The 120012-nt window shown below is 34.2% G+C and overlaps 15 protein-coding genes across 29 annotated transcripts; 10 read left to right on the forward strand and 5 right to left on the reverse strand.

Annotated features, from left to right (window-relative positions):
- Positions 1-6887: 6887 nt before the first annotated feature.
- Positions 6888-14906, reverse strand: LOC108217484 (AAA-ATPase ASD, mitochondrial). The gene is made up of 2 exons (XM_064092714.1): positions 13732-14906; positions 6888-7342 (listed from the first exon to the last, which is right to left on the reverse strand). Exons 1-2 carry the CDS (start codon positions 14826-14828, stop codon positions 7108-7110), a joined length of 1332 nt encoding a protein of 443 aa, XP_063948784.1. The 5' UTR covers positions 14829-14906; the 3' UTR covers positions 6888-7107.
- A 20857-nt stretch (positions 14907-35763) lies between these two features.
- Positions 35764-40914, forward strand: LOC108217640 (uncharacterized). The gene is made up of 8 exons (XM_017390490.2): positions 35764-36251; positions 37176-37310; positions 38094-38285; positions 38648-38709; positions 38845-39002; positions 39565-39713; positions 39791-39934; positions 40529-40914. The coding sequence occupies exons 1-8, from the start codon at positions 35910-35912 to the stop codon at positions 40712-40714; spliced, it is 1368 nt and encodes a 455-aa protein (XP_017245979.1). The 5' UTR covers positions 35764-35909; the 3' UTR covers positions 40715-40914.
- A 3875-nt stretch (positions 40915-44789) lies between these two features.
- LOC108217636 (peptide-N4-(N-acetyl-beta-glucosaminyl)asparagine amidase A) lies at positions 44790-46956 on the forward strand. 2 transcript variants are annotated; one of them, XM_017390486.2, is made up of 2 exons: positions 44790-46461; positions 46549-46956. In XM_017390486.2, exons 1-2 carry the CDS (start codon positions 44989-44991, stop codon positions 46825-46827), a joined length of 1752 nt encoding a protein of 583 aa, XP_017245975.1. In that variant the 5' UTR covers positions 44790-44988; the 3' UTR covers positions 46828-46956. The 2 variants fall into 2 exon arrangements, with proteins under 2 accessions (XP_017245975.1, XP_017245974.1); XM_017390485.2 differs by having other exon boundaries at positions 44791-46956.
- A 1779-nt stretch (positions 46957-48735) lies between these two features.
- On the forward strand, positions 48736-62816 carry LOC108217635 (phosphoenolpyruvate carboxylase 2). 4 transcript variants are annotated; one of them, XM_017390483.2, is made up of 12 exons: positions 48736-48875; positions 54671-54864; positions 57728-57934; positions 58625-59013; positions 59160-59244; positions 59509-59731; positions 59805-59908; positions 60007-60097; positions 60275-60429; positions 60724-61722; positions 61803-62189; positions 62263-62816. In XM_017390483.2, the coding sequence occupies exons 3-12, from the start codon at positions 57767-57769 to the stop codon at positions 62539-62541; spliced, it is 2880 nt and encodes a 959-aa protein (XP_017245972.1). In that variant the 5' UTR covers positions 48736-48875; positions 54671-54864; positions 57728-57766; the 3' UTR covers positions 62542-62816. The 4 variants fall into 4 exon arrangements, with proteins under 4 accessions (XP_017245972.1, XP_063947625.1, XP_063947624.1 ...); XM_064091555.1 differs by lacking the exon at positions 48736-48875 and adding an exon at positions 49134-49236; XM_064091554.1 differs by lacking the exon at positions 48736-48875 and adding an exon at positions 51201-51339.
- LOC108217637 (peptide-N4-(N-acetyl-beta-glucosaminyl)asparagine amidase A-like) lies at positions 51339-54609 on the forward strand. Its single transcript, XM_017390487.2, has one exon. It carries the CDS (start codon positions 52582-52584, stop codon positions 54322-54324), a length of 1743 nt encoding a protein of 580 aa, XP_017245976.1. The 5' UTR covers positions 51339-52581; the 3' UTR covers positions 54325-54609.
- LOC108217485 (riboflavin synthase-like) lies at positions 54903-57111 on the reverse strand. The gene is made up of 2 exons (XM_064092219.1): positions 57066-57111; positions 54903-56182 (listed from the first exon to the last, which is right to left on the reverse strand). The coding sequence occupies exons 1-2, from the start codon at positions 57109-57111 to the stop codon at positions 55086-55088; spliced, it is 1143 nt and encodes a 380-aa protein (XP_063948289.1). The 3' UTR covers positions 54903-55085.
- Positions 62817-63121: 305 nt separating the features above from the next.
- Positions 63122-63565, reverse strand: LOC108217486 (protein AGENET DOMAIN (AGD)-CONTAINING P1-like). Its single transcript, XM_017390315.1, has one exon. The coding sequence runs from the start codon at positions 63563-63565 to the stop codon at positions 63122-63124; it is 444 nt and encodes a 147-aa protein (XP_017245804.1).
- Positions 63566-65070: 1505 nt separating this feature from the next.
- LOC108217638 (dol-P-Man:Man(6)GlcNAc(2)-PP-Dol alpha-1,2-mannosyltransferase) lies at positions 65071-71738 on the forward strand. Its single transcript, XM_017390488.2, has 10 exons — positions 65071-65611; positions 68196-68292; positions 68375-68534; positions 68650-68867; positions 68997-69292; positions 69906-70020; positions 70098-70236; positions 70762-70958; positions 71098-71187; positions 71270-71738. The coding sequence occupies exons 1-10, from the start codon at positions 65337-65339 to the stop codon at positions 71402-71404; spliced, it is 1722 nt and encodes a 573-aa protein (XP_017245977.1). The 5' UTR covers positions 65071-65336; the 3' UTR covers positions 71405-71738.
- A 601-nt stretch (positions 71739-72339) lies between these two features.
- On the forward strand, positions 72340-75391 carry LOC108217639 (AAA-ATPase At3g50940-like). The gene is made up of 3 exons (XM_017390489.2): positions 72340-72591; positions 73285-74275; positions 74793-75391. Coding segments are annotated over exons 1-3 (1395 nt in total). The 5' UTR covers positions 72340-72589; the 3' UTR covers positions 75195-75391.
- A 1673-nt stretch (positions 75392-77064) lies between these two features.
- On the forward strand, positions 77065-78301 carry LOC108218141 (olee1-like protein). Its single transcript, XM_017391062.2, has 2 exons — positions 77065-77607; positions 77893-78301. The coding sequence occupies exons 1-2, from the start codon at positions 77448-77450 to the stop codon at positions 78219-78221; spliced, it is 489 nt and encodes a 162-aa protein (XP_017246551.1). The 5' UTR covers positions 77065-77447; the 3' UTR covers positions 78222-78301.
- A 561-nt stretch (positions 78302-78862) lies between these two features.
- LOC108218755 (uncharacterized) lies at positions 78863-84689 on the forward strand. Of its 2 annotated transcripts, none has more exons than XM_017391847.2 (10): positions 78863-79020; positions 79135-79162; positions 80591-80660; positions 80791-80822; positions 81360-81407; positions 82242-82286; positions 83178-83258; positions 83323-83411; positions 83540-83590; positions 84459-84689. In XM_017391847.2, the coding sequence occupies exons 1-10, from the start codon at positions 78982-78984 to the stop codon at positions 84480-84482; spliced, it is 507 nt and encodes a 168-aa protein (XP_017247336.1). In that variant the 5' UTR covers positions 78863-78981; the 3' UTR covers positions 84483-84689. The 2 variants fall into 2 exon arrangements, with proteins under 2 accessions (XP_017247336.1, XP_017247337.2); XM_017391848.2 differs by having other exon boundaries at positions 78911-79020; positions 79880-80660.
- A 1778-nt stretch (positions 84690-86467) lies between these two features.
- Positions 86468-90911, forward strand: LOC108218756 (ubiquitin-conjugating enzyme E2 36). Its single transcript, XM_017391850.2, has 8 exons — positions 86468-86619; positions 86734-86761; positions 88405-88491; positions 88986-89044; positions 89673-89714; positions 89799-89872; positions 90381-90478; positions 90643-90911. The coding sequence occupies exons 1-8, from the start codon at positions 86581-86583 to the stop codon at positions 90678-90680; spliced, it is 465 nt and encodes a 154-aa protein (XP_017247339.1). The 5' UTR covers positions 86468-86580; the 3' UTR covers positions 90681-90911.
- A 2439-nt stretch (positions 90912-93350) lies between these two features.
- Positions 93351-100125, reverse strand: LOC108215936 (uncharacterized). Of its 6 annotated transcripts, none has more exons than XM_017388572.2 (7): positions 99947-100125; positions 98859-99068; positions 98660-98762; positions 95957-96012; positions 94265-94435; positions 93700-93831; positions 93351-93622 (listed from the first exon to the last, which is right to left on the reverse strand). In XM_017388572.2, exons 1-7 carry the CDS (start codon positions 100088-100090, stop codon positions 93488-93490), a joined length of 951 nt encoding a protein of 316 aa, XP_017244061.1. In that variant the 5' UTR covers positions 100091-100125; the 3' UTR covers positions 93351-93487. The 6 variants fall into 6 exon arrangements, 5 of the variants coding, with proteins under 5 accessions (XP_017244061.1, XP_017244063.1, XP_017244060.1 ...); XM_017388574.2 differs by having other exon boundaries at positions 98859-99060; positions 99947-100087; XM_017388571.2 differs by having other exon boundaries at positions 98859-99408; positions 99947-100082.
- A 537-nt stretch (positions 100126-100662) lies between these two features.
- On the forward strand, positions 100663-103740 carry LOC108216146 (putative OVARIAN TUMOR DOMAIN-containing deubiquitinating enzyme 8). Of its 5 annotated transcripts, none has more exons than XR_010291250.1 (3): positions 100663-100829; positions 100985-102801; positions 102975-103740. XR_010291250.1 is itself a non-coding variant. In XM_064091728.1 (3 exons), the coding sequence occupies exons 2-3, from the start codon at positions 101254-101256 to the stop codon at positions 103545-103547; spliced, it is 591 nt and encodes a 196-aa protein (XP_063947798.1). In that variant the 5' UTR covers positions 100663-100829; positions 100985-101253; the 3' UTR covers positions 103548-103740. The 5 variants fall into 5 exon arrangements, 3 of the variants coding, with proteins under 3 accessions (XP_063947798.1, XP_017244318.1, XP_017244316.1); XR_001806046.2 differs by having other exon boundaries at positions 100985-101960; XM_064091728.1 differs by having other exon boundaries at positions 100985-101271.
- Positions 103741-108262: 4522 nt separating this feature from the next.
- On the reverse strand, positions 108263-112328 carry LOC108219148 (TPR repeat-containing thioredoxin TTL1). The gene is made up of 7 exons (XM_017392440.2): positions 111112-112328; positions 110454-110649; positions 110177-110361; positions 109759-110092; positions 109442-109646; positions 109246-109352; positions 108263-108993 (listed from the first exon to the last, which is right to left on the reverse strand). Exons 1-7 carry the CDS (start codon positions 112026-112028, stop codon positions 108841-108843), a joined length of 2097 nt encoding a protein of 698 aa, XP_017247929.1. The 5' UTR covers positions 112029-112328; the 3' UTR covers positions 108263-108840.
- Between the last annotated feature and the right edge of the window lie 7684 nt (positions 112329-120012).

The raw sequence follows: 120012 nt of genomic DNA on the forward strand, positions 1-120012 counted from the left end.
CTTGAGATTTGCCATTAATGTGATATTTTCGAGATTTTTAGTTGATGAATATTATATTCGATTTAGATTATATGTATAATCTCAGAGATATTACTCTCTCCGTCCCTTTTTATCTGTCTTATTTTGAAGAAAAAAAAACATACCAAGAAATAATTGATTGTATAAACTTTTTCATTAAATATCTCTAATTAATATCTTGAAAATGGTGGAATACTCCTACTTTATGTCTTGAAAACATGAATTTAACCAAATTTTAAATAAGTCAAGCCTTGAAAATTGAAATTATGAAGATATATTTGAAAAACTATCATTAAATTAGTTTTGAAAGTATAAATGGACAGATAAATAGGGACAAATTTTTACTTCCAAAAATAGGGACGGAGGGAGTAGATCACATGGTCAAAATATGTAATTCACAAATTTATTTTTGTAATTAATTTAGAAAATATAAATATAATAAAGTTAAAGTTTTGATGTACGACATCAAAATTTTAGGAAATATACCATTGAAATTCTAAATTTATATTATTTATAAAATTATTGACATTTGGAGAGCATTTAGAATTTTAGAAATATATAAAAAAGTTACATAGCCATTTAGTATTTAAACTATTATTAATGATATTATAATATATAGTTAAGATGTTATATTATCCATCTCCTAAACAAATGATATCATATTTTCATTGAAAATATTCTATGAATTTAGGATGTATATATTCTTAGATTCTTAAAAAAAATATAATTTTTACATATTCAGTTAATATCATAAATTACTTTTTTTTAAAGAGAATGAGATAATTTCATAAATAATAGTTATAGGGCATTATAAGAACCATCGAGTCAAACAAACATAAAATATTACCATACCAGTCTTCATACTCAAGATGAGACAAATAAGACTTTTAAAAATAATTTTATGATATTAATCGAATAGATATTCAGTTAATATCATAGATTACTTTTAAAAATCTTTTTTTTTGCCAACATAAACTTTTAAAAGTCTTTTAGTGCTGTCATGATTTTGAATTATTATTAACAATCCGATGTGGAGTTAAAGAAAAAAAAACACAAACGTACATGTATATTTTCATTTCTATACTAGATGTATATTGAGAATTTGTAATAATATTAATTCAAAATTTAAATTTATTATAAATAAGTTAATATCTACAATTATAAATCATAATCTTGTGTTTTGTAATTGTAATTGTTCAAATTTAGCCTACGTTAAGTCACTAAATTTTGAAACGTCTTTTTCGTATTTCATAATATAATGAACAAATTTAAAAATATTTATTTATGTATATTATATTTTCAGAATTCTTTTCAAATCAAAAGAGATAATTTAACGTTTTGTACTCTTTTGTCTAGTGAACATGATGTGTGACTGTATGACGTGTTACATGGACCGCACAATTGTTTTAATTGGGCCTCCTCTAAATTGAAACGACTAAATCTATGGGTCCAAGATAAGGCCCTATCATCTTCGGTTGTTAAACTAAAAGGAAACTCGGTCCACTTGGACCAATTTAAACCAGGATGGACTGGGCTATAGTTTAAATTGTTTTTTCAATTTTCAAGTGAAATATAAAATTAATAAAATTATTTATGAAAATAAAAGTTTAAAAATAATGATTATAATGATACAGTTAAAATGTTTAAAATTTTGTATCAAAACATCAAACAACTTGTATTTCAAAATAACAGAGAGAGTATTTTACTAAATTTATCAATTTGATAGATAAAAGATTAAAATATATCATATGTCACAATTTGCATGAAAAGAGAATAAATTATTTAAATGAAACTCATCAAAATACTAAATTAAATAAATAAATTTATATGTCATACATTATTAGATTAAAACTTATATATCTATAACTTTTTATTTCAAAAAGAATGATATATGAAATTATTTTAAAATTTATATTAACCTAATGTAAAATATACTCACTCACTCACTCCTCACTTGTTTATTATATTGGGGTTCATAAAATATAGTTTAATTAATTATTTTAACTTATTTTTTTTGTTCTGTATAAAAATTTAATGTTTAAATTTTTATTAAATAACAAGGCGAAAGCATACAACTATACAAATGGCTTTCATTTTGCATGCAAGCAAATTAGTTCCCAAATCATAAGTGACAAGTCTCTACAGAGAACTTCAAGATCGGACAGTTCTTGTACAAGTAGAAATCAGGAACACCTGGGAGAATTATATGTTTGCTGAATGCCGAAATTCGAATGGAACTGCAGCTCCCAGATCTGAAGAATTAAAATTTATTGTTAAAGTATAAGATCCATAAAGGGCCTCCTCTAACAAATGGTTCTCTACATGGTATGAGAGCTCTGGTTTGGTAGGAGGTCTCGGGTTCGAGCCCCTGCCACCCCTAATATTCTCACAATTTAAGATGGACACGAATGAGGGAGGGAATGGTTCTCAATAGGGCTGCACATGGGCTGGGTTGGGTCGGTTTCGGCCATTCAAGCGACCCAACCCATTTAGTGCGGGTTAGAAAAATTTAACCCATTAATCATAAAAAGAATTAGAAACCCAACCCTACTAATTGTATGACGGGTTGGGTTGGTTAGGGTAGGGTTGATCGGGTTGAAAAATTTGCAAGATAAGCATAATCCAAAATATGTTTTGCACCATTTTGTTGTATACAATTAGCAATAACATAAGACACTGCACCAATACAAAATATCAGGTGCTTTTAGAGTGCAGATATTCTCTTCCTACTAAGATGGACAGCTGAATCTTAATACACTGATAACTATTAAAAATCATGTTTCCGCCATGATATATAATCATAAGAACTAGCGATGTGAGTCGTTTGATTTGAACTATAAAGCTTTATTTCTAATTGTTTCTGCACACTGCACTACACTCACCGCACATTCTATCATCAAATAAGTAAATATAATTCCGTAAGCAACCAAAAATATTCTACTTCCTCCGTCTCTTATTACTTTTCCTGTCTCTCTCTAGCACGTTTGTCAATACACACTTTTGATCCTTAATATCATTAATTTTGTATTAGTATTAAATATAAAAACTTCATTGTATTAAAGTACTCGTGAATACGAATCCAACAAGATCACTCACGACTATATTTAGTCTTATAGATTAGACGTAAATTAGTAATTAGTCTCATGTTATGAACAGTCCCGACATATCAAACGAGAAAAGAATAAAGAAACGGAGGGAGTATCAGAGTGTTAAAGATATATTTTGATCGGGTTGGGTTGGTTTAGGGTTTTTAAAAGTCATATTTCGACCCAACCCATTATAAACGGCTCAACCAAAAATCAATCCAATTAACCCACGGTTTGGAATGGGTCGGGTTAGTCGGCCTAGTTCAAGGTTGGGTTGGGTTGGTTTGAACGGGTTGGACAACCCATGAGCAGCCCTAGTTCTCAACATGCCCCATTATGATCTTATACTTTAACATTTATCAACAAAATTGTCAGAATCTGCTGTTTTTGGACATCGTTTTTGCTGAATTTAGTGGGTTAATTGCATGTGAGCGATATTGCAACTTATGTTGCATCGGTGGATAACTTTCACTCTTTCAGCCAGTTACAACATCAGACTGAAGCCAGCGAGGAGGGCAAGGCCAAGATGAACCCGTTCTCCCTGCTATTTAGAATAGTATAAGGGGATGATACTATAAAGATGTATTTCAGGTAACAGGGCCGTCTGTGAGAATTTTGGGGCCCTGTGCTAAAATATTAATTATGCCCCAAATAATAAAAAAAATATGTATATTATAAAAGTAAATAAATAATCAAAATATTATTTTTTTATAAAATTAAAACAAGTCACTTAAAATAAGATAAATAATGTTATTAAATAATCAGTAATTCTAAGTATTTTAAACAAAATTTATATATGAATTTATTTGAGATATATCTATATTTCATTGATTTATAGTACATATGAAAAAATATCATATGTAAAAAATATTATGAAAACATTTAATAAAAGAGTAATTATTATAAAAAAAGTAAAGATACAACACAAAAGAATTTAAAATGCAAATAGACATAATAAACTAATCTATCAGATTATGTAATTATTTATCTATAAATAAATAGAATGAAAATAAATATAGAATTTTTAATTTTCAATTTCATTCTCTAAATTTTTTTATTAAATAAAACATTAATTTCTAAATTTTGAGGCCCCTATAGCTTTGGGGCCCTGTGCCGTCGCCCACCTTGCACGTCTCAAAAACCGGCACTGTCAGGTAACCATTGTCGCTGTTTCATGCATTTGCTATTTGCCTAACCAATTTCCTTGTAACTGTTGATTGCTAATACAAACTTGTGTGGTCACAGCTTAGTTTTATCCTTCAGAGGAACTCAACACTTTTTTGCTTGTCTTCTTTTGCTCTAATGTATACATTATATTGTGACAACTGCTTTGTGTGAATGCAGATTGTGACATGAGTACGAAATTAGTGCCTGCTGATCTTAAATAAATTTCTGCCTAGTTTTTGCTTAGAATGGAAACGTCGGCTATGACAAACAACGTATGAAATTAAAATGGGATATCGGGACTCTTTTGAACTTTTAAACTGTACTGGATTACTAGAAAAGCTCCATCAGGCGAACACAGAAATTCTGCAGAAAACTACCACTCCAGTAAGACTGGTACCAGAGCCTTTCTCTTGTAAAGCTGATCCAAACATAAAGGTTTGAGACTCGGGCTGAAAATTCATTTAGACTTGCAAATTTCAGAGAGGAGCTCAAATTCTTCATTCAAGATGATCCATTTTACCAACCTAACCGCCAATTTAAATCACCCTTATTTTCCTTTTCTAGCCTTGTCATTTTTATTTAAAATTAGAAGGGAAATTTTTTATTTATTAAATATGTTCTATCCAATACACACCTTATTCTTCTAGCTTTGATATGATGATATCGCATTTAAAGAATAAAAATTACTGCATATAACAGGTGCAACATAGTATCAAAGTGACTTTTGCACAAACCAGACCACAAATTAACTGTCCAGGTTATAGGCAAATAAGCGTTCAGCCGTGGTTGCAAGTTACACTGAGCATCTTCGAGCAGATATCAAGCTTCGTGATTTGATATTCTAGTGCACATCAAAGCTTTGTCTAGCATCTTCATTACCAAATCTCTTCATTCTTTCTATCTGTAAGATTCCTACACCAGCCATAATCCAAAATTTAATACTAAGATATCATACTTATTGTAATTAAAAGATCTACTCCCTCCGTCCCGGCCAATTCTTTACGTTTGGTTTGGGCACGGAGGTTAAGAAATATGTATAAAGTAGTAGGAAAGAGAAAGAAAAGTGGGTGAAGTGGCGGGACCCATTAATTTTTAATGTATAAAAGAGAGTTAGTGGAATAAAAGTAGTGTGAAAAGGAAGTAAAAGTAGTGTGAAAAGGGAGGAAAAGTTGGGAAGTGGTAGGACCCATTTACTATTTTTGGTAAGTTTTGAAATGTAAAGAATTGGATGGGACATCCCAAAGAGGAAACTGTAAAGAATCTGCTGGGACGGAGGGAGTACTACCTATGTAATTAAAATGGGAAAAAACAACATTAGAAGTCCCCATATGTTACAAGCAAAAGGTCAAAAGCTCCTGGCAGTGACAAACAAATATAAAGAACAAAATACATACGTGTGCATCATCAAGATTCTATGTGTTCTCAATGTAATGCATCTACAGATTAGTGTACATAATTAAATCCTTAAAACACAAGCCACGGGGAACTGAATGGAGAGAAACATGTTCTTACTTTAAGGAATCAAAGGTGATAAATTACCAGTCCCGCATTTGACATTCTTGAATTACAAAAACTGCATATAAATTACCTCAACAAACCATTGATTCAGGACCAACATTATTTGTAAAGCTCACAGCAGTCGCAGCTAAAACTTCACTAGCACTGTCGGTCGCAATTTGGGCCATCAACCTGCATGCCTGTTTGTTTCATAGAAGCAGAATCTGCTTCCGGCTTCTGCTTCTTTTGACCCGTTTGTGTAAATAAGCGGAAGCACTTTTAAGAAGCTGAGAATGCTAGCTTCTCTCTCACAGCTTCTACTTCTTTTCCAAACACTTTATTAACTTATTTACTTCTCACTTCTACTTCACTTCTTTAGTTTAAGCAAGAAATCATTTCTTTTAAGCTAACCTAAACGGGTGCGCATTACCAATCATATATCAAACAATTTCTTAATTACCTTTATATTACAGATTTACGGCAGGTTAATAATAGATGACAGCTTTTGAATATCCCAACCAAGCACCTTGCAAATGACTTCTCTCACTGCTTTGTGAGCCTGCCTCTTCTTTGTCTTGGCTATGATGGTCGCATGCTGTACAAGAGCCACACAATCCTTGTACTTCTTCCCCGCCTTCTGCCCGAGCCCAGCACACACAAAACAACTAATCACACCGCTCTCACAATTCTTCTTGTAATAAGACCTCAGTTCACTATCTTCCGCAAAAACTTTCGAGGAGAACTTGTACGAGTTATTGAGTTTCTGCGAGTAAACTCAAGCTTAATTATTTTTGTTATGCTATTTTCACAAATTTTTTTTGTATTATATTCGAGTTTAAATTTGAAGACATGTCTTAATATTTTAAAATCATCGATCTACATATTAATCCATTTAAATCCCCGCAGTTTACTATATTTCTCCTTTTTATTTTTTTGTCAATTTTATTTTAAGACTTTGTTAGTAGGACTTAAATAATAACTCTTTTGTACAACTAATAGTAAATTTATTAAATTTTAAATATAATCATAACATTACAAAACCAAGCTGAACGGAAATGACTAAATCCTGAACATATCTAAGTACAAAACCAAGCTTATGTTTCCATGTTCAGTTGTGATTGCATGTTACAACTTGTGTTTTTGACAAATCAGTAAACTGTACCTAAACTATTATACATGATCAGCTATTCTAGGGCGTATCAAGCTTCGTATAGCATCTTGGTTTCTTCCTCTTCCACAACTTCCGCATCACGTGGGCCTTTAACCTGCTTCTAATGATTAAAATTTTATTCAAATGTTCATAACTCAGAATCTGAAAACATTCTATCCAAATCTCAACTCAAACAGGACCCAAGCAAAAATTCAATCCTCCCCCATGCTCTTGCGGAGCTTCCTGAGCAGCTAAATGTTCTCTTAAAGCTACTTTCGCATTCTCAAGAGCACAAACCAAACCATATAAGCAACGCTCACCATCATCTTCGGGAGATTTGGGGATCAAATACTCCACAACTTGAGCAGGGGTCACGGCAACTTCTCCCAGCAGCTGTTCGATCCTCACAAACAGTTCATTAAATCTGATATTCAGATACTTATTAGCGAGCACCTTGAATACCTCGAACGAACAATACGACATCAGGATGTGCTTGTCCATTCGCCCTGTTCGAATCAACGCCCGATCAAGCATCTTCCCCACCTTCTGCCCGAGCCCAGCACACACCAAACAACTGAATTCACCGCTCTCACAATTCTTCTCATAATAATTTGTAATCTTTACACTATCCTCAGCAAAAACTTTCGAGAAGAATTTGTACTCTCTGCACTCATTCTTATAATTAGGGTTTAAAACATGATGAACTTGGTAAATTGAACGGGGATTAGGATTGAAAATTGGGCGATGGGGGATGAAACTAGGGTTTATAATTGGGGGATTCGGGTTTTGAATAGGGTTCGGAAGAGGAGGGCCTTTTAAACGAGGCATCAAAAATTGAGAAGATAGAAGATAATTTTTTTCTTAGGTAAGCTCAAGCTTTTGTGTTTGATGTTTTCTCAAACTATGCATGCTTGTTTATATAGATAGCGAGAGAGATGAACCTGGACAGTTTTTAAAAATTTACAATTAATATGATATCTTCAGATATTATCAGATTTTATTCGATTTAGATTATATGTAATATCTTCCAGATATTGTAGATCATAATTTATTATCGAAGATATCATCAGATCATATTCCAGATATTATCAGATTATATGATCAAAATATGTAATTCATAAATTTATTTTTAATTTAGAAAATATAAATAAAATAAGTTAAAATTTTTGAAGTACGACGTCAAAATTTATAAAATTATTGACATTTAGAGAGAGAGCATTTAAAATTTTAAGAAATATAAAAAGATGACATATCCATTTAGTATTTTAAATTAATTTCGATAAGATTTTGATATTTAGCTAAAATATCGAATTATCTTTAAAAAATATGATATAAATACTTTTTTTGAAAATATTGTACAGATTTTGGAATATATATATTTAATTTAAATTCTTAAAAATATGTGATTTTGAGATCTCAAAAATTATTTTTAAAAGTCTATTATCACTCACCATCATTTTAAATTTTTATTAAAAATCCGATATCGAGTTAAAGAAACACACATTATATATATATATATATATATATATATATATATATATATATATATATATATATATATATATATATATATATATATATATTCATCTTCTTAAATTAGAAATATATTTTAGAATTTATTATAAATCATCTTTAAAAATTTTGTGGTATGTAATTGTAATTATTTAAATTTGACTCGTGTTAAATCACTTAATTTTGAACAGTCTTTTTTTTGTATTTCTAAACAAATTTAAAAATATTTATTTATGTATATTATATTTTCAGAATTCTCTTCAAATCAAAAGAGATAATATAAATTTTGTACCTTTGTCTACCGAACATGATGTGACGATGTGTGACCTATTAGATGTGTATGGCGTGTTACATGGACCGCACAAATTTTAATTTGGGCCTGCTCTAAAATTGAAAAGGACTACTTTTTTCCTGAAAAATACGTGATCATAATTGTGCACAAAATTTTGTACGTATATAATGACACATATGGTGAGTTTTAATTGGAATGATTGTCATGTCCAAATTTTCTGTACAAGCACCTAAACTTAACTAGTTTTGATGATTAGGAGATTCATTAAAAACCATAGATATTCCAATACAAGCAACGGCACCTATCCACCTAGTACCCTGCATAACCTAAACTTAACTAGCTGGAATAAAACTGATACTAAGAAAGAAGATAGTTGTTATGGAACCATGCAGTCAGCGAGCATGCTAGCAGCTTCAAACTTTTCCCACTCTGCTTGAACGTCAGCCACGTCCATCAAATCCTCTTCAAACTCTAGAGGCTCATCTTTAGAGCCTTAGCGAGACCCAGCGGACTCCGAATTCTTCTCGTGATTTGACCTGATCACAATAAGCGCCTCTAGGTTATCAGTTTCAAAATGAATCTTCTTGCGGTACTCCCCTCTTGGAGCACTCTACTGTTGCCATTTGAATGCCCCATAATACAGCCTGGGTATGAGTCATTCCATGAAACGGACTAAATCTTCAATTGTTAAACTACAAAGAAACTCGGTCCACTTGGACAACTTCAAATCAGGATGGGACTGGATTATGGTTAAAATTATTATTTTTAATTTGTTAACAAAAATATAAATTAAAATTATTAACAATCTGATATGGAGTTAGAGAAAAAAAAACCACAAACGTAGTACATGTATATTTTTATTTCGAAACTAGATATATATTGAGAATTTGTAATAAATAAGTAAATATCTACAATTATAAATCATAATCTTGTGTTTTGTGATTGAAATTATTCAAATTTAGCCTACGTTAAAGTCCCTAAATTTTGAAACGTCTTTTTCATATTTCATAATATAATGAACAATTTAAAAATATTTGTTTATGTATAATATATTTTCAGAATTCTCTTCAATCAGAAAAGATAATTTAACTTTTTGTACTCTTTTGTCTGGTGAACATGATGTGTGACCCTATGACGTGTTACACCACAATTGTTTCAATCTGGGCCTCCTCTAATCTATCGGTCCAAGATAAGGTCCTATCAAACAAATCTATGCCTTCTTCGTTTGTTAAACTAAAAGGAAACTCGGTCCACTAGAACCAGGATGGACTGGGCTATAGTTTGTTTTTTTTGAAAGAGACCGGGCTATAGTTAAAATTATTATTTTTAAGTAAAATATAAAATTAATAAAATTATTTATGAAAATAAAATTTATAAAAATAATAATTATAATGATATAGTCAAAATGTTTAAAATTATGTATCAAAACGTCGAATAACTTATATTTCAAATTAACGGAGAGAGTATTTTACTACTTAATTTACCAATTTGATAGATAAAAGATTAAAATATATCATGTCACAATTTGCATGAAAAGTGAATAAATTATTTAAATGAAACTCATCAAAACACTAGATTAAATAAATAAATTTATATGTCATACATTATTAGATTAAAACTTATATATCTATAACTTTTTATTTCAGAAAGAATGATATATAAAATTATTTTAAAATTTATATTAACCTAATGTAAAATATACTCACTCACTCCTCCTCAATTGTTTATACTGGGGGTCATAAAATATAATTTAATTAATTGTTTTAAATTTTTTTTTATGTATAAAAATTTAATTTTTAAATTTGTTATATATAACAAGCCTCATCTGCGAAAGCGTACAACTATACAAGTGGCTTTCATTATGCATGCAAGCAAATAAGTTCCCAAATCATAAGACAAGTCTCTACAGAGAACTTCAAGATCGGACAGTTCTTGTACAAGTAGAAATCAGGAACACCTGGGAGAATTATATGTTTGCTGAATGCCGAAATTCGAATGGAACTGCAGCTCCCAGACCTGAAGAATTAAAATTTATTAACAAAAATGTCAGAATATGCTGTTTTTGGACATTGTTTTTGCTGAATTTAGTGGGTTAATTGCATGTGAGCGATATTGCAGCTTATGTTGCATAGGTGGATAAGTTTCAGCTAGTTACAACATCAGATTGAAGCCATCCAGGAGGGCAAGGCCAAGAGGAACTATTGTAGGTGTTTCAAGCATTTGTTATTTGTCTAACCAATTTCCTTGCAACTGTTGATTGCTAATACAAATTTGTGTGGACACAGGTTAGTTTTATCCTTCAGAAGAACTCAACTCTTTTACCTGTCTTCTTTTGCTCTAATGTATACATTATATTGTGACAACTGTTTTGTGTGAATGCAGATTGTGACATGAGTACGAAACTAGTGCCTGCTGATCTTAAATGGATTTCTGCCTAGTTTTTTCTTAGAATGGAAACTTCGGCTATGTCAAACAACGTATAAAATTAAAATGGGATATCTGGACTCTTTTGAACTTTTAAACTGTACTGGATTACTAGAGAAAAGCTCCATCAGGTGAACACAGAAATTCTGCAGAAAACTACCACTCCAGTAGGACTAGTACCAGAGCCTTTTTCTTGTAAAGCTGATCCAAACAACATAAAGGTTTGAGACTCGGGCTGAAAATTCATTTAGACTTGCAAATTTCAGGGAGCTCAAATTCTTCATTCAAGATGATCCATTTTACCAACCTAGCTAACCGCCAATTTAAATCACCCTTATATTCCTTTTCTAGCTTTGTCATTTTTATTTAAAATTTGGAAGGAAAAAATGATTCAATATTAAATATGTTCTATCCAATACACACCTTATTCTGCTAGCTTTGATATCGCATTTAAAGAATAAAAATTACTGCATATAACAGGTGCAACATAGTACTAAACTGACTTGTGGACAAACCAAACCACAAATTAACTGTCCTGCAGGTTATAGGCAAATAACCGTTCAGCCGTGGTTGTAAGTTACGACTTGCGTTTCAGATAGATCAGTACACTGAACATCTTCCAGCGGATATCAAGCTTCGTGATTTGATATTCTGGTGCACATCAAAGCTTTATCTAGCATCTTCATTACCAAATCTCTTCATTCTTTCTATCTGCAGCCATAACCCAAAACTTAATACTAAGATATCATACTTATTGTAATCAAAATATCTACTACCTATGTAATTTAAATGGGAAAAAACAACATTAGAAGTCCCCATATGTTACAAGCAAAAGGTCAAAAGCTCCTGGCAATGACAAACAAATATAAAGAACAATATACATACGTGTGGATCATCAAGATTCTATGTGTTCTCAATGTAATGCATCTACAGATTAGTGTACATAATTAAAATCTTAAAACACAAGCCACAGGGGACTGAATGGGAGAGAAACAAGTTCTTACTTTATAAGGAATCAAAGGTGATAAATTACCAGTCCCGCATTTGACATTCTTGATGAATTACAAAAACTGCATATAATTACCATTTGTAAAGCTCACAGCAGTCGCAGCTGAAACTTCACTAGCACTGTCGGTCGCAATTTGGGCCATCAACCTGCATTTCCAATCCTATATCAAACAATTTTTTAATTACCTTTATATCACAGGTTTACGGCAGGTTAATAGATGGCAACTTTTGAATATCCCAACTTTCTTAGTTACCTTGCAAATGACTTCTCCCACTGCTTTACGAGCATGCCTCTTCTTTGTCTTGGTTATGGTGGTCGCATGCTGTACAAGAGCCACACAATCCTTGTACTTCTTCCCCGCCTTCTGCCCCAGCCCAGCACACACGCAAAACAACTGAATTCACCGCTCTCACAATTCTTCTCGTATTAAGACCTCAGCTCACTATCCTCCGCAAAAACTTTCTAGGAGAACTTGTACGAGTTATTGAGTTTGTGTAGAGTGATTTGGACTAAAAAAATCATAGAAAACTGATCCGATTTGATCATTAGGTCGGATGTCGTCAGTCTATGGACTCCCCAGATCATGTTCTTTGTTTTCCCATCGGGTTAACAAAATGTTAAATATAACAAAATGAGGTACAATTCAATACAAATTAGATAATGTTGGTGACTAAAAAAATAACGGTTAAATTTAGTGGTAATTTTGAAAACAAAATAGTGGAGTGATGAAAAATTGATTTTCCCTAAAAATATATAAACTTTTTTTTAAAAATTAAGCCTTGATTTATGGACTTTTTGGGCCCAGTTGTTTCTGCGAGTAAACTCAAGCTTATTCTTGTTCTGTCGTGAAACTATTAACTATGCATGCTTGTTTGTGTAGGCAGTCGCTGGATGAATCACAACACTTTTGTGGAAAATTTACTAACATATCCGATATTTTCACAGAATTTTTTTTGTATTATATTCGAGTTTAGATTTGTAGACTATGTCTTAATATTTTAAAATCATCAATCTACATATTAATCCATTAAATCCCCGCAGTTTACACTATATTTCTCCCTTTTATTTTTTTGTCAATTTTATTTTAAAACTTTGTTAATAGAACTTAAATAATATCTCCTTTGTACAACTAATAGTAAATTCGTTAAATTTTAAATATAATTATAACATTACAAAACCAAGCTGAACCAAAATGACTAATTCCCTGAACATATCTAACTACAAAACCAAGCTTATGTTTCCATATTCAGCTGTGATTGCATGTTACAACTTGTGTTTTTGACAAATCAGTAAACTGTAGTAACTAAACTATTATACATGATCAGCTATTCTAGGGCGTATCAAGCTTCGTCTAGCATCTTGGTTTCTTCCTCTTCCACAACTTCCGCATCACGTGGGCCTTTAACCTGCTTCTAATCTTATGCAAAATGATTAAAATTTTATTCAAACTCCAACAACTCCAGAATCATATAAGCAATGCTCACCATCATCCTCCGCAGATTTGGGGATCAAATACTCCACAACTTGAGCAGGCGTCACGGCAACTTCTCCCAGCAGCTGTTCGATCCTCACAAACAGTTCATGAAATCTGATATTCAGATACTTATTAGCAAGCACCTTGAATACCTCGAACGAACAATACGACATCAAGATGTGCTTGTCCATTCGCCTTGTTCGGATCAACGCGGGATCCACCTTCTCAATGTAATTAGTAGTGAAAACAAAGATCCTTTCACTTCCACAGGCTGACCAAAGGCCATCAATGAAATTTAAGAGCCCGGATAAAGTGACTTTGCTCGTCTTTTTATCCTTTCCTTCATTCGTCACGGCCTTCTTGAACCTGTCCCTCGCATTGCTGCTCTCGGCCTCTTTCTTCTCCTCGTTCCTCTGCCCTGTGAGATCGAGAGAACAGTCAATGTCCTCGATCACAATTATCGATTTGCCGGTTGTATTTATTAGTAACTTTCTCAATTCCGTGTTGTTCTCGACTGATGTCAGCTCGAGATCATACACATCATACTCCAACAAATTAGCCATTGCGGCAACCATTGTAGATTTTCCAGTTCCAGGAGGCCTGTGGAGAAGGTATCCCCGCTTCCAGGCCCGGCCTACATTTCCGTAAAAATCCTTGGCCTTGCTGAATGTGAGCAGATCATTGACGATCTCCTCCTTCAATCCCGGCTCCAATGCAAGCGTCTCGAATGTAGCTGGATGCACAAACGCGACATGAGTCCACACAGATCCCGCATACCCCTCCTCCTTGTTGTTCGTGAACAGCTTTCGAGTCCGGTTCCCCACCTCGAACGAACAATATGACATCAGGATGTGCTTGTCCATTCGCCCTGTTCGAATCAACGCCCGATCAAGCATCTTCCCCACCTTCTGCCCGAGCCCAGCACACACCAAACAACTGAATTCACTGCTCTCACAATTCTTCTCATAATAATTTGTAATCTTTACACTATCCTCCGCAAAAACTTTGCACTCATTCTTATAATTAGGGTTTAAAACATGATGAACTGGGTAAATTGAATGAGGATTAGAATTGAAAATTGGGCGATGGGGGATGAAACTAGGGTTTATAATTGGGGGATTTGAGTTTTGAATAGGATTCGGAAGAGGAGGGCTTTGATGATGGAGAGAATGCAGGTGCCTCACTGTTAAACGAGGCATCACAAATTGAGAAGATGAAATATTTTTCTACGGTAAGCTTGAGCTTTTCTGTTTGATGTTTTCTCCGACTATGCATGCTTGTTTATATAGATAGGGAGGGAGATGAACCTGGACAATTTTTAAAAATTACAATTAATATGATATCTTCAGATATTATCAGATTTTATTCAATGTAGATTATATATAGTATCTTCCAGATATTATCTGATCATAATATCTTCTAGATATTATCCGATCATATGATCAAAATATATAATTCATAAATTTATTTTTAATTTAGAAAATATAAATAAAATCAAGCTAAAGTTTTTTAGGTACGGCGTCAAAATTGTAAAATTTTAAAAAGCGTTATCAAAATATTAAATTTATATTATTTATAAATTATTGACATTTAGAGAGCATTTAAAATTTTAAGAAATATAAAAAGGGTGACATAGTCATTTAGTATTTTAAATCAGTTTCGATAATTTTTATGATATTTAATTAAGATATCAAATTATTTTCTAAAAAAATGATATCATATTTTTTTGAAAATATTGTACGGATTTGGGAGTATATGTATTCAATTTGAATTCTTAAAAATATATAATTTTTAGATCTCAAAAATTATTTTAAGAGTCTATCACCCCACCATCATTTTAAATTATTATTAAAAATCCGATATCAAGTTAGAGAAACACACATAATATATATATATATATATATATATATAGGGTCTTGCTCAAATGAGAACCACTCTTATGGTGAGATATGAGATCTAATCTCAGCCACTCATTTAAATACATTATATTCATCTCCCACTATTCATTTAATATTTTATTATTTCATCATTTTTTAATTCAACTACCCAATCACTTTCAACCACTGCTGACCACCACCACCATCTCCGGCAACCACCACCACCTCCGGCGACCACCATAAAATCACCACCAGAAAATATAAAAATCACCATCGGAAAACTAAAAATCACCGCCAGAAAATCAAAAATCAACAACAGAAAATTAAAATCACCACACCACCACCATCTACAAACAACCACCACCACCCCCTAAATCCGAAAACCCACCAACTACAAAATAAAATCACTGCTGGAAAAATAAAATCACCACCAAAATTAGAATCACTAAAATACAAATTACCATCACCAAAATTACCACCAGATCATAAAAAAACAAAAGTGAAATCACTAAAACTTAAACCACCATCGTTTACAAATCCTGTTATACACCAATGGAGTTTTTCAGATCTGATTTTCAATCGAGGAGATAAAAAGAAAATAAAACGAAGGAAAGTATGTATGTGTATACGTGTGTGAGTTCGCCGGAAAAGATGGAGGAGGGAGGCGGAAGAAAAGACGCAACGGCGCGAGAGAGATGAGGAGGTGGTGATCCACCGCCGCGGTGCTGGAAGTCGCGGGTGGGACGGAGTCGCGACGTACAGCGGAGAGAGAGAGAGAGAGAGAGAGAGAGAGAGAGAGAGAGAGAGAGAGAGAGAGAGAGAGGATCCGGTTTTGGGGGGGGGGGGGGGGGGCTGTGCCTGATGGCAATGTTAGGTGGTGTTGGGAGTTGAATGAAGGAAATGAATTGTAAAATAAAGGTTTAAACGTGTGGTTGTGATTTAATTAGGGAATAAATAAGTGTGGCTGAGATTAGATCTCATATCTCACATTAATTGGGGTTCTCATTTGAGCAAGACCCTATATATATATATATATATATATCTCTTAACTAGAAATATATATATAAAGAATTTTATATAAATCATCTTTAAAAATTTTGTGGTATGTAATTGTAATTATTTAAATTTGACCCGTGTTAAATCACTAAATTTTGAACGGTCTTTTTTGTATTACTAGACAAATTTAAAAAAATTTATTTTTGTATATTATATTTTCAGGAATTCTCTTCAAATAAAAAGAGATAATATAAATTTTGTACTTTTGTCTACCGAACATGATGTGACTATGTGTGACATATTTGATGCGTACGTCAGACTGCACAAATTTTAATTTGGGCCTCTTCTAAATTAAACGGACTAATTTTAATTTGGGCCTCCTCTGAAACGGACTACTTTCTTTTTTTTTGAAAAATACCTGATGTATACAAAATTTTGTAAATATATAATGACACATGTGGTGAGTTTTAATTGAAATGAGACCTCTGTATTTACATAAAAAACCCAATTAAACTTACGACATCAATTGCCATGTCATTATATGTACAAATTTTTTTTGATAATTAGAAGATTCATTAAAAACCATAGATATTCCCTTACAAGCAAGACACCATATCCACCTAGTACCCTGCATAACCTAAACTTAACTAGCTAGAATAGAACTGATACTAAGAAAGAAGATATAGTTGTTATGGAACCATGCAGTCAGCGAGCATGCTAGCAGCTTCAAACTTTTCCCACTCTGCAAGAACGTCAGCCACGTCCAGCGAACTAGGAATTCTTCTTGTGATTTGACCTGATCACAATAAACGCCTCCTGGTAATCGGTTTCAAAGTGAATCTTCTTGCAGTACTCCCTCTTGGAGCACTCTACTGTTGCCATTTGAATGCCCCATAATACAGCTAACAGCCTGGGTATGAGTCATTCTATGAAACGAACTAATTCTATGTGTCCAAGATAAGGCCCTGTCAGATAAATCCAGGCCAGGCCGCCTTAAATTGTTAAACTACAAAGAAACTCGGTCCACTTGGACATTTTCAAATCAGGATGGGATCATGGGACTGATTATGGTTCAAATTATTATTTTTAATTTGTTAACAAAAATAAAAATTATAATTATAATTTATGAAAATAAAATTAAAAAAATAATGATTATAATGATACAATGAAAGTGTTTAAAATTATTTACCAATAATCGAATGATTTATATTTCAAAATAGGGAGAGTATTTCAACAATTTGCATGAAAAGAAACCAAATTATTTAGATAACAATTATCAAAAAAATAAATTATATAAATAAATTTACATGTCACATATTAATTAGATTGAAACTTGTATTTATAACTTTTTGTTTAAAAAAGAATGATATGTATAATTATTTTAAAATTTATATCAATCCAATTTAAAATATATATTTAACATCAAATAATATATACTTCATAAAATTTACATAGAGGAGCTATGATCCAATAAATATGTATGTTGAGTTTACTTTTTGCGAGCAAGCTTTTAACTTTTCAGTTAAAAATTCATAACAATATTGGGTATGTTCGTGGGAAGTCAAGTTTAATCTCTGAATAAGTATGCGGCCAGTACTGGCTTGCCGTTTGTCGTTCACAAATAAGAAGGCGAACATATTTACTTATAAGTTCTTCATTTTACCTCTGCTAGGTGAGCATATGCAATAGTATATTTTGGGAAGTGGAATTATATACGGTAATATTAAATTTGTAAATTAACGTCTTTGATGCAGTTGAATTTCTTTAGACCCGACTTTACCATCTATGGTAACAAGCCTCCTCTGCTCTAAAGCCATCAAGCGGAAGAGGGAGTCTACCAGTACAGGTGCTTTCATTTTGCATGCAAGCAAATTCAGTTCCCAAGTCCCTGCAGAGAACTTCAATGTCGGACAGATCTCGTACAAGTAGAAATCAGGAGCTCCTAGGAGGATTATATGTTCGATGAATGCCCCATATTCAGATGGGACGATTTATTAACAAAAACATCATAATCTGCTGTTTATGGACATATATATTTTTTATAAAAAAACAAACAAACCTCCATGTGAGCGATACTGCAGCTTATGTTCCTATGGTCGGGTAACAGTTGCATCGGTGAATAGCTTTCAACTAGTTGGAACATCAGATTCAAGCCAGCCAGGAGAGGAAGGCGAAGAGGAACCTTTTCTCCCTGCTATTTGATTTTAAGCATTTGCTAATTGTCAAACCAATTTACTCTGTAACTGTTGATTGCTCATACACACTTGTCGTGACACAGGTTAGTTTTATCCTTCAGAGAGAAACTCAACACTTTCTGCTCGTCTCTTTTGCTCAAATGTATACATTACATTGTGATAACTGCTTTGTGTGAATGCAGATTGTGACATGAGTACGAAATTAGTGCCCGCTGATCTTAAATGAATTTCTGCACTGTACCCTAGTTTTTCTTAGAATGGAAATTTCGGCAATGTCAAGAGGAAGAGCTGTGATGGTTATCAGCAAGAGAGGTTGCAATAAACTACTCAGAGGAAATGGTGAATAATTCTTGTCTATAAAATTGTATATACAAAAAGTACTGAGGTTTTACATCAAAAAACTTAAAAAATTAAAAACGGGATATCAGGACTCTTGGAACTTTCAAACTATACTGGATTACTAGAAAAGCCCCATCAGGGGAACACAGCAATTCTGCAGATAACTACCACTCCAGTAGGACGAGTACCAGAGCCTCTCATGTAAAGCTGACCCAAACATAAAGGTTCGAGACTCGGGCTGAAAATTCATTTAGACTTGCAAACTTCAGAGACGAACTCAAATTCCTCATTATATAAAGATGTTTATTAATCCATTTTACTAACCTAACCGCCAATTTAAATCACCCTTATATCCTTTTTTAACTTTGTCAGTTTTATTCAAAATTAGAAGAAAATAAATAGATGATTCGTTAAATATGTTTTATCCAATACACATCTTGTTCTGCTAGCTTAGAGATCGCATTTAAACAATAAAAATTACTGCATATGACTCGTGCAACAGATTATCAAACTGACTTAAGCACAAATCAGACAACATATTAACTGGCCAGGTTATACGCAAATAACCTTTCAGCCTTGGTTGCAAGTTACGACTTGTGTTTCAGACAGATCAATAAACTGAGCATCTTCTGGCGGATATCAAGCTTCGTGATTTGATATTCTAGTGCACATCAACTCATCAAGCTTTGTCTAGCATCTCCATTAGCAAATCTCTTAATTCTTCTTATCTGCAAGATTCCTCCACCAGCCATAACCCGAAATTTAATATTAAGATATCATACTTATTGTAATCAAAATATCTACTGCCTATGTAATTAAAATAGGAAAAAAAACTACGATAAAAGTTACAAGCAAAAGGTCAAAAGCTTATGGCACTGGCAAACAAATATAAAGAACAAAATTCAGACGGGTGCATCATCAAGATTCTGTATGTTCTCAACGTAATGCATCTACAAATTAGTGTATGTACAAGGTATAACATACTTAAATCCACACAACACAAGCCACGGGGAGCTGAATGGGAGAGAAACAAGTTCTTACTTTAAAAGGAATCAAAGTGATAAATTACTTGTCCCGCATTTAACATTCTTGAATCACAAAACCTACATATAAATTGCCCCATATCTTAGAAACATGACTAACCTCAACAAACCATTGATTCAGGACTCACAGCATTCATTCGCAGCTAAAACTTCACTAGCAGTCAACCTGCATTTCCAATCCTATATCAAACAAAGATTTAGCAGAGATACATTTGTATCCTGACAACACAATTTCTTAATTACTTTTATATCACAGATTTACGGCATAGGTTAATAGATGGCAGCTTTTGAATATCCCAACCAAGCACCTTGCAAATGACTACCCAGCAGCATGTTTTTTTGTTTTCCAGTTGTGTTAACCGTAAAATGTTAAATTTAACAGAATGAGGTACTATTCAATACAAAGATAATGTTAGTGACTAAAAAAGGGCACGCTTAAGTTTACCACCGGTAAGCTTGGAAACAAGTATAATAGTTGAGTGATAAAAAATTGATTTTCCTTACAAATATAAACTATTTTTTAGAAATTAAGCCTTGATTTATAGACTTTCTGGGTCTCTCAACAAGCCATTGTTTCTGCGAGTAAACTCAAACATATTTTTGTTGTGTCCTGAACCTGAAACTATGCATGCTTGTTTGTATAGGCGGTCTCTGGATGAATGAGGACACTTTTGTGGAAAATTTACCAACGTATCCGCTATTTTCACAGATTTTTTTTCCTGTCTCTGTTTTTAAATACTTCACATTCTAAGAGTTTTGACCGCATACTTAAAATTTTTTATTTTAATTTTTTTAAATAAAAATTTATACTTTAATACCAAAAAAAATAAAAATATTAACTCTGGTTATGTATTCAATGCACTTAAAAATACTATGTGCCCAAAGTCAAAGGTCAAGTATTTAAAAACATAGTGAGTATATTAGAGTTGAGATTTGAAGACATGTCTTAATATTAATTTTAAAATCATCGATCTACATATTAATCCAGTTAAATCCCCACAGTTTACTATATTTCTACTTTTTTATATTTTTTTGTCAATTTTATTTTAAAACTTTGTTAGTAAGACTTAAATAATATATCTCCTTTGTACGGTTAATAGTAAATTCATTAAACTTTAAAAATTATAACTGCACTCATTATAAAACCAAGTTGAACAGAACTTACATGAATATTGACTAGATCTTCAAGCTTATGTTTCCATGTTACAACTTGTGTTTTTGACAAATCACTAAAATGTAACTAAACTACAAACTATTACACATGATCAGCTATTCTAAGACATATCAAGCTTCGTCTAGCATCTTCGTTTCCTCTGCAGTGCCATCAATCTCTTCCTCTTCCACATCTTCCGCATCATTTGGCCTTATGTTCATATTTGCAATGATCAACCGACATTTCTCGGCCAATCTTCTCGGCTATTTTTTTGTAGTTTTTCCATATATCAGATACTCTAAAATATTTTTATTCTTATTTAATTTGGTCGGTTACTTTTCTGTAACTCTCCTGCCCATTGTTATATATAGCTTATAGCCAGAATTACTTTACATCCAACACAACTCAGGATTTCAGCCATTTCAGTTTTCAAAACCACAATCCAGAGATTTTTCGGTGAGAAATTCAGAGAAGAAACCAAGATGACTACGGAAATGTGGACGAGTTTTGGGTCTCTGCTCGCCAGCCTCATGTTCATATTTGCCATGATCAACCAACACTTCTCGGGCAATCTTCTCGGCTATTTTCTGTAGCCGCTCATCCAGAAATCTTTGTCGTATTTCAACCCGTACATCGAGATCACGTTCCATGAGTATTCCCGGGACAGCTTCGATCGAAGCTTGGCTTACGTCTCGATTGAGCGTTATCTGGCTGTCAAGTCTTCGGCGACAGCCACGAGACTCAAGGCCAACTCGGTCCGAGACAGCGAACGCCTGGTGCTCAGTATGGACGACTACGAAGAGATCGTGGACGAATATCAAGGGATCAACTTCCTCATAGCCGCCGCCACCACCGCCCTTCTTCCCCTTCTTTTTCATATTTTTCGGTTTCGTCCCCTGAACACCAAGTGAGAGCCTAATCAGCTTACTATTCAAATTACCATGTCTCGCACTCTCCGCGTTACTTTGTAAATATGGTGGCACATTCGACACACGACCCGAATAACCAGAACCATTTGAATCACAATCCTCGATGGAACCATGAGACCTATGATCATGGTTCAAGATAGGAATTGATGGGTCATTGTTCGGGTAAAGTGAACCGGGTCTGGGGTTGAAACCGGGTCTATTGTTGAAACTATTAGGGTTTGCAATTGAACAAATTGGGTGAACTGAAGGGGAGTTTGAATTGAAAATGGGGGGCTGGGGGAGACAATTAGTGTTTAAAACATGATGAACTAGGTAAATTGAATGGGGATTAGGATTGAAAATTGGGCGATTGGGGATGAAACTAGGGTTTATAATTTGGGGATTTGGGTTTTGAGTAGGGTGTTGAAGAGGAGGGTCTTGACGAGGGAGAGAATGGAGGTGCCTCATGTCATGATTTAGAAGATGAAGATTAGTTGTTTTCTTCGATAAGCTTAAGTTTTTTGATTGATTTTTTCTGAAACTGTGCATGCTTGTTTATATAGGTGGCGAGGGAGATGAACCTGGACAGTTTTAGAAATTACATTTAATATGATATGATATCTTCGAGATTTTTGGCTCAAGATATTATATTCGATTCAGATTTTATATAAAATCTTGGAGATATTAGTAGTCTCTTTGTTTAAATTTATGGGGGTGTATTCGATTGGGATTTTAATGGATTGTTTTTAGTCTATGGATTTTAATGGATTGTATGGGATTTTCATTTTGTGTGTATTTTTGATAAAATGTCGCAGAGTTGATAGGATTTAGGTACAATGCTTCAAAATCCCATTGATTTTGGTGGGATTTCAAAAAACTTAAAATACACTGAAGAATGCTACAAAATCCATCATTTTATGAAATGATAAAAAATCCATCAGCATTTGAATACCATCAGATTTTAATGGATTTTAAACAATCCCAATTGAATACCATCGGATTTTAAAGCATAATTTAAAATCCAATTGAATACCACCAGATTTTGTAGCATAATTCAAAATCCCAATTGAATACCTCAAAATTTTAATGCATTTCAAACAATTCTAATCGAATACTCTCGGATTTCATGAATGCAAAAAAATGCTTTAAAATCTCAATCCAATACATCCCTCCTAAAGCTGGGTTTAAAGATGAAAAATATATGTTTGTAAAAGCAAAAATAAGTTAGAAACGGTTATTTAAATTTGACTTTGTTAAATCACTAAATTTTGAAAAGTCTTTTTTTGTATTTCTGAACAAATTTAAAAATATTTATTTTAATATATTATATTTCATAATTCTCTTCAAATTAAAAGGGATAATATAAATTTTGTATATTTGTTTACGGAACATGATGCGACATGTGTGACATACTTGATGTATGACGTGTTACATGGGCGATGGGCTGCATAAATTTTTGTTTGGGCCTCGTCTAAATCAAAACGGACTAAATCTTCGTTTTTCTATAATTCGGAAATTCATTAAGAGCCATAGTTCAATACAAAGCAACGACACCATATCCACCTAGTAGTCTAGTACCAGTGCGGAAGGCCACTTACAAAAGACCCCTGCCTAAATACAAAAGACTGGACAATTTCCATTGGCTAGAAACAAAATGCAGTGAGAAAAGAGAACTGCATAACCTGAACTTAACTAGCTAGAATTGAACTGATACTAAGAACTAGGATTTGTTGCCCATGCTAGAATTGAACTGATACTAAGAACTAGGATTTGTTGCCCGCTTCGCATGGTTGCCTCTGATAATTTTATTTTCTTATATTAATTACATGAAAAAGAGATGTATATTACAACAAAGGGTCTTTTTTATGGTAAGCAATGGCGATGCAGTTTTGACTTTAATGTTTGTCGTAACAAATGTATTCACTCTCATATTTAATCTATTGTGTAGTTCGATACTATTTGTTATCATAATGATCCGAATATAATGTTAAATTAAATTTGAATAAAATATGATCGGCTATACTTATATACTCGTTGAATATGATCAATGGTACAAAATACTTGATTATATATATCGAATTATTATTATTATTTATATAAATTTGTACAATAATATTTTATGAAAATATTATCTTACAATTATGAATATGATATAATTTCCAAAATTAAAAATTCAATATAAATATCTTCGTGTAACGTAATACATTTCGTGTAACATAATACAGTATTCATAATATACATAATTTGACATGTACTAAACTTATATAAAATATAATAGTGAATTATTTGTAAAATATATTACAATGATATTTGTAAAATAAGAATTTATTCAGCTGTTAAATATAATTTTTATTTAATAATATTATTCTATTATAATTTTATTTTCAAAATAAAATTAGTTGAATTTAAAATACATACAGTAAAATAAGAAATATTATAACCGGCCACGGGTAATAAGCTAGTATTAATAATACTGATAAAAATAAATTTTACTTATAAATAACTTTTACGGATAATAGTAAATATTTTTTAAATTAAATCATTTTACAAACCTAAATCATTTGCAAATCATTTTACAGTTCACGTGCAGTGTAAACATGGCTGTGTCTCACTTTTTCAACAAACCTGTAAGAAAGAAAGGAATGAACGGAGGAGCTGACACGTGCAGTATACGGTATTCATTAGTACAGCAGTGGCAAGCTTTGTAAATACGGCCCCATTCAGGAGGACCTATTAGTAATTAACCTGTTAAAAAGCCTTCAGGCTTTATATACTACGGTGATACATTATTAATTGAATTTATGCACTGTACCCTAGTTTTTTCTTAGAATGGAAACTTCGGCAATGTCAAGAGGAAGAGCTGTGATGGTTATCAGCAAGAGAGGTTGCAGTAAACCACTCAGGGGAAATAGTGAATAATTCTTGTCTATAAAATTGTATATACAAAAAGTACTAAGGTTTACATTAAACAACTTATAAAATTAAAAATGGGATATCAGGACACTCTTCGAACTTTTAAACTATACTGGATTACTAGAAAAAATCCCATCAGGTGAACACAACAATTCTGCAGATAACTACCACTCCAGTAGGACGAGTACCAGAGCCTCTCATGCAAAGCTGACCCAAACAAAAAGGTTCGAGACTCGGGCTGAAAATTCATTTAGACTTGCAAACTTCAGAGACGAGCTCAAATTCTTCATTAAAGATGTTTATGAATCCATTTTACTAACCTAACCGTCAATTTAAATCACCCTTATATTCCTTTTTTAACTTTGTCAGTTTTATTCAAAATTAGAAGAAAATAAATAAATGATTCGTTAAATATGTTTTATCCAATACACCTTTTTAACTTTGTTAGTTATATTCAAAATTAGAAGAAAATAAATAAATGATTCGTTAAATATGTTTTATCCAATACACATCTTGTTCTGCTAGCTTAGCGATCACATTTAAAGAATAAAAATTACTGCATATGACTCGTGCAACAGATTATCAAACTGACTTGTGCACAAAATCAGAGCACATATTAACTGTTCCAGGTTATAGGCAAATAACCTTTGAGCCTTGGTTGCAAGGTACGACTTGTGTTTCGGACAGAATGAGCATCTTCTGGCAGATATATATCAAGCTTCGTGATTTGATCTTCTAGTGCACATCAAGCTTTGTCTAGCATCTTCATTAGCAAATCTCTTCATTCTTCCTATCTGTAAGATTCCTCCACCAGCCATAACCCAAAATTTAATATTAAGATATCATACTTATTGTAATCAAAATATCTTCTGCCTATGTAATTAAAATAGGAAAAATATCAACGATAGAAGTTACAAGCAAAAGGTCAAAAGCTTCCGGCAATGGCAAACAGAAATATAAAGAACAAAATTCAGACATGCGTGCATCATCAAGATTCTGTATGTTCTCAACATAATGCATCTACAAATTAGTCCGTCCCTATTTACTTGTCACTTTGACTTTTTCACGTAACTTAAGGTGATTAAAAAACATAATTCCGCTCATTATTTTTAAAATTTTCCTTTTGTGAATGAAAATATAAACTATAAACTTTAATTCAGAAAAAGAAAATTTTAAAAATAATAAGTAGAAGTATGTTTTTTAATCAACTTAAATTACGTGCAAAAAGTCAGAGTGACAAGTAAAAAGGGACGGAGGACGGAGGTAGTACTTAAATCCACACAACACAAGCCACAGGGAGCTGAATGGGAGAGAAACAAGTTCTTACTTTATAAGGAATCTGAGGGATAAATTACTTGTCCCGCATTTAACGTTCTTGAATTATAAAACCTATATATAAATTGCCCCATATCTTAGAAACGTGACTAACCTCAACAAACCATTGATTCTCACAGCAGTCGCAACTAAAACTTCACTGGCAGTGTTGGTCTTATTTTGGGCCATCAACCTGCATTTCCAATCCTATATCAAACAAAGATACAGCAGAATTACATTTGTATCCCGACAACACAATTTCTTAATTACCTTTATATCACAGATTTACGGCAGGTTAATAGATGGCAGCTTTTGAATATCCCAACCAACCACCTTGCAAATGATCGACTTCTCTCACTGCTTTATGAGCATGCCTCTTCTTTGTCTTGGCTATGGTGATCGCATGTGTACAAGAGCCACACAGTCCTTGTACTTCTTCCCCGCCTTCTGCCCGAGCCCAGCACACACAAAACAACTAATCTCACCGCTCTCACAATTCTTCTCGTAATAAGACCTTAGTTCACTATCCTCCGCAAAAACTTTCTAGGAGAACTTGTACGAGTTATTGAGTTTGTGTAGAGTTCACTATGGTGGTTGCATGCTGTACAAGAGCCACAGAATCCTTGTACTTCTTCCCCGCCTTCTGCCCCAGCCCAGCACACACGCAAAACAACTGAATTCACCGCTCTCACAATTCTTCTCGTATTAAGACCTCAGCTCACTATCCTCCGCAAAAACTGAGCCGATTTGATCATTAGGTGGGATGTCGTTGGTCCATGGACTCCCCAGATTCGGGCAGCATGTTTTCGAGTTGTTAACCGTAAAATGTTAGATTTAACAGAATGAGGTGCCATTCAATACAAAGATAATGTTAGTGACTGAGAAAAGGCCCGCTTAAGTTTACCACCGGTAAGTTTGGAAACAAGTATAATAGTTGAGTGATAAAAAATTGATTTTCCTTACATATATAAACTATTTTTTAGAAATTAAGCCTTGATTAATGGACTTTTTGGGTCTCCTAACAACCCAGTTACGTTGTTTCTGCGAGTAAACTCAAGCTTACCGGCGTATCCGCTATTTTTGCAGAATATTTTTCCTGCCAGGATATTACTTCCTCTGTTTTCAAATACTTGACGCTTTGATTTTTTGGCACACATTTTCAAGAGTTTTGTCTGCATACTTAAAATTATGATTTTTAATTTTCTTTTGAATAAAAATATTAAATTTATACTTTAATTCACAAAAAAATTAAAAATATTAACTCTAATTATGCGGTCAATGCACTTAAAAATACTATGTGCCTGGAGTCAAACGTCAAGTATTTGAAAACAGGGGTATATTTGAGTTGAGATTTGAAGACATATTTTTATATTATTTTAAAATAATCGATCTACATATTAGTCCAGTTAAATACCCTCTCTTTACTATATTTCTCCTTCTTATTTTTTTGTCAATTTTATTTTAAAACTTTGTTCATAGGACTTAAATAATATCTCCTTTGTACAATTAATAGTAAATTCATTAAACTTTAAAAATAATTATAATTGCACTCATTACAAAACCAAGTTGAAAAGAACTTACATGAATATTGACTAGATCTCCAAGCTTATGTTTCCATGTTACAACTTGTGTTTTTGACGAATCAGTAAACTAAACTACTATACATGATCAGCTATTCTAGGACATATCAAGCTTCGTCTAGTATCTTCGTTTCCTCTGCAGTGCCATCATGAATCTCTTCCTCTTCCACATCTTCCGCATCTATCATTTAGCCTTATGTTCATATGTGCAATGATCAACCAACATTTCCCAGCCAATCTTCTCGGCTATTTTTTTTTGTAGATTTTCCATATATCAGATACTCTAAAATATTTTTATTCTTATTTAATTTGGTCGGTTACTTTTCTGCAACTCTCCTGCCCATTGTTACATATACCCTATAACCTGAATTACTTTACATCCAACTCAGGATTTCAGCAATTTCAGTTTTCAAAACCATAATCCAGAGATTTACCAGCAAGAGATTCAGAGAAGCAATCAACATGACGACTGAAATGTGGACGAGTTTTGGGTCTCTGCTTGCTAGCTTGATGTTTATATTTGCAATGATCAACCAACACTTCTCGGGCAATCTTCTCGGCTATTTTCTGCAGCAGCTCATCCAGAAATCTTTGTCGTATTTCAACCCGTACATCGAGATCACGTTCCATGAGTATTCCCGGGACAGCTTACGTCTCGATTGAGCGTTATCTGGCTGTCAAATCTTCGGCCACGGCCACGAGACTCAAGGCCAACTCGGTCCGAGACAGCGAACGCCTGGTGCTCAGCATGGACGACTACGAAGAGATCGTGGACGAATATCAAGGGATCAACTTCCTCATAGCCGCCACCACCACCGCCCTTGTTCCCCTTCTTTTTCATATTTTTCGGTTTCGTCCCCTGAACACCAAGTGAGAGCCTAATCAGCTTACTATTCAAATTACCATGTCTCACACTCTCCGCGTTACTTTGTAAATATGGTTGCACATTCGACACACGACCCGAATAACCAGAACCATTTGAATCATAACCCTCGATGGAACCATGAGGCCTATGATCATGGTTCAAAATAGGAATTGATCGGTCATACTTCGGGTAAAACAAACCGGATCTGGGGTTGAAAGCGGGTCTATTGTTTAAAGCATTAGGGTTTGCAATTGAACAAATTAGGTGAACTGAACGGGGGTTTGAATTGAAAATGGGGGGCTGGGGGAGACAATTAGGGTTTAAAACATGATGAACTGGGTAAATTGAATGGGGATTAGGATTGAAAATTGGGCGATTGGGGATGAAATTAGGGTTTATAATTTGGGGATTTGGGTTTTGAGTAGGGTGTTGAAGAGGAGGGCCTTGACGATGGAGAGAATGGAGGTGCCTCATGGCATGATTAAGAAGATGAAGATAAGCTTTTTGGTTGGTGTTTTGTGAAAGTGTGCATGCTTGTTTATATAGGTGGCGAGGAAGATGAACCTGGACAGTTTTTAGGAATTACATTTAATAGGATATGATATCTTCGAGATTTTTGGCTCGAGATATTATATTCGATTCAGATTTTATATATAATCTTGGAGATATTAGTAGCCTCTTTATTTAAATTTAAAGCTGGGTTTAAAAAAGAAAAATGCCCGTTTGTAAAAGCAGAAATAAGTTAGAAACGGTCATTTGTTTCGTTACGGGGTGTATTCGATTGAGATTTTAATGAATTGTTTTTAGTCTATGAATTTTAATGATTGTGTGTGATTTTGATTTTATGCGGATTCTTGATAAAATGTCGCAGAGTTTATAAGATTTAAGCACAATACCTCATTTATTTTATGAAATACAAAAGAATACCACCAGATTTTGTAGCATAATTTAAAATTCCAATTGAATACCTCATGATTTTAATGGATTTCAAACAATCCCAATTTAATACCCTCGAATTTCATGAATGCAAAAAAATACTTTAAAATCCCAATCCAATACACTCCGCTTAGTAATCAGATATGAGATTTGTCAATTTCAAACCCATGATTTGGTTAGAAAAAATAAAATCTGAAACTTATACCTTAAACCTTTTTATACAAGCGAGGAGGTGGGTATAAGATGTATGTATGAGATGCATTCATTTTTTATTTTATTTTTTGTCTCTATTTAAGCAACGAAAAATTAATATATGATACAAAATTAAATCAATGACGCAAAAATATATAACTATAATAATTTTATTAATATTTCTAATTAATATAAATTAATAACTTATTTTTTACAAAAATTGTATATATATATTGATTTCAGCACTTGACCAAACACATGATATCATATATGATACCTCACACCCATACCGGTTTAACCCACCACTACTCGAACCAAACAACCGCTAAGTTAGTTTGAGATACTTTTTTAATGACTTATTATTTTAATTATTTTATAAACATTAGCCATAAGTCAAAATTACCTAAATACACATTCTACTTATCAAATAAGTTACGTTAAGTCATAATTTGAGTCAAGAGGCTCGAGATCACATACTCAAAATATGTATTCTAATTTTTTTCAAAAATATGTAATGCATTTTAAAAATATAAATATAAATAGCTTAAAATTTTAAAGACATTTTCAAATTTTAAAAATATTTCATCAAAAATTATCTTTAATTTAAATTACTTATAAAAATATATTTGCGATTGGAAAACATTTACAATTTTAAGAAATACGAAAAACATTGCATATGTATTTAATATTTTAAATTATCTTTAACAATATGTGGATTTAGAAAATATGTACTTATTGAATTTATTTATATAAAAAAATTTGTAGATATTCAATCAAGATCTGAATTATTTTTTAATATCTATTGATATGTTTTTAATTTTTTCTTAAAAATTCGATACGAAACTAGAGAGATACATGTATCATGTATATATATATACTACTTTGGAATTTGGAAAATATACTAGTATTTTGTACTAATATCAAATCAAAATTTTAAACTATTCTTAAAATTATTAATATTTAATTACAATTGGTAACCATTCTTTTTTTTTTCTGAAGGAAAATTGGTAACCATTCTTAAAAGTCTTGTGATTGAAATTATTCAATTTTAGCGTTATCTCTAAATTTGAGAAGTTTTTTTTGTATTTTATAAGATGATGAATTTATAAATTTGTTTTAATATATTATAATTTCATAATTCTATTCAAATCAAAAGAGATTATAAAAAATTTTGTACCCATCTCTGTTGAACTCTCTCGATGATGTATGACCTACATGATGTGTGATGTGGTATATGGACCGAACGATTGGTTTAACGTGGACCTACAAAGCGAAACGGACTATACCTATTTCTCCATAACAAGGCCCATCGGATAAATCCGGCCATCTCTGGTTGTCCAACTACAGTCTACAGCAAACTTGGTCCATTTCAAACTTGGTGGGGCTGTACTCTATATTTATAGGTATAATTTATATTATTGTACTACTTTTTTTTTTGAAACCAAATGAGAATTTCATTCAAGAAGCATCAAACTTACAAGTCTCGACCAAATGGGTAGGAGGAGACGTGAAAATAACAAAGCAATTAATTGAACAAGGCATTTTAGCTAGACCATGAGCTACCTCATTAGCTTGCTTTCTAATATACTTGACACTAACATTTGGCAACGACTGGAGCATGAGTCTGCAATGATCAATGATGTGGCCAACTTCTAAAAGAAACTTGTTCTGACCATTGATTGCATTGACTGCTACTAGTGAGTCCGACTCCACCGTTACTTTCCGTGCTTCCATGTTTTTCACCCACGAGAGAGCTTCTCTTATACCTAAAGCTTCAGCTTCTAACACATCCATAGCTTGAGGAAGAGCAACTGTTCGACCCTCAACAAAACACCCACTATGATTCCGCAGAACAATGCCTATAGAGAAAGAATCTGCTCCCTGGAACCATGAAGCGTCAACATTAACTTTATATTCCCCATGCTCTGGAGCCTTCCATTTCCGTAAATTGCATGTTGTGTGAGGGTTGTGACTTACCTCCACTGTCGCACCTCTGGCTTTGGCTTTCTTCCAGTCGTGCAACATCTTTATACTACAATCCATGGCTACTCTTCCCGGAACCACTTTGTCTTCCCAAACTTTTTTATTGCGCCAATACCAGATTCCGTATAATTTATATTTATAGGTATAATTTATATTATTGTACTACTTAATTAATCAAATTGATAGATAAAAAATTGAAATACATTTCATCAATTTACATTTAAATAAAGTAAATTATTTAAATAACATGGATCAAAATAACAAATTAAATAAATAATTTATATGTCTATATCAATAGATTGAAACTTATATCCTTTTTATTTCAAAAGGAATAATATATATTTAATGTGCAAATAATACTTTATAAAATTTATATAGTGGAGCTATGACTCTGGAATCCAATAAATATGTATATTGAGTTTACTTTTCAATATAACATTCAAAAGTTATATATATAGCCGCTATTTTTATTTTTTTTTCATTTCACTTCCCTTTTAACAGCGTAGGGTTAATGCTAGCAAACTTTTAATTTTTCATTTAAAAATTCACAACAATATTTTCCCTGGAGATGGTATTATAATGGGATGTCACATTCGATATCTGAATAAGTATGTGGCCTGCCGTTTCTAGGCTTCAAGTTCACAAATAACAATAACAAGAGCATATTGAACCGTAAGTTCTTCATTTTATTACCTTTACTATGTGAGCATATGCACTAGTACATTTTGGAGAGGGGAATTATATAAGGTAATACTAAATTTCGAAATTAACATCTTTAGTGCAGTTAAATTTATTTTGAGTCGACTTTACTATCTATGATCACAAGCCTCCTCACGCTGGTGCAAAGCCATCAAGCAGCAGAGGTGGCTTTCAATTTGCAAGCAAGCAAATCAGTTCCAAGTTCGTTCCTGCAGGGAACTTCAAGGTCGGACAGATCTCGTTAAAGCTGAAATCAGGAACTCCTAGTAGGATGATGTTTTCGTTGAATGCCCGTATCAGATGGAACTGCAGCTCCCAGACATGACGACGACTTATTAACAAAAACATCAGAATCTGCTGTTTTTGGTAATAAACAAATGCAAACACTCGGCTTATGACAAGCTTTCAACTAGTTACGACGTTAGATGGAAGCTAGCCAGGAGGGGAAGGCGAAGAGGAACCCGTTGTCTAGCCAGTTTCCTCTGTAACTGTTGGTTACAGATTCTGACAAGCTTGTGTCGACCCGGCTTACTTTTATGTTGCTGAGGAACTTGGGACTTTTTTGCCTGTCCTTTTATTCTCAGATATATACATTACACCGTAACATATGCTTTGTGCAAATGTAGATTACGCAAATTTGGCTCCTGCTGATCTTAAACGCAATTCTACAATGCACCCTGGGTTTTTCTTAAGAAGAATTGGAACTTCAGTGATGTGAAAAGGAAGAGCTTTCAAGGTCAAGAGAGGTTGCGGTAAACAACTCTGGGGATATGGTGAACAATTCTTGTCTATAAAAATGTATACCCAAAAAGTACTGGGTTTAGAATCAAACAATGTACTCTTTTTTTAAATTAAAAGTGGGATATTTGGACTCTTTGAACTCTCAAACTGTACTGGATTAATAGAAAAGCCCCATGAGATGAATACATCAATTCTGCTGAAAACTACCACTGGAGTACCAGAGCCTTTCTCATGCAAGCAAACTTCATAGGAGCTCAAATTTAACTCAACCCGCGATTTATTATATACCTTTTTTAGCTTTGTCAATTTTATTAGAATTAGAAGAATATAAAAATGATTCGTTAAATATGTTCTATCCAATACACAACTTCTTCTGCTAGCTTTGAGATTGCAGTTGAAGAATAAAAATTACTGCATATAACACATGTAACATATTATCAAACTGACTTCTGCACAAACAGACCACATATTGACTAGCCAGGTTTTAGGCACACAACCGTTCAACTGCGCTTGCAAGTTACAACTTGTGTTCCGGACAAATCAGAAAACTGAGCATCTTCTAGCGGATATCTTCGTGACTTGCTATTCTAGTGCATATCAAGCTTTGTCTAGCATCTTCATTCTTCCTCTCTGCGAGAATCTGCAGACCTGCACTATCCATAACACCAAATTTAGTACTAAGATATCATAGTTATTGTAACAAAAATAACCTGCTACCATGTAGTTAATATGGGAAAAGACAACAGAAGAAGTTTCCATATGTTACAAAAACTGCATATATTTATGCCATATCTAAGAAAATGACTAAATTCAGCAAACCATTAATTCAACTAACATCATTTTTGAAGCTCACATCAGTCTCACCTAAAACTTCACTAGTAGGTCCTATTTTGGACCATCAACCTGCATTTCCAAACTTATATATTTCTTAATTACCTTTATATCACAGGTTTACAGAAGGTAAACAGATGGCAGCTTTTGAATATCCCAACCAAGCATCTTGCAAATGACTTCTCCCAGTGCTCTATGAGTCTGCCTCTTCTTTGTTTTGGCTATGGTGGTTGAATGCTGTACAAGAGCCACGCAATCCTTGTACTTCTTCTCCACCTTCCGCTGCACACCAAATTTTTTGTTTCAGTTTTAAACTTATCATTATTTCCATATTTTTATTTGATTTTAAATTATGATTTGGTTTGTATAAGAAATGTGTTTCAAGATTTCTAGAACTAGTATCGTTAACTTCATTTTTATAAGAAATTTATGTTGTCTTATTAGAATTAAAAATTTTCAGAAAGATGAGCACGGTTGGATAGCTCAGTGGTTAAGAGCTTATTCTCTGTCGTCTCAGGTCGACCCTGGCTCACCCCGAGAGTTTCGTAGAACAGATACTCATTGTCCCAGGTCCTGGGTTCGACCCTGGCTCACCCCGAGAGTTTCGTAGAACAACCCAGGCTCACCCCGAGAGTTTCGTAGAACAGATACTCATTGTCCCAGGTCCTGGGTTCGACCCTGGCTCACCCCGAGAGTTTCGTAGAACAGATACTCATTGTAAGGCTATAAGCCATATTTGTCAAAAAAAAAAAAAAATCACAAAAGATCAGCTGTTATATTGGGAGATCGATTTTTTGTCGATTTATGAATTTCAATTTAAAATTCACGTATTTTATCAAAATATTTTAAATATTATAGTCCCGGCACATATATATAATATTTACTTATTTATTTTAAAATAATTTTTGACGAGCTTTTAATTAAAAAAATATCATATTAACAAGCACGATAACAAAATATTACTCCCTCTGTCCCATTTTAACTGCCTTTTTAGAGAGATGCACACAAACCAATTTTTACATTTATGGAGGTGTTTATTTGAATACTTTTACCTAGCTACCCCTAGTAAAGTCAAACTAAACCACTATTTGTATTGCATAGAAAATATAAGGTGCATTAATGAGGGGTAGAATTGAAATTCACCTACCAAATAGTTCACGAAAACAAGAAAAAATCACTTATTTTGGGACAACAACCAAATTCTAAAAAGGCTGTTAAAATGGGACGGAGGGAGTAATCTTGAGTATGTAAATGTTTTTAAATTTAACACATACAATTCTAGGATAAATATATTTCAAAATAAAATTAAATAAAAAAATAATTTTTGAAATAAAATTTATTATTTAATATAAATATTAAGAAAATAAAAGTTTATAGAAAGTTCTATAATAATAATCATGTAAATCACCAAATTGATATTCAAATATATTTAAAAATAAATAATAAATCCAATATAAATATAAATGTTAAAAGAAAAATATTGAAATTAACAAATTATTATGCATAAGCTAATAATCATATAAATCACAAAATTGATATTCAACCTTTTAAAGAAGAAAAAAACATTGTTGTAAATTGTAACTAAACACTTTGTGTCCTAGTCCTATGTTTGTGAGTTTGGACATACTCTGCATCTAAAACTCTCTAGATCGACTGTAATGATCTAATCTAATCTCCGATCCAAACAAATGCATCTACACAAACCCTAATTAAACATGTCTAGACGAATACACACAACCGACGTGGGGTCCATCGCCTGCGACGAGCTCGACGAATTGGGCGCCGGAAAAGAAGGCTGGCTCGTTGAAAACCCTAATTTACTCGCTGCTCTCGATACCCATTCAATTGCGTTGGCTAATCGTACAATTGTGCTTATTCTTCAGTTTAACGGGTCCGGGTCTCGGGTCAAGATCCGACCCGATCTGTCCCCAATTGAGGCCGAGTACATATCTGCTATTGAGTGGTTGGTGTTTGATGAAATTAGGGTTCTTGCTCTGGGGACTTCTTGTGGGTATTTGTTGATTTACTCTCTCAATGCTCAGCTTCTTCATAGACAGGTCAATTCTGTACTAGTTTTTATATAATGTGTGTGGAATGAATAATTGAATATATTGTGTTTGAAACAGCTGTGTTTTTGTTGTTGTTTATGGTTGTAGAAAACCCGAAAAGAATGTCGCAATGTGTAATAGTTTTCGTGTGACAGGGAGCTACAAACTGTTTGCCTATGATGCAAAAGTTGAATTTATGTGGTTTCTATATGTATTGGAAAGTAGTCTTTGAAATTGATCAATGTCGAAAGTTTTTTTACTAGCGTTATGAGTTCATGTTTTTCATTTTTAGGAATTGAAGCCTAATCACATTGTAGATCATCATTGCTTTATTGATGAGATCAATGTATTTTTTGGCTCTACTATAAAATAGAATTTTAAATTTAAAATTCCGTGTCACTTTGTTACACGTGTGTGTGTGTGTATTTCTCTTATGATTTGATGGTACAACTTAAGTGATACTTATATGAATTGTTTACAGGGGTTTATATCAAAGTGGCCACTCATTGCGCTCAAATGTCTCACTTGACTCACCGTTTTGAACGGGAACTCGTTTAAACCACTTAAATCACCATATATCTCACTTCATTCAATTACTCAAAAATAATTATGGAAAAAGTGACAAAATTAATACACTGGGCTTTGAACTATTCGTTGTTTTCATATTTTATATTTTATTGATCAAATAGGTATCCTACAAGTGCTACATTAGCAGCTGACCTTCATTTTATAATATTTATAGTAATTTTTTCTTGAGAAATTTAATAGAATGATATATGTAATGACTTAAGCTGTTTAAATGAGCTCCAATTGAGAATGATAAGTCAAGTGAGACATTTGAGTGTAATGAGTGGCCACTTTGATATAAACCCCCATTGTTTATATATGTTAATTGCAACTTAAATGGAATTACAATTAGTCTTCCGCTTTCAGATAGTTTACCCTGGACGGATTCTTAGGTTACGAGTTCGTGGAACTAAGCGAGATCTTAAAGAAGATACATCATCTGAGGAGGTTTGCGTGGTTTTGGCAGGCGTAATTGCCCGTTTTGATGGGTCTGTTATTCAGGTATATACTGTTATTATAGATATTCTTCTTACGAACAGTTCCAACTTTTTCTATATATATGTATGTATGCTTCTGAGCATTTTGGACTAGCTGGCGATACTTGATTATTGGGGTTTATATCAAACAGGCCACTCGTTGGATCAAAATATCTCACTTGACCCACACATCTCAACGGGGGCTCATTTAAGCCACTATAAACCAAATACATATCATTTTACCCACATACTATTCATACATTTTTACTTAATCATTTATAAAAAATTAACTGTTTGTTTTTTTACTACGAAACCACTTCGAGTACTTTCATAATTATCTATAGTATTTATCAAAATAATTTGGGAAATTATAAAACAACATAACAAGGGTGATCAAATAAATATATATTTATAGCTACATATATTTTTAATTACATAGTTATGTTTCTTTAAAAAATTTCAAATTATTTTCATAAATACTAGAGACAATTATGAAAGTACTCGAAGTGGTTTCGTTGTAAAAAAACAAACGGTTAATTTTTGACAAATGATTAAGTAAAGAGGTATGAATAGTGATGTGGGTAAAATGATATGTATTTGGTTTATAGTGGCTTAAATGAGTCCCCGTTGAGATGTGTGGGTCAAGTGAGATATTTTGACGCAACGAGTGGCCAGTTTGATATAAAACCCCTTGATTATTCATGTATTTATCTTTTTTCATGCTATATCATTAGACTATACTAATTGCGAAGTTATATGCAAGACCCTGACTATAAGCTCCTTTATGTTTCTATGTGTATCGGTGCAGAGTATGCTGCATCGTCGCTTTCAAGAAACACAGGATCAGTTCTGGGATGAGATGTCCGAAAAAAGTTCTTTTGAGGATCCTGAAAACTCTTTTGGTAGACTTCCATACCAACTGTGGAATGTTAACAAATATGGTTCTTGTGCTGATGCTGCAATAACTGGCATCATGCCCCCTCCTCTAATGGAACTTCAGGTATCGCTCTCTTCAACTTACGTATATACACAGTTAACATTTATATATGAAAGCTGTAAAATTATGATCTGGGTAATCGCCCATAACTGAAAAATTGCAATGCCTCTTGTCGAAGTAGTGATGCTCACATTCTAAAGAGGATTGTTGAAAAATTTAAAGCATGCAAATTTAATTTATGTTAAACATAATAGTATAAATACTTTAGAATTGCGTGGTTGGCATGACTCGATGAGGATTTATTATTGTGCTGCATTGTTGCATCTATGTATTTTGGTGTCATTGCCTTTTCACCATCAAAGTACTTTTGGAAACTCTCTGAATTATCTGGTCTTTGAAATTCAGCTGCTTTTGTTGTTGGGCAGTCAAGTCAACGATATTTCTGCGCGGTCACTATTGGGAATGATGCTGTAATTTCAGCATTCAGGTTAGTTCCGTAGGATATCGTTCATATGAGCTCTTGTAATTAGCTTTCTACTGGTCGAGGATTATTCCTTCTCATCATTGAATTGAGCGACTTTATAATTCTGTTAATATGTATTTTTCCTTTGTTTTTTTGAAGACTTTCGGAAGACAGAAAGAGGTCACTAGTGGGATCTATTCTGTCAAAAGTTGTTCCAGCAACATTTTCAACCATAGCATCTTTATCGAGTATGTTTTGGCGCAGCGAACCAAAGTCAGTAAAAAAATCAGAGCCCAAGCCGCAACCATTTGCCCAAGGTGAGGAATATGCCTTAATTTTAAAATTAGATTAGAAAGTGGTCGTCAGAGTATATGTGACAACACACATAAATTCTATATATAGGACATTAGTTCATATCAAGAGGGATTGGTAGCTTTTTCTTTTCTTAGAGCTTGTTTTTGTTATGCATGAATACCATGCTATTTCTGTGAAAGAAACTTGTAGTTTTGCTCAAGCACTAAACTAAAAGGTACGCACTAAAAAATTTTCACATGGCACAGAACACAGCAGGCTTATTAGTAAATCATACGGACCATTAGCAATGTATCGGACTTGGCAAATTTGTACATTTATATGTTTGGTTGATTAGCTTTATTTAATTTTAGAAAATTATAAAATTATTGGGAATAGCCTAAACAGTAGATTAATGAAGTCAGCAAGCAGATGGAAACAAAGAAAAATTTTGTTCTTATATTTAGCTATTGTTCTGGGATTGACATTATTTAATGTCGTCCGAAAGAAGAAAAGGAGAGTAAAATTTTCAGGGGATGAGCAAAAAGTATATTGTTAATCGCTTTTGTATTTCTTTTATATATGCAGCTTTTCCTCTCACGTGTTTGAAGGATAGTCCTAGAAAGGGTGAGAAGCTCACTTTATCACCAAGTGGTACTTTGGCGGCGATAACAGACTCACTTGGTCGTATCTTGCTCATGGATACCCAGGCTCTTGTAGTGGTGCGCTTGTGGAAGGTTTGTTTTTTACTTGCAAATGACTGATGCAAAAGCTAGTAGTTTGTACTTGTAATATGACTGTAGCTTCTCTGCAGGGGTATCGTGATGCTAGCTGCCTGTTTGTTGAGATGCTTGTTAATAAGAATATGGGCGCATCAAGTTCAGCTTATCATGGCAATGTTAAGAGTGACTATTGCCTGTGTTTAGCCATTCACGCACCTCGGAAAGGGATAGTTGAGGTATGTAATTCTGCGAATTGTTTTAGTTATTATCTCATGAGTTTTCAGTTCCTATTTAAATTTCTGATAAGAATGAGAGTTGTGACTCACATATGCAAACCTCATGTCTATGGTCTAAATGGAGTTGTTCTGTTGCAAACTTGAACATATTATGAAGTGATTGAAATCTAGTTACTATTATCAGAAGTCATGCTGTGATTGGGGATTGACAACTTTTCTTGACCAAGCATAGTTCTCGTCACTTCTCGTAGACTTCCCAAGTGGCAAACTGCTCCAGTAGTCTACCAAGTCCAATTTTATTTGCTATCTTAAGGAAGCGTAATATTGTTATCCGAGCTTAAAAAGTAACTTTTAAGTTAAAACCAATTTTACTCCAGTAGTACTTGCACTTTTTTTAAACACTGAACTTGATATCATTGTACCTAAAGCAAACAAGCCTGGTCTCCTAGTGTATCCCACTAATACAAGTTTCTAGAGTATTTGCATGACTGGGTCTATAAACCCCTAACTGTAGATATGCTGGTTTGCTAAAGTGCTGAACATTTAGAATCCTGCCTATTGATCTTATGGATTAATTAAACTGTGGTTGAACAGGTTTGGCAAATGCGAACAGGACATCGTCTTCTTACACTAACATGCAGTAAGGGCAGCAAATTGTTGCAACCCACATACAGATTTGATTCATCTAATGGATCATCTTCTTCATATGCACCCTTGGAAGCTTTCTTTTTAAATGGGGACTCTGGCCAGTTGTCAGTGTTAAATAGTTCTCTAAAATGACATCCTGCTCCCGCTTTTGTTTTCTGGTTTTGTGATATTGATTTTTGTTCTTGTATATTTATGATTTAGTGCCAGTGTCATATATATACATGCATGTAATCTGTCAGCCCAGACATTTTGGCCTTCATACAAGGTTATGCTCAAGTTAAAAATCAACCACATTCTTTTTGGTTATGGTCAATTACTAGAATATTCTTATCGATGCATTTACTTGGGTAGGTCTTGCAGAATAAAATTACATTTGCATTAAGCTAGAGTGAATCTTCTCATATACATGCACTGACTTATTTTTCTTTCGGAGTACCTTAAGAGACCGAATATAGAAAATAATTTGGTTAGTATGTATGATGGAGCATGTGGATGAGCAGCTTCTGGCAGATTGCCTCGTTTACTAGCATATATACAAAGGGTTGAGATACGTACCATGCATATGTTCAGCAGAAAGAAATGCTAAAAAAATTTGCAACCATCAAGAATTATTATCCAAAAAGCAGTAATACATAATATAAATATAAATTATTGAGATTTTGTAAAAAAAATCCTCAATTTTAATGACATATTTTCCTTGTTTATAAATATAGACAATATTCTTGTGATTATATTTGTCGAATTATATCATTTATTACCACAACATTGATGTAATATTATTCTATTTATAACAACTTAAAAAATTAATAATATACTAGATTTCTCATTTCAGATATAATAAATCATTATATCCAATATCATTGCAGTATAATGTTTTAAAAAATTATAGTCAACCCCATCGAAATGCTCTTACACAAATTTCTAATATACAAAATGGAAAATTACACTATACTTTCGAAAAAAAATAATATTTTGGAGCTCTCATTTTGCTCTCGTATATAATTTCCCGATGTTCCTCTTAACTTCTCAATAGCATGCTCCCGAATCTTTTGTTGAAATAACTCATTGTATGTGCAAGGTAGTGTTCTGCCAATAATATGCTCCCGGATCTTTTGTTGAAATAACTTATTGTATGTGCAAGGTAGTGTTCTACCAATAATATGCTCCCGGATCATTTATTGAAATAGCTTATTGTAAGTGTAAGGCAGTGTTCTGCCAATAATATGCTCCCCAATTCTTTGTTGAAATAGCTCTAGGTGTAAGGCAGTGTCCATCTTATCTTCATAATTTTGATCACTGCTAATGCTTTATCAACTTCTCCCCACAAGCAATGGATCCATCCATAAGTTGTATCGTAGGTGATTACATTGGGAAGCTATCTGAATCTTCCGCATCTTTTATTTTTCCTTCTTTGCCATATGCATCAATCAATATGCTAAAGGCATATTAATGAGCTGTAGGTTATAACGTGCGGAAGGACAGCTTTAATAATCATTTGATGGAGAAGAACTCGTGTTTAATCGATTATTCTAATCGAGTTATAAGTTACCGTGTCAGGTTCACGGCCTCTCTTCTCCATATACCTGAACGGCATGACAGCCATAGAAGTGTGACCTCTCTTGCAAAAGGAATTAATAAAATTGGTATAGTATATTCGCAGGAGGAACAGCCATATCTCGAAACACAGAAACGGCAGTCGAATATTTTTTGGTTTTAGTTGAAATTGAAAACAGGAAGAGAGATTTCATATGGAGCATTATATCAAACACCTAGAGTGCACTGGGCACGAGTTGGCTTTGAGAGGCAAGGGGAATTGGGTTTAATGGAATTAGGGTTAGGGTTTGAGGAGGATTGATACTTTGTGAAAGAGGAGAAAATCAAGTAAAAGCTCTGCTCTGCTACTTGTGAGCCGCCTCCGTTTTATAATCACAGAACACCCTCACGTACTCACAGGCACGAGTTCAAACCCTAGCAACGAGAGATGTGAAAATGGCACGGGCCCAAAAAGTCCGGGCTTGGGCTTTGATCGGGATATGGGCCGGACCGCGCGGAGGGTTTCGATGAAATATTTGGACATGTTTATTATGAGAACAGCTACACCCATTTTTATCCGATTTTTTGAAAAACGCGAATCACATTGACATTTAAAGATATAAACAATAAATGAAATTAATTGAATAATTAAAGACTTAATCTATTTCGCGAGATGTTTTATCCGTATTGAAATTGGGGTTGGTCAAATTCTGTGTAAGGCTCGTCACACAATTATTTTTTTTTTCTTTTTTTTGACAATGTCACACAATTATCTTAAGTAGTTACGAATGTGTTAAATTATTTTTTTTTCTAAGAATAAATATATAGTTTACAAAAGAAACATATTAAATATAGGGTTAATTATTTAATTGGTCACTGAAGTGGGCATAATGTATCAAGTTGGTCACTGAACTCAAAACGGTATCAAGTTGGTCACTGAAGTGGCCATAAATATCAAACAAGTATCTTAAAATATGAATTCAAGCAATAAAAATATTATTCATAAAGTTTTACACATTATTTTTGAATGTTACCAAAACCAAGTAAAAGGTTATTACTTCTAATATTTATGATAATATATTTAGATTTTATCAAGTTTATTTATTATTTATTTTTAAATAAAACAAAGAAAATAATTATATAATAAAATATAAATAATAAATAAACTTGATAAAATATAAATATATTATTTTAAATACTAGAAGTCATAACCTTATAGTTGGTTGTGGTAACATTTAAAAATAAAGTGTAAAACTTTATAAATAATATTTTTATTACTTGAACTCATATTTCAAGGTACTTGTTTGATATTTATGGCCACTTCAGTGACCATCTTGATACCGTTTTGAGTTCAGTGACCAACTTGATACATTAAGCCCACTTCAGTGACCAACTTGATAATTAACCCATTAAATATACTTTGCCGATGATAAAATATTTGATGATATTAAGTATCCATACAAATATATAGAAATAAAAGATGTGGTCTTGATTTTATTTACCCAGTATTTCTTTTTATCGATTTTTATACATTATTGCCTTTAACGTGTTATTTATAATGTGATTTAAACAAACTTATTGGCCAATTTCTATATATAAATCATACTCATTTAATTTATTTGTCGGGTCAACATAAATTTGTTGGCTTTGTGATGCTCATTTATTAGCAAATTATTCCCTATTATTTGCAACAGATCTCACACAATAAATATATATAAAACAAATCAAGCATACTTAATATATTCTGTTTAGAGCTTGGGTGTACTCAATCATGTTCTTACCTTGAGAGTAAGAGTATCTCCAACGGCCGTTGGCTATAATCGTTGACTAAATTCGTTGACTAAATGGGATCTGTAAGACATTAGGTAAAATTTGCTGAACCTGTAAGACATTATACTTCAATGGTATTGACTATATTGGTTGGCTATAATTTAAAAATAGTATATTATTAATATATAGATTGTTATAAATAGAATATATCAGTTTAACATGGTAATAAATGATATGTAATCAGCGGGAAGGAGGAAAATAAATTGCGGGAGATGACGTGGAATTCGCTACAGATCTGTAGCGGATCGACAAATATAGTCATCCATAGAAGGATGGCTATAATTCTACACAAGGGTTTGTTGTGGTTTGAGTTACATTTTTTGTGAACATTGGCTATAAAATTTAATTTTGGAAAGTCACCTAGAATTTTAACTAAGGGTTTGGGAGGGTTGGAGATGCTCTAAGGATGTTGTTGATTATAGTGTGTGATGATTTAAAGACAGTACTTTAACCCGTGATTTTATTTACACCGGACTTATATGTGTAAACGCGATCATCGGGTAGTTTGTTCAAGACGCGATCATTAACGGGAATAAATAATTTTTTATGATTTGTTTAGGGTCCAGCTGATATTTCTTAATAAAGTTATCTTTAATTTTTTAAATAATTTATTAATTTTTAATTAATGAATAAATAACCAGCTATCGGGATTATAATATTTTTCTAACATGTTTTAAAGGTTAAAGGACTGGATTTACTTTAACCGTCCAATAACTAAAAAACATTATATATAAAAGAAATTTATTATAATATTTATGGCTGGATATTCATCAATTTAGTATTACCGGGCCCCCAATAATTACTTAATTGGGGATGCTTGATTATTGAAAGATTGGTACATTAACAAGGAATTTCATGTTTAAGGCTTTTTATACTAGCAAATCAGGACAACTCAGCATGAGTGATTGTTGTATCAAGAACACAAACATAAATTTCTGAGTTGCCAACAAAACAGATGCTGTGATCAGTTCATTGTAGCTGAGTTGAAAGCCAAAAGTCAAAACTTGACTGATGATTCAAGAATCAAGAATCAAGAATCATAAATGGCTTTCTCTCTCCTCTCTGTGCTACTCTTCTCTCTCTGCTTCTTTCACTCCACTGCAAAACTCCCCAAGTCATCACTGTCTCTCTTCAGATCACAATTCTCTGAGACCCCAAATGATATCTCACCTACTACATTCTTTGAAGTCACCAAGCCCATTCAAGTGCCCAACACAAAGCCTTGTTCTCAGCTCATACTTGATCATGATTTTGGCTATACTTATAACAAGCCTCCAGTTCTTGCTGATTATAAACCATCTTTCTTGAACTGCCCATCTCAAGATTTTTCAAGAATTGTTCTTGAGTGGAAAGCTAGTTGTAAAGGCAGGCAATTTGACCGCATTTTCGGGGTTTGGCTTGGGGGAGTTGAGCTGCTCAGGAGCTGCACTGCAGAGCCAACAAGCAATGGGATTGTTTGGACTGTTCAGAAAGATGTTACAAGGTATTACTCATTGCTCATGACCAATCAAACTCTTGCTGTTTATTTAGGCAATGTTATTGATAGTACTTTTACTGGGGTTTACCATGTTAAATTAAGTCTTCACTTCTATCCTGTCGAGGAGCATATTTTGAATTGGGGTAATTTGGGTCATGGGTATGGTTCAAATGCTGATTTAATCTTGCCCATTTCGAGAACTTTGCCACTGAATGATGGGCTGTGGTTTGAAGTTGTCAATTCTACGGATGTAAAGTCTAAGGTATTCCAAATCCCTGAAAATGCGTATAAGGCTGTGTTGGAGGTGTATGTTTCACCTCATGAAAATGACGAGTCCTGGTATACGAATTTACCCAGTGAGTATATTGCTCGAAATAACATTACTGATCTTCCGGGGAATGGACCATTTAGAGAGGTTGTGGTTAGTATAGATGGGAAGGTAGTTGGTGCAGTTTGGCCATTTAGTGTCATATATACTGGAGGAGTTAATCCCCTTTTATGGCGACCCATTTCTGCAATTGGATCATTTGATCTCCCTTCTTATGATATTGATATCACTCCAATTTTAGGAACACTGTTAGATGGTGAGACTCATGAGCTTGGCTTAAGTGTCACAAATGCTTTGAATGTGTGGTACATAGATGCGAATTTGCATATATGGTTGGATGGAAAAAGTGAAAAAACTGAAGGAAAGGTATTGAGAAGTAGCACCTCACCTTGTCATGTTACTTACGTATCCAATTTTACCGGGATGAATGGGACATTTTCGACAAAGGTTAGTAGGTTGATAGATTCTATCGGATGGGTGAAATCATCTTATGGTGAGATAACAACTCAGGCAACTCAAGAGTTCAATTTCAGTAACTTTATGGAAATGGGCAGTAATGGGAATTTGCAAATAGTGCACCAGAGGATTGATTTTATAGACACTACAAGTGCTAACTCAGGAACTTCTGTAGATTCAGTAACATCGCTGAAAAGATTTCCCCTTTACTTATACATGGAAAATGCTGATCAAGAAGGCGGAGCATACACGTCCGTAAGTAATCTGTCTCTAGGTTTCAACGAAAAAATAATTAAGAAATCTGAGTTTGGGTCATCAGTTAGCTCTCTTGAAAATTTGCAGGGAGGACAAGCTTCTATGCTTGTTAAGGGCAACCTAGTAGTCAGTGGTACAGGAAGGACACAACAGGTATATAGCTTCGACAGTAGTAATTCTTGTTATCTTAGGAATATCAGCAGCTCAAATTACACCATTATCTACGATCAAGAGAGCAATAAGTGTAATAAAAGAACAGCAACTCATTGGGGTTCTGGGTTACACAAATGGGGGCGCCAGCCGATTCGCAGTGCTTATCTAGTATCTGATTCGGTAAAGGGAAAAAGAGGGTTCAACAGTCCGTAATATTTTAAGTTTTTTTGCCTGCTTAAGGATATTTGTATTTTGGAAAATTCAACAGGGTCAAGTGCATTATAGTTTTTGCTTGAAAGTTAACATTTAATTTCTGTGATACTAGTAAGCAATTAAATTATAGTCACTGGCATTAAATAAAAATTATCTGGCATATGAAAGGAATAAGAGTGACAAATCTATTTCACCTCAGTGTATGTTGTCCAAATTGTTTCAGTTGTTTCATAAGAATATAATGCTGTAACTCACTTGTGTTTAGAAATTGGACTTTTTCTATGTATGCTCTATTTGGCTAAGATCTTCTGCAAATATAAATGTACATTTTAATAATCCCCTTCAAATCACTATACAAATTACTACTAGACAAAGTTATTGCTTTTAAGAAATGTTATTAGAACATGAAGCTACATATTGGGAATTATTGTATCCTGGAACTTTCTCGTTCACTCCATTTGGGAGGAAGTGAATAAAAACGGCATGCAATTGCAGAGTATATAGGCATGCATGCCGGGCAAACCCCGCTTACTGTCATGCCCCGATCAGTAGCTCAGATAACACCATAATGGCATAATATACGATGAAGTGAACAATATTTGTGGTAAAAATAAAATCCTGCTCTCAAGCGGAGACATGATCCGGCTTGCAGGGAATTTTTATCATCTGTTACAGTCTTTTATATTTGATGTTTCTTTGACTGCTTCATGAATCTCGCATTCTGTTAGACTTAAGGTTCAAATTGTACTGTAGTATTTACCCCCGAGTTATCATTGTTATGTGCTAACAATTTTTAATTATATAAATTTCAGTCATTAGCATCAAATTCTATTTGTCTTTGTGATACTATTCCAGTGGGCTAAGATGCACGCATTCACATGCTGTTTTTTTTTTTCACTTTAAATTTCATGCAGGACTAGTATAAACTGTTTTTACAAAACCCTTATTGTATTGTATCCCACCGCCACCAGCTCTCAGCAAATTGACTAAATCCAGGTGGTATAGCTGAGGTTGAGTGCATACAAACCGTTGTTTGACCCTGTTTTTGTTCTGATGGAAAGTGAGGCAATGGATCTTGGAAGATATGAAATCCTACAGAGAAATGGTTTTTTTTTACCATGGATTTATAATGACATCATAGCTGAATATATTCTTGCTAATACCAGCCAGAAGGTATGAAAATTTGTAGAGTCAACATTACTTAATAAACCTATATTCTATCAGCTTATAGTTCTGCTTGGGTTTTAGGAAATAAAGTCTAACTACACGTTCTGGACACCGATCAAATGCAAATTATGTCTATTATGGTTAGAATAGAAAACTATATGCTGAATTTAATCATCTATCTCTATAATGTTCTTTTCTCTCTTATATTACTGTAGTACAGATAAATGGTACTCTTTTTTTAATCTGATAATTGCTCCTTCAATGAAATTACAGCTGGCTAGTCTTGCCTTATCAGATATAGTGTGTCCTAGGTGGGTTCTTAGATCATGAGTTCATGGACCTAAGAGAGATATCAAAAAACAGATCATCTGAGGAGGTTTCTGTTGTGTTGACAGGTGTAATTGCCCATTTTGATGGATCTGCCTTCCAGGTTTATACTATCAGCTCTAGATCTGTTTTTCTCTTCTTATAAATAGCCATCACTGATCTACATTTATCTATTGTCAAAGGTCTAAATAATAGCCACCTGATTTTGATAATATATGCAAGTTATTTTATTTGGGTGCATAATGTAATCTCTTTCTCACCTTACCCCCTCTCTAAATTTGTATCAGCAGTTTGTATCATTAGACTATCTTAATTACTGATCAAAAGTGAGACTGACATAAGCTTCTTCCTTGTTTGCTGCAGAATATGCTGCATCACAGGTCTCGAGAAACACAGAGCCAGTTCTGGAATCAGATGTTGGTAACAAGTACATTAGAGGATTGGCGAAACTCGATTGGTAGACTTCAGCACCAACTATGAATGCTAATGGGTAAGGCTCCTGTGCCAATGCTGCAATAATTGGCGTCATACCCCCTCCTCTGAAGGAACTGCAGGTAGAAATTTGCAACTCATGTATATGTACTATTACCTAATTTTTATCGAACTTGTAAAATTATGATCCTGGAAATTGACCAAATCTGACAGATTAAGATGCCTCTCTAACACAATGAAATTATAATGTACTAGTAGACTCAGTATAATTCTAGTTATTACCTTTAGATTGCGGGGTTAGGATGAGTATGAAGATTATATATCATGCTGCATACCTGCTGTATTCACATTGCCTTTCCCAATCCAATCACTTTGGAAATTATCTAAACTAATCTGGTTTGTGGGATTCAGCTGATTTTTTTTTTGTCAAGCAGTTAAGTCCAGGGGAGAAAGCACATGACCGGTTCAGCTTGGTTTTTGTAGGTGGAACCTTAACCTATAAGTTCATTTTTTAAAAACCATATCCAGATTAATTGTTTGGTTTTGGTTTAAAGTATCTAGTTTGGATACAAATAATTCAGTTATTCAGTTTCGGTTTACAAATATATATATATATATTTGTGCGGTTAAATAATATTATTTGACCGGTTAACAGAAATCCTCATTCCCACTTGACGGGTAAATCATTTGCAAATATTCATTCTCATAATCGTATACATTAATTCAAACGGCCCCATCGTATTGCAGCATTCCCATCCACACCATGTTTCCCTTTTAGCCAAATCAAGCCCTGCCAGTATTTTTCATAATCTTTCATCTTCTCATTTTCGGATCTTCTTATCAAAATCAAATTTTATTTTATTTCAGTTACAAATAGTAGTACTATTTTTTTTCCCCACAATCTAGTACTATTATTAATTAATGAAAATTTAAAATTTATATCATGTCCATGCATCACATTGTTTTAAACTAGATTAGTCCCGTGCATAAGGTATAATTTTCTCTCGCTCTCTCCCCCCCTCTCCCCCCTCCCTCCCTCCCTCTCCCTCCCTCTCCCTCTCTCCCCTCTATCTCTCTCTCTCTTAATAGATTTTTTTCAGTGGTTGTTTCTTTTTTTATATAGGAATGTAAATGCTTATAGTTAAATACATCTTTGGTTTGTATGTTAATGATCAATCTGGTGACAATCACTGACCTTGAAAAAACAAGCTTCAGAAAGCTTAAAAATCGATGAGAGCATCTGTGGCAGCAGTTCGGCAGCTTGGATGATTTCTCTTGGCTGTCCGTATGATCTTCTCAATACCGTTACCAATACATTCCTCCAAATAAGATTGTCGCGTTTCAGAAAGCTTTTAGTCTTTTCGACAAGGTGCGATCTTTCCAATACATTATACTTCATGATTATGGTTATGTGATTATTTATGGATTCACAGTATATATTATTATGGTGTGGTTCATAATTTTCATGATTAAGTATAATGGTGTGGTGTGCTTGTATCTATTAGTGTATGTGTTGTTTTGTATCATATTTTGTCATTTCTTGATCAATTTTGCCTGATTCGGAGGAGATTGGGTATTTGTAATCATTTTTATATCATATGATTAGTTACATTTTTGAGTTTTGGATTCGCATTTTCGATTTTAGTTTTCGCTAGTGTCCATGATGAATGTTTGTGTTTTTCCGGTTCTTGCACGGTGACGGTGGAGGTGGTGTAATGGTGCTTAATTAGCGCGTGTTTTGATATTAGATTATTCTGATTGACTTATTTTGTTGCATGATTTTAGTTTAGATTTGAAAATTTGGAATTTATTTGATTTTAATAGTAGTAAATGTAGGTCTTAATTTTAGTTTTTGTGAATGGCAAGTTGACTATTTTAATTTATTTGGTTTTAAAATTTGAATTTTCTCTTCATACTTTAATTTGAACTTTTATGTAGTAATTAGAAGATTAATTAAAAGATTCAAATTTTGAATCTTATAAATGAATGCATTTAAATATATTTGTACCATTTATGGGTTATTTGAATTTTGAATCTTGTAAATGAATGCATTTTAATATATATACCATTTTGGTGGCCGAGGGTGACGACGGCGACGGTAGTTCCGGGATCAGCATGCGATCCGGTTTCAAAAAGGAAGGCGCTTCACTGTGCCTTAATGAAGGCGTTAATTGTGCCTCTTTATTGAGAGTGTAATTTGTGCTCCATAATTGATGGAGTTAAATGTGCCTTATTTGAGGTGTTAATTGGCCTTAATTGAGGACGTTAATTGTGTCTTAATTAAGGGCGTTAATATTTTATTAATTGTACCTTAATTAAGAGCTTAATTGTCTCAATTATGAGTTATCATAATTGTGGGAATTTTTTGATCATCTCATGCAATATACACGTGATTTTAATATTAATTAATTATTGGATATATTATCTTTTATTTTTATAATATATATAATGTGTTATATATGTCGACTTATATTATTCTTGTTTTCTTTCTTCTATTCTCAGGATTCTTGGAAGAAGACGGGTTTTTCTTTTCGGACATTAAAGTTTTATTGTCTAAATTTCCCCGGTCATCTTGCATGTCCGACGGTTAGATAATAAGCTTTCTTGAATGAAAGAATTATCACGGTGAACTGCTGTTTCATATTGTTGAGATTCATTCTCATTTTCAAAAAAAAAAAAAAAAAAAAAAAAAAATAATATTATTTGAATAATAAAGAATATTGATAATTCAAAGAGAGTAGTATTTTATACCAACTAGGCAACAGGACCCAGATGATTTATGCCCAACATTTAGACTGCTGCAACTCCCTTTTTGATCTGGTAGTCTACAATAAATATGTGTTATGTGCTGGTAATAACTAAATAATGATTTCCTCTTACTAGAATCATCATTATGTTATCGTGTTTCCAATCTCAGCCTGGTGACCTATAGGCAAAGCGTGTTAGTTACTCCTAGAATTAAGATCTTGACTCCTTATTTGGGTTTCTGAATGTTCTGATCTTGACTCAGTTTTCCTGATCTTGACTTCATTGACTGGGGGTGGATGGAATGCTAACTAACCACCGCAATTATAACTTTAGTGTCAAAGGTCATCCACTACAGTCTACAGACCACCCTCAGTTAGAGGAGGAGACTAAACACTAAAATTACTTGACTTTGTGGGAGTCTCCTTATATTGCTTGTAAGTTGTAACAAGTCTCATTTTGAAATACCTATTAAAATCCCCAAAAAAGAAAAGGAAAAGTAGAGGGTACCCTTGGACCACTAAATTGTCACTGAATCATGAAAGTTAGATAATTATTGGCCTCTTCTTGGCAGAAAAAAATAAAATAATTCGGTCTCGTACCTTCTGTACAAAAATTGCAAACTTCAAGATTAGAATATCCCTGTGCTATAAGAAGCTACAATAAAATTAACAAATTTTAATGCTTAATCGATGTAAGCCTCATACTTTAAATAGATTATCGAGTACTGAGTAACTTGGGTGGCCTAGTTCTTTTGGAAAATTAAGTCATTGGAGTGGCAGTCAATGTTTGATCGAGCATCAATCAAGGAGACTATGTTGGAGTGCTTGTTGTATAGAGCATTAAACAGAAAAACTCTGATAAACCTTGCTTCAAAGTGAGAATCAGTGACTTGTACTTGTATCCTAAAAGCAAGGTTGAAATATCCCTGATCCATGTTTTTTTAAGGCCTTTACTTCTTTATCTTTAACTTGTCAACAATCAAAATAGTCCATTCATCTCATTGTAACTCACTATAAAGCTACATGTATCAACCCAAAACTTAACACTTGCTCACCAGCTGGGAATTCTGCCACACTTTCAATGGCTTTCTCTTTTCTTTCTCTACTACTCTTTTCCTTCTACTTCCTTCATTCTACTGCAAAAATCCCCATATCATCACAATCTCGCTTCAGATCACAATTATCCGAGTCCCCCACATCCCAAAAAGATGTGCCACCCACTACACTTTTTGAGGTGACAAAACCCGTTGAAATACCCAACACAAAGCCTTGCTCTCAACATATTCTTCAACATGATTTTGGCTTTACATTTACCAAGCCTCCAGTTTTTGCTGATTATAAACCTCCTTCTACTAGTTGCCCGTTTCAAGATTTTTCTAAAATTGTTTTGGAATGGAAAGCTACGAGTAAAGGCATACAATTTGACCGCATTTTTGGGGTGTGGCTTGGGGGAGTTGAGCTCCTCAGGAGCTGCACTGCAGAACCAAGTCCCAATGGGATTGTTTGGACTGTTAAGAAAGATGTTTCAAAGTATTACTCATTGCTTATGACCAATCAAACTCTTGCGGTTTATTTAGGTAACCTTGTTAATGATATTTATACTGGTGTTTACCATGTTGATGTAAGTTTTCACTTCTATCCTGCTGAAAAGCATTTGTTGAAGCTCGGTCATGGGCATGGTTCTAATGCTGATTTAATCTTACCCATATCAAGAAGTCTGCCACTGAATGATGGGTTGTGGTTTCAAGTAGATAGTTCTACGAAAGTGGAGACAAAGATGTTTAAAGTCCCCCGAAATGCGTACAAGGCTGTGCTGGAGGTGTATGTTTCACCTCATCAGAATGATGAGTTCTGGTACACAAATTTACCAAATGATTACATTGAGAAAAACAATCTTTCATATGCTGATAAAAACGGACCTTTTAGGGAGGTTGTGGTCAGTTTGGATGGTAAGGTAGTTGGTGCAGTTTGGCCATTTAGTGTCATATATACCGGAGGAATTGATCCCCTTTTTTGGAGACCCATTTCTGCGATTGGATCATTTAATCTTCCTTCATATGATATCGAGATCACTCCGTCTTTAGGAACAATATTAGATGGGAAGACCCATGTGTTTGGCTTTAGTGTTACAAATGCTGTAGACGTGTGGTACATAGACGCAAATTTGCACATCTGGTTGGATGGAAAGAGTGAGAAAACAGAAGGAAATGTATTGAGGAGTAGTACCTTGCCTCCTCGCATTTCCTATGTATCCAATTTTACTGGTTTAAAAGGAACATTTTTGACGCGGGCTAGTAGGCTTATAAAGTCTTCGGGATGGGTGAAATCATCTTACGGGAAGATAACAACTCAAGCAACTCAGGAGTTCAATTACAGTAACTTTATGGAATTAAGCAATAATGGGTTTCTGCAAATGCTTCATCAGAGGACTGATTTTAATGACATGATTTCTAACTCGGGACCTTCTGCAGATTCAGTAACATCGCTGAAAAGGTTTCCTCTTGCCTTGTACGGTGGAGTTGCTGACCAGGGAGATGGAGCATATAAAAGAACAAGGAATGTGTCGCTGAGTTTTAATGAAAGGAGAATCGAGAAACTAAAGTTTGGATCATCAGTTAGCTCACTCAAAAATTTGCAAGAAGCCCAAGTTATTACTCTTGCTAAGGGCAACCATGTAGTCAGCCGCAATACAAGTACAAAACAGACATACAGCTTTGATAGCAGTAAATCTTGCTATTTCAGGAATATCAGCAGCTCAAATCAAATCATCAGCTCTGACGAAGAGAACAATAAGTGCGGTAAAAGAACACAGTTGGTGGCATAATCTAGATCCCTGAGCCTTTCTACCATAGAGTCAATTAGAAGATGTCGGGTTAATAAGTCCTTGATATGTGATGTTTGTTCGAGTGCTCTATGATTTTTCTATTTCGGTTGATTTAATAAAAGTTCAAGTGTATACAGTGTTTGCATTATAGTTAGCATCATATCTGTGATAATTTCTTTTCCCCACCTAAGTGTATGTTGTCCAAAATGAAATGTATCACCTGTTTTGTGAGCTTTTCTGCAGATTCTGCTGCATCTCACTTTTTAGTAAATGCCGATTTCTATATATGATTTGCTTGGCAGAGATCTTACTGCTATTATCTGATTATATATTCATGGTTTTACAGAGATTCTTCCCTCTTGACTGATGGCCCTTCGGAATCTAGCAAGATTTGCTGGGAGTGCTTAAACCCTAACCCGACTGTATAATGGACAGTCGAGTAGGTTCCTCACAGTGATTTTCGAAGCAAGTCAAGTTTATTTGAATCTTTCAAAACTGTTCATTGCTCTGGCCAACAACAGATCACCAGCGGCTTATCAGGTATTGCTTTGATTGATAAGTAAATAAAGACAGTGATGAAGATGCAGACATCCTTGATTATTCGTTGATAAATCACATATAGGTGATGAAAGACCATACAAAACAGGTACAAAAACCACATTACACTTGCCAGTACCTTAACACACACGACACACATGTATTTAGTCATCTGTATCGAAACTTATTGGCTTTGACTTCGTACTTGAACTCTCGACGTCTTGTTACAAAGTTACTGTACTCGGGGTATTTATATTATTTGCACCAAGAAGCTTGTCCACATACTTACCAAGTACATCAACCTCCAAATTCACCTTATCTCCGACTTTCTTCAACGGCATCACTACACTCTGCTGCGTATACTCCACCATCATTATATTAAAACAACATTCCGACACATCAAACACTTTCACTACTGTCAAACTAGTCCCATCAATCGCCACAAACCCTTTCGCCACAATGTACCTAAACACCTCAGGTGTAGTCTTGATCTTGAACCACAACGAGCTCCCCTCTCTCTCAACCTCCACGATTTCCCCTGTCCCGTCCACGTGTCCTTGCACGAAATGCCCTCCCATACGCGTTGATGGTGTCACTGCTCTCTCTAAGTTGATCACTGAGCCTGGTTTCATGTCTGTCAGAGTCGTTAATCTTAGCGTCTCTGGAGATACTCCAACACTGAACTCACGAGATTCGGTGTTATAGTCCGTGACTGTTAGGCATGTACCATTAACCGCGATGCTATCACCAAGATTTATGCCTTGTAGAACTACATTTCCTCTAATCTTGATGCTATAACTAGAGTCATTACTCTGAGAGAGTCCAATGTGCTTGATTTCCCCGATTTCTTCAACGATACCAGTGAACATGGATTGGATATGGTTATCATGTTTGATTGGCATGAACTGAAAACTCGATTTGCTGGCCTTGAAGAGGAGAGACAAGGAGCGAGATGACTTGAGATCAGGAGTGACTTTCAAGTGGGTAAAAGAGTTGTGGTGGCTCAATGTGGAGGTTTTCGGAGGTAATAAGTTGAAGAATTTGGAGACACAGGTGGAAGAAGAAGCCGAGGAAATCGACATTTTCAGCAGAGGTGGAATGAGCTTGATGTTTAGGTTGGATGCCATGTATAGGGAGATGAATGAATGGGGCATGAGAAGAAGGGTGGATTCACCCTGTTTGCATGCCAGTTCCAGGCATCTCCTGCATGCCGCTTTTGTTATTTTCTTATGTTCTATAGCAGAACCATCCTTTAGCTTTAAGGTTTTGGTTCCAAATCTTGCAAAGGATCTTTTCTTTGTACTTTTCGCACTGGATGTGACTGAGAATCGAATCCATATGTTCAAAAATAATAGAGAAACTCTCCTTCCAATATCTTGAGATTTTAAAAAAATTGGTATTAGAATTTAGTTCCGTGGGAGACTTGGGTTCACCTCCCTCAACTCTTTAGTTATAAACACAAAATCAATATTAAGACGGAATGTTAAAATATAATATGATCATGGACCTCCTCCAGATTCATTCAATTTTTTCATTTCACATGTAAGTTAAGTCAAGATAAATTTCAACTTAGAAAATTCTAGCATTTCTTTGTCCCCTATGTAATTATTTTTGTACGGATAAAGAGCGTAGCTGATTGATCGGCAAGGACCACCCTACCTAAACTTCTCTTAATTAAAACTATACTGGCCCTAAAGAAATAAATTAATTGATTAGCAGTGTATTGGACTCGTAATAATTTAAAAGTAACCAAAAACAAATCTACATGTTACACCAGTTGCTTTCGTGTATATCTTAAAATATCTTATTGCATTAGAGCATCTCCAATAGTCTCCTAGTTTGCTCCTAAATATAATATAAAATATTGAGCTCCTAGCAAGTTAGTACATTATTAAGAGTGTGAGCTTCAACAATGCTCTTTATATCAACTCCTAACATTATATTTTATTCTTATTTGAACTCCATTATGACAAAAGTTCAAATTCCAATGGGTGAGAGAGAATATTGTATTATAAAATACAACTTAAGAGCTATGTAGTGGCTCTTAAAAGAGAGGAGAGAGAATAGACTCTTAGTGTTTTTAAGAGCCACTAAGAGTCTATTGGAGCTCTATATTTTCTCATGCTCCTTATTTTTAGTCTTAAGAGCCTATTTAAGAGACTATTGGAGATGCTCTTACTATCTAATCGTGAATCTTTACGGACCTTCATCCTTAGCGGTTAGCAGTTTAGCACCTAGTTTGAAACCCATGGTTTTGGTAATTAATAATTAATAATTATATAAAGATGCACGATAGATCGCGCATCTGTGAGATTAATTTTTACCCGAAACTAAAATAATTTTTATTTAAAATATTATTCTTTTTGTTCCTTTAATTTTTTGCAATTTTTACATTAATCAACATGTATTTTAAGAGGTACTCCCTCAATTCCAAAATAATAGTCGCTTTGACTTTGTGCACATATTTTGAGGTGTAAAAAAAACATAGTTCTACGTATTATTTTTGAAATTTTTTTTTTTCTGAATAAAAGTAGAGATGTTAAACTTTTATTAAAAAAAGAAAATTTCAAAAATATTACGTAGAAGTATGATTTTTTTAAATCTCAAAATACGTGCACAAAGTCACTATTATTTTGGAATTGAGGGAGGATATAAATATGGTTTTGTATTTTAGACATACGCATAGCCCAGTTTTTCTTACCAAGTCCGTTACGTTCTAGGCAGGCCCTTGTATGCACAACGCGTGTCTTTTTTCAGTGCTTCGATCCTCTTTTCTCTGCCCCTTATAATATTCCTGATCAACTTTTGTGGCTATGTTCTGAATGTGATTCATTTTGGTTGCATGATTTACGGGTTACTATTTCAGGGGTTTGGTTAGAAGTGGAGTAGTGTGTTTTGGGTGAGAATGGCTGATCGTAACGTGGAGAAGCTAGCGTCTATTGATGCTCATTTGAGGTCTCTGGTTCCTGGCAAAGTGTCCGAAGATGACAAGCTTGTGGAGTACGATGCCTTGTTACTCGATCGCTTTCTCGATATTCTTCAATTTTTGCATGGGGAGGATCTTAGGGAGACGGTACCATGTTTCCGATTTCCCGAATTTCTTTTTAAGTTTTATGTGTTTGGTTCTGTTGATTTCCATTTATGGTACTTCCTGATTTAATTTAGTGGCGGAATCAGGATTTTAAATTAGTCTTAATTTCAAAATTTTGGGTGGAAAAATATAGCTTTAGCGGTAAATTTTAGTTTTGCCAAGTATCTGAACCTTAATCGCTTAACTTTTTCACTTGAAAATTGAAATGGATTTGAAATTTTAAATATTAGATATGGAATAATAATTTTTAAAGTTTAGGGGCGTTTGGATCGTGAGTGGGAATGGAAATCGGAAATGGGAATGAAGGGTATGGGAGTGAGGGTCCAAGGGGAGTGTAAGAAATGACTTACCCTCGAAGTGGGATTGAGGTTCCGTTCCATCACAAAATTGACAATCCAAACACCAACACATGCCTTTGAGGTTCTGATTCCCTTTAACCGGGCTCAATTAACCATGAACAAAACACCTTCTTAATGTGGCCAAAGCTCTCTCGTGTCATATCTTCATGTCAAGTCCACCATATTGTTTTGGCAATTTAGATTGATAATCACTTAGACAAAAATTAGATTAGAGCTTTGCATAATTGAGCTTCATAGCTTTGACTAAAGAAGTTGATATAACTTGGAAAAAGTTGTTTGGAGTTTAAGTGATTGTGGTGTTTCAATTGTGAAGGTTCAAGAATGTTATGAACTTTCAGCTGATTATGAAGGACAGCACAATCCTCAGAAGTTGGAGGAGCTGGGAAAGGTGTTAACTAGTCTGGATCCAGGAGACTCGATAGTCGTTGCAAAGTCTTTCTCGCATATGCTTAATTTGGCAAACTTGGCCGAGGAGGTTCAGATTGCTAACCGTCGAAGGAACAAGTTGAAAAAGGGCGATTTTGTTGATGAGAGCTCAGCAATAACTGAATCGGACATGGAAGAGACCTTTAAAAAACTTGTGCAAATGAACAAGTCTCCTGAACAAATCTTTGATGCACTAAAGAATCAAACTGTTGATCTGGTGTTCACTGCACATCCTACACAGTCAGTCCGAAGATCTTTACTTCAGAAACATGGAAGGTTTGTACATAAAGTATTAGACTTGGTGAAGTGTGCTGTAAAATGTTAGCAAGCATATGATCTAAACAAGATTTCTATGATACATTCTTATTTCTCATGTTTCTATTAATTTCTTTATTTTTTCGATATATTCCTCTATTGTACAGGATAAGGAACTGTTTAGCACAATTATATACCGAAGACATTACTCCTGATGACAAACAAGAGCTTGATGAAGCTTTGCAGCGGGAAGTGAGTGTTACCATACAATGTTTTATAATAATACTAGAGTTGTTTGAGCTTGTGTTGAGTGCTAACCCTCTTCGAAATTGTATATTTTAATTTCATTAAAAGCTGCATTTGATGTTCTTGAAACAAAATATTTTTCACTATGTGCTCGAGATTTAAAAGTCACTTTTTAGGCTTTACATTAGTTTTACACTTGCAATCTTAATACAATTTTACACTTGCAATATATTTGATAACCTCCTCCACTAATTTATTTGTTTATAAAAGATTCAAGCTGCTTTCCGCACGGATGAGATTCGAAGGGCACCTCCAACCCCACAAGACGAGATGAGAGCTGGAATGAGCTACTTTCATGAAACAATCTGGAAAGGTGTTCCCCAGTTCTTACGACGTGTTGACACGGCTTTGAAGACTATAGGAATAAAGGAGCGTGTTCCATATAATGCACCTCTTATTCAGTTCTCTTCCTGGATGGGTGGCGATCGTGATGGTATTGAACTTTCCTCCTACAGAATGTTGGAAGTGTTTTTTTTCTTACTTATGGTTGAAATGAAATGATTCAGGCAACCCAAGGGTCACTCCAGAAGTCACAAGGGATGTTTGCTTATTGGCCCGAATGATGGCTGCTAATTTGTACTTTTCACAGATAGAGGATCTCATGTTTGAGGTACAAGCAACTGGCTGATATTTGAAACTATGTAAATTTCTCTTCGATGACCTCTTTACTAATATAACTTAGTCTAACTCCAGTTAGTCATTTGTTAGATGTCTATGTGGCGATGCAGTGATGAGGCTCGACTTCGGGCTGATGAGATCCACACAACTGCTAAGAGAGACACAACAAAACACTACATAGGTAACTGCCATTCTGTTTTCTGGGATTCATGTTGTCCTATAATGCCTGTCATATAGGCATCAGCCAGTAGTTTGTCATCAAACGTGAGAAAACTTTATATCCAAAACATTGCACAATTTGCTTGTGTTTCCTGCTATCTCATTCATTGAAATCAATTTTTTCCTGCTTCCTGTTTAGAGTTTTGGAGGCAGGTTCCTACCAGTGAACCATACCGTGTTATTCTTGGTGAAGTGAGGGATAAATTGTATTATACTCGTGAACGTTCTCGTCATTTATTATCACATGGAAAGTCTGACATTCCTGAGGAGGCAACATACACCAAGATTGACCAGGTATCCTTTGTTTGTTGATATTGTTTTAATCACAACCTGAAGTTTTGATTAAGTGCAGCTTAAAATGAATATATACATAGTTCTACCAATTAACAAAGATTCTATATATGCATATATTAGTCTATGCGCGCGATTATCTTTCAGAAGTTCAACTTCTTATGAGATCTTAATATACATCAACAGGTGTAAGGTGTAGCATTCCAGTAAAATAGTACTATAGTGTGTGTAATAATTGTCAACTTCTGGGCCAGTACCATATATCAGATTTGCTGATTATAGTTGTTTTTTTTGTAGTTCTTGGGATCTCTTGAGCTATGCTACAGATCTCTTTGTGCTTGTGGAGACCAGCTCATTGCTGATGGCAGCCTTCTTGATTTTTTGAGGCGAGTTTCCACCTTTGGACTGTCAATGGTGAGACTCGATATCAGACAGGAATCAGAAAGGCACACTGATGTCCTTGATGCCATTACCAGACACTTGGAAATTGGTTCCTATAGGGAGTGGTCTGAAGAAAAAAGACAAGAATGGCTTTTGTCTGAACTCCGCCAAAAGCGTCCCCTTTTTGGGCCTGATCTTCCCAGGACTGAAGAAATTGCTGAAGTGTTAGATACATTGCATATCATATCAGAGCTCCCATCAGACTGCTTTGGAGCATACATAATCTCCATGGCTACATCACCATCTGATGTACTGGCTGTGGAGCTTTTACAGCGTGAGTGCCATGTAATGGAACCACTAAGGGTTGTTCCTCTCTTTGAGAAACTTGCTGATTTAGAGGCTGCTCCCGCTGCTATTGCTCGGCTTTTTTCAATTGAATGGTACAAAAACAGGATTGATGGTAAGCAAGAAGTCATGATTGGTTATTCTGACTCTGGAAAAGATGCCGGGCGATTTTCAGCAGCCTGGCAGCTATACAAAGCTCAAGAGGAGCTTGTTAAAGTTGCAAAGCAGTATGGTGTAAAGCTAACAATGTTCCATGGTCGAGGAGGGACAGTTGGGAGAGGTGGTGGCCCTAGCCATCTTGCCATACTGTCTCAACCTCCTGAAACTATCCAAGGATCTCTCCGGGTTACAGTTCAGGGTGAAGTTATCGAGCAATCATTTGGTGAACAGAACTTGTGCTTTAGGACACTTCAACGTTTTACTGCTGCCACACTTGAGCATGGTATGCATCCACCCATCTCACCAAAACCTGAATGGCGTCAACTTATGGATGAAATGGCTGCTGTTGCTACAGAGGAGTACCGTAATATAGTATTCAAGGAACCCCGGTTTGTCGAGTATTTCCGCCTCGTAAGAAGGAACCTAAAGTTTGTGTAAAACAACCATGCCATATTAAATTGGGACTAATCGTACTTTTGTTTGTGATGCAGGCCACACCAGAACTGGAGTATGGCAGAATGAATATTGGGAGCCGACCATCTAAAAGGAAGGCAAGCGGTGGTATTGAATCACTCCGAGCTATCCCTTGGATCTTTGCCTGGACACAGACAAGGTTTCATCTTCCTGTTTGGCTTGGTTTTGGTGCAGCATTCAAACATGTCATTGAAGCAAAACAGGAGAATCTCCAAATGGTGCAGGAAATGTACAATACATGGCCATTTTTCAGAGTCACTATTGATTTGGTTGAGATGGTTTTCGCCAAGGGAGACCCTGGCATCGCTGCTTTAAACGACAAGCTTCTCGTTTCAGAAGACTTATGGCCATTCGGAGAGCAGTTGAGGTCTAAATATCAGGAAACTCAGAGCCTTCTTCTCCAGGTAAATGACAATATACAGATACTAGAGTTCAACTTACTTAACTCTATCTGATATCGAGTTCTGTTTTGGGCAGATTGCTGGGCACAAGGAAATTCTTGAAGCAGCGCCAACACTGAAACAGCGGATTAGGCTACGTGATTCATACATTACAACCTTAAACGTGTGCCAGACATACACACTGAAACGGATTCGTGATCCCAGCTTCAGCGTGACATGTAGACCACACATCACGAAAGAGAAATTTGCTTCACTGGTAGACCTCAACCCTACAAGTGAATACGCCCCTGGATTGGAGGACACTCTCATCTTGACAATGAAGGGGATTGCTGCTGGTATGCAAAATACTGGCTAACTATTTTGCGTCGTTTCTTCTTCTTCCTCCTCCTCTACCTCGTGTTTATGATATAAGTTTCTACGACGAATCCATCAAAATTTCTGAGTTGCGAACTCTACACACCAAGCGGGAATTCAAAAAAGCTGTGATTCTCTTGGCCAAGAACTTTTTCTTTGCTTGTAGGCGTTGAAAACGCTAAGCTAACAGCAGTGAATAATGTTTCCTTTTTGCATCAATGATTTACACACAAATTTGATGACGATATGAAAATCCGATTCCAATCATCTACAGAACATCAATGTATGAGCTCAAATTCAAGTATACATCAAGAAAAAAATAATCAAAATTAGAAAATTTCTTCTTGTCAACGAAAGCCATCATCGTTATCAGTACTCAAAATATTTCGATCCAACAAAAATTATAAATTTTATCATGAACAATACATGAATTGACCAACTCTCCCAAAATCTCAAGATATTAGAAGACATGATAAATAAGAAAAAAATCAGGCAATAATATTATAACATGAACAATATGTTAACTAACTAGTTCTCTCAAAATCTCGAGATACCGAAAGACACGTTGAATAAGAAAAAAATCAAGCAATAATATTTTGACGCCCGGAAGAAACGGTCCAAACCCCGTTCCGATACTCCTGATGAAGCCTCAACCTATCAAAACTATAAGCCCATTCATCCGCAGTACTCTCGAAATAAACCGTATAAACATAATCAAACTTGTGCGTAACTCTCCCGACCCACCATCCATCATTATCGTACACATCCACTTTATCCAACACATCGAACTCCGCGACTCTTACAACAGGAGGCGTGGGCCTCACTTTATAATCCTCCACTTTTTCTCTATACATTTTGTTCTCATCTTCATCGTCCAAAAGAGTCTCGTATTCGACTTCATACTCGTCGTGGTTATTGTGTTTGTTCTTGATTTTTTCGATGACTTGCGCGACAAAATAGGAGCCGAGGAAGCCGTCTTCGTTGCTGGAGATCTCTACCGTGTCTCCCACGTTGATCTCCTCCATTGATTGCAAAACAGGATAAAACCGCTTGCGGGAGGTCAGGAGTTCGACTCTCGGGTGTGCGTGTGTAGTTAATTAGAAGAAAAAAAAAAAGATAAAAACGGTCGAACAAGAGTGGGGGCCAATATCGACCGAACAGAAGTTGTTTGTGAGTTGTGTTACGGACGAGGAGAAGTTGGTTATTGTAGGGGGTGGATCGGTTGAGTTATACAGGGAATGTATCTCTAAATATGGAAACTGTGTTCAAGATTTAGTGGAAGAAACGCACGGGAAATCCTAATATGACGAAAGAGAGACATATTAATACGGCCAATGGGGTATTATGGGTAACTGGAGTTCTACTTTCTAGGGGTGCGTGTTAGTAGTTGACTACGACTTGTGGTCTAGTGGGCATCTAAAACTAACAAAATCTACGTCTATTCCTTAAATTGAAGAAAGTTTTATTAAATTTTATATAAAGAATAATAAAACAAATATTTTATCATTATTAAATCTAATTTATTTTGAATAAGATTTCTTAACAACAATAAGAATATAATTCTACATATTTGGTACAAATTGCCGTCGACAGTTAATTAAGTAATTAGGGACAGGGTATATTGAATTAAAATCCAAATTATATCATAACATGATTAAAGGAATCAAATTTAAATTATATTGATGTGTGGACATATTACACGTCATTTATCAATATATTAAACTGGTATATATTATTAAATTGATATATATTATTTATAATAATTTAAATATTAATAATATATTAATTTTCAATTATAAGTAACTAATATAGTCAATCTCATTGAATTGCAATAACTCGGTTGAGCAAATGTATTCGGCAAATTTAACATAATTTTTTAGTTAGTTTAACTAACGACTATGACTAACTTGCATTAGAGATGATCTGACGAAAAGAAGAAGAAGAAATCTTTATCGTTTTAAGATATGAGACTTGAGATTGATACCAACTAGACAAAAATATGAAAAATAAATAATTTATAAATCTTTTAAAAAATATTTATATATTAAATTTAAAGTGATGACAAAATTTAAAAAACACTAATATTATGATGTACAATGTTGAGAACCTTTTGTTATTTCTATATGATTTGTATGTTTTTTTTTAATAATCTTCCTCTTCTTGAAGGATTTACCTCATTTGATTTGTTTGTCCAGATCTACATCATCATAACTTTCGGATTATTTTTCCCATTTGATTTAAGCGGAACTTATTATATACAAGAGTCAACCGTCTATTCGACTGTCAGTTTTTTATTTTCATTTATTTTAATTTGTTTTTATTTCGATTTCCGATTTATATTTTCAGATTGTTTTTGACATGATTACATGAAATGGGTTCTCGTATTTGTATATATATTATATATATTATGTTCAAGATATCGTTTAATTGTCTCTTACAATTCATTATTTGTTCGACTCGATTAGTACCTTTGTTTGAAAAACAATCATGCTTAAAAAGAAAATTGCCAACAAACACAGATGATTAACTCGATCTGGTGGATTTTTCTCTTAACCGACTGAATTTGAATAATTTTAATTCGTGCGATCACAACCCTAATCCCAAACTACATCACTCATTTAGAAAGAAATAACCTGATTAGTACTCTCATAAAGTAGCAGTACTAATTTGTTAGTGATTCTTCCCTTTTTCTCCCTTCTCGTTTCCTTCAGCCTAAAGCAATTCAAAAAGCAAAACCCTCGCCACACTCCCACTCGCATTTTCAAGCCCCCAATATCTTGAGAGACAGAGAGATCGATGACGACGAGGCAACGGCGGCCGCCATCTTCCGACACTGCGTCGTCGTCGGCGTCGGAATCGGCACCGTACGACAAGCGTGATAAACCGGGGAGAGTGTATGACGGCGAGGAGGACAAGGGGCTAGGGTTTCTGTTACCTGTACTTGCCCTAGGTATGCTTAGATATATGAGCGCTACTACTAATATCATTCACGATTGCGATGAAGTCTTCAATTACTGGGAGCCTCTCCACTTTCTTATTTACAAATCTGGCTTTCAAACTTGGGAATACAGGTCATCTCTCTCTCTCTCTCCCTCTCTCTCTCTCTCATTCTCCCTCCCTCCCTCCCTCTCTCTCTCTCTCTCTCTCTCTCTCTCTCTCTCTCTCCCCTCCCTCCCTCCCTCCCTCTCCCTCTCATTCTCTTTTTTTATTTACTTGTATATATGTCTGTGAATTGCTAATCACCTTCTATTTTAATATTTATGTATCTCCTGTTGATTTTCAGAGTATTTGAATTTCGAGATGTGTAGTTGCAGTTACTACTTGTAGCTCGCTTATATATGATTACATTTTACAGCTGTTTCTGATATGCTTCTTAGTTCAAAAAATGTATAAGATACTTGCGAGATGTCACACATATTTGATTAAGTTACTAATAGCAGCACTAGCTTTATTATGATTTGCAAATAAGTGTGGTGAGTTTCTGGCTTTATGTAGGCTCAATCTATTTACACAATGGAAAACGTGAGCAATTAATCCCTGAATGAAATTAATATTTTAGGTTTTACTAATATGCCAAAGTGCACCAAGTAAATTAATATTTATAATTTGTTTATTCAGTTGCGAAATAGTCAAGTACAGAACCAGCTTGGAGATAAGGGACTTAGGTAGTTAGTATGAAGTTCACAAGGGTACAAGTTAGCATATTAGCTCGTGTGAGACAAATTTGAGCTGAGCTTGTAGCCTTGTACACATTAAATTGAGCTGAATTGCTAAACTTAAAGTTGACAAGCTAACTATACATAAACTAGGAGCAGAATTAGAACATTAAATTGTTTGAGTGAAATTAAACATATAGTGATATGTGCAAGTCAAACGGGGTGATGAGTTGATATTATTTCGGTTAGAGCAAGTCCAACAGTGTCCTAGTACACTTCCTATATATATTATGAAATAATGGGTCCTAGTGATTTAGGATCACTAAGCTGGACATCCACTCCAACAACAATCCCTATATTCATTCCTCATTTGAGTGTAATAATATATTTGAACTAGTAAAAGAGAAACAACAGGGACAAAAAATATAGGAAGTATTAAATAGTGGGGACCAGGAGTGTAGAAAGGGAGGGAAATGAATTGTTTATTCCAAAAAAATAGAAATAGGGGATGGCTAGTGGTTACCTAAAAATTTGGCATGGCAAGTAAATTTGAGGAGATCCTAGTGATTTAGGGAATCACTAGGATACTGTCGGAGCAGCATTTTGGATCACATTCCTTATATTTGAGCTTTGGAGCTCATTTAGGGAAGTTCTTGGACTTGCTCTATAAAGCACATCTGCTTGAGGAATTATATCTAGAAATTTTGCTGAATTTGAGGTTGTTCACTTCTGTATTTCCCATATATGCCTTGAAGGGAACAAACCTCGTATTCTGATGATTATACTGTTTTGGATGTAAGTAAGCAGTTTGAGCTTTGTTTCCATATCTATACTATACTATTGAAGGCGAAGCATTAAAATTTTGTTCGGTCAGTATTCGGGCCGATTCATAGGGCTTTTAGTTTATTACATGCTCTAACAAATCTTTTTTTATTATAACTAATACACATGAAATATACTCAATAAAACATAAAACATATCTCTGCCATGACCTTAAAATAATACTCCCTCCGTCCCGGTGATTTGTACACGTTCACTTTTGCACACATTTCGAAGCTCCTATAAAGTATAGTTCCATAATGTTTTTTTTTTAATTTGTTTTTTTTGAATAAAAGTTTAAACATCAAGCATTTATTCAGAAAAGGAAAAATTTAAATAAATATTATGAAGCTATACTTTGAAGAAGTCTTAAAAAGCGTGTCAAAAAGTAACGTATACAATTGAATGGGACAGAGGAAGTATACATTAGTATTGCGACCCGTACAGATAGTGAGTGACTTAAGAGGATGCCATTAGTAACTTGAGAGTTAAGACTCCTACATTTGGGTTTTGAAGTCGGTCAATCACCTTGGTACCCAGAAAAATAATTACTAAAAATGAACTGTGAGCTTAGGAATAGATGGCCAGTATGATGTAAGGGCTCCTGGTTCAAGTGTACTCTCTAGCAGCAAATATATTTGTACAGGTTTGTTGGTACTTCAGACACCCAATTATTATATCAGTGCATGCCAGTAGTGTACTGGCTTCTGTTCTTGTTTTAAAAAATAAATGCTTGGTCTTTTTTTGCCAAGTGAGAAGAAGTGACTTTTAGCAATGATATCCCCTTGTATCGGGAAAGTTAGGATCCAGGTTTTTTTGTTTAGACCTTGCAACGCAAAAAGTTGTAGCATAGTGACATAGGGATGCCTTCACCTTAACTTGTTGGTTGTCTAAACTCCGAAACCTGCTACTAATGTCTGCAGCAGAAGTCAAGGTCATGCGGTTAACTATTCGAAGTTGCAATAGGCAATAGTATGCCTTTTTGCTTTATGTAAGCCTTTAGAATCAGAACTCAAGTTTCTCTCACTCTTGTGTGTGTTTGGTCTGTATTACCATCTTCACTTCACCCTTTTTCTTGACTTTTTTTAATCTTCAGCCTGACATATTTTTGTTGCCGTGAATAATCTTCTGCAGTACTGCTAAAGCTGAAATTATGGATATTGTTTTTTGTTGCCTGCAGCTCTCAGTTTGCGCTTCGTTCATATTTGTATATTCTTTTCCACAAACTAGTAGGTTGGCCAGCTTCAGGCTGGTATGGTTGGCGTGAAGAGGAGAAGGTAAAATAATTTTTAAGTTGTGCACTATATATATATATATATATCTAACAAGATTTTCTGGCAATGATTTTGAGGTTTGCAGTTCAGAGTATTTTATGCTGTGAGAATATTTCTTGGTCTCCTCTCCGTCATTACCGAAGCAACACTTGTAGTTGCCCTTTCTAGGAAGTATGGAAAGCGCCTTGGTTGTTATACACTTGCCATGCTTTGCCTAACTAGCGGATGCTTTTTTGCTAGCACAAGTGCGTTTGCATTATTTGATGCTATACTATTCTTTGTATTTTGCAATGCAACTTTCCTGTTCTTACATAATATGGTGTTATGAGTTGCAATAATTGTTTATTTCTATTTTTGCAGGTTTCTTGCCAAGTTCATTTTCTATGTATGCTATTTCTCTCTCGTCAGCATTATATCTCCTTGACAGGCCAGCAATGGCAGTTGCAGTAGCAGCAACTGGAACTATTCTTGGCTGGCCTTTCTCGATTTTGGCTTTTCTTCCAGTTACAGTATACTCCCTGATTAAAAAGTTTAAGCAAGCATTTCTCTCAGGGTTGATTACTTCTGTTGTTGTCACGGTATTATAAATTAATTTGCATATCTAATTCTCTTCCTTTCTTAATTTCACTTTATTATTAGAAGAAATAGCAATATTTATCTTGATCTCATGTGCTGTTCCCAAGTAATGATATCCAAAATTCTTCCAGGTACTATCAATACTGGTCGATCACCACTTCTACAAAAAGTGGACATCATCTGTTCTGAATCTATTGGTTTATAATGTTGTAGGAGGTGGTGAGAGCCATTTGTATGGCACTGAAGGACCATTATTTTACCTAAAAAATGGATTTAATAATTTCAACTTCAGTTTTGTTCTAGCTTTGTTGTTCCTGGGGATTTTGCCGATTACTAGGAAAAAATATGCTCCAGACTTGCTAGTAGTTATCTCACCCATGTATATCTGGATAGCATTTATGTCTTTGCAACCTCACAAGGAAGAAAGGTTTGAATTCTTCTTATATCATTTCTCATTTTACAGTAGCTTTTTGTGATTTTAACATTGTAATTGAATTTCTTTTAACAGTGTTATTCTTCTGTGTATTATTCAATTTCCATTGTGGTCAATGCCTTTGAAAAATTATGCTTAGATAAAATAAAATTGGTTAGGTTGTGTTGGTTTGGTTGGAATGGAGTGAAGTGATTATAAACTATTTTAGGCAGACTATTATGCGCAGCATTCATTTCGTCCTTAATGCCATTCCACACAAGTTTGAAGCAATGCATTTATTACGCACTTATTGTATACTTCACATCTTTTCCTGTCCCTCGTCATTCTTTCTACCACAAGTTTTACTCATATTTCTATCCAATCTCAGCTCCATGTTCCAACTAACTGGATGCAATAAGGTCAATAGTTTAAGTAGCTAATGGAATCAGTGATGCCGTTTTTTTTAAAAAAAAAACTTTAATATAGTTTTGTCATAACTCTCTCAATCCAATTTATTTGTGTTATAATATTGGTCCTATTGGAGACTGTTACATGTTTTTTTCTCATATAATCAATGCTGAACATGTATATCTTAGAACTCTAAGTATTTGTTTTTTACTGATTGCAGATTCCTGTATCCAATATATCCACTTGTTTGTATAGCTGCTTCTGCAGTTATTGACAGTTTCCCTGACCTATTCCGGGACAAGTACAGTTCAAATGATAATTCTTTGCTTGTGACGGTGTGTTCTACTCTATATGTACAGTTCTTATTAACTTGCTGGCTAGAGCTGCTATAACCTGTGTTATATTTATGCAGGCAGCTAAATTTCTCAGACCTTTCATTCTTGGTGTCATTTTATGTTGCTCCCATGCTCGCACATTTTCTCTGATTCATGGTTATTCTGCCCCTATTGAGATTTACAAGCACTTGGAGCACTATGATAATGGACGACAAGGTGATACTTTTAAATTAGTGGCTGTCAGTTAATGAGGAGTTAGATGAACATGCATGCGTCTCATCATACAAACATTTTTTTTAAAACACATGTCCTTGTGGCTATAGCATACAAATGATGTGTATCTAGATGATGACTACTACCGTTACCACAATTTGGAAAAACCTTCAACCTTTTCCAACACACTTCACGATGACTGAAAGATATATCTACAGTTTCTTTATACATATATAATAATTTTGTATGGTACAAAGACAATAATAATAAGATTTATGTACACGACTTCTTTTTTATATTCCTTAGAGGGTGTGCAGAAGTCACTGACTCACAAAAATTGGGGAAGAGTGAGCAATTAATTATTGGAATCCTAGAAAACATTTCCCACTTTGATATATAAGATTGTATAAAATGGGTCTGTTGCATTTAGGGGCTTGCAGAAAGAACCTCGAGCATCAAATTTCTTCCTGCAGACTGCATAAAACATATTAATCGATTATTCCCTACCTCTTATGATATATGTTGCAGATGCGGTTGTTTGTGTTGGAAGTGAGTGGCATCGCTACCCATCATCCTTCTTCATTCCTGATTATGTGGGCCAAGTTCGATGGATAAATGATGGATTCAGGGGTCTTCTTCCGTTTCCGTTTAATTCTACTTTGGGAGGCACCTCAGCTGCACCATCTTATTTCAACGATAAGAATAAGGCATCAGAAGAGCAATATGTATTATATCTTACCTCTGAATAATTGCATTGGCGCCTTTAGCATTATTATTGTGTCAATGTAATCTGAAAGTGAACGTAATCTTACTATAAATCAACGGATCACAAACTTAATTTATCATATTAATTGATTGTCGCAGCTTCAAGAAATTGAAAGGTGCGACTTCCTGGTCGAGTTGCAGCTTCAAAGACCTTACCCAGTGCGAGGAAGTGATCTGTCAACTTGGGAGGTAAAGTCTTTTCCTTATTTCTCACACTTTCAAAATAGAAAAAAGAAGACTCTTCTCTTAGAAACAATAATTCTTTCCTCAGGTTGTTGCAGCTCTACCTTATCTGGATAGGGAACTCTCACCTCCGAGGTACAGGTCATTCTTCATCCCCTGGCTTTGGGAGCAGAAGAATATCTTTGGCATATACAAGCTACTCAAGAGAATACCCAAAGCTTAGAGTGAGTTGAAGTATATCTTCACTTTTTTGGGATATTCACACTAAATGTTATGTACCAATTGCAAGTTACCTACCAGCTGATGAAAATTTGGAGTATCAAGCTAACATCCATTGTTTACCAGAGCATTGAGCAGCATTCTAACAGTAGCTAATCTGTAGCTTATACATGAGAAAATTGAACATCAAATGTATCAACTTTCATGTGTTGGTGACGTGTACCGGAACCTCCGATATATTGTAGTCACCGACTCACTAGTATTTTTGTCATGCGTTGGTGATGTGTAACTGTAACTTCAGAGTTCAGATATGATATATTGTAGATTTGTAGTTATCATTCGTTGTCCTTCCATATTATACAATCCTGCTTCCTTCCCGTCTCACCAATTTTTATATAATTTTGTTTGCATTATTTGACAATCTTACCAATTTTTATTTAACTTATTATTTTTTTTCAAAATATATATTAAACTATATTTATGAAGGTCTTAATGCTGAACCATCTCTACTAAGCGTTCAGGGGGAGTGAGGGGACTGAAGCAACTATATGAAAAATTCTCTGTAGTAAGTGAATTGTAAAACAAACATTTAAACGGAATAATAGTTTAATATTCAATCAAATTTGATTAGAATTGTCATATTCCTTTTACTTTCATTTTTTTAATGATTCTTCTTAATTATTTGACACATATTTTAAACTGTATATAAAATATGGCTTCACCGCTTTTTTCAAAATTTCCTTATTTTGTATAATATTTAAATATTAAACCTTTTATTAATAAATTTAAGATAATTTATTAAATTATGTTTTATAAAAATTTAAAAACATGCCATATAAACAATTGAGAAAAAGAAGGGAGTATGTAAATAGTTTATACTGAAAAAAAATATATTATAATTGATTAAATAAATAATAAATGATATGAACCTGTACCTTGGTTGAAGTGTAGAACCGACTCTGTGTTGTCTAGATTATGGACAATTCCTAAAACCCCTTGTAGTATTCTTCTAGGGTTTTAGGAATTGTGTATTCAAATAAGGGTTTATATAAACTGGTGATGTGAGCCCGAAGGGGGGTTGGGTTTGAATTTAAGCTAGATCCTCGCTCAAGTAAGCGAGCTTATTAACAAGTCAAGGCTTCTCATCTCTCACTTTAGCCTCCGTGTCACAATCCGCTGAATTAACACCATGTAATTCTTATTATCTCTCTATACTCTCGCTTCTCGATATAATATGTACTTGTTAAGTAGTAGATTATAGATATTATATGTACCATGTATGTGTTTCTGAATGTGTGCTTGCTATTGTTGTCAGTTGTAACTGCTGATTATTACCACTGACGACAAATTCGTAGGTTTGGTTAGTGTTTTTCTCGTGAAATCGTAGGTTTGTGTTTGTTTCGTTTGCTTAGTGCCCGTTTCATAATTCGTAGGTTTGTGTTTGTTTCGTTTGCTTCGTGCCTGTTTCGTAAATTTGTAAAGTTAGGCATCCCAATGCAAAGGTGGTAAGATAAATATCCAAAAGGGGTATTACACGTACAAAATTGGGTATAAAATTTTGCACGGTCAGATGTTTTAATTGTTGCTATTTATGTGAATACATGAGGCTCATTTCAATCAAAACTTAACACATGTAATTTTGTGATGATTTTTTACCCAATTTTGTGTCTGAAGCACTTTCCTTTAGAATTATAGGACATCTGATGTAGATATTTCGTTGAACAATGTTTTTGTTTTATTTGCTCGTGTAGAATGTAGATACGATCCTTTCTCTATTGTTAATTCGAATTCGTGTTTTCTTTTATGCCCTGGTTTTTATTCTTTGCTTTGATATGTTACGGTTAATTTAGACTGAGCTCTGTTGTTAAACTTGTCTTGGCACAGGGTTTTTGAACATATGCCTAGTGCACAATCTGTGATCTCAGTACTGGCACCGATTGCTGCTACAGCCATGTTTGTTAGAAGTATGAGTTATGACTTATTTCCTTATGTGCTGAACGAGTACATGTCGTCCAAGTTTTACAAATTTTTCAGGAGCTTCTCTTCAGAATTCACCATTGTCATTGAAGAATTTAGGGGTTTTTCACGCAATCAGGTTTTTGAGGCGGCTGATATTTACTTGGCTACTAAAGTCACCTCATCGACCCATAGGGTGAAGCTTGGGAAGTCCGAAAGTGAGAAGAATGTTGCAATAACGGTGGATAAAGATGAAGAGGTCTTTGATTCATTCCAGGATATACTTGTCAAATGGAAGTTGATAAGTACTGAAGTTAAATCATCGAGTCGCCAAAGCCCTGGACAACATTTGAGAGACCTTAATGCGACTCTAAGATCGGAGGTTAGGTCATATGAGTTGAGTTTTCACAAGAAACATAAAGAAAAGGTGTTGACAGTTTACTTGGCCCATGTTCTGGAGACATCGAAAGCCATCAAACAAGAAACCAAGGGGATTAAGATTCGAAAAGCAGAGTATGGTGGGATTTGGAATTCGGAGGATACTAATCTTGATCACCCAATGACCTTCGAGAATTTGGCTATGGATTCAAATCTCAAGAATGAAATTATTAAGGATCTGGAAACCTTTAAGAAAGGTAAACATTTTTACAAGAGAATTGGAAGAGCTTGGAAGCGCGGGTATTTGTTGTATGGACCTCCTGGTACCGGCAAATCAAGCTTGATTGCTGCAATAGCTAATTATCTCAATTTTGACATCTATGACCTGGATTTGACAGAGCTAGAATCAAATTCAGATCTTAAGCGCTTGTTGCTTACTTTGTCCAGCCAATCAATACTTGTCATTGAGGATATTGATTGCTCTATCAGGTTGCAGAATCGGAACTCTGAGGATGATCCTGACGTGAATAAAGAAGACAAGGTTAGTATAATTTTGTTATGTAGTAGTAAATTCTTAGCTGATTACCCAAAGTAATTCAATAAGTATATATCCGTCAGTGATTGGATTTAATGAAGTTGCTGGGGTGGCGAGGGCTTTTTGCTTCTGCAGTAACAGAAATTGCTTTTACATGGTCACTAGGAAGGGATGCTTAATTCATAAGAACAAAGAATGTGACTTTGTTATATGCACCTTTTCTGTCATATATTTGAACTGCCAGGTATTGGATATCTATTAGTCTTTAGATGACACTTATAGAGGGTAGTGATGAGGATCACGAGGGAGATGATAACCTGGAGTAATATGACGGTATTAAGGATGTTGTTTTCTATGCTAACTTGCTTAACTAGTGTGGGAGAGATTTGTATTGTTTTGCATTCAATATTTTTTTCAATACTTCAGTTCTCTGATTTCTGCGGACTGCGTATCTTCTGTTTCTCTTTTTTATTTTTCTGCATTGCATAATTATCTGAATTGTTTGATAATGATTGTTTCTCAGGTGACGCTCTCTGGGCTCCTGAACTTTATTGATGGAATTTGGTCTTGCTGTGGAGAAGAAAGAATCATTGTTTTCACAACCAATCACATAGAAAAACTTGATCCTGCGTTACTGAGGCCAGGCCGTATGGACATGCATATACACATGTCTTACTGCACAATCTCAGCATTTAAGCAGTTAGCTTTCAACTATTTAGGCATCCTTCACCACCCAATTTTCATCCAGATTGAAGAGCTCCTAAAAAAGACTGATATAACTCCTGCAGAGATTGCAGGACAGCTGATGAAAAACACTGATCCCAACATCTCTATCCGAAACCTTCTTAGGTTCCTTAAGAAGAAAGTAGAAGCACAGGGCTCAGCAAAAACCAAGGTAGATGTATGCAGTTACGAGAACCTCTAGGTGGACTTATGCGGCAGATGCAATGTCATAGCATATAAACTTCAGAAGTCCGTTAAGACGGATAAAGTCTATTATTCTATAGGATGTTAATTTCTATAATTTTTGATATCTCTATTTAGATGTGTATGAATTTCTATTTAGACTTGTGACTTTGATATCTCTATCTTAATATAAATAATTTTGGTTTTTCTCGAAAATGTTAATTTTTGGATATCTTGTGCATTTTTGGTTAGTGACACATGAGCTTGTCTGGTGGTTCAGAAATTTTTCTCTTCCACATGGGATTTTTATGTTGGCTAAAAATAATCTTTTGCAGTCTTGCTAACGCTAGTTAGATGGATATTGTTTTCTGCTGCCTGCAGCTCTCAGTTTGTGTTTGTTCATATTTGTATATTCTTTTCGACAAACTAGTAGGTTGGCCAGCATCTAGCTGGTTTGGATGTCATGAAGAAGAGAAGGTAAGATTAGATGGGTACTTCACTCATCTGAAACTTTTTCAAGTTTTGGGTTATAATTATATCTCTAACAAGATGTTTTTGACAATAATTATGACTGTAGTTCAGAGTATACTTCTATGCTTTGAGAATGTTTCTTGGTCTCCTCTCTGTTACTACTCAGGCTATTCTTTTAGTATTCTTCTTCGAATCACGGAAAGCGCCTTGGTTCTTATATGCTTGCCGTGTTGGTGTTATGTCTAACTAGCCGATGCTTTTTAGCTAGCATAAGTGTGTTTTCATTTTATGCTATACTATTCTTAGTAATCTGCAATCTAAATTTCCTGTTCTTACATAAAAATATTATTAGTTACTCTGATTGCTTACATTTTTTGCAGGTTTCGTACCAAGTTTGTCTTTTACGTATGCCATATCTCCCTCATCACATTATACTCTATTGACAGGTCGTCAATAGCAATTGCAGTAGCAGCAATTAGAACTATTCTTGGCTGGCCTGGCTTTCCAACAAGTTACAATTTACCCCCTGACTGAACAGTTTAGTTAAGCAAGCTTTTCTACCAGGGTTGATTACTTCTGTTGTTGTGACAGTACATTAAGTTGAATTGCATATCTATTTCTCTTCTCTTTTTTCGCTGTGTTATTAGAAAACCTAGCAATATTGCATCTTTATCTCAAGTAATATCCAGAATTCTTTCAGGTACTGCTAGTATGTACTATTCAACCACCACTTCTACAGAAATTGGACATCTGTTTTGAACCTATTGTTTATAATGTCGTAGTAGGCAGTGAGAGGCACTGAAGGCCCATTATATAACTTATAAATGGATTTAACAATTACAGCTTCAGTTTTGTTCAAGCTTTGTTGCCCCTGGGGATGTCGCCAGTTACTAGGAAAAATTATGCTCCGACACTTGCTAGTAGTTGTCGCACCCATGTATATCTGGATGACATTCATGTCTTTGCAACCCCACAAGGAAGAAAGGTTTGATGTGGTTCTAATATCTTTTCCCATTTTGCGGTAGATGTTTGTGGTTCCAGCATTCTACTAAAATTTCTTGTGAGTGTGTTATTTCTCTTAAGTATTTACTGTCATTGTTCCCAATGCCTTTGAACAGTTATGCTTTTATAACATCGTCTTGGTTGCGTTTTCATTTCTTCCTTGATGTCATTCCACGAGTTGAAACTGATGCATATCTTTTCTACTTCACAACAGATTGAAAGAACTCCTATAAAAGCCAGTATAACTCCTGCAGGGATTGAAGAGCTCCCACCATTATATTCAAGATCATCTTAGGTTACTGAAGCACGAAGATCATCTAGGGGACTTGAGGCGGAAATAATCCATCAGAGTATATAAACTTCAAAGGTCCACTACGACAGGTAAAGTATGTTTTTTTTGTTGTTCCTGTGATACTCTAGATCTGTTTGAGTTCTTAGATTTTTTAATATGCTTAATTTTTATAATCCATATTTAGAAGAAAGAATGCTTAAAATAACAATAACCTTATGAAATACACACATACAGAAAATGCATACCATATATCAGGGGGATCATCAAATTGAATTCTCATGCTGTCAATTAACTACCATTTTCTATTATTGATTGGTGGATATTATAACTATTGAAATGGTGAAAAATAGTAGGAGACAGAGTCAACACAGATAGTATTTGGTATGAAACTCCAGAGACCGTCAAAAGAATTACTGGTCTGACCTCAAAAACCTCTCATCCATAGGTTAGCTTTATTAATACAGAAGCCATTCGTGACAAGAGTTCGTCACCGACAAATCATTAACAATGGCAAAGTCGTCAGTTGCCATCATTATCTCCATCCTCTGCATTGCCTTGTCCGGCTTGGCTCAATGCCAGGAACAACCTGAGTTCCTCGTCAACGGCAAGGTTTACTGTGACACATGTCGTGTCCAGTTCCCTACCAAGATCAGCCAGCCCATCAAAGGTATATATTAGTTCCTAGCACTTTCTAAAAACACCGTCTTCACAAACGGGCGGATCTAGGGTGTTTCTTTTCGGATAACATCTTTATATTTTCAAATTTTAGGGGCACTTCTGTAGTTTAACTTATTTTTTTTTGACAAAAGCACTTTTATAATTGTATTAAAATTATAATGGTGAAAAAATGTCAAATATTTGTGTCCCTTGCGCATGCATGCATGAACGCTTAGATAAACGCCTAAGCACTAGCTAACACGTAAATTTAATGGTCCGATTAACCGAAATGCAGGTGCTAGGGTGGCTGTGGAATGCAGAGACCGGGATAATGGGACACTGACACACAATGCCATCGGAATGAGCGATGAAAACGGGGAATACAATCTGAGCATCAAAGGCGATTTCGAGAATGAAATCTGCGAGGTGGTGGTGATGAAGAGCCCTTTACCAGACTGTGCTGAGGTGATGGAAGGCTTAAACAGAGCTAGAATCAGCCTGACCTCAAACAATGGATTGCTTGACACTCACCGCTATGCAAATCCTCTAGGCTTCATCACATCTAAGCCTCTTGCTCAGTGCGCACAAGTGCTTGCCGAGCTAGATTTATCCCCCGTCGATTAATATTTTATTTGTATCATCGCCTCATTCTAATCATTAGTCGGGCCTGACATTTTAATAAAATAAAAATCATGATTTATTAATTTGTTTGTCAATCTTTCCGTACTCCATTTTTCCCCGTTTACAACATAATATGGAAGAAACTGGGACTAAAAAAATTAAAATTATGCAGAATTGATAAAAACCGATAGAAAAATTATGATTTCTACCAAAACTATGAAATTATTATTAAAGAAGTTCGAATATAGCATGTACAATAAAACGGTTCATAATATTTACTTTGTCACCATACGTACTATTTATTTTCTAAACACAATTCATAATTTTTTAAAAATCATGAATAATTAATAAAAATTATCAAACTAGTAATAATAGTAGAAACAGAAATATAAAAAATAGGTTAATATATTAATTTTTCATTTTCTTCCAATTTCGTTTAAATATAGATAAGATTTACGTGACAACCGTATGTTATGATTGACAACATATTTTATATTTTAATAAAAGCTATTTTGTGATAATAATGTACAACTCATAATGACATAAAAGAATATCTTGTTATCTGTATCAAGATTTTCTTTTTATACTTTTCAAAATATTTTAATTTTAATTTCACCAACTATCTGAAACGGGGCAGTCCGACCCGACCCGAACAGTAAATATAAAATGTATCCCCATCTCTCCATAACAGTGCTTTGCAGTGAAACCCTTGCGTAGTTTGTAATCTAAAAAAGCCCCTTTTTGCAATTCAATTCTCTCTCAAATGGCGAATAGCAGCAATCTTCCTCGTCGCATCATCAAAGTAAGTCTAGATCATCGCTGTATCTATCGATGTATCTATATGTGCACATCTCAATTCATGTTAGCTAGGCTTTAATCGGCATTTTTTGCTTTTTTTGTTTCTGCAATTTTATAGGAAACTCAGCGTCTTCTCAGCGAACCAGGTTATCTCTCTCTCTCCCTCTCTCCCTCCCTCTCTCCTCTCTCTCTCTCTCTGTGTGTGTGTAAAAATAATTACTTTCATATCACCTTATTAGTTAAGCTAGGTCTTAAGATAAAACTAATTATTAGAAAATTTATGAAAATATCTATGTTTTTAGATTTATATATTTTCAAATGGGTCATGTTCCAGAGAGAACCATTAAAGAGAGAACCATAGAACCCTTACCTTATTAGGCAAGGGTTCTGCAGCAGAACTTCACAAAAAAAATGTCAATATCTATGGATTATATTTTTAAATTATTTTTAACACACACAACGATGAAAAAACATGAAAAAAACATATATTTAGATTTAGATCCTAAAAATCTATTTAAAATTTAGGGTTCTGTTGCAGAACCCTAGTGGTTCTATGGTTCTATTTTAAGGAGTGGTTCTCTCTTGAGCGCGACCCATTTTCAAATATACGATCAGTTGCAATTGAGATTATAGTTAATTTTCATATTATTGACGTTGCAAACGAGGTTGCGAATGACATTGTTCCATATTTTTGAAAATAATCAAGAAAATTTAGCAACTGTGAAAGCCACAATAAATTCCAGGAACTGTAGAATGCATATCCTATTATCCTGCAAAAGAAGTCCCGGATGATATATGCAATGACAAATATTGTACATTGCACAGTAGAGACAATTATCAGCCAAACATGAACTATGGTGCAGGCTATCCACCTCTGTTTCGTGGCGGTCTTAATTATAATTATCCTCCGATGAGTTCGTTCGTTCCACCTCCACCACCACTGCCGCCTTACGGACAGTAATATGATCCGGAAATGGTGCCACCAGGGCAATGGTATGGTGGCTATGCAAGACATTGTAATGGCTGCAGTATAATGTAGTCATGTCTGAGACTCAATGGTTGATTTCTTTCATTTGAACTGATGTCTTTTGATGAACAGAATAATGTCGAATTCAATATCTCATAAAGATCAATGTATCTTTTGATATCGAATTCAATAGCTTATTAGAATATTTATTTCATTATTAATTCAGTTACTTTTTTAAAATTATTAATTCAGTTATTTTAATATTTATTTTGATTTATTGTTCTTCATGCTGGTTCGTGGAGAAAGTTTTTCTGCAAACTTTCTGCAATAAGGTTACTGGCAAGTGGCAACAGCAGGCCCTCTATCTCCAACATGAAACACATAAAGCCCATTATCAAATAGAAAACAACCCATCCAACAAAAACACCCAGGCCCAAAAAATGACTTTAAGCCCAACTAAATGGCTTTAAGCCCAACTTTTGTCCCTCTAGAATCAACACCACTGTCGCTCTACTCTCTCCCCTGCTCCCCTCTTGAAACGGCCCCAAACAGCTGAAACAAATCAACTTATAAGCTGATAATTTTTTCTTGTCAATGGTGGGAGCAGCAAAGAAGAAGTGCAAAGTATGTGAAGAAGCTGACTCAAAATACAAGTGCCCTGCTTGTCTTATTCCTTAGTAAGCCCCCCTCTTTCTTTCTTATTTTTCATAATATATTTTTTATCTGTTAATTTTTGGCCAGGACTTGGTTATTAGTAAAATCTTGAGATGCGGTTTGCTTATTTTTTTGATTTTGTGGATTTTGCAGCTGTTCTTTGGGTTGTTTCAAGAAACATAAAGGTGGGATTTCTATGGGTTTTCGAGTTTATTGCTTTTTGATTCTGTATATATGAATTGCTAATGTATGTGGGTTATATAAAGATTTTGTTTTTTGTGTTTATTAGTAATGGCATTGTGTATGTGAAAAAGTAATTGATTAGAATTGGCATTTTTCGATCAATTTGAAACTGCAGTGTCAGAATTTGTTTACCTTGTTCATCTTTTAGAATTAGTTGGTTTGGTCTGTGTAACACACACACACACATGACTACACTCGAGTCTAACTTAGACGCAAGTTAATGACTAATTTATGGGTTCTCGTAAAATTAAGCTGGTAAATCTGATATTCTTTAAAAATATTTAATATGGGCAATAAGGCTGAATATTATCTGTAGAGACAGGATCTAGTGATCCACACTTTTATCCCAAACAATGGGTTGTCGGGTGAAGGAAATGCTAAATATTTATGATTCAACTAAACCCTCCTACCACGTTAAGGTTTAAGGGGAAGCTGGTAACTTAATGATAAAGCTCATTTTGACTTGTACAAATCTACAGAAGTTCAATGCGTTAAGGATGAGGCAGTACCCGCAGAAGAAAAAATTGGTGAGGGTCTTTCTCCTTAAACTCTACATCTTTGCTTTTATTTTGTTTTAGATTGTTGACAGATATCATACTTGAAGATACGTACCTTTTATTGACTTTTTGTTGTAAACCTTGAACCATCACCAATAATCATGATTGAAATTGGTTGCCAACGATATACTAAATAAGTATGCATTGTCTATGTTCTCTTTACTTGCATTTATGACAGACAGTAAATTTTTTGGATCAATTAAATTTATAGCTGCTCGTCAATATAAACATTTTTTTCCTAATGCCGATATGCTATCTATTTTCTGGATCTGTATAGTTGATCTCGACAAAGAATCAGGCATTATAGCTTCGAGAATAATTGTACTCTTTGCTGGTCAATATGTTTCATAGATACTTTGCCTGTTTTGTCAGTTAAATTAATGTTCTGCAGACATAGGATTATAATATCAGGTTTCGTTTTAAGGTCGACTAGGTGTGCAGGTCTAACATCACATGCATATCCCATTATTTGGTTGAGTTTATTTTAAGGTCGACTAGTTGTGCAGGTCTAACATCACATGCATATCCTATGATTTGGTTGAGGACTTGAGGTTGTTTTACCAAGTTTCTTATGGGTTTACACATCTTTTATTTGTATGGAAGTTGGATATGCTAATCTGGATTCTAAAGTTTTTAATCTAACATTTTTCTATTGAATTAAGACACCAGAGTCAATGTCAGGTCTTTTAATGGGTCCTTGTAAGTTGTAATGCGTCCATTCACATTAGCACATATCTGATTCTAGTAGCACAAATTGTTGAGGCTTATGTAGTAAGTTGATGTTGATTGAATCAAATACTGCAGAAATTCCATGTGTTAAGGAGGCAGTACCTGCAGAGCAAAAATTTGGTACGAGTCTTTATTCTTGAGCTCTAATTTTTAGTATTATTTATTGTAAAATGTTGAGAATATTATTTTTGGTGCTATGATCATATGGTTTCTTTTTTATGTAAACTGAAATTCACCATGGATAATCATGTAATGGGATCGGTCAGCTTGGAAAACCTATCAAAACATGCATTTGCTTATGTTCTCCACTATATGTGTATTCACGATAAATGATATTCATTTCAGTGAATTAGTTATGAGATATATGTATAAATATATGTCGACAACAAATTCAACTTTTTAATTCTGATAATTATATTTGTAAAGGGATACAGGAACAAGAATTTAAAAGCAGAACCCATGCTTAGTCATAGGAATGGTAGTTGACCCAGGCGGTCCTTTGATCCATTGTAAAAACAGTTTGGCATTCATTGATTCAGATATAGGATTTTTATATTGGGTTTTGCCTTAAAAAAATCCACTAGTTGTGCTGGGACAACATTGTATCACATATCTGGTGAAGGTGGTTTACTATTTCAACTATGAGTTATGCCAAATTATAAATACTATACTGTTACACTTGACTTCTGTTCGGTGCTGCTTAGTCTAAAGTGAACTGCATTGCACTCTTTGTTGTTTTCTGCACATCCTTCTCTACACATCCCTAATGTATCTTGCTTAGTCCAAGATCTTCTGTTTCTTTACTTGAGAGAAATGGGCCTCCTTTGCTTATGCGGATTGCGGGGCAATGCTCTAATAATATTAGTTTGCTTACGGGCGTGTTAACAGAACTAGGTTTAAGAACCTGTAGCACCTATATTTCATCATATGTTAATATTAATATTTGTGAAGTTCTTAATTTGAATTTGTTTCTGATTAAGTTGTTCTTCATCTACAACTTCTCTTTTCTAGCTCCAAAGCCGCATGTTGAAAGGCCATACTTTGTTGATGAACCAAGCATAGTGTTGCAGCAGTCACAACTTGAGTCCATAGGTATACCTCTGTAACCTTTTATAACATTCAAAGTTTACATATATACTAAATTATATTATTGCAGCTTCTTCGAGTGAAGTTATTGATGCTTTGAAGAATGAAGAGCTTCAGAAACTCATATGCAAAATAGAAAATTCTGCAGATATTGAAAGTGTATGTACTGATATGCTAAAGATAGACAAAACCATTAACTTTTTCGTATTGTAGTGATAAATTAATAAGACACTGATTACATAACATCAATTCATACACATTAATATATGGTGTTTTGTTGCTTTTAGGAATTTGATAAAGCAATGGAAGCGGATGCATTTCGACTTTTTACCGACAAGGTAGGTAACACCTTGTTCTGTCTTTAGAGCACCCACAATTCAACACTAAAACACCTAAGTAGTGCAAGTTTTTGTGTAAAACTCACTCCAATGCAACACTATTTTGATGTAAGGTTACACCAAATGAATTGGGTGGCACCAAATTATTATCCCTTCTTACCCACAGCTCATTATAATAAAGTTGGAGAGCTGTAACTTGTAGAAAATGGGTTTCGTTCCCATTTGTTACTTGCCTACCTCAGTTGAAGCTCATGCCCTAATTTCACGATTACAGAGACTTCTCCCCTTTACAAATCTTTTGATTCAAAAGACCATCATACTACGTGTAATAACATATTTCTCACGATCTTTCTCATCTCTGGACCATTCTAAGTCCAATGGCAGGACCACTCCACTCGAGTGGTTTGTCATCACCCAAATGGATGCTTTTTAAATTTAACTCTATGTTCACTATGATGTTACCTTCGTATTTTGGATTTCTCTACCTCCTGTTAAGTTCATTAAATTGGATTTGACCTCTTAATGTCAATTGTGAACTCTTGTATGACGCACACATGGATTTTAAGAATAAGCTGCACTTGGCCTGAAGGTTTGGGATTCTTAGTTTGAACTTTAACTGAACTTAATGCATTGGATTGCTATAAGATATTTTTGGGGCTACCTTCCAGATTTTTTGGTCCTGGGAGCAACTGTCAAAGTTCTTAACTTGTCCTCATATAGTGTCATAAGAAAATCATTGACTGTAGCACGGATTGTTTTAATTTCTAAATGCAGAATCGATTTTCAAAGATTGTCAGACATAAACAAATACAAAAGGCAACTCTTTGTGAACAAATGAAGCTTTCATTTGCATCTTTTTTGTTGACAGATATTATCTATCATTGGTGCGTGACAATGTCGTTCCACTGAAATATTCGCAAAAGCTACAGCACACCTGGAGGAGGATAAGGTTTGCTGAGTGATTTGGTCTTGTAACATTGATACAGTTTGAATAGTCATCGAAGTACTTTAACAGGTCTCTCGAGTTACTTGAGAAAGCTTGTTGTTCACTATCTGATGGCGAATATTTGTATAATAAAAAAATTATTTTTTTTTTGTCCATGAATTTCCTTAGAAGTACTAGTACAACTGTTTTATAAGTACCGTAGCTTTTTGGAACAGTAAGCTAAAATCATAAGAGTAAACATTATGAAATCTGGTCATCCTTACAATTTACTGAAGAACCCCTTCAAGCTAGACTTGGTGGCTGATTTACTAAACTAAAACATCAAGCTTGAGAGCTAAAGAAACTGATCCTGATCTCAGGGGTATTTGTCAAAGTGGCTGCTGGCTGTAACAATGGCTAATAAGTAATATGCAAGATCTTTGGCCGGTTTGGCTCCACCTATTCTTTTACCAGTAATAACAATTTTATTTTCAGGAACATTGTTAAATTTACGTACCAAACCAAAAAAAATTCAAGTCAAGCTCGAATTTGACTGGTATCGTTTCAAGTTTGATGCGGTCATTAATAGTTGGTTATTTTTATGTGTGGTTGAATTTACACAGTCGTTTTTGTAAATAAATTTAGCCGACATCAGTCAAATTCAATACTGCAACCCCCCAAGACCATTAATAGTTGGTTATTTTTATGTGTGGTTGAATTTACACAGTCGTTTTTGTAAATAAATTTAGCCGACATCAGTCAAATTCAATACTGCAACCCCCCAAGACGAGCAATACTGCAACCCGCCAAGATGAGCAGGGAAACTTCCGACTTAATTATTAGAGATGATGTTATTAAATTCAACCGGGAATGATGAAAAATATCGATCGGGAATGGTGGAATATATATCAGTCGAATTTATGTATTTTGCGGGAATTTTACCGCTTATTTAGAAATAAATTTCGAATACAGTTAATTCAACGAAAGCGGTTTGAAAATAATAAAGACAACTAATTATGATAGAATATAATATATTCAACAGTTTTCACTCATGTGACTAATTTTAATCGTAAATGATATATTTAACCATTTTCAGTCGAAAATATTAAATTCTACTGTGGTTGAATTTACATGTGTCAAATTAGCAACCCCATCACCAATAAACATTTCCATGCGGTCAGTCACTCCCCCTTTTTCCTCTCTTTAACACTCCCCCATTTTATATTCACCATTTTTGAAACACGAGATCGATTTAAATTATTAAGTGTAATTTCATGATTTCAATATTATAGATATGATTAATTTCTTATGTTTGATATAATTGTTTGCACTGACCAGCGTATATGATCACTGACCGAGCAGTCCAATTTAGTTAAAAGCGACCAGTTTTTTGTGGTTGAATTTACTCGCATTTCTTGTAGTGCTCATGTCCTGTAATATATTTTGTTCATATATAAATGTCAGAGAACAGATAAAACTTCAGTTAGTATTCATAACTTCACAAGTCCTTAACTTTAGATATTCCAGAGCAGCTTCATGCAAATTCAAGATCCATTGAATGGTTTACTTTGTCACCATACGTAATATTTATTTTCTACAGATAATTCATAATTTTTCAAAAATTATGAGTAATTTATAAAAATTATTAAACTAGTAATAATAGTAGAAACTAAAATAATAAGAATGGGATAATTTATTAAATTTTCATTTCTTTCTATTTTCGTTTATTTTAGACAGAGATAAGATTAATCTAACAACCGTATCTTGATTTTATGATTGACAGCATATTTTATATTTTAATAAAAGCCATTTTGTGATAATAATGTACAACTCATAATGACATAAAAGAATATGTGATATATCTTGTTATCTGTATCAGGATTTTCTTTTTATACTTTTCAAAATATTTTAATTTCACCAACTATCTGAAACGGGGCAGTCCGACCCGACCCGAACAGTAAATATAAAATGCATCCGCATCTCTGCATAACAGTGCTTTGCAGTGAAACCCTTGCGTAGTTTGTAATCTAAAAAAGCCCCTTTTTGCAATTCAATTCTCTCTCAAATGGCGAATAGCAGCAATCTTCCTCGTCGCATCATCAAAGTAAGTCTAGATCATCGCTGTATCTATCGATGTATCTATATGTGCACATCTCAATTCATGTTAGCTAGGCTTTAATCGGCATTTTTTGCTTTTTTTGTTTCTGCAATTTTACAGGAAACTCAGCGTCTTCTCAGCGAACCAGGTTATCTCTCTCTCTCTCTCTCTCTCTCTCTCTCTCTCTCTCTCTCTCTCGCTCTCTCTCTCCCTCCCTCCCTCCCTCCCTCTCTCTCCCTCACTCTCCTCTCTCTCTCTCTCTCTGTGTGTGTGCGCGCGCTTCTATGTTCATGTTTTTGTTAGCTGATTGTTGGATTTTGATTTAATTTTATGTTTGTGAAATATTTGTTAGCTATGTGAATGGCTTGGATCAGTGAATTGTAGTGAATGATTTTGTAGATTTGGTATATGTACTGATGTGTTACTGTAAGTGCTGTATTTTAACACAAAAATTGAGCAAAAATGTGCTCAATACTTGTTGCTTAATTTTGGAAGTTACTTTGTTTGTTTCCTAATCTGCTAGGAACGGAAATGAATGAGGGGGATATGATTAAAATGGAAAATAGTAAACAAAATTGAAATTAATAATTGTAGAATTCTGGGAATGTTATATCTACCGTTGTTTGCTTCTTGTTAGATTATGTGTTGATTATCTCTTTTACTGTTTTAATTGGTTAATTGGTTTTATTGCATTACTACTTCAGTTAGATCCTTTTTGTCTCAATGTATTGCCATATATCAATGAATTAAAATTATTGATTATGCTTGAGTTTTAAGCTTTTTTCTTTGCCAAATTTCAACTCGTTCTTTAAAAAAACTGTTAAATAATCTTTTTTATTTAATCTGCCCCTTCATGCTTTTACTACTTTCCTTATTGGTTAACTGGTTCTATATATTACTATTTCATTAATTTAGTTGATTCCTCTTTTTTCTTAATAAAAGACCATATCTTTGTTATTTAATTTTGCCTGAGCTTTGATATTTCTTTTCGTTTAATCTTCAGATCTTCTCCTTTTTTTTTAATAGAAAAACTCTCAACTTAATATTTTTTATGTAGTCTGCTTCTCTTCGCATTTATTACTATCCTAATTGTTGTACTGGTTCTATTGTATGACTATTGAGTTGGATCCTTTTTTTCCAAATAAAATCCCATAATCTATTAATTAAAAGTATTGATTATGCTTTAATTTTGAGCTTTTTTCTCACTCAATATTCAGGTCTACAGCTTTTTTTGTATAAGTTCCTAAAAAAATTATTTTTTTTCTGCGCGCATTGCGTTAAAGATTGGAGAGGAGGTCCCCCGTGTTTTTTGCATTTGTTGGTTTTTTCTATGGTGGTCAATTTTATCATTAAGTATGGTCACAACCTAATGCTTTTGATTATATATGTTTTTTATATTCTTATGAGAGAAAATGGTTTATTTTTCAGAACTTTCTGTCATGAAAATATAATTTTCTCCATAAGTTTGTTATATGTGTGTTTGTGTGTGTATTCAGTGTGTATGTGTGTGGACTTTTAATTTAATACGCACATTGCTTTAAAACTCGCAAGCCCCTTGATATCGCCCTTCTTGGTTTTTAGCAGCTTTTTGCTCCTTCATGAAATAAAATTTGATCCAACCATTAAGATTTGGGAAGGTCAATCAAATCATATTAAGCTTTTATGTAATACAATGCACTTTCTAAATATCAAGTAAGATTGCTCTTTATTAAGGATGTTTATAGTCTTCCAGAATAAAAACGTTTTTGATTTTACATATGTATTGAAATTGGCTGTTTATTGTTATTGCAGCGCCTGGAATAAGCGCATCGCCATCTGAGGATAATATGCGATACTTCAATGTCATGATTCTTGGGCCAACACAATCTCCATATGAAGGCAAGTGATTAGCTCGGATGTTTGCTGCTACCGTATCTTTTTAGTAGCCAATAACTCAAAATTGTTTTGAATTTTGTTCAAAATGGTACAAATGATTTCCTTGTCATATGATTAAGTTGTAGCACTATCCCTCTGTTGAGAGGTTTTGGTATTTTATAACTGTTTTATATTAATCAAAATAATAATTTTCAACATCTTGCAAAATTTCTAATGCTCTCAGAAGTTGGGGTCTTTGTGGAAACACCTAGGTGTTGAGACAAGATTTGCAATTTTGCATACATTTCTCCCTCCGTGGCCCTACTTTCGAATCGACATATGATACCGTCAACTGAATTTTTTTGGACAAGTTGTTAAAAAGCCAATGTTATTGAACTTAGTTGTTAAACCTCTTTGCTTGCTAAACTAGATTTGCTCAAGGCGGATTTAAGTAGTTGTTTTTACTGTCTTTTATTTCCTTGCATTTCTGGTGAAATCCTTTTTACTGTTCCGTCCAGGTGGGGTATTTAAGCTTGAGTTATTTTTGCCTGAAGAATACCCAATGGCTGCTCCCAAGGTATACCATTACTTCACAGAAATAGCTAGAGTATTTACATGGAGCTGTATATTGTTAGCTCTAAGGTGTTTTACCTTTGCTTTTTATCTTGGTTCATGCAGCTTCACTATGGTATCTAATGTTATTGTACTTTTTTCTTCTTGTTATGTGCAACTGTTGAATTTTTATTTCCGGTCCTGTTCTTTTGTTTAGATATAGATGTATCATGGCAGTTTAATGTCAATCAGCATGTTCAGTTGCATATTGAAATTTTTAAGAAATAATATTATCTGGAATAACTGTATGAAGATTACCTCTATTCTGGCTATGTTATAGAGTATGATTAGTTTGTCCATAATTTGTCGCCATCTCTGACCGGCAAACATGTAAACTAATAGAGGTCATTGTGTCATATTCATATATTTTTCAGTATTTCTCTTTTTTATCATGGTTTTGGTTAGGTTTTTCGAAATGTTACGATTCTCTGGTGTGAAATTTTTGTAAAACTCAGGTATGAAGTTCTTTTTCTGTTGGGGAATATATTGGTCTTGTGTATTGATTATCTATGACCTCATATTTTAATTGTGTGATGATATGGTTTGATTTTCTTTTAGATCGCATACTCATCCTTCATGCTTTCTCGTCACAGGTCCGGTTCCTTACCAAAATTTACCATCCTAACATCGACAAGGTTTGTTATGCATAAGCCCGAGTAGCTACTATGTTGAATTTGAGCTTTGTATATGTTCTTATTGAATTGGTTTCTGTATTGCAGCTTGGAAGGATATGTCTTGATATTTTGAAAGACAAATGGAGTCCTGCTCTTCAGATTCGTACCGTACTGTTAAGGTAAAATAGATGGCTATTTATTGGAAGATCTTCCCGGCCCGTATATATCCATATTGTTTAGAGCATCTCCAAGGGTGATAACAAAAACTGTTAGCTAAAATATAATAAAATAATGATTATGTAAATTTTTACCTAAAGGGGAGGGTAGAGACTCCAATGATATTATGTATAATATGATAGCTAAAATTATACCTAAAAGGTTTGTTGGTTCAGCAAATATAGCCAATTAAAATATGGTTATCTATAATTTTTGCTAAAGGGAATATGGTTGGAGTCCAAAACTTTTACATATTCTCTAAAAATTGACACCTAGATGCCACCTAAGTGCCATGTAGACATTTTAGCTAAGAGTTTTAATACTTTGTGCTATGCGGTAGAGATTGTTCACCTTGGGCGAAGCTTTTAGTCATATTATGTCTTGGTAGTGGATTCCATTTGAAATTATTGGTGGTATATTGTTTGTCTTATCCTTACTAGTTAACTTACTGGATTTGCTTGATTGTATTAGCATTCAAGCCCTTCTGAGTGCTCCGAATCCTGATGACCCACTCTCTGAGAATATTGCAAAGCATTGGAAAACAAATGAGGCTGAAGCTGTTGAGACAGGTAATTCTTCATATTTATACACATTGGAACTTAACATTATCAAGAAAAAGTGAGAGAGACTATTTGCGCCCAATATGGCCATAGTTCGTGGTGAATTTATATATACAGTGCACTCCTTCCATGTCATTTTTCATTAGATTAATCTTTTTCTACATATAATGCAGCAAAGGAGTGGACCCGTTTGTATGCTAGTGGTGCTTAAAGAAATTGCTCAATGGAAGGGCGCCAAAATAACATAATCTGCAATGTACTCTATTGAAGCACTGATGGGTTGAACAGGATCAATTTTATATTCTCAAAACATACTAGCTCATAGATAGTCCCGTTCAGAACCTTGATATTGAAAAGTTGAAAACTGTAATTTGCGGCATGGTGTCCTCCTTCTGTTACCTTATATCATTATAATTTATAGCAATGCATGAAATTAGCTGTTTGGGATTTCTGTGGCTACAGTTGTGTGCAGCATGGCAACTAGAAATTAAATCTTTTGGCTGCTGATGCTGCACTCCATGGTTTGGTGAAGTTCTCATCACTTTCACTGGGTGTGAGATTTTATTCTTCTTTTTTCTTTTTTTCGCTAAATATTGATTTTTCATTTTCATTTGATAGTATTCCCCATTTAGAGTTGAATATATGTCTAATTTTTGCCCTTGGACAGCAAGTGCTAAATCCGATAACTAGGCCACTCCCCTTCAACTCGACTGTTTTGTCCTTTTGTTAGGTGTACATTTACCTTAGCATCAACTTCTCAAGCCCTTCTAAGGCCCATAGCTAACGAACCGTCCAACCATACAGTTCGCATTCAAAATTTTAAAAATCGCTAATTTGCGATTTGGATGTTATTTTAAAATTTTAAAATCACAAAATTGCAACTGCAATCGTAAATTATATTTTATATATAAAGTATAAATTAATAAGTAAACACATTTTTTGTAAATATTTTTATTATGTAATATTTATTATTATAATATTAATAGATTAACATTTTTTCTGTTATATCTTCAAATCTAGTCCATTACTTCTATTTTAAAGTTTCAAATCAGATTAATCAATTACCCGCCCATTACTCGTTTCACTTTATTAGCCGCATATCTGTCTCTCCTCCCAGAACCTCTATGCCGAGATTATCACTGCGTCGTTACATTTTTTTTGCTTTTTTGTATCTAGTCTCACATTGGAAAATATTGTTCGACCCTTGTCTGTTTATTTTATAATGGAATTTTACTCGAGTGTAAGAAAATTGTTCAAATTTATATTTCAGTGAACTATCTAATTTTACTTGCATAATTTTTTTCCGTTTCCAGGATTGATATGGTTTTTTATGAAGCATCATCTAATGGAATTTCAGTTGCAATTAACTATTTTTTAATCATGACTGGAAAAGCTTGGTTCACCTTCAAGTATTGTAAGTTGAGGAATATAACTCTATTGGATTGGGAAGCACACATATTTGAAATTATGTATTTCTGCTTTCGTTGGAACTAGCCAGTTCACGTATCTATAGACTATAATATTGCATGGTAATACTGTTTAGCAAAGGATTTTGTAGAATTGGTTTACATAACAAAGTGCATGACTGCATCATCGCTTGGGGCCAAATGAAGATCCTTGCCTGTACTAATATCCATTTATTAGTTAACCATGTAACAGATGTTGTTCTAATCACATTCTTTTATGTGCGCAATATCTATATATTTATGTTGTATTTTAATTATACCGTCATAAAAAGGATGTAGTTCAGAATTATTGCTGATTTACTTGCGAGAATTGCAATAAATTCATCCACAACACATCTTTCTATAATTAAGCATTCACTTATGTTGAAAATCAGATTTGAAGTAAACTTGTTCATTGGATGATTCAAAAGACCACAGGTGTTGGTAACTGGAGAATAATGATTTATCTCGGTGTAAACAATTTTAGCTTAGTACTAACTCTGTAATCGGGAAACTGTTGTTACCTATACGTGATAGAGAAATAACGTTATGAAGCATACGAATAAACGCCTAGTTTCAAATTAATTTACCAAAATCACTTCTATATTATTAACACATTCTGCATATTCGAAATTTCATTATTTAATGGATATACATTTGAAGAACCATCCCTAAGAGCATCTCCAGCAGTGTCCTAAAGAGATTCCCTAAATATATGATAAATAATTCAACTTCTAAAAAATAGGGACTCTATGTTGATTGACAACTTCAACAATGATCCTTATTTGTGTTTTCCTATTATTATTATAATATTAAATTCAAATTCTTTTAACAAGAAGATAACAAAAAAAATATGGGAAAGAGTGTACAAAAGATAAGAGTTGAATATTATTAAAAATCAAATGAGGAATGAGTTAGGGATTACCTATTTATGGGGAATGAGAGATGGATCCTAACATTTAGGGAATGAGTAGAGACCCTGCTGGAGTGAATTTTTGTGCATATTCCTTAAAATTATAACTTAGGACCTCATTTAGTTAATCTGCTGGAGATGCTCTAACATTATAAAGAATCGAGCATCTTTTATGCGCATTTAGCATTCTTGAATGGGATATCGAAATCGGTAAAGTTGACCGGTGTCATATTTTTATTTCTTTTCATCCTCACCCAAAATCCGGAGCCTTAGTCATTTTTTTCTGAATCCAGTGTAATTGTCATTTTTTTTGTTCTTCAACAGCTTTGAGAATTACAAATATGAATATTGATCCTGACATCCCGAGCCCTGAATCCATGGAACAGGCAAATTTTAAAAGGCGTCAAGTGGTAGGATCAATCAACCCCTGTGAGGCCCCTCATACTAAAGTGCAATTTCTTGAATGAGATTCCTTGCAGATTTTGAGAAAAATAGCATTGGTCACCTTTTATTTTTCCAGAGATTTACAATGCCTGAAAATGCTATTTACCATACATAATAACAGGGCATTTTAAAACCAAGAGAGTAGGCTATACGGTTTCTTAATTAACTCTGAAAATGCTCATTACCATTGTACCATATATTTAATAACAGGGCATATTAAAACCAAGAAAGTAGGCTATACGGCTTCTTAATTAACTTAACAGGTCTCATTAGAAGTCCGAAATCTCTGCGAAGTTCTTGTTCCGATATACTGTCATTCTCCGTTTGTGGGGTCCACAGCACCTCAAGAGCCTGTATGTGTAAATAAGTATTGTTTAAAATTTTGTATACTAGTAGTATATTATCAGAAATGTACAATATAAACTCACCTCTAAATTGCTCATTCGGATGGAACGAATCTTTTGCAGTGCGATTTTAACGTCCGCCTTGCTCACAAGTGGTGTATGCCACTTCACCGATGGAATCCAGTATTCGCCATCAGCAAGCACCAACAATGTTACCTGGATAACCAAATGTATAGCGCAAATGTTTATGGCTTAATAATGTTACTAGAATAAGTACAACTGCAATAAATGCACACTGAAACTTCAAGCAATTGATAAACACTCCCTCCGTCCCAATTTATCTGTCTTGTACTCTTGTTTGACTCTCTGTGGTCAAATTGACCAAACTTTGACTGTTAATTAATAAATATTCTTACATGATCTTGAAAATCGAAAAAAATACATTTTAAAGTAATATATTTTTCATATTATTTTATATATGTAAATTTCAGCCAAAGTTTGGTCAATTTGACCCAAAAAAGTCAAACATGACAAATAAATTGGGACGAAGGGAGTAGTATAATACTCATTGTAGAGTTTTAATCGAAAAAAATTGCAAAATCTTTAAGCTGGAAAATAGTATTGGTTTCATATACAGAGTCGAATTTACCACTGAATACTCATTGTCACTGCTGTTGAAATTCCCTCCAGAATCTTTTTTACCTATAACACCATCGACATTCAAAAACGTCTCATCTTCTTTGTCAAATTTTGCAAGCTCTGTCTCAAGAAATCCTCTGAAACATGGTCTGCTATACTTCTCCATCTCATCGTATTTTGCCTACAGTATATCATGTGTTCATATGAGCGCATAAAAAACATACTAACTAGAACATGAAACATAAAAATATTAATATTGATGCTCCGGGGTCAGCAATATCCATATGTCTCGCTCATGTTGAAGAACATAACAGTTATATGTGCTAGGCAAGCAGCAACTCAATTTGATATATTCAAACTTCCAGTCATCAACACATTACAAGGACTGACAATAACCAAAGTCCCATCAGCACATTAAAATAAGTACCAAAGTCTCATCAGGACATTAAAACATATATACCACTCTAAAATCCACCTTCCAAAATAAGATAAACGGAGCGTATTTGCCAATTTGACTCAAGTTTAGGCAGTTCCCCAGTAGCGGGTCTAGCCTCATCAGGTCAGGGAGATTAAATACTGCTAAAATTAATTAAAAGAGTACTAAAATTATAATTATAAAGTTCATAGTTACTTAATTTGATATGCAGTGTAATATTATTGATTATACAATATTATATTACAATCACCAATGACAAAATGAAATTACGCATTTGATTAAGAGAACATTTTTCTATTACATATATTTTACACATTTGAAAATTTATTTAATGGGACAAACAAGAAATTTATAATATTATAGCGTAGCAGCAAAGTAGTTTATCAATGACTAATTTGCACCAAGTAAACATAGAACTAAAAACAGAAAACAGATATAATACAAAGAAATGAAGATGAAAATATATAATGTATAAAGAAGCATGCATAAGATGCGGAAAACTGTACCAATAAAGGAGAAAATATTGAGAGGGGGCAAAGTTAAAATATCTGAAGCAAGAAAAAAATGAGAAAGTGAACAAGGAGGGAAAGAATTGGATTTGTGGTCAGTAGGCCGAGCTATCCGAGTTTCGAGTCGGGTCTAATTCAAGCCGAGGTTAATCAAGTCGAGTCGAACCGGCTCGTTTAACTAATCGAGCCTAAACCTCCGCCCAAACTCGACTCATTTAATTTCACGAGTCGAGTCGAGTCGGCTCATTTAGCTAAACAAGCCGGTTTTAACAAATTGGGCGAGACTGCTCGTTTAATTTTACACTTAATCGAGCCTAAATTGCTACCCAAACTCGGCTCGTTTAATTTCACGAGTCGAGTCGAGCCATCTCATAGCCGAGTCGAGCCCAGTTAAACGAGTTCGAGCTGGACGAGCTCGCGAGCTGCCCAGCCCGAATTACAGCTTTACATTAAATACATATGTAACTTTACATAAATATGCCTACCATGCATTTACCATGCAGAAACACATGGGAAGTACTTGCCCCCATTGGCAGATCTGCAGCTGTAGATGGGCGATATGTTGACTGTCGTAAAGTGTCTAGTTTCAAAAGTTTAATTGCAAAACACAATGCCATTAAGTATGACGCTTACAATATACCAGCTTTTCTTTGCGGGTAAATTAAAAAACCGACTTAGAACTAATGAAAATTAGTCTTCAAGGATAAGAATGACCCCAAATAGACATATATTCAGAATAGAATATACAGCAACTTACAAAGAGATAAGCAAACTGGCAAGAATCATGATGCTCAAGTAGAGCTTTCACCACTTCTGCAACCAAAATATAAAGGAACGTCAAAGAAGTCGGACACCACAGAAATGTTTGCTAGAATGCAATGTTTCTAAAAGAATGACAATTATCAAATAATTATCCTTGTGAAAAGCATCTGGAATCTTACTGAACTTCACATATTCGGTGAGCAATAAATATTAAATAATACATCACATACTAAACCTATTCATTCAGTGAACTAGTCGCAAATGGTATAGTCATTTTCAGGGAGGATCTAATATACTTCTGTTGAACAATAGTTATACTTTTGTTGAATCCAAATATGTAAAATATATTTACATTGGTATGATTGATATAATTATATTAAATAAATAATGTTGTATATTTTTATACCCTAATTTGGTATAGGTGAACCCTCGAATGTAGTTGAGAATTATATAATATTTCTTCAATAAAAATTTAGCTACTATTCAAAACACTCTTTATTAAACAAATAATTCATATTTTTATACCCTAAATATTGATAAACTCCATAAAAATATTAAAAAATTAATATTCTGTGTACTCAATAAATTAAAAATTATTATTTCAATGTTAAACTAACATTATATATATGCTGAAGAAAACAAGTTCACAGTTTCCAAATCACGTTAGAAAAGTTTGTATTTGATCCTGACATATATATATACATATATATATACATATAGAAGAAAGTTCTATGGAGACTATATTTTCTGGAGGCTTTAGAGACTTAATCACAAACATCAATTTCTTACACATCCAAGGGCCGCAGATATTTGTCCTGTACATTTGTTTTCTCTCTCTATCCTGTCCTGCACTTCTAAATCGGTGGACAACAAGCGGTACCTCTAAATCATGCATAACATAAAATAATAATTTCATAATATTGGTATTCAATCACCGAAATCCTAACAAATAAAAATAATAATTGCATACAAAACAAAGATGTAGTTGGACATTGCTATGATTGGCACAGAACTCATTGGTATTATCCTGCAACGAATAGAATTTGTTGCGAGACAAAATAACACTTAGATATATCACAAATATGCGGGACAAATTATTAATATTACATTACTAGAATTGCTGGACAAGAATAGTGTAAATTATAAAGATAGTTTTGAATTAAAACTAAAAGCAGGACAAGAATATTATTAATACTTTACTACAAATGCTGGACAAGAATAGTGTAAATTATTAATATTACATTGCTAGAAATGCTGGACAAGAAATGCAGGATAAAGAATATTTGATCATGTCCATTAATTGCCATATTATTTTAACGGTAGATCTTGTAGTCTCTAAGGACTCCAAAGTTTTTGGTCTCCATTGAACCCAACTCTATATATATATATATATATAGGCACAGGATTAAATACAATTTTTTTATCCTACAAATTTACAAACTTTTTTTGTACAACATAGGTTCAGCATCATTTGTTAACTAATAATTGAAATTTATATTGAACACATATAATTTAATTCTATGATATCCTTTTAGGGTTCACCAATACCAAATTAAGGTATAAAAATATGAAATTATGTTTGTTTAATACACGGGCTTGTTGAACCGTAGTTAAAATTTTGTTGAATAAAAATTAAATAATTATTTCCTATTCTTATAGGGTATACCAAGACCAAATTAGAGTACAAAAATATGAAATATTATCAATTTGATACTGTTTTATTATTCATACAAATGTAAAATTATTTTATATATTGAGATTCAAACAAACGATGTTGAACTCAAGTTATTGTGCCATTTGGGGCACCTTAAAAAATTACTTTTAAATCACCTTGTAATTTTACTAAATTAAATTAAAATAAATAATTATTAAATATAATTATCTTAATTCATGAATTATATATCATAATAACATTTAAAAATATATATATTGAAATTTAAATTAATCAAAAAGCAAAAAAGACAAATTAGTCGAAAAAAGTTACATCTTTACTAAATTTAACTTATCGACTTAAAAGTTATAAGTTGGGTCGACAAATACTCATAGACAGAATGATAAGCTTCAAGCCAAACAGCCCATATATATCCGTTGAACACTCATAAAAAAAATCCAATTTTAATAAAAAAAATGTTCCAAAATGTTTTTTTATTAAATTATAACATGTTAAAAATATTTTCGTTAAAAATTATGTGCATTATTTAAATTATTATATAATAAATGATGTTGAACCCAAGTAGTTATGTTACATACATGTTGAACAAAAATTTGTAGGTTTATAACTTAAGACGGCTTGAAGCGGAACTCACCATATATTTATATATCATGAAACTAGTTTAAATAGAAACTAGATATTAAAATATATCTTTTTTTAAATCACTTCGAAATATAACACATATGATGTGCAAATTAATCGTTGGGAGATGGTAAAAACCAGGTAAGTCATATTTCAAAAAAAAAAAACTCACCAATCAACGGAAAAAATCAAATTATTAGCGGAGGGGATTTTATATGGTATGGTGCATTTTATATCTGTGTGGTGCGTAAGGGGGGCATTAGATTAGGTTGATGGGGCTTAGATTAGTTTCTAGTTTCTATTTTAATTTTGATTTTTATTTGACCATCTCCCTATATATATAATATATATAGCGTTAAGTTATATGAAGTCCACACCTTTTTGTATATATAAAAGAATGCATACCTTTCTTAAGGTTGTTTAAACCACTTATGGTGCAGGAGTCTGCAGTTCGGGCAATTCTATTTAACTTCCTTTGCAATTCTCGCTTCTTGTCCAAAATTCCAACCTTAAAATAAACACACATAGCCAGATAAAGATTAAGAATTACACACATATAGTAATAGACAATTCAAAGTCATTTGTCAACTAGAATGAACCAAACCTGAACCATAAGCACACTTCCCCATCTAATGTCCGCCACCTCTATTTTGCAATCAGATGCTTGCACATTGTCTTTATTTATATCTTCTGAAATATAATTTTGACGCTTGCCCTCATCGATTACAGCAAGTACAAACACTATGCATATTATAACCCAGGCTGGTTTATCAATTGTGGCAGAGTGGCACATGCATTTACAAGGACTGTGGCACTTGCATTTACAAGGACTGTTAGAAATCAATAAGTTGATGCCATTATTAACATCACTACTACTATTACTGCGCTCACTCTCTTTTTCTTTAAAGCAACTGCAATTAGTACAAGTTATACGTTTCCCTTTGTAACACTTGCAATCACTACACCTCATATCATCGTTGCAATCACTACACCTCATATCATCGTAGTTTATATACCAATAATCTGTTCTGTATGATGATGAACTAGAACTAGAAGGCCTCGATGACAAACTAGAACTAGAACTAGTCGTAAAAGGCCTTGATGAGGAACTAGAACTGGACGACGAAGAACTAGACCCGGAAGATGATCCCATTCTACCATAAGAAACAGCAAATACAGGATGTTGGGGAAAGAATAAAGACATAAACATAGCAGCTAAAAGTACTAATGAAGAAGCCAGCATTCTACGAAAATAATAGTGAGTTTGATAATTATCGTAATCGAAAAGATTGCAAACTTGAAAACAAGCATTGGAACTTGATTTGATTATCGATCTAGAATTTGGAATAGATTTATAATCGAGGAAAGGAGTTGTATTATTGGACAATACTAAAGTAAATTTAGGAATAAAATTAGAACCAAGAAAGTAAATTGACGGTTGCGTTGTGATTGTTGACCACCGTACCGGACCAAATTTCCACCTGAACCCAGCTGATACGGATGATATCGCCATAATCGATACTAATGATATCCGATTATCTCCGTATACACACACGCCAAACCCTAAACTGAAACTGGGTTTATGTTTATACGGATGTCATTCAAATACAACCCACAACTCATTCAAATTTCAAAAATTATAGTAGTCCATATTTTGTAAAAAGATAAATTTGGTGTAATTGATAGGCTTACCAGTAACGATCGTAACGGCCTTCTTAGAAAATCACAATGTGGGTACATCTTCAATCCAAGCCTCCTTATTATATGATCAATAAATGAATACTGAGTCACTGGATTCATATTCCAATTAAGAGAAGAGAGTACCAAAATTTCCATTCTCTCGATACTCTTTAAATTAAACACAAATTTCGATCCCAATTGCTCATAAAAAAAAAATCAATTAAATTGAAATATAATTATATGTGTGATTCACTCCTAATTTTTTTATAACTAATAATAAATTTTTATATTGTAATAACAATTGTAAAATAAAAGGATCTTTAAAAAAATTTATTTATTATTTTTTCGTGTTTTTTTCACTAGTTCTATTATATTCAAAGATATGTTTCTTGTATCAGTGAATAGTATAGTAGAAGTGAGTAGAAAAATATACGGGATTAGCGGTTAGCGGATTGAATTAGATATTTTGACCAGCTGATTGTATTAGATATTTTGACTAGCAGAATGGATTAGTTGTTTTTCGTAAAACTGTTTGGTAAATAACTGATTGATTAGTTTTTTCTGACACAAACCAAAATCTCTAATCCAAAAAACTCCTCATAAAAACTTTTTTTAAATTAGTTTTTTTAACTCAAACCTCTATTTCAACCCGCTAACTATCGAACACCAAAAATAGATTCTAATGGTCAAACCACTAAATCACCGCAAGCTTTTAATTTTGCCCTAAACCTCTGAATTTCACACGAGGGCTATGGCCGGGGTTTCCAGGCCCTTCGTTGCAACTCCTAAACCTAAAACCCTATTCCCCGATATTTTAGCGCCTTTTGCTTTCGCGACGACTCGATCCATGGCCTCTTCTCCGTTCCAGAAACTTCAGGTTCACCGCGATGACAATGTCAGTTCCATTTCATACTCTATTTACATTTATTTTTGCAATTTAATTACTTGAAATCCCACATAATTATTTTTTTGGTTTTTTTTTATAATGTATATGACTGAATGAAGCATTATGAGTTAATTATATTGATCGATAAATTAATGTGTGTATAGATACTTGATGCGTATGTTGTTGGCAAAGAGAATGCTGCTGGTATAGTTGTGCTTCAAGAATGGTGGGGGGTTGAGTTTGAGATTAAGAATCATGCTGTTGCTATTTCTCAGTTTGGCTCCGGTTATCGAGCGCTTATGTGTTGTTGTGCTTTAGTGTTGTTGTTTCAATTGAATTTGGTGCTTGTTTGTGATTTGATTTTGGTTTGGGTTTGGCAGTTTGTACCGAGGAAAGGATGGGTTGGATGTTGCTGAAGTGCAGCATTTGATGGATGGTCTTGATTGGCAAGGTGATGTATCCGTTATGCACGCATGGTAGCCAAGGAACTGTCCACACCTCAGTATCTTCCCTGTTCCCAATCCTTCGCCCACTACCTTGTTTCACAATTGTTTGAGATTGAAGAATGCTACGCCACATATAACTTGGGTTGTTACCCAATTTTGCATTCGTCGTAGGAAAGTATCTTGCCTTCATCAGAGCAGTTACCAACGGGTTGTCGCCATTTAACAATCGCCATCCTTGTTTTGCGAGCATTGCCACATTAAAGCGTTTCAAATCTTTAAAACCCAACCCTCCATTAAATTTTCCTTCACATAGTCTCTCCCAAGACATCCAACGAATCCCCTTACTCCTGCCGTTATTTCCCCACCAGAATGCGTTCATAAGTCTTTGTATGTCATTACAAACCTCATCTGGGATGAGAAAAAGATTCATCCAAAAATTAGGCACTGACTGAGCTGCAGTTTTTAGTAGACCCAATTTACCACCTTTTGACATCGACTTGTTACACCAATTCTGGAGCTTTTGACTTATACGCTCTTTCAGGAATTTAAACACATTGTTCTTACTTCTCCCGATGTACATTGGTAGGCCGAGATAGTTTCCCAGATTTATTACTTCTTGCACCTGCAAAATGCCGCACACCTGTTCTTTACATGAAGCCACAGTGTTGGGACTAAAGACCACTGCTGATTTCCTGTAATTTATTGCTTGCCCAGATAGATTCTCATATCTCTGCAAAATACTTTTCATACTCTGTGCTTCCTGTGTTGTTGCTTTGAAGAAAAAATAACAATCATCTGCAAACAACAGATGAGATATTGACGGTGCACCCCGAGCAATCTTGCATCCATTTAATAAACCTGCGTCCTCATGGCTTCGAATCATCGAACTTAAACCCTCTGCACATAAGATATATAAGTAAGGGGAGATAGGATCCCCTTGCCTAATTCCGCGTTGTGGCTGAATATTTCCAAATTCACTACCATTTTGCATAAAACTGTACGAAACCGTCGTCACACATTTCATTATCCTTTCTATCCACATCTTGCTAAATCCAAATTTATTTAGCATTCCTTCAAGAAACTTCCATTCTAGCCTATCATAGGCCTTTGATATATCAATTTTAAAACCAACTACTCCCTGCTCACCTTGATATCTCCTCCTGATGTAATGATTTAATTCAAATGCAATCAAAGCATTGTCTGTAAGCAGCCGTCCTTTAACGAAAGCACTTTGTTTGTCTGAGATCAAATTTGGTAAACAGATTTTTAGTCGATTAGCCAACACTTTAGATAACACTCGAACCAAAACATTGCAAAGCGAAATCGGTCTAACATCAGTCATTTGTTGGGGTTGTTTAATTTTTGGTATCAAACACACTAAAGTCCGGTTTATACCTTCTGGTAGCTCTCCTGTATCAAAGTACGACTGACAGAACTTCACCACGTCATCTCCTACTATTTCCCAATATGCCTGATAAAACCCAGGGTTTAAACCATCATGTCCTGGTGATTGATGCTTGGAATAATTCCTCAAAGTATTCTGTTACAATTTGCTGAATATCCAGTTTAATTTGTTGTGTTTTCCCTTGAACTGATTTAGTTGGTAATCGATTAAGTAACTATACGGAGATTTGGTGTCACATATGAGATTTGTACTTATTTGTTTTTTGTTTTTTTGAGAATACCTGATTGTTTTCACCTTTTGTAGGCATATTTTGATCCACTGAATATTTTTGGGAAGAAACGGTTTAGGGTTAAAGCTGTAGATGATGATGATGGCCATAAAGGTGGAGATGATGACGATAAACCAGAATGGTTAAAGAGGCTCGAAAAATTTCTAAAGAAATATGAGTCTTTGACCAAGATTGTTGCATATTTTAAGCTAATCACTGATATTGTGAAATTCATGTGGTGGCTGTACAAATATGTGTTACTTCCAGGCTATGCAATTGGAAAAAAGTTTTTAAAGCCAGAGCCTAGGATTGTGATTGCCCTTTCAGATAAGGGAGAAGAACAGAAGAACAAAAGTGGGGAAAATCACAGCAACAAGGGGGAAAGCCAAAAGAAAAAGCAAAATGAGGAAGAGAGCAAAACGGAAGAACAGAAGAAAAAGCAAAATGAGGAAGAGAGCAAAACGGAAGAACAGAAGAAAAAGCAAAACGAGGAAGAGAGCAAAACTGAAGAACAGAATGAGGAAGTGAGCAGATGGAGGATTCAATTTTTCAAGTGCGTGTTCTACATTTACATCCAAGTGCAGTTGCATATCCATTTTGGTAAATAGGATGTTTAAAAAATACCACTAGATGCGATAATTTGAGATCAACTCCTTTAGTTTGTAGTTTGATTACTTGATAGGCCCACTTTAGGGTATAGATTGGAGTCTGCCTTGAAGAGCAAACACAGCTTTTTTGTTTAACTTGTGTATATCCGATTTAACTATGTGTATGGCTATCAACTCATACCTTGTTATTCTCTGCTGACTCTACTCCTTCCATACCTTTTAACATGGTTTGAGATTTCCCATAACATTTCCTTATTGGAAATGTCTTGAATAAAACAAAAAACAAATAAGTATTCCTCATTAATCACAATCAGTAAGTGTAGTAGCCAATCAATTAGCTGCTTGGTTCTCAGATTGTTTTCTGAAAAAAGTTGAAACGTTGTGAACACTAAACATTAATATGCAATTACAAGGCCGTAAGAAAAATGCCATAAAGTTTGTTTTGCACCTGATCCTCCGCATCATCTACTTGTTGTCTTTGTTTGATAGAGCCAAGTAGTACCTCCTTGAAGCTTAGAACCTCTGCAAGATAAGGCTCTACCGTCGTCCATCCCCACTCTAGCAATAGCAGCTCCTACAATGATTCGGACATCTTTATCTCTGGCTAACCGTCCCATTCAATCAGCTGTGATAAAAATTAACCTTAAAAAGGTTCTTCCCATCTGGCTACCTCTCGCGCTCAACACTACCAGTATTGTCTATTGGCTCACCAGGGTTATTTTCAATCTTCTTATGACCTGCTATCCAATGATTTTTAGTTTATTTTTTTAACTGTAATTGTTGTTGATTTTTGTACTAGTATTTACATTGCTTGCAATGCAGAGATATGTATTGCTCGAAACTCCTAGCCATTGCCCTATGTGCATGCTTCACATAAACCGCAAACACCAGATATCAGTACATCACTGCTTTCCTCGAGTTGTAGACTTCAAGTTAGTTTTCCTAATTTATAGTGTATCTTAAGAAATGTGAAACAGATAGATACTCGGGCATACAAGTCTAAATTGTAAAAAGAAAGAAAGATAGGGACCCACTTTTATCTTCCGTGTCAAAACTCAGCAACGGCTATAAATATATGGAATTGGAATAGACAGGCTCCACTCTCGGTGGGTTTTGTCGCCTACTAACGTTTTGAGGTTAGGAATAGATATTTGGATGGATGGATCAGACAATATAAATAATTATTTCAAAATTTTATTTTTTTGTCAATTAAAAATTTTAATAATATATTTTTATTAAGAAAATAAAATTAAAAATAATATTTTCAATTATGAATAAATTACTTAAAAACATACTCCCTCCATCCCATTTAATTATATACACTTTCCTTTTTTGGATGTCCCACTCAATTCTATACTCCCTCCGTCCCCCTCAATTGTTTACATTGGAGGGGGACACGGAGACCAAAACAATATATGAAAAATGAGCAAAGTTAGATGAAAAGTGGGTAAAGTGGTGAGACACGGAGACCAAGACAATATATGAAAAATGAGCAAAGTTAGATGAAAAGTGGGTAAAGTGGTGAGACCTATCAATATTCAATACTGCCTCTGTCTCCATTTATAGGTCCAGTTTGGAAAAAAAATTTGTCCCAAAATACTTGCCCCTCTCTTCTTTCAATACAAATTTATCTACATATTAATTGTAATTTTTTTGAAACTCAACATTATTCTCATTTCTCAATGCACTAAATCCCTATATTTATTGTGATTTCTTTGAAACTCAACAATATTCTCACTTATCAATGCACTAATTAATGATACATAAGATAAGATTCTATCTAACCAACTTTTTTCTTAATATATGTGTTTATTCCAAAATGGACCTATAAATTGAGACGGAGGGAGTAATAGATTTGAGATAGGGGAGGAAAATAGTGGGTGTAATAGTAATTTTTATTGTTAAATATGAGATAGTAAGGGAAGATAGTGGGTGTAATGATGAGAAAAACTTACTATTTATAGTAACGTAAAGAAATGAGAGGGACATCCCAAAATAGTAAATATAAAGAAATGAGAGGGACAGAGAGAGTACATTTCAAAACTTTCACAAAATAGTCAAGTTTTATATAATATAAAAACCCCACCCATCCACTACTTTCAACTACTTTTCCAAACTTATCAATTATATATTCATGGGTCCCATTACTTTACCCACTTTTCTTTCTTTTTCTTCCTAATTTACATTATTTTATACACTTTTCTTAGTCTCATGTATACCATTCCGAGAGACGGAGGGAGTATGTTAAAAATAGAAGTTTCATTAGCCTGATCTAAAGGGTCATTGCCATAATCTGTACGTGCCAATTCAATCCATTGTCAGGTCTTAGCACAGAATTCTAGATGGTTGGCAAAACAACGTTTGTCAAAATCAGAACCCTACGGGTTGAACTTTTTGTACTCCTTCCGTCCCAGTGAATAGTATACATATGGGGAGTGATACGGAGGTTAAGTAAAAATGTAATTTAGTGATGAAAAGTAAAAAAAAGTGGGTGAAGTGGTGGGACTGATTAATATTTACAGTGTAAAATGAGTGTAGTGGGAGTAAAGTGGTGGGATCTACTAATATTTAAGTTATAAAATGGGTGTAGTGGAAGAAAATAGCGGGTGTAGTTAAATTTTTATATTATAAAAATTTATTATTTTTGATATGTATACAGTTGATGGGACGTTAAAAAAATAAACTGTATACTATGTAGTGAGACACAGAGTAAAGTTTTGTGACCCAAACCTCGTGCTGTTCCTTGTGACTAAGGCAACCAAGACAGCAGTACAGGTATACGGGAGGATCGAGCAGAATCAAATCGAAATTAAATTTTAAAATCTTGTAACTCGCATATATCTGAAATTTAAAATCTTGTTTTTTCTTATAATTTGACTAATTAGATTTAAATCAAAATTGATTTAAATTCAGCTCGGTTTGATAAGAAGTTTCAATTTATTCGAATGAACGAAAATAAATATTAAATATATTTTATGTTAACAGAAGTCAATATAAAATAACCTCTATGCATAATTTCAAAAAAAAAAAAAAACCTCTATGCATAATATAATTTTTACTAATCCCAATATTACATTGATATAACTATTACATATATTTTTATCTAAATTAGACGTGTTTTGATTGTTAGTGGTACGCATGATTTAGAAAAATATATGATTGGCCGATTAATCAACTCGAAGATTTCTTCTCGATCTGATTTTTAAAATCCGATTAATCACTATAATTTTTTTTTAAGGATAGATTATATAATAAATTTAACTAGTGTACCAATTTTTTTATAATATTATAAAATATTTGATTTGTAATTGAGTTATCTTTTTTGATTAATCTCGATTATCCGACTGATCAATAATCAGCACCCGGATCAAATCCCATTTCTCGATTTTCAGAATCATGATGATATAGTTCTATTATAGAAATACATGGTTGTAATTTGTTTTGTCTGTTAACCAAAATTTCTTAAACCCGGAACTAGTGCCAGTTCCTCTCAGGACAAAAAGTGAGGTTTATAAAGGTATCCGAGGCAGAAAATGTGTGTCTGTACTGTGTTAATAATAGACGTCAGATATTCCTTCCGTTTCTTTAAACTTATCTCGTTTAAAATGTCGAGACTGTTCATAACATATACAAATGATTAATTTACGTCGAATCTATAAAATCAAATATAATCATGAGTATGACTGATCTTGTTAGATTCATATTTATGAGTATTTTAATACAATATATTTTTTATATTTAATATTAATATGAAATAAAAGATTTATTAACAATGAAAAATATGTGTTGACAAATATGTAAGGCAAATGAGAAAAGTAATGGAAACCGAGGATTTGACTGAGGCCTAGATTTTAGACGAGCAGTCCTTTATTTTCACAATTTACACACTCCCTTCCACTCTAAAAATCTTCTTCTCGACACTTGTTCGGATACTACTTCCAAGTTACCATGTCATTTGGTTAGGTTAATAATTTACATAATCTGATTCAATCCAATCGATTTGGGTTGGTAAAAAAACAAATTTAATTATTTTTCGGTTTCAAACTGTTCAGTTTACTTGATCGAGATAATAGATGGGTCAGGTCGATTCTACGAGTTAATCAGTTTTTTGTTCCCGGCAATCCTCGAGTTCGATTCTCATTCATTTTCGGGAGAACCGATGCTTATTTCGCAAGACATACAAGTACATTTGCCTGAAGAAAAAAAATTAAAAAAAGGCAGAAGAAAGCAGGACCATTATAGCAAAAAAAGTCTAGATCATAATTCATAGCCAGCCAGCCATGCATTATCACTAGATTTCCCCCCATAACCCCACCTACATTCAACACACACTATCAATCTTTCTATCTATCTATCACCAACGTCTACATGCAATGCCAAGACCACCCCCAAATTTCAACACTCCTCTGCCTTTTCAGATCTGCAACTTATTGCCAAGACCCATTTTTGTAGCCATAAAAAAACAGTTGTGCTCAGTAGTTGAACATCAACATCTACATATGCAAACATATGAGTTTACTAGAGCTGCATGCTTATTAATTGCATCAACAACTCAAGCCACACTATTGATGACAACTACTAATACAATTTGGCTCTCTTTCAGACTCAAATTTCTCTGATCACACGCCTAGTCAGAATCCAAGCCATTTATATCAGTTTGCATCAGGTAGAAAGTAAAAAAGCAGAAGCATTGTCATGGAAAAAATATACAGAAGTACAAAATTTCGGTAAGTCTTTTTTTATTATTATAGAATAGCGATAAAGATAGACTAAGAAAATATTCATCCTTCTTCCATAACCCAATACCCCACCAGACAAACTAATTTCCCTCATGGCTAAACCAATGTAAAATTGTATACATATTCTTCATATTTATGGTACATGTACATGTCCTCAAGAAACTGCGCTGCAGCCTGCTACCTGCCTCCGTCCGGATTATATCAATTGTACAAATCTATCATACTTCCCCCGAGATAAACATCAATATACAACAAGGGCTGCCAACTCCAAAGCAGGAGAAAATGGGAAGGAGAACCACAGAGAACGGTGAGAAACGAATGAACAAATAGGGACTGGAAAGGTTAACTAAGCTAATTCTCTGTAATGAACTAAGATTGACTGATTTTATGTAGTTGCTCCGACTATGTCATGGCTAAACTTTGTGTATGTGTGTGCGACTCATGGATGAGGGAGAAAGGAGGATATGTATCGGGGGTCACCTATTATGTTTGGAGGTTTATAAAAGCTACAGGTGATGCAAGTAGATGAGGCACATACAAAGTACTGTTTAATTCTAGGAACTGTAATGCCTCACAGAAGACTCCAACACCTCTGGACTTGGGCAGATCATTTCTTTTAAGCGGCTTCCGTTTTTGTAAATTTTGAATGTTGGAACGAGTTTCACATTCTCAGCATTAGCAATCCCAGGGCTGTCTCGGACATCAACCTATATATTACAAAACATGTCAGTGCTGATCATCTTTAAATCTCTACTTTATTTCAAAAAAATTGAAAAAGTTTTAGCTGTTAAGCTAGTTTCATATTCAGCCATTACAAATTAAAAACACAACAGACCACTTGCACTACCATTCTACAAAAAATCAGACTACATGTAACAATCCTGGCAAATTTAAGGTAACCTTCAAGTCAAAAAAGACACAAAGGTACAGACATAAACAGAAGGATCTGCGCCTTTTACCTTGAGAAAATTTATAGATGGATATCGGCTGCACAGAGTATCCACGAAGGGAGATATCTGGTTGCATTGGAGGTCTGACGCCGATTTGAAGTGAACAACAGAAGCACCTGGAGATACATGATCCAAACTTCAGTACAAGATAACAGGAGGAAAAAAAAGCAATTCATAGAAAAACATAAAGACAAGAGAGACATACTAGGAGAAGATATTGCAGCTCTGAACTGCTCGAGACCTGATACCAATTCAACATCTCCACCGAACTTCATATTATGAACATCTTCTCCGCGGGATTTCCTAAGCCCGACCTGGGCATGAAATAAAGCCTCGGCAACATCATTATCATTTGGGAGTTCTTTCCTCAGAACTTCGTAATCTCTAACAGCTTCAACCCATCGTTCCAGCTGCAATCACAACGTTTACACAAAGATTTACAACCAATGAGGTAATTCAATCATGCATACAAATTCGTTGAAGGAGCTTAAAGATAAAACATAGCTGAAAAAGAAACACTACCTTGCTGTTTGAGGCAGCCCTTCTAAGTAGCGCTTTTGTATAATTTGGCAGTATATTAAGAGCTTGGTTGCAATCATCGATAGATCGTTCCCATTGACCAAGTTTATACCAACAAGCAGCTCTGTTACAATAAAGAACTGAGCTGGAAGGATTAAGCCTTAACCCTTCCCCATAAGCTGCAGAAGCTTCTGTAAATCTTTCAGATTTGAAGAGATCATTTCCACGAGCACGAGCTCTTGCCACTGCCCTGACATTGCTCAGCAAAGCTGAAACCTCAGCACTTAGGGTATCTATTTGTGCAGCTTTCTCAGCAGATGTAACAGCACTATCAAACCTGCAAATAATCATCATCGATTATCATTCTTTGTTTGCCCTTTGATTCTATCTTTTTGAAGAATGTCAACGAATTAAAACTTACCTTCCCATAGACATCTCAATCTGAGAACGGACTAGAAGGATATAGGCTTCAGAAAGCATGCCAAGAAACTTGTTCTGTGAGCAGGACAGTGAAGAAGTTCCAACTCTAGGAATGTTCGAAATGCATAATTCTGCATCAGCATATTGCCGAAGCTTTAAGAGTGCCTCTGCTTTACAGGCAAATAGCTGTCAATTTGATTATACCAAGTTCAGTCAAGTTATTTCTACATTAAATAAACGACAATAGATATTGAAGTGTATTTTGGGGGTTTCATTACCTGAGGTGAAGCATCAGCTCCCGAAGCAACTGCGGCATCAGCCTCCCTTAAAACAACTTTCCAGTCCCCAATCCTCCGGGCACTGGTACACTTGCTCAAATGCTTCTCTACAGCATGCAACTTCTGCAGTTCAATAGGATCAGGTTGGATCCCTGTAAAACATATGTGCCTCCTAGCATTGTCAACCTGTCCTAAACTGTAATAATAAAATGAATTAGGGAGATAAAACAGCAGTATCCTACATTGAGGACACAAAAATATAACCAAAACCTAATAACCACATTCACGTTACATTGAAATGTGCTTAATGACATCACCTGATCTAGATAAGAGGATAATCAAATCTTCTAAAGAAGACGAAAACAGAATATATTCAACCGAATGAAATAAGAAAAGACGAAAATTTACCATAACAAACCACATTTTTAATAATTGCAAGAGAATCAGCAAATTGATCAATGCAGAATCAATGCATTCAAATAAATTATACAACATCGCATAAGAAGCAGACGAAATTGCTGTAACAAACTCCAGACAATTATTAGACAATCAATAAGCCAATCAATAATTTGACTAATGCACCAATACTAACTCAATTCAAACAATACATGCCACAACTTAAATTAAAATGCTGAAAGATTAAACCTTTTCCACTCACCAAAGATACAGAGACCCTAATCGATAATGTGCTCGAACATATCCAGGATCCAACCTCAAAACCTCTTCACATTCCCTCACTGCCATTCCCAACCGCTTTAAACCGATCAATGCAGCTGCTTTGTTGTAATGATAAGCAGCATTCTCAGGGGAAATAGCAATTGCCCTATCATAGTAACTCAATGCCTCGGAAAAATGTCCCCTTTTATACTCCTCATTCCCCAACCGCTTCATCTCCTCCCCGTCAACACCACCACTCATTACACCCTTCCCTGCCAATACTCCGGCCCGCGAGTTCCCAGCAACACCAGAACTACCACCAGCATCAAATTTCACACTCCCACCGCCACGCATTATGCTTCCATGACCATAGTGCCCTCTCCCAGTCCCCAAAACATCTGGCCTCGAGCTCCGCGGCGCCGACACATCAGCCTTCAAGATTTTCCCCGAAGGGCAAATATTCCCTGCCGGCAAAACATTAGCCGGCGGCGAACTCACCGACCCCCCGCCGGAGTATATCAGTTGGGACCCACCAGACTCCGACCCCCGGGTCACCGGCTGCTTCTTGACCCGCCCCGAATATGTCGGCGAGTTATGACCCGACCCGGATAACTCGCCGGAATTTGTAGTATTAGCAGCTGTACTGCCGGAAGCAGACTTTTTAGCAACTGGGTTCTGATCATTCCGACCCGAAAAGGATCCGGATGAGCTAGAGCTACTACTACTGCTTCTACTACTAGTAGCCACTTGTACATTGGGCCTCAACGGAGACACCGGCGAGCCCGAGCCCAAGCCCAGATCTATTTCTCTAAAATCAGGCTTATTAACATCACCATTATCATTATCATCTCTCTTTTGATCATATCTTAAAGACCTTTTCAATCGATCCGCCAGTGTATCCGCCCCTGAATGTGACATTTTGTGTATTTGTATGTATAATTATATATAATCTCCCTTCTTCCCTCACCAAACTCACACACATACATATATCTTATAGCCTGTGAATTTGAGAGAGAACAGAGAGAGATAGAGAGAGAGTAGGGAGAGAGATGGGATAGATGGGGATCTCGTGAATTTAAAGAAAGGGTTGAAGAAAAGAATGAATTTTTATTATAATTAATTTTCTTGGTAGAGATTTTCTAGAGAGAGAAGGTGAGGGTTTTACAGAGAGAGATGATGAGAGAGAGAGAGAGGAGTTAGTAGGAGGAAGATGAGGCTGAAAGAAATGAAAGGATGAAACTTTTATTTAATGCCCTCCTTTTTTTATTACATTTTTTATAAATACACACCTCTTTTTTCTAGTAAATTGTAATTATTAATTTCAAAATGATTCTGAAAAAACATATTTTATTCTTTTTGGTGATTTTGTATTTCTTCTGAAGTATTACATAATATCTATGCATGATATGTTTTTATTGTTTTCTTTGTGGTTAATCATTACAGTAAAATTTATATTTATGATTTTTCAGTTTTATAGGCATGATTGGTGAGTAATTATAAAATTTAACCATAAATGGGGAATTTAAAACACGATTTGAATTGACAGTTGCTATTGATTGCGTTCACGTGCTAATCTCAAGAATCTGCTCTTTCAACTGTTTGACTTTTTTGTGACTTTGATATCGAATTCTCGAATTTTAGAAAATACCAAGTTATTCGTGCGTATTAATTAGGCGTGTCACGAATAATCATGTTTAAATTTGATAATTTCACACCTGACGTTGATTTCATTTTATTACTAATATTTTTATCTTAATTTATTACATGTTTAAAATACGAATAAAATTATACGAGATAGTTTCATAAATTATTTTCTAAAATTTTTTACGATAATCAAATGACTGCTTACTTCATATATATTTATGTCGGTTTTTTCCATATTCTAAAGTAAAATTTAATTGAAGTGGAATTTGTTATGAGTCAAAAATTACTTCGTCAACATAAACTCTTAAAATAAGATATATTTATAAAAATAATGTTTATTGATATGTTTTGAGATGTTGATCATGTTAGACGAATTTGGATTTTATTTCGGGATAGTTTTTGTTTTCAATAAATCTATCCATATTGTCCGTTTTTTATACGTGTCTATAATTATAGCCATATGTAAAATTTGTATGCTTTAGCGGAATTTCCGTATCGATGAGGTTAGGATTGTTGGAGATATTGATTTGGTAAAAAAAAACGTATAATTTAATATAATATCTACAAATTTAAGTGGCGAGCTTTCCGAAATCCAGTAATAAATTGTATATTTGTTTCTTTAGCTGGATTCCTGTATTGATGAGATTACAATTGCTCGAGATGTTGTTTTTTATAAAAAAAAACGTATAATTTAACATAATATCTGCAAATGTAAGTAGCAAGTTTTCTTGAAAATCCAAACATATATTATGTATTCTTATACGTAACTATGCGGAATTTCTATATTAATACGTTATGGGATTTAGTTCAAGATAGTCCGTATTTTTAATAATAAGTATAATACTTAATAATAGTTGCATATTTTACCGGGATCTCTGCATCGATAAAATCAAAATTGTTTGCTGGAGATATTGATATTGTAAAAATATAAAATTTAATATTATATCAGCAATTTTTTTGAAAGTTGGTACGTTAAAACTGCAAGATTCTTAAGAAATTGAAACTAAGATTCAATGTTCGGTACGTTAAATCTGCATAATTTGCATTCTTTACCGGGATCTCTGCATCGATAAGATTAAAATTGTTTGCTTGAGATATTGATATTGTAAAAATATTAAATTTAGTACTATATCTGCAATTTTTTTGAAATTTAGTACGTTAAAACTGCAGGATTCTTAAGAAGTTGAAATTAAGATTCAATGTCCGGTACGCTAAATCTGCAGGATTTTTAAGAGTCTGATATAGTGATAAAGATTTATATGAAATTGCAATTACAGTGGATATGGTTGTGATGGCATGACTTATATCAATTTCAACAAATAGCTTGATTGCGTCTCCATAAATACTAAATTAATCAATATGGTTCATTTTATATTTGTCCGACTCGCTTGTTTTTTTAAATACTGTATGACTTTTCACCAATGAATTAATTTTTTTATTTTCAAAATTAAATAAATATTTTTTATACACGTATGAATAAGAATTCTCAAACATATACATGCTGAATTTGTTGCTTTAACTTAGGGAGAAGGCAATGAATAAAATGATAAAGACAGTGGATGACATATGCTCCTCCAAACGGAAGAGCTTAAAAATAGTCATCTTTTTTGCTAAAATGCCTTAACATGTGGCACCTTTGCACTTTCTCTAGAACCCACATATTTTTAGCACTTATCATTTCCCCACCTCTCACAAGCTTTCTTTCTTTTTTTTTTTTTTTTATCAAAAACGATTTTTCATAATAAAATATATATTCATCTGCCACTTTGTAAATTGCTCTACCCCGGTCATCTATATATCTATCTGGTTCTCATTCTATGAACACTTGAGCTGCCTCGGGGTCTTCACCGTCTGACGTGGCTTCACATAAGGCTACGATAGTGTATACAAAACGGATGGTAGTGGCAGCTGTGTGAATGTAGAATTTACAAAGGGTAAAAGTGTAAAATGGGCGAGAGAAAATTGATCCAAGTGTCACATAGACAACGCCAGCTGGAGTCTCTATCAAAAAATTACTAAACGGAGTACATGACGGAGAATGTAACGGTTCTTTTGTCTATGCATCGTTGTGGCTTTGCTACTCTTCGTTCTAGCCTTTTAAATATAGAAATGCTCCTGGCTTGCAATTTGCATTGCTCCAAAAATTTGTTGATTTTATAAACTCGTTGAATTGATTAATTTTTTTATTATTTGATTAGCTATTTTAATTAATCTTTGATTAGTTTGTGTTGTGTATTTTTATCGATTTAATGTGATTCCCGATTTTCACAACACTAATAATTTATTATAAATTATAAACGAAGTTATAATTTGTTTTAAATTTGAGTTTTATTAAGATGTGAATTTGCAATAATCATTTTGTCTAATATGTAATTTATTTTTCAATATGACATTTAGTTTTTCTTACGTAAATTATTATTAAGACATTGTGTTTTTCAAGTTAATTAAATTAATATAACAGGTGTTATCGAATAATATAGTTTTCGACGAATTTTATAATTATTTGCAACCTATTTTTTTCCGGGTTCTATCACTCTATGTGCTTATAGTTTTGGTTTCACGATTCTATGTGCTTATAATTTCGTCATAAAACAGCTATATATTTCTATTTTCATGGATAAATATAATCGAATCCGAAACGGAATATGCACATAGAAAGGCAAGTCGTGTTACCGTAACGGGACGGAAAACGATGGCGACAGTAGAGGAATTAAGGCATTGTCATGTGGAATGATGAGTTTTTGTAAACATACAATTATGGAGCTCTACATCTCTATCTTGCCAGCTCAGCATTCTGGTGTCACGGGCCCACCCCATGCAAACGTGCTCACATGCCACGTGTTCAAAAGACATGGACTATATTAATATAGGCAAGGCATAGGGGACCTGTCTTGACTTTCAGATTACATTTAGAAAGGCAGCTAAACATGGGCTTTCATAATGCTGTGGCATTAAAATAGACACGTGGAGAGTCACTCAAGTGGTGAATTTGGGTGCCGGGTCAATTGGGTTTCAGGCCCAACATGTGATGGTGTGGCCTGTGGGTCTAGCCTCAAGGTCCAGAGGTGATAGGCCATGATAAGCATTACACACAGCCTTTACAAACCCGCAAGTTTTTTTAGCCCCTCATTTTTCTTTTTTGTCATTTACAAGCTAATTTCTAAAACGCTAAAAAGAAGATTTTTTATTGATAGGGGACTATCATATGTATACTTAAAATAAATTCGATAACGGCTTATTAGACAGTTTAATTCGAATTAATTAATTCAAAATGACTAATTCAGATAACTAGTCGAACTATCTAATTTATCTATTAATATATAACCTCTAAATTATAAAAATAAACCTTAATTTCGAGGAGAAAGTAAAATGCATTGATATAAGTAAATCGGAACAAGTTTAATATTGTATTTTGCCCAATAATATTATGATAAAGAAGCTATAAAATATATCATCTATAGTAATTTATAAGATTTCAAATTTCACAACAATATTTTAATAATTTATCAAATATACATAATTTCATATAATCAGAATGAGTGTTAGTCACTCCTTCTAGGATGTAATTTGGTTCGAATAAGATATTTCAGATATCAGTCTTTTAACAACGTCTGAAAAGCCACCGATACATAGTAGTATTGGGAGAGAAGTTCGATACATATTTTAAGAATCTTTACGGTTTCACAAATTATTTTGAAAATAATTTTTTCTAAGTAGAAATTAAATTTATATTTACATTCAGAAAATAAATTAAAAAATTATAATATATTTGATCAAAAAAAATTATAAATATATAAAAGTTAAAATACATAAAACTTAAAATACATACTCCCTCCGTCCCTCTGGGATCTATACATTTGTGTTGAGCACGGAAACTAAGAAAAGTGTATAAAATATTGTAAAGTAAAGTAAGAAAGAGAAAAAGAAATAGGTAAATTGGTGGGACCCATTAGTATTTAAATGATAGATTTGGAAAAGTAGATAAAGTTAGTGGGTGAGTGAGATTTTTATATTATAAAAGTTTGTTATTTTGGGAAAGTTTTGAAATGTATAGAATTGAATGGGACATCCCGAAAAAGAAAGTGTATACAATTCAAAGGGACAGAGGGAGTACTAAATAATGCACAAAACCTTTTACACGCCAATGGGACTGAGTATATTTATATACTCATCTAACCGATTCTGGCGTGCAACACAGGTAACGTAAGGCTAAGAAGATGGGGTGGTGATTAGTGAGCCTAGTAGAATCACTAACATTCTGCTCACCCAATAATAGCAACATAATTAAACAACACTTAAATCCATGTCACAAAATAAGCAACATTATCTATCAGAGCATGTTATAATCAAGCACTACTCCAGACAAGACATCTGCCTTTAATTAGCACCTAATTTAATTTAATACATCCCCATCAATATCACATTATATAATGTGTCTATACCTAACTAGAGCATCTAGATTGGAAATGCATGTACTTTTTGAAACTAATTACTACTCAGTTCATAATAATTGAGTGATTAAGACTAAAGAGCTATGAGGCTTGTATTCAAAGTTATTTTGACATATTGCTTCTTGAGTAGTGGAATATCACTGTTTTTTGCTTCCTTCTTAAGCCGGCTATGTTCTACTTGCTTATACATTCTTAATTATTGTCATTAATTTCTTGAATCCATGTTGTATGCTGTTAAATTTAATTTAGATATCTTCCATACTCATCCACTAATTGATGCAATAAAAATAATTTGTTTATCGAAAGACATGTGCAAGAATATAATATGATCACGTTAAACTCTCTGATTAGTATCTTCAATTTTTAGAAGAATTGATTACTTGACATAATATCATGATCAGTTGTGTCAAAAAAGTGATCGTTTGGAATTCATTTTTAGAAATTAGTCATTTAACAAGACCGATCGAGATTGAAAAATTGATTTTTCTGCTATAAAAGAGACATGTTAGAATATAATTCCCCTATCAATATCTCGATATTTTAAATTTGAAATAATATCAAGCTCAGGTACATAAAAACTGAATGTCTGTAATCCATTTTCAAAAATAATCATTTAATAAAACAGATTAAAAATTATTTTTCTGACTAATCCAAGCTCCGACTCGATCACGTGTGGTTAGGTTAAGTTTCCTCTTTTTCGAAATTTTGGTGTATGCGGAAGCAGCAGAGTATACAAACGAGGGTACGAGTGTGTATAAGCCATGACGTACTGACTCCGGCGCTCCGCCATGTGAGTGGGTGCGGAGAGGAAGAGTAATTCGCTGTAAAACACAACAGTGCTTTTTTATTAAGCAAATATGTAAATATTGTAAATAGTTCTATATTCCAGCTGTATGTACAGGTGTCTAGTCAGTTAGCTTAGCTGTCAATTCTGTTAGTCAGTTTTCAATTCTGTTTGTATATAAACATCAGCTCCATGAGCTCATCAGTACAGTTTTACATTTTATTCTTCCAAATACACAACTTCTTATCATGGTATCAGAGCGACTGTGTTTGTTCCTGTTTGCTCGATAATTTCTTCATTTCTTGCGTACTATCTCTCGCGTAATCTCCGCTGTTCTCGATCGCTGTTCTCGATCGCTGTTCTCGATTGCTGTTCTCGATCTCGTCATCTCTCTCCGTTGTTCTCGATCTCAATTGATCGCGAATTTCTGGTAATTTCGTTCCTGAATCTTCACTGCTTTGCACAATTGATCTCTTCGTCTTGATCTATTTGTATCTCTTTGTGATTTCTCTGTTTCTAATGGCGAATCATGGTGAATCTTCTCAAACTGCTTTTAATTCTCATGATTCTCATTCGAATTCACAAAATACTGCTGTTAACTATAATGATCCTTATTTCCTTTCTACTGGTGATAATCCTCGCCAACAACTCGGTCCTACTTTGCTTTCTGGTGTGAATTACATAAACTGGAGTCAAAGTGTTAAAATGGCGTTAGGTGCTAAAAATAAGCTTGGATACATTTACGGATCTATGATAAAACCTGATGATAATTCTCCTGACTTGAATCAATGGATCAGAAATGATTATATGGTTATGTCATGGCTTACTTCATCCATGGAACCTGTTATTGCTGAAAGTTTTATGTTCGCTACCTCTGCTAGTGAATTGTGGTCTGATATTACTGAAAGGTTTGGCAAATCCAATGCTCCTTTACTCTATGATTTGCATACTAGTTTGACTAAGATTCAGCAAGATAATATGTCTATTGCTGAGTATTATGGAAAATTGAAGCATGTTTGGGACAAGTTACAAGTATTGGACGGTCCTTTGGTTTGTTCTTGTGGTGCTATGAAGAATTGCACTTGTACTTTGCTCAAGCGAGTTTTAGCTAAAGAGGAAACTAAGAAACTCATTCAGTTCATCTCTGGTTTGCACAAACAGTATGATGCTGTTAAGACAAACTTCCTAAGCATGGAACCTTTGCCTTCTGTGCTTAAGGCTTATCATATTTTGCAGCAGGTTGAACAACAACATCAAATCACTTCTGTTACTAAGCCTCCTGAAATAAGTGCTTTATACAGTCAAAAGACTAATGCTCCTGGAAATCAGTCCCAAAACTTTGCCAGATCTCAACCTAATTTCAAGAAAGATTTCAAGAAAATGAAATCTGATGTCATTTGTGACCATTGTAAGAGGAAAGGTCATGCTGCAGAGCAATGTTTCAAGCTTGTTGGATATCCTGATTGGTATCAGAATTTTAAGGCTAAACCACAGCAATCTAGAATAGCTGCCAATGTCAACATTAATGATCAGCCAGGCATTCTTGGTAGCAATCCTCAGGCAAATTCTTATACTGCAGATACTTCTCAGGTGGATAATAAGATGGTTTCAGCTGTTTGTCAAGAGGTTATGAAAATGATGCAGCACCAGTCTTCTCCTCTGACTGATATCTATCAGTCATCTGTCAATTTTGCAGGTATCACTTCTGCTTTTCAAGCCACTTCTGCAGATGATTCTTATGTTTCTTGGATCATTGATACTGGAGCCAGTGATCACATGGCTTTTAATTCATCTCTGTTTACTCAAATTGGTGACATAGCTACTCCTATTGCTATTTGTTTGCCTGATGGTACTGTTAAGTTTGTAAGTCAAGTTGGGACTGTTATGCTTACACCATCAATCACTTTACAGCATGTTTTGTATGTCCCAGAGTTTAAGCACAATTTGCTGTCTGTTGGAAAATTGTTAGATCAAAACAATTTGATTGCCAAATTTGATCAAGACAAGTGTTTCTTTCAGGACC

Source organism: Daucus carota, chromosome 4 (assembly GCF_001625215.2).
Source record: "Daucus carota subsp. sativus chromosome 4, DH1 v3.0, whole genome shotgun sequence".
Taxonomy (NCBI): domain Eukaryota; kingdom Viridiplantae; phylum Streptophyta; class Magnoliopsida; order Apiales; family Apiaceae; genus Daucus; species Daucus carota.

Coding starts and splice junctions, on each gene's coding strand:
- LOC108217484 (XM_064092714.1), bottom strand. CDS start 14,828: ATGCCTCGTTTAACAGTGAGGCACCTGCATTCTCTCCATCATCAAAGC. Junction 7,343..13,731: donor AATATCAGATTTCATGAACT/GTTTGTGAGGAT, acceptor TCTGAATATCAG/ATTTAATGAACTGTTTGTGA.
- LOC108217640 (XM_017390490.2), top strand. CDS start 35,910: ATGTCTAGACGAATACACACAACCGACGTGGGGTCCATCGCCTGCGAC. Junction 37,311..38,093: donor TTGATGGGTCTGTTATTCAG/GTATATACTGTT, acceptor GTATCGGTGCAG/AGTATGCTGCATCGTCGCTT. Junction 38,710..38,844: donor GCTGTAATTTCAGCATTCAG/GTTAGTTCCGTA, acceptor GTTTTTTTGAAG/ACTTTCGGAAGACAGAAAGA.
- LOC108217636 (XM_017390485.2), top strand. CDS start 44,989: ATGGCTTTCTCTCTCCTCTCTGTGCTACTCTTCTCTCTCTGCTTCTTT.
- LOC108217637 (XM_017390487.2), top strand. CDS start 52,582: ATGGCTTTCTCTTTTCTTTCTCTACTACTCTTTTCCTTCTACTTCCTT.
- LOC108217485 (XM_064092219.1), bottom strand. CDS start 57,111: ATGGGTTTCAAACTAGGTGCTAAACTGCTAACCGCTAAGGATGAAG. Junction 56,183..57,065: donor GCTAACCGCTAAGGATGAAG/GTCCGTAAAGAT, acceptor TTCGATTCTCAG/TCACATCCAGTGCGAAAAGT.
- LOC108217635 (XM_017390483.2), top strand. CDS start 57,767: ATGGCTGATCGTAACGTGGAGAAGCTAGCGTCTATTGATGCTCATTTG. Junction 60,098..60,274: donor CACAACAAAACACTACATAG/GTAACTGCCATT, acceptor CTTCCTGTTTAG/AGTTTTGGAGGCAGGTTCCT. Junction 61,723..61,802: donor TTGTCGAGTATTTCCGCCTC/GTAAGAAGGAAC, acceptor TTTGTGATGCAG/GCCACACCAGAACTGGAGTA.
- LOC108217486 (XM_017390315.1), bottom strand. CDS start 63,565: ATGGAGGAGATCAACGTGGGAGACACGGTAGAGATCTCCAGCAACGAA.
- LOC108217638 (XM_017390488.2), top strand. CDS start 65,337: ATGACGACGAGGCAACGGCGGCCGCCATCTTCCGACACTGCGTCGTCG. Junction 65,612..68,195: donor TTTCAAACTTGGGAATACAG/GTCATCTCTCTC, acceptor TGTTGCCTGCAG/CTCTCAGTTTGCGCTTCGTT. Junction 70,959..71,097: donor AGGCATCAGAAGAGCAATAT/GTATTATATCTT, acceptor TGATTGTCGCAG/CTTCAAGAAATTGAAAGGTG.
- LOC108217639 (XM_017390489.2), top strand. Junction 74,276..74,792: donor ACGTGAATAAAGAAGACAAG/GTTAGTATAATT, acceptor ATTGTTTCTCAG/GTGACGCTCTCTGGGCTCCT.
- LOC108218141 (XM_017391062.2), top strand. CDS start 77,448: ATGGCAAAGTCGTCAGTTGCCATCATTATCTCCATCCTCTGCATTGCC. Junction 77,608..77,892: donor GATCAGCCAGCCCATCAAAG/GTATATATTAGT, acceptor ACCGAAATGCAG/GTGCTAGGGTGGCTGTGGAA.
- LOC108218755 (XM_017391847.2), top strand. CDS start 78,982: ATGGCGAATAGCAGCAATCTTCCTCGTCGCATCATCAAA. Junction 83,259..83,322: donor GTCACAACTTGAGTCCATAG/GTATACCTCTGT, acceptor ATATTATTGCAG/CTTCTTCGAGTGAAGTTATT. Junction 83,591..84,458: donor TTCGACTTTTTACCGACAAG/GTAGGTAACACC, acceptor TTTTGTTGACAG/ATATTATCTATCATTGGTGC.
- LOC108218756 (XM_017391850.2), top strand. CDS start 86,581: ATGGCGAATAGCAGCAATCTTCCTCGTCGCATCATCAAA. Junction 86,620..86,733: donor TTCCTCGTCGCATCATCAAA/GTAAGTCTAGAT, acceptor GCAATTTTACAG/GAAACTCAGCGTCTTCTCAG. Junction 90,479..90,642: donor GGCTGAAGCTGTTGAGACAG/GTAATTCTTCAT, acceptor CATATAATGCAG/CAAAGGAGTGGACCCGTTTG.
- LOC108215936 (XM_017388569.2), bottom strand. CDS start 99,767: ATGGCGATATCATCCGTATCAGCTGGGTTCAGGTGGAAATTTGGTCCG. Junction 94,436..95,956: donor GCCAGTTTGCTTATCTCTTT/GTAAGTTGCTGT, acceptor GATATACTGTAG/GCAAAATACGATGAGATGGA. Junction 93,832..94,264: donor GTGACAATGAGTATTCAGTG/GTAAATTCGACT, acceptor TTGGTTATCCAG/GTAACATTGTTGGTGCTTGC.
- LOC108216146 (XM_017388827.2), top strand. CDS start 100,686: ATGGCCGGGGTTTCCAGGCCCTTCGTTGCAACTCCTAAACCTAAAACC. Junction 100,830..102,974: donor AGGTTCACCGCGATGACAAT/GTCAGTTCCATT, acceptor CACCTTTTGTAG/GCATATTTTGATCCACTGAA.
- LOC108219148 (XM_017392440.2), bottom strand. CDS start 112,028: ATGTCACATTCAGGGGCGGATACACTGGCGGATCGATTGAAAAGGTCT. Junction 109,647..109,758: donor GGGCTGCCTCAAACAGCAAG/GTAGTGTTTCTT, acceptor TTGTGATTGCAG/CTGGAACGATGGGTTGAAGC. Junction 109,353..109,441: donor AGCTGCAATATCTTCTCCTA/GTATGTCTCTCT, acceptor ATGTATCTCCAG/GTGCTTCTGTTGTTCACTTC.